A 138,195-nucleotide genomic window follows, 5' to 3' on the forward strand; every position below is an offset into this window, starting at 1 on the left:
GTCCGTCTTCGGGCTGGGTTTGCATGCTTGTCTGATGGGAGGTTGGAAGATAATATACCCGGGGGGTGATAATACCTGCGTACCTCATAGGAGACAACTGAACAGCAGAAGAGTTTCCAACAGGTCTGGCCCATAATTAGTGATCGAGAAAAGTTTATTATTACCGTTACTAAACAGTCCACTTCAGCCATGGAAGTTTGTGATTTCCTCCTCACTGTGGCTCTGTGCGATCTGTTTTTTCTTTTTTCTTTTTTTTTTTTTTTTAGATGGAGTCTCGCTCTGTCGCCCAGGCTGGAGTGCAGTGACGCAATCTTGGCTTACTGCAACCTCCGCCTCCCAAGTTCAAGCGATTCTCCTGCCTCAGCCTACCAAATAGCTGGGATTACAGATGTGCGCCACCACGCCCAGCTAATTTTTGTATTTTTAGTAGAGACTGGGGGTGGGGAGTCGCTCACCATGTTGGCCAGGCTGGTCTCTAACTCCTCACCTCAGGTGATCTGCCAGGCCTCCCAAAGTGCTGGGGATTACAGGTGTGAGCCACTCTGTGCGATCTTGCAAAAATGCCTTATCCTCCGCAGACCGGGCCTCGATCTCCGGATCTGCGGTGGGGCTGATTGCACCAGGGACACGCAGTCTCCCACGTCTGAGATTTTCATCCTGCAGTAGGGTTTGCGCTCCCCGTGTCCGAGTCTCTGGGGGCGGGTCGCGGCGGCCTCCTTTCGGTGATTGGTGCACTCCCCAAGGCCCCGCCCCCCGGGGCCGCCCCCCGCCGTCGCGGGCGGGCCTCCGGAATTATGCAAAGGAGCCGCCGCCCCGCCCCGCGCCCGGATTGGAGGCCTTTGTTTGCCGCTCAACTCCAGGAAACCACCCGCGCGCGGCGGCCGCCAGCAGGTGAGACGAGGGGAGGGGCTCGCGGGGCGTCCGGGGTGGTCCCTGCCCCTCGCTGGGACTCAGTTTCTCCGTCAGGAGAATGGGGAGGGAGAGTGGACAGCGCCAGTGGGCTCCGTTCCACTGGAACGGTGCTGCGTTCGGTCTTTTCCACGTGGAAACCCCACGCGCATGGGGAAGGAGACGCATCACCGCTCCGGGAATGGGAGGTAGCCCCGGACGGGCGATGTGGGCCCCAGTCCAAACCCTGCCGGTCGCGGGGTTCCGCAGCCTCCACCCTCCGGCCTCAGTCTCCACCTCCGCACAATGGGGGCGTTGGCTTTTTCTCTTTACAGCTGGGGCTGGTGGCAGGGAGGGGAAGGGTCCCCGGGGAGCTTGGGGCTGGGCCTTGGCGGGGCCTCGGGCTGTGTTCGGGCTGGAGGCGTGGCCCGGGTTGCTGTGGTTACTGGGGAGGTGAGGCTTTTCTGTCTGGGATTTGTGTGAGATTCGTTCACCCAGCAACAATCGCCTCAGCCTGGCGGCCCTCGGAGCCGCGAGCCCTTCCCGGACGCCTAACGCAAGTTTCTTTTCCTCTTTTTGTCAGTGGGGGAAGGTAGAGCAAGGGCCAGGGTCGGGTAGGCAGCCTTGACAATGGTAGGAACTGAACGGGCTGCAAAAATAAGTCCAGTTCCCTCTTGGTACGCCTGCGGAGGAGAATGAGGTCCAGAGAGGGGGCGCGATTGGCCCAAGGGTGCACAGCAGGGAGGCGCAGAGCTGGGCTCTCCCCAGTGTGATGGGGCACAGGCAGAGTCAGAGTCTGCTTGCTGCGTGACATTAGACGACACTTCCAAAGCTCCTTTCCCGGGATTTTGTTGAAAGAAATGACGGATTGGAGTCCATCATTACCTATGTTTAAAAACCTGCTTCTGAGATAGTCGGAAGGGATAACATACCTGGGCTATGTTGGAGCAGAGAGAAGCTGAGACAGGCTGCAGTGAAAAGAGACATTGTTCCTGTCCTCTAGAAGAGAAGAAGAAATGGGCTGGGACTGAAGCATGAAAGACTAAAGTTAGATAGATATAGGGACTTCCCAAAAGACTTCCAGGTACCTCCTTGGAATTGGTGGGTTTTATTTGGGGGCTGTTTTGTTAGTAAAACAATGACTGCCCATCTGTTAGAGGGGGCCTAAGTCTGGTTTACTTACTAACGGGAGTGGAACCTATGGTGTTTTGGTAGTCTGGGTTTATTCCTTGGGGCAGTCCTCTCACAGTTCTTCTGCAGGAGGGAGACGATGCCCACGTGGGGCGTTTGCCTCCTAAGGTCCAGCCGGTTTGCATTTAAAACATGTGATTGGGGCTGCTGCTTGCAAGGGGATTTCATCAGCTCCCACCGTCCTGCAGACTCTGCCAGAGGCGCTGGGATCGGGGTTTCCAGAGAGACCGGGAATGGCCCCAGCTGCAGGGCGTCAGGCTGAGAGGGTGTTTGGAAACTGGTGCACAACATGGACACTTCAGTTTCCCCCCGTGGAGGCGTGGAGAAGGAAGAGTATTTTTAAAGCATTCACATCCCCAGTCGAATGCCTGATCCTTTTTATGTTTCCTCAGTCCTGGAAGGTGGGAATGATCTGGAGACCAGGAGTAAGAAGATCTGGGTTTAGATCCCCAGCCTGGCTTCAGTTCTGAGTGTCTCAGTTTTCCCTTCCATAAAATGAGGTTGGTAATGCCCACTTTACCACCATTTTTTCAATTTTTTTTTTCCTCGTCGCTACTAAATATTCAAGCCATGGCGGAGTGCAGTGGCGCGATCTCCGCTCACGGGAACCTCTGCCTCCTGGGTTCAAGCGATTCTCCTGCGTCAGCCTCCCGAGTAGCTGGGATTACAGGCATGTGCCACTACACCCGGCTAATTTTTGTATTTTTAGTAGAGACGGGGTTTAACCATGTTGGCCAAGATGGTCTGGATCTCCTGACCTCCTGATCTGCCCACCTCAGCCTCCCAAAGTGCTGGGATTACAGCCGTGAGCCACCGCGCCCGGCTACTTTACCACCATTTTAAGGCTCGAGTGAGGTGGCATCATAGAAAGCTTTTGCTCAGTCCACATTCTAAGTAAATGAGGAAACTGAGGCTCAAAGAAATGAAGGAATAATGATAACAATAATACCATTGGTATTATTAGCTAATATTATAGCTAATATTTATTGAGTGCTACATTCTAGCCACTGTGCCAGGGGTTTTACTGCAACAAGTGAGGTTTGGGAGGGCAGGAGCTCTTATCTGTTTTGTCACCATTGTTGTTCCCTAATGCCTACCTAGTACAGAGTGCTACATAGAGTAGATGCTCAAAACATTGTTGTTGGTCATCTAGATTATATCAGTTACATGATGTTGTTGAAGTGGGTGTTATTGTTGTCCCTCTTGTACAGATAGAAAGCCTGAGGTTCAGAGAGGTTAAGCCACTTGACAAGAGTCACACAGCTTCTCACTGGTGTTAGCACATCCTTACTTTGGGGTGTGCAGGGTGTGCTGGTGTCAGCTCGGGAGAGCGGATTGTGTCCATCTCTTCCCAGTGCTTCATTCAGTGATATCAACAGCTTGAAATTGGCATGGCCAATTTCAGTAAGGGGATTTAACACCATCAAAATTAGTAACCACCACAAATCAGGGCTTTTTCTTACTGTTTTTTTTAAGAGAGCTGCAGGTGAAGGATGTTGGGGTATGGAAGGCCAGCCTTGCTTCTGCTTGGCAGCCTGGATTTGGGGGCTTTTTGGCAGAGCCCAATGGAGCCAGGCCAGAAGGCCTGCCCCCGACTGCAGCTTTCCTGAAGTATGGGATTTGGGAAGAAAACCTTTATGGGATGGCTTTTGTAGTATACGGTGTGAGTTATGCAGTGCAGCAGCCCTTGACTTGCAAACAGGTGGGTTTGAGCCTGAATTCCAGGCCAAAATGTCTGGCCTTTAACCTGAAAGTGACAGGAGCCATGGATGGTCATTAAGCAGGGGAAAAACCTGACAGGATGGTGCCCTAAGAAGACTTATCATTGTGCCAAGGGATTAGGGGGTAAGTCAGGGTGGGTGTAGGGAAGAGGCGCTGCAATTGGCCAGGGGAACCAGGAGGAGGCTAACAGAAGCCCCTCATTTTCTGAGCATGTCCTGTGCACAAACACATTATTTTGTTACTTTACACATGCATGCCTGAGGGAAGGAGAAGCCTCTTGTCTGTAGCTGAGGATATTAGAGAAGTTCTGAAATAAAACAGCAAAGGCTCATCTACCAGAGTTGACCCAGGCTTCCTGCCCCCAAAGTCTCACATTCTCACTACCTCCTCCCTCCTGCACCCCAGCTTGCAGTTCCATCTTGGCTTTGGGCTTCCTCGCCAAATGTCAGGCGAACTCCAGCTCCATTGCCAAGTGAGACCTTCTGTGCCCAGTGCCACTCCCATCCCAACCCCTAGGTCCTTGCCAGCATTCTCCCCTCAAGTCCCCCCAACCCCCAGCCAGCTCAGCTTTTTCTGGGGAAGGAGCCTGGGATCAGGGCCAGAGTGGGATGTCCAGCTGTCAGTCTCCTCCAGGTCTTGGGACCACAGCCAAGGACCAGGACTGAGGAGGGGAGGTCTCGGGGTCTAGGAGGCACACTCAGTCCCCCACAAAGGATTCATCTGGAGGATAATGCTTTATTTGTGGGTACAGACCCCACTGTGCCTTAACGTGCTGTGTGACTTTGGGCAAGTTGTGTAACCTCTCTGAGCCTTTCTTCATCTGTTAAATGCCTATTTATAAGGATCCAATCCAGCAACACATGCCATGCCTCCAAATGCAAAAAGTGGCTGAGGCTGGGCGCTGATTGCATCCTTTCCTTTTAGTGATTTTCACGTTTCTACATGTTGCATAATGACTGTATTGCAGAAAACAACATGTTGTGTTAGAGTTTAAATAGAGGAGGAGAAGGTGTGGGGGTTACAGAATGTTATAGGATGTCAGAGCTGGAAAGGGCCTCAAAGAGCCCAACCATACATTTCACCTTTCACAGAAGGGGAAATTGAGGACGGAGGTGCCCAAGGTCAGAAGGAAGCAGCACACAGATGTGAGGTGGTATATTCGTTTGTTTTGTTTTTAAGAATAGTACATGTTCATTTCATTCTTATTTTTAAAGCAACTGTTATTTTTAGAAAATACCCAAAAGGAAAAACGGTAAACTTGCCTATCAAAAAAACTTGCCTATAATTCTACTACCTGGTAATAATTATTGTAAACTTTTTTTTCTTTTTTATTGAGACAGAGTTTCACTCTCATCTCCCTGGCTGGAGTGTGGTGGCACAATCTTGGTTCACTGCAACCTCTGCCTCCCAGGTTCAGGCGATTCTCATGCCTCAGCCTCCCGAGTAGCTGGGATTACAGATGCACGTCACCACACCCAGCTAATTTTTGTATTTTTAGTAGAGACGGGGTTTCGCCATGTTGGCCAGGCTGGTCTCGAACTCCTGACCTCAGGTGATTTCCCCCCACCCCCGCCGCACCTTGGCCTCCCAAAGTGCTGGGATTACAGGCATGAGCCACGGCACATGGCCTGTTGTAAACATTTTAAAGCATGTACTTCTCTTTCTTTGGCTTTCTCTCCCTTTCTTCCTATCCTGTCTCCTTCCTTTCCTCCTCCTCCTCTTCCTCTATATTTTACTGTTTTAAATGGACTCAAACTAGATATATGTTATTTTATAACTGGCTTGTCCACTTAACATAACAAAATTTTTACATTATCTGATATTCTTCATTAGCATGACTGTTAACAGCTGCTTATTCCTTTGAGTGGAACTATCACAATTTCTTGCAATGGTCACCTGTTACTGGACACTTTGATTGTTTCCAACTATTTTACCTATTGCAAGTTTCAGTTGCAAAGTGATTGAGGTTATACTGTATGGGGCCGGGCGCGGTGGCTCACGCCTGTAATCCCAGCACTTTGGGAGGCTGAGGCGGGCGGACACAAGGTCAGGAGATCGAGAGCATCCTGGCTAAAACGGTGAAACCCTGTCTCTACTAAAAATACAAAAAAAAAAAAAAAATTAGCCGGGCGTGGTGGCAGGGCCTGTAGTCCCAGCTACTCGACTGAGGCAGGAGAATGGCATGGACCCGGGAGGTGGAGCTTGCAATGAGCCGAGATCGCGCCACTGCACTCCAGCCTGGGCAACAGAGTGAGACTCCATCTCAAAAAAAAAAAATATATATATATATATATATATACACACACACACACACACTGTCTGGATTCAAACAGCTTGGTTCAAACCAGCTTCCTCACCTATAAAATAAAATGGGCATCATAATTTCTCCCTCTTTGGATTAGTATGATGATTGAATAATGAGATCTGAATCCATGGAAAGGCTTTTATAAGGTATTTGACACATAATAGGTGTTCAGTAAAGTTTTGCTGTTAGCAGTCCCTTCCTGGCACATGCACATTTTTTTTGTTTGACTCTTTGAAAAGAGCATGAATTTGAATGTATGTATGTGTTTTCCTCAATATGGCCACACCCTCCTCATAACCCGTATCTCAGTTGGCTGAGAAGGGCCTGTTTGCTCTGCTCCTTAACTACTCAGAGTGGGGACGGAGTTTCTAGCTGGGTCAGTGAGCCCTGGAACTGGTTTAAGGGTTGCAGGGAATAGGGTTACAGGGAAATGTCAGCACCTCCCTCCACTTGGGAAAACTGCCTCTCCCTTTTTGTGTCCAGGACTCATCACTAGAGCTGGGGTTGATAATTGTGGAAGCTGTGGATGAGGAAAATTAAACTCAGTCCTGCAGGGAGCAGGTCATAGGGCATTTCACGGAAAAGGCAAGGCCATTTATTTGTGAACGGTTACTCTGTGCCAGCTGGGCACTGGGGCCAAGAACTTCAGGCACATAGTCTCATTGGTCATCCCAAGAACCGTGTAAAATAATTATAGGCCCATGTTACAGATGTGGAATCTGGGATTCAGAGAGGTTAAGCAGCTTGCCCAAGGCCACACAGCTTCCAAGGGAGAACATGGAGTTCTCTGTTTGCCCACAAAGCCCGTGTGCCTTAACGCCTGTGCCCTGCAGCCTCCTGTCAGCATGGCATTTCTGCCTGAGTGGGCAAATGGAATAAAGAATCCAGGAGGTTTAGTGTTAGAAGATAATCTCTGATAACCTCAGAGACAATCTCATTAAGCCCCAGGTTCCAAAGCTCAGAGAAAGGAAGGTGCTTGTTCCTGGTCACTCAGGCTGGAACTTGGGTCTCTACTTCCCTAGAAGTAGAGAATTATTTCATCATTTCTTCTTGGTTCACTCCAGAAATCCTCACCTGCCTCCTCTCTCCCTCAGACTCACTGTGGATTTTTTTTTTTTTTTTTTTTTTTTTTTTGACAGAGTCTTACTCTGTTGCCCAGGCTGGAGCACAGTGACATGATCTTGGTTCACTGCAACCTCCGCCTCCCAGGTTCAAGTGATTCTTGTGCCTCAGGCTCGTGGGAAGGGCTGGCAGGGTTCTGCAGACACAGCCACGCACGTGCCTGTTGCTGGTAAAAGGATAAAAGTCATCAAGCCCTGGCAGTAGGAGTCAGAGGTTTTTTGTTGTTTTTGTTTTTGAGACAGAGTCTTGCTCTGTCGCTCAGGCTGGAGTGCAATGGTGCAATCTCGACTCACTGCAACCTTTGCCTTCCAGGTTCAAGCAATTCTCTTGCCTCAGCCTCCCAAGTAGCTGGGATTACAGGCACCTGCCACCACGTCCAGCTAATTTTTGTATTTTTAGTAGAGACAGGGTTTCACCATGTTGCTCAGGCTTGTCGAGCTCCTGACCTCAGGTGATCTGCCCACCTCAGCCTCCCAAAGTGCTGGGATTACAGGTGTGAGCCACTGTGCCCAGCCAGGAGTCAGAGGTTTTTGTTGTTGTTTCTTTTCTGGGTGACCAGGAACTAATCTCTTCTCTTCTCTGGGCCTCAGTGTCCTCACCTATACAATGGAATAATCCTTTTCTTCCTACTTTGACGTTCTGTTCTTGAACATCTAGTGCTATAAAGAAGAAAGCATTTTGGGAAACCAAAAGGCTCTGTGTGGAACCAGGGCCTCACTATAAAATCGGAACTTTGGCTTTGTGAATTGCAATTAGTTAGTAATAAGCTCCACTCTCGATTTTATTGTGCACAGGTATTAATTATCCCTGCGGACTGCAATGCCATGAGCACCAACCTTGGTTATTAGAAGCCGGGTCTTTGTGTGTTTGAAACTCTACTGCAGCTCATCAGCTTTGTGACCTTGGGCAAGCTGCTTGGGCTCTAGGGGCCTCTGTTTACTCAGCTGTGAAATGGGGTTGTCACAGCAGCCTCATTGGGTTGTTATGAGGGCTATGAGTCAGGCTTGGGCAAGTAGCTAGGTTGGGTGGATCATCCAGGATATATTTATTGTATTTCTATTATATATCAGGTTCTGTGTGCTGGGTCCTGGGGATATGATGATGAGAACCTCACAGAGCTCCCAGTTGAGTCAAGAGACAGATGTTAGTCAAATAATCACATACGAAATATAGTTCCAAATGCGGAGTCCCCAAGGAGGACAAGCTGGAGCTGAGATCTGGAGGTTGCCTAGAAGTTAACAGGGAAAAGAAGTGGGACTGGGTGAGGGGAGGAGCAGGGCACATCTGTCCCAGGAAGAATAAGGAGGCCTGGGTGGCAGGAGCACGCTGACCAGGGGCAGAGAGGGTGGCAGGAGAAGAGGCTGGAGCAACGGCCAGCCTGTGGAGTTTTATCTTCTTTGTCAGAGCCATGGTAGCTAGCTGTGTGTCTGAAGCATGGAGGGGTCTTGTTTGGAAGCTTCTATCTTGGAAGATGGTATCGGTGCAGTGCAGGGAACAGATTAGTGGACCCTAGAGCTTTCCAGGTAAGGCCGATCCAGGGACCCATGTGGGGATGCAGAAACGGGGACAGATTCTGGTGAAATTTAGGAAATGAAATAACTGGGAGTTGATGATGGATTGGTTACGGGATGTAAGGGAAAGGGAAGCATCCAGGGTCACAGTTGATTATCATTATGTACCTGGGTGAAAGATGGGCCAAACTAAGGAGGGGGGGTTTGGAGGGTGGCAATAGTAGGAGCTCAGTCTTGGACATGCTGCTTCGGTCTGCTAGAACTTGGCCTGTGGGTGGGGACAGTGATCTAAGAGGGGGCGGTGCATGAGCAAAGGCAGGGAGGAGGGTTGGTCGTGCTTGGGGGTGCAAGGAGATGGAACAGACTGCACTGCAGGTGGTTCTCCTTGGTGTTAGGTGGCTGCCCCTAAGATGGGTTTGGGGTTATCCAGGGGCCACAGGCCATGCCCAGCAACGGCAGCCACCTGGCATTGATAGCAGTGCTGCCTGGGTTAATGACCAGGGAGGGAGGGTGAATGAATGACAGGGTGTCAGGGGAACCCGCCCCTCACACAATGGCACACATGGCCGCCAGGGCTGGTAGGGAGGGGCCTCATTAGGGTTTGGCTCTGCTCCATGTGGGGCTGGGGGCTGCAAGGAGAGCCCTGCCACCCAGATGTGGGTAAAAGGCGGGGAAGGGGATAGAGGGGTGGGCCATTCCTAGGATGAGGGCTCCTGGTTCTAGCCCTGGCTACGCTAGATATTCACCAGCTGACCTTGGGAAAGTCCACTCATTCATTCATTCATTCACAGGAATGCTTTCATCAGCCATAAACAGTGTGCCAGGCTTCAGGAAAGGTATTAAGATCTAGCCTTTAGAGGAGACTGGAGACTTATACCTAAGTAGCGGCAATAGTTGTAGTAACAATAATAAAAAAAGCTCAATATATGACTGTGTTCTGGGTCCCCTGCTGTCCCCTTGGTAGGCATCTCCTCACTGAATCTTTACAGCAGCCCCTGTGGGGTGGCTACTCTTCTTATCCCTGTTTTATAGATGAAGAAACTGAGGCTTAGAGAGGTGAAGTTTCAAAAGTTAGAGCCAGCAAGAGATGAGGCTGGGATTTGAACCCAGTCGACAGTGACTCTAAGATTTTTTTCTCTCCTACATGGCTGGTTCCCAAATCTGACTGCTTATCAGAATTACCTGGAGGGCTTTTTGGACAATACAGAGGCCTGATTTTTTTCCTTTTTTTTTTTGTTTTCTGACTCAGAGTCTCCGGGTCCTGGGTGGGGCCAGTGTTGGGAGCCTCTTGTGCTCCTGTGCCCCCTCTTCTGTGAAGATCCTGCCTGTCTCGCTTGACTCGCTCTGTCCCGGGTACACAGGGCTTGCTGTTCTCAGGGAAAGCCCACTGGCTCCCCCCACCTTGGCCTTTCCACTTGCCCTCCCAGAACACTGCCCCAGCCCTTCTTGTGGCTTGCTCTTGCCCCCCTCTTCCTTCCAGTGCCTTGTTTGAATGTCACCTCCTCATAGAGACTTTCTTGACCATCCTATAACCCTTCTCCTCCAACCCATTACTCTTGGCCCCATGGGTTCTCTACCAGGACCAGCCACCTGGGACACTTAAAACCTCTGATGCCCAGAGACCGACTCTGTTGGCCCGGGGTGAGTCCCAGGCTTCAGTGCCACCTGGCCCGGGACACGGATCATCACTCGGTCTCATTGTTCACAGCTCTCTCCTTGAAATTATACATGTGCTTGCTTATTGTCCATGTCTCTGCTAGAGTAGAGAGCAGGGGACTGGCCTGTCTGGGGCCCTGCCATATTCCTAGCACCTTTAAAAGCACCCACCCCACAGTAGGAGCTCAGTGAGTACCTAAGAATGAAGGAATGGGATGCTGGGGCTTGAGAAAAGACAGCTTGACTGACCATCAGGATCGATCTGTTCCCAACATCTGGTGAACGCTTGGAGGGTTCTTATAACAGGGAAAGTTTACCTGATCTGCCAGTTTCACACCTCCATGCTGCCCAGAACATCCCACTCTGGCCAGGACCACCTCGGGGTGAGGACAGTGGGTTGAGATGGCAGGAATCACCAAGGCCTCCCTGAGATTCAGGTTGCACATTGCTAGAGTCAGAGCTGGAAGGGCAGGAGTAGTGTTGAGTCCGAGCTCTCACCATGCAGATGGGCCCTGAGGCCCTAGTGACGGAAGGAACCTCGGCTAAAGTCAGGCCATGGTTGAAGAGGGCCTAGGAGGTAGGAGCTACAGCATGCTGTGTGACCTTGGCCAAGCCTCTGACCTCTGTGCTTTAGTCTCCCCATCTGTACCTGCAGGGCCTGGGCTGAGATGATCCCAAGCCCAGGACGTCAGGAGTTCATTCTCTGAGTCCTTTCCTGGGCAGCGCAGACTGCAGAGGGCTTGCAAGGGGTTAAGCTCCTCCGGCTCTTGCTCTGCACGCAGACAAACCCCCTCCTTCTGACAAACACTTGTAGGAAATCAGGCTGGGCGCTTCCTGCCGAGGCGAGGCGGCCTCAGCCGCGGCAGGGGCGGGGAGAGGTGGGGAGCGATGCTGGTCTGTGAGCAGCAGCTTGGGCTGGCAGAACGGCCTGGAGGCGGGCCAGGGCGCAATGGAGACAGGGGGCTCCCTGGGTTTGGAACAAAGGCTTCACAGACAGGTCCCCTGAAACTGGGTCGGCAGGACGGTGGTGGAGCCCGAGAGAGGTAAGAGATCGGACCGGAGGAGGGCCCAGGAGGCCGCCTTCCTTCTGGACGGGCCAGTCACATACTCTCCGGGACAGTCCAGGCAGCCGGACCAGCCCAGCCAGGAAGTTGCAGCTGCTGGAGCTGCACCACTTTTCTCTTGGCTCAGGGGAGCCCGGCCTCCAGGGCAAGGGTGGTTTTAAGGAGGATTTCCTCAAGCCTCAGGATGCTAGATTCCAGTCCCAGCTCTGATTCTGATCTCTTGTGAACTTGGACGGGCGAGTCCGTCTCTGTGCCTGGGGTGTCCTTGTCCGCACCTGGAGAGTTAGTGTCCTTGGTTGCTAAGGGGTCTCAGAGACGATGCAGGGATGGGGAGCAGGCCAGGAGGCAGTGACGGCATAGGGGGGTGGTCCCCATCAAAGGAGCGGCCTCTTACGCCAGCTGTGTAAGGGCAACAAGAGAAACCAAGAACTGTCCGAAGACCAGCAGACCCAGCTTAGCTCTTGAGGATGGCAAGACCAGAGCTGTCAACAGCCAGGGCACCATTTCTCTTTCTCCTCGGCCTGTGCTGCTGGAGCGGGCTGGGGGCAGGGAGAGGACACACAGAGGGGGAGTGGCTGGTGCTTCCTTGTGGGACTAGTGTCCACACAGCTGGTGGGAAGCCCTTGAGAACAGCAGGTCTGTGCCCTGCCAACCGGTGGGTGGGGGGGTGGTTGAGCCCAACAACACAGCCTTTTTGGAAGGTCTGGTTACTGATTTAGGGGGGTCTTCCTTCCCCATCTCCCTGACACATCTTACAGCCTTGGTTTCAGAGTTGCGCACCCCAGCTTTGAATCCTCTGCGCTTCCTGGCTGTGAGGTCTTCTGAGAGCCTGCCACACCTCTGTGCCTCAGTTTCCTCATCTGGGAGGTGTGGGGGTAGAAGCACGGGGGCACCCTGGACAGCCCTGGCTGGATGGGAAGGGGCTGCAGAGGGCAGAGGGAGGCAGTGCGGGCTGCGTGGCTGGGCTGGCAAAGGAGAACCTGGGATTCTGGGCAGTTCTGAGGGACTGAGCCATAAAGGCAAGGGTCCCTGGCTGTGGAATGACTGAGCAGGCGGAGAAGCCCTGTGTGGGTGGTGGGGAAGAGGAGACCGTCCCACCCAGGAACTGAAGATAGACACCTCGGGGGTCTATTAGACCCCTGAGAGAGCAGGGGCAGTGGTGGCTTGCGAGTAAGAAGATGTACAGAAGGAGGGTGCAGTGGCTGCTACTTCCTTGTGGGGCCAGTTTCTCCAGGGATGGTGGGGACCCTGAACTCCACAGCCCTCCCCAGCTCACACGGCTGGAGTCTTCACCAAACCCCACTCACTGCCTTTTAGGAGCAGCCCTGCTGCCCTAACGAAGGCTGGCTGGAACAACTCTGCCTTTACCTGGCATTCAGGCACCCCGTCCATAGCTCTCCTTCAAAGTCAGGCCATACTTTCAGACCTCCGTGCCTTTGCCTATGCTGTTCCCGCTGCCTGGAATGCCCTCCCCAATCTTCTACCCCAAATCCTCACTGTTCCTCAAGCCTACCTTAAAGCGTCCTTTGGTAACGCTTCTGTATTGTACTACCCCCCACTGTTTAAAATTTTGGAATGCTTTTACTCTTTTCTACATTCTTTGCATCTTACGTAGTCCCTGGTATATAGTAGGAAGTTGTAGGGCTTTTTTAAAAGGTTAATTTGCACCCACGGGGTGCTCGGTATGTATCTGTGTACTTTGAAATGTGATCTCAGGGAGGAAGAGAGAGGTTAACAGTTCTGAGGCTATTGCCCTCAGGAGCTGAGTCAACTAGGGACTTCAAATTCAAAGCTCTTTGAGTCTCATCCCCTGCCTCCCAACCCACCCTAGCAGGGTGATATCCCCTTGCAGTAGCAAGAGCAGGTGGTACTTTCTCTATTTTACGGTGAGGAAAATGCAAGCCCAGCTATACACAGTGAGTAACAGCAGCCAGGAGTAGCACCCATCTCCTGATGCCCAGCCTGCTTCTCTACCACAGCATCATCCCAGCCTGAAGTTGGCAGGTAGTTGGCACTAATGTGTGTTTGTTGACTGACTAGCTGAATGGCCATTTCTGGGGCTTTGTGGTGCGGAGGGCCATGGCTCACATGGAAGACAGAGGCCTCCTCAGGAAAGGCTCACTGGTTTAGGCGCCTGGGGGCAAGTGAAACTCTAGCCAGTCACTGCAGCTGCCTCTGACCTGGTTACAGTGAGATTTCTGCCATGACTGAGTCATCCCAGAAGACAGGATGTTCCTCTTTGTGCACCCAGAGGCCTCTGTGATTGGGCAGGCTGCTCTGTGGCAGAGCTAGAAAAAAAAGCCCTTCAAAAAGTCCAAAACCACATGCCTCCCCCGGCCCCTTCCTCAGCAGAGGCTTCAGAACCAGAAAAGCAACAGCTAAACTGTAGCCCCTCCTCCACCTGCCATAACAGCAGAAGCGAGGAGGTCTAGTGAATTTCAAAGGGCAGGCCCTGCCTGAGGCCCTGGTTTAAAATGCAGATTCCTGGGCCCTATCCCAGGGCCACTGAGTCAGGCTCTCTGCAGGTTGTTTCAGGAAACTGCCTGCTTAGAGGATTCTTAAGCACACTGAAGCTTAAGATCCCTGGCAGGGATTTCCAAGAAGGGTACAGGCCCTGCAGAAGGTATGAGAAGCAAGAATTAGAGCTTCTATTTAAAATAAAGTTGACCAGCTGGGTGGGTGGCTCATGCCTGTAATCCCAGGACATAGGGAGGCTGAGGCAGGAGGATCACTTAAACCCAGGAGTTCAAAACCAGCCTGGGCAATATGGCAAAACCCCATCTCTACAAAAACAAATTTAAAAATTAGCCAGGCATGGTGGTACGTACCTGTGGTCTTAGCTACTCAGGAGGCTGAGGTGGGAGGATCGATTGAGCCCAGGAGGTCAAGGCTGCAGTGAGCTCTGATCGCCACTGTACTCCAGCCTGGGTAACAGTGAGACCCTGTCTCAATAAAATAAAATACAGTTGATCCTTGAACAACACAGGGGTTAGGAATGCCTCATGCAGTCAAAAATCTGCTTATAACTTTGAACTCCCCCAAAACTTTATCAATAGCCCTGCCGTTGACTAGAAGCTTTGCCGATAACATAAACAGTTGATTAATGCATATTTTCTGCGTTATATGTATTACGTACTGTTTTCTTACAACAAAGTAAGCCAGAGAAAAGAAAATGCTATTAAGAAAATCATAAGGAAGAGAAAATCTACTTACTTTCATTAAGTGGAAATGGATCATCACAAAGGCCTTCATCCTGTCATCTTCACATTGAGGAGGAGGAATCAAGAGGGGGGATTGATCTACTGCCTTAGGGGTGGCAGAGGCAGAAGAAAATTCACATATAAGTAGAGTTCAAACTGTGCAGTTCAAACTGTGTCATTAAGGGTCACCTGTGTTTATTTTCTTTTTCTTTTGTATTTTTATTTATTTATTTCGAGACGGAGTTTCGCTCTTGTTGCCCAGGCTGGAGTGCAATGGCACGATCTCGGCTCACCGCAACCTTCACCTCCCAGGTTCAAGCAGTTCTCCTGCCTCAGCCTGCCGAGTAGCCGGGATTGCAGGCATGCCCTACCATGCCCGGCTAATTTTGTATTTTTAATAGAGACGGGATTTCTCCACGTTAAGGCTGGTCTCGAACTCCTGACCTCCAGGTGATCTGCCCGCCTCGGCCTCCCAAAGTGCTGGGATTACAGGCGTGAGCCACCGTGCCCGGCCTCCTTTTTATTTTTAGTAGAGATGGGCTTTTGCCATGTTGCCCAAGCTGGTCTTAAACTCCTGAGCTCAAGTGATCTGTCCACCTCAGCCTCCCAAAGTGCTGGGATTACAGGCGTGAGCCACCGCGCCCAGCCTCCTTTTTATTTTTAGTAGAGATGGGCTTTTGCCATGTTGCCCAAGCTGGTCTTGAACTCCTGAGCTCAAGTGATCTATCCACCTCGGCCTCCCAAAGTGCTGGGATTACAGGTGTGAGCCACTGTGCCTGGCCAATTTTCAATTGCATCTTTTTAGAAAATCACTTTTGAAAGTATTCTTTCTAATACATGTAATATATTAGCATGACGTGTTCACACGTTTATTTTTACGGATGGGTTGTGTGATTAAAAACATATTGGGGGCCACTAGGCCGAAACTGACAGTTGCAGATCTTGCTCTGGCAGGAAGTAGCCGGGTGATCTTAGCCAAGTTCTACCCTCATGTTTGTAGGGAGGGCAGATTGAGAACTTAAAAGTAAAGCTTCTAGCCAGGCTGGCGCCGAGTGGGTTCTTCACATGTGGCGGGGACTGTGGGGCTGGAGGATAACATGCAGGGTGATCTGGAGGAAATTGTGGGGCTCTGCATTTGGGGGTAGAGAGGAAGACTGGGCGGGGACAGAGGATAGAAGCCCTGAACACCCATCCACAGAGCAGGAGCCGCAGCCAGGGAGGGAAGAATGGTATTCCCTGTCCCTCCCTCCTCCAGCCCTTGAGAAGTCAATCTTTCCCGGGCTGCACTGTTCCCTGGGGAACTTTGTGTCCAAAAATAGTTGCCTGCTGACTTTTCTCAGCCACACAAATCAAGCAGGATCCAAGTGCTCACGAGGATAAAGGGACAAACACAGACCTTCTGTCCTGGGAGGCCTGGAGTCATACTCCCTTCCACACAGCATGTAGGGGAGAAAGCCCAGACTCTGGCCAGGAGGCTGACTTTCGCCCCTGCCTTGTCCTGACCCATGTGTGGCTTTGGGTAAGGCCTCTCCCCTACTCTGGACCCCAGTTTCCCCATCTGTGGAAGAAGGCCTTTGTGTGAGCCGCCCTGGGGGCCGCTGCGCTGATGGGCGGCAGTTCTCTGAACCCTCCATGGCAGGGAGCTCCCTGGGGGACCGTGCCCACTCTGGGTCAGCTTTGCTCTTCCTGGACCTGGCTTAGTGCTGGCATAGAGGAAGCGCTTAGGGAAATAGCGGGAGCGTGGGAAGGAAGAGGCAAAAGGAGACGAGAGGGAGAAGGAAAGAGGGAAAGAAGGAGAGGGTTGAGGGAAGGCAGCGGAGGAGCCCTTCTCTGGCTACCCTGTTGCTGCAGCAGCCGCCTGACAGGTCCCTGTGTGGCCAGCCTCCCTGGTTCATTCTCCCAGAGCAGCCCGAGGGGAACTTTTAAACCACACCTCTGATGGGCTTTCCTTGTGTTCAATACCCCAGCCTCGGCGAAAACCACTCCCAGGTCCAGGAAAGCCCCGGTAGGCTTGCTCCCCGCCCCCAGGTTGCCTCACTAGGAAGGCTTTTTATTTAAATTGAGGTGAAATTCACGTAACATAAAACTAACCATTTTTAGATGAACAGTTCAGTGACATTTAGTATATTCACAGTGTTGTGTAACTGCCACCTCCATCTAGTTGCAAAGCATTTTTCTCACTTCCGAAGGAAATCCCATACCCAGCAAGCAGTGCCCACTCTCCTCTCCCCCAGCGCCTGGCAGATACCAGTCTGCTTTCACTCTCCAAGGAGTTACCTTGCCTGGATATTTCCTATCCATAGAATCACACTATATGTGGCCTTTGTGTCTGGCATCTTTCACTTAGCATAATGTTTCTGAGGTTCATCTATACTGTAGCATGTGCTGGGACTTGATGCCTTTTTGCTTGAGCACCTGTTTTCAATTATGTTGGTTAGCGGAATGCTACCTTTTTTTTCTCCTTTTGAGACAGGGTCTCACTTTGTTGCCCAGGCTGGAGTACAGTGGCGCTGTCATGGCTCACTGCAGCCTCAACCTCCCGGGCTCAAGTGATCCTCCCACCTCAGCCTCTCGAGTAGCTGTGACTACAGGTGTGCACAATCACACCTGGCTAATTTTTTGTAGAGACGAGGTTTTGCCATGTTGCCCAGGCTGGTCTCGAACTCCTAGACTCAAGTGATCCGCTCACCTCAGCCTTCCAAAGTGCTGGAATTGTAGGCGTGAGCCATCATACCTGGCCTGGAATGCTTTTTTCATCATCCTCCCCCACCTCTCAATCTGAATTTTTACCCGAGTGAGGTCAGAGAAGATTCTCAGAGGAACTAGCTTCTAACCTGGGATCCCCAGACTACCCTGGCCTGTGTCAGGGCAGCCCCCGTGCCTCCTCCAGCACATCTCACCTGGATTTGTAGTTTCCTGGTGATCGTCTGCTTCCTCATGGGCCGTCGGTTCTCCGGTGAGCGGGGCCTGTGCCCCATGCCCACACGAAGAACCAGTACTCAGTAACACTAGCTAGGATGCATTCAACACCTGTTGGTCGGTGCACTGGCCGCTGGGCTCCTCATCGTGTGTCTCATCTAGTTTATAAAACCCAGGAGGGGGCCAGACATGGTGGCTCACGCCTGTAATCCCAGCACTTTAGGAGGCCGAGGCGGGTGCATCACGAGGTCAGGAGTTCGAGACCAGCCTGGCCCATATGGTGAAACTAAAAAATACAAAAATTAGCTGGGTGTGGTGGCGCACGCTTGTAGTCCCAGCTACTCAGGAGGCTGAGGCAGGAGAATCACTTGAACCTGGGAGACGAAGGTTGTAGTGAGCTAAGATCGTGCCAATGCACTCCAGCCTGGGCAACAGAGTGAGACTCTGTCTCCAAAAAAAAAAAAAACAAGCAGACAAAAAAAACCACTCTGGAGGGAGAAAGGAATTATTATGCCAGCTTTATTGATGAAGAAAATGAAGGCAGAGTGACTTGCCCAAGGTCACACAGCTTTGGGAGGACGCAGCCAGGAGTTGAACCGGGGCTAATTCCAGAGTTCCTGCTGGTAACTTCTTGTTCCAAATAAAAGAGGGAATCAGGAGAATTAATGATATTTCTTGAATGTGTTCCTGACAGGGCACAGGCAGGATGGCCGATGCCGACAGGAGCCAGCGGTGACTCTGGGGCCCCTGGCAGCAGCTCTGTCTCCTGAAGATGAAGTGGCCCAGGTGAAGCTCAGGCCAGTCCCGATGGCCAGCTCGGAGACTGAGATCTGCTGGGTTGAGCCTGGCCTGGGGAAGGGCCCCCGGCGGCAGCACTGGGCCTGGGCTGAGGACAAGAGGGATGTGGATAGTAGTTCACAAAGCTGGGGAGAAGAGGGACTCTTTCCCAATGCCACCAGCCCCGAGCTCCTGGAGGACTTCCGCCTGGCCCAGCAGCACCTGCCGCCCCTGGAGTGGGACCCGCATCTGCAGCCCGATGGGCATCAGGATTGTGAGTCAGGAGAGACTTCAGGAGAAGGTGAGACTGACACCCCGCCCCCTACAGTGATGTCCCGTCCCCCACATCACATGTTCTAGCAGGGGGGAAGGGAGTGGAGGTTGCTTCAACATTTTCAATTACATTCTACAAAGTCTATAATTTAAAAATTAAAAAAATTTAAATTGTATAAGTAATACCATTCATTGCAGAACAACCAGAAAATATAAGGCACAAAATTAAGTAAAATTTAAAATTACTCATTGTCCCACTCCATCCCCAGATAACCACTGTTTTCCATATGTGTGGTTATGCAAATGTAATGTGAATATGGAACAGTATTCTACATACTTCGTTATAACCTGCTTTTTGGGTAACTTAATAGATATGAACATTTTCCTAGTTCATCAAATCCTCTCCCACAAGTCATTCCTAGACTTCCATGGATATTCCGTGGTTAATCAGCCAGTATCCTACTGCTGGGCATTTTAGTAGTTTCTAGATTTTGCTGTTATAAATAATGCAGTGATGAATGTCATTAATATATCTTTGCACACTTGATTTGCTCATATCTCTGGTAATTTGAATTACTTAGTCTTGGAGTTGTGTCCAATTTTTATTTTATTTTATTTATTTATTTATTTATTGAAGCAGGGTCTTGCTCTGTTGTCCAGGCTGGAGTGCAGTGGCATGATCATGGCTCACTGCAGCGTCGACCTTTCGGGCCCAATCAATCCTCAGAACTCAGCCTCCCGAGGAGCTGGGACTACAGGTGCATGCCACCACACCCAGCTAATTTTTGTATTTTTTGTAGAGACAGGGTCTCACAGTGTTGGCCAGGCTGGTCTCAAACTCCTGGCCTGAAGCGAGCCTCTCACCTTGGCCTCCCAAAATGCTGGGATTACAGATGGGAGCCGTCATGCCTGGGTATTTTTAAGGTTTTTTAAAATTCCAATTAGCAATGGGAATGTTGGCATTTCTTGTTTTCTACAATAACTATGTTCTGGTTGCATCCAGACCAACTTAGACTAAATTCCTCGCTCTGATTAGCAAGTTCCTTCTGCCTGAGTCTTGCTTTTTCCATCTATAAAATGAGAGGAATCATATCATAGGGAATAGTAAGAGCTGGATACGTGGTAGTGATTGCGCTTAGATTATGAGCGAGATGCCCCTGTTTTAGGGTCCTGTGACTCCCGCAGGCTGTTGCGATTGGTAGAGAAGCCTCCTCTGGTAGCGGATTGTGCCATTACTCAAAGTTTCACACACCTGATCTGCTCAAAGTGAGCACTGTCCACTGCTGCCCACTGAGGAGCCATTTCTGAGCACTCTTTCCAGCAAGGGATGGTAACTGAGATGCACTGGGTGGACAGGGCAGAGGCATCTCTTCCTGGGGTCACATGGTAACCCCCTGCTATGATGTAATAGCTGCTACCCTGTCCTGTGCCTTTACTATGTGCCAGGCACAGGGCTGGGCAGGGTCTGGCCCTCTCTTGTTCCCTCCTCACCACCCTCTGTCAGGTAGGAGGAACTAGCCTCACGTTTGACTGTGGATTGCCAGAGAGGTCAGCAGCTTGCCTGTGGCCCCAGTGAGGGGTCACAGGAGCCAGGATTGAACCCAGGGCTCCCTAGCTCCAAAGCCCAGGCCCCTTCACCCCTAGTGTGTGACCCCTAGTGGTGGAAGCAGACTCACCTGCATGACTGGGGCCTGGGTCCTAGGTCCAGGGAACCACTGGGTGATCTTTGGCAAGTTACGTAACCTCCCTGGGTTTCAAGTATGTTGCTGTAAGCAAGAGTAACTTGCCGAAGGAGATGTTAAGTGGTTAAGAGATGTAGAGGTGTCAAGGGTAGGGGAAAGAGCATGGGGGAGTAAAAAGTGAGACAAAGGTGCATCTGCCTGAACAGAGAGTCTATGCCTGGTGGTACCCAAACTGTGTCTCATGAAACTTTGGACCTATCCCCGAAGTCAACATGGGATCTAGAGCAGAGTGGATGCTCCGTAAACAATGACTGCATGGATGGTGGTTAGATGCATGGATGAATGGACGGGTGGGTGATAGATGGCTGAATGGGTGGGTAGATGGATGGCTGTTGGGAGGAAGCATGGTGGGATAGATGGCTGGGTGGGTGGATGGATACATATTTATTGAGTACTCACTATGTAATAATTACAGTAACTGTCTACTTCCTGGGAGCTTTATATACCTTATCTTCCTCCCTCCTTCCTTCCTTCCCTCCCTTCCTCGCTCGCCTTCCTTTTCTCCTTCCTTCTGTTCGGTCAACAAATAGTGTCAGGTACCAGCACTGCAAATCCAATCGTGAACAAAACAGAGAGCATCCTTGGCTTCATAGAGCTTGCAGTGTAGGGGGCGAGACACATGTCAGTGAAACAACCACACAAATAAATGGAAAGCAGCTGCTATGATAAGTGTTACAAAGTAGAGGTAACCAGTCCTATGAGGGCCTGTAAAAGGGAGAACTTGACCTAGTCAGGGAGATCTAAGTCTTCCTTGAGGAGGCAGAGGTTGAGCCTAATGGACAGATAGGAGTTAACTAGGCCAAGGAGGAGAGAGAATCCCCCAGCGGAGGGATGCGCACATGCGTAGCCCCCATGGTGGGAGGAGCGTGGTGTGCACATCGCAGGAGCAGGGGGAGCCTGAGGGGCCATGGAGAGAGATGGATCAGGAGAGCTAATGGGGCCGGGGTGGCAGCGACCTTAGGACCATAGTGAAGGTTCTGCTTTTCTTCCACAGGAAGACATGGATGAGTTTTCAGATGGAGGATATGGGTGAGGACGGAGGAGATGGTTAGGTGGCTACTGACTGCAGTTAGCCAGACAAGAGAGGATGGGACGCGAGCCAAGGTAGTGGTGGTAGACTTCAGAGTGATAGATGAGTTTGTGATTTTTATAGGAGGTAATGGGGCAGGACCAGGTGACAGATTGGATTCAGGGGGTTAGAAGGAGAGAGATGGCAAAGACGCCTCCCAGGCTTCTGGCCTGTGTGCCTGGAGGGGATGGTGTTGCCATCTGCTGAGATGGGAGACACTGGAGGGACCGGGTCTGGGTTTGAGTTTGAAGGACCTCTGAGACAACCAGATCAGGTATCAGACAAACACTTGGCTATGTGGGGGGCTCCTTGGGATTCTTTCCATCCCCATGTGATGAGGAAATGGAAGCCAGAGAGTTGAAGTGACAGGGTAAGTTACATGGTGGGTACAGACCTGGTATATGCTAAGAAGTGAATGGCCTGTCTTTCCAGAGGCTGAAGCAGAGGATGTGGACAGCCCAGCAAGTTCCCACGAGCCTCTCGCCTGGCTCCCCCAGCAGGGCCGTCAGCTGGACATGACTGAAGAGGAGCCAGATGGGACCCTCAGAAGTCTGGAGGTTGAGGAGGCTGGAGAGAGCGCCCCAAGGTTGGGGTATGAGGCTGGTCTCAGCTTGGACGGCCATGGAAACACCAGCCCCGTGGCTCTTGGGCATGGTCAGGCCAGGGGCTGGGTGGCTTCTGGCAAACAAGCCAGTGGGGACAAACTTTCTGAACATTCCGAGGTCAACCCATCCGTTGAGCTCAGCCCAGCAAGGTCCTGGAGCAGTGGGACAGTGAGCCTCGACCACCCTAGTGACAGCCTTGATTCCACCTGGGAAGGAGAGACCGGTGGCCCCCAGCCCACTGCCCTGGCAGAAACTTTGCCAGAGGGCCCCAGCCACCACCTCCTAAACCCAGATGACAGAACTGGAGGCAGCGTTGCTCTGGCAACCCCCATGGAATTCCAGGACTCCTCAGCTCCTCGAGCCCAGAGTCCGCAGCCTGCCGCGGATAGATGGAGGAGAGAAACGACCAGATTCTCCTGCCCTCAGCCCGAGGAACACATCTGGAAGCAGACAAAGACGTCACCTAAGCCACTCCCTTCCCGATTCATTGGCTCCATCAGCCCCCTGAATCCTCAGCCCAGGTCAACACAGCAGGGCAGGCCGCTGCCCAAGCAGGGAGCCACTCTGGCTGGCCGCTCCTCTTCTAATGCCCCCAAGTATGGCCGGGGGCAGTTGAACTACCCACTCCCTGACTTCTCCAAGGTAGGGCCCCGGGTGAGATTCCCCAAAGATGAGAGCTACCGTCCCCCCAAGTCCAGAAGCCACAACAGGAAGCCTCAGGCCCCTGCCAGGCCCCTCATCTTCAAGTCACCAGCTGAGATTGTGCAGGAGGTGCTGTTGAGCAGTGGAGAAGCAGCCTTGGCAAAGGACACGCCTCCTGCCCACCCCATCACCAGGGTACCCCAAGAATTTCAGACGCCTGAGCAAGCCACTGAACTGGTCCATCAGCTCCAGGTTAGTGGGACTTATGGCTGTGGATGTGTCACCAAGGCCCCTGTTGGCTTAGGGTGGAGGCTAATTGGGGTGGGGAGGCCTCGAGTAGAGGCTGGCTGGGGTGGAGAGGCCTGGGATAGAGCCTGGCTGGGGTGGGAAGCCCTGGGATGGAGGCTGGTGGGGTGGGTAGGCCTGGGGTGGAGGCTGACTAGGGTGAGAAGCCCTGGGATGGAGGCCAGTGGGGTGAGGAGGACTGGGGTGGAGGCTGGCTGGGGTAGGAAGCCCTGGATGGAGGCTGGTGGGGTGGGGAGGCCTGGGGTGGAGGCTGGCTTGGGAAGCCCTGGGGTAGAGGCTGGCTGGGGTAGGGAGGCCTGAGGTCTGGGCTAGGAACTCCATGCTGGTGCAGGGAGGGTATACCTGGAGCCCTGAGATAGACCCAAGCCCTTTGCTCAAAAAGACCAGTGATTGTACTCATGTTTCGAGGATGATCTGTTTGCTTCTTTTCAACTTCTGCTATGAAAAATATTAAAACATATACAAGAGAGAAAATTGTAGAATGGACTCCCATGTACCTACCCCCCGCATCCACAATTAGCAGCTCCCGAAAACCTTTCTCTCCTATGGCCTTACCTCTCCCCTATTCACCACCACTAGATTATTTTGAAGCAAAATTTCACGCATCCAATCCTTTTATCTAAAAATATGTTAGTGTATACATGTCTAAAGATAAAGATCTTACTTTAAACGTAACCACTTACCATGATCACCTAAATGTTGACACCAGATCCTTAAATATGAACAAATATCAAACCCGCATTCAGATGCGGGTGTCTCATAAATAGCTTATTCGTTCCCGTCCATGGGCCTCAGGATCCAAACATGGCTTGTATGTCGCATTTGGTGCCTTTCAAGTCTCTCCTCTCCCTTTTTCTTTTTCTTTCTTTCTTTCTTGCATTTATTTTTTCAGATCTCTTTTACTCTTCTAGTCTGTCCTCCTTCTTACTTCTGCCATGAAAATCATTTGTTGCGGAAATCCGTCTGTCCTGCAGAGTCGTCCGCAGTGTGGGCTTTGCTGATGTGCTGTGGTCTCTCTTCATGCGTCCCATTGTCCTCTTTTTCTTGAATATTGGTAGGTTTCGAGCTAGAGGCTTTGGTGGTCTGGAGGGGAAACATGACTATTTCCCCTCCAGACCGCGAGCTCCACGGGCGTGGGGAGTTTTGGCAAGAGCATATCATAGGTGGCCTGTGTGCCTCCTTCAGCAAGCACAGGATGCCTGCTGGTCTCTTGTTTGTGATTTTGACAGCCTCTGATGGTCATTGTCTTGGTCTAGTCTTTCATTTGGGGTGACAAAGTGGTAGTATGCTAATGCTCTCACTCCTACATTAATTGCTGGAAATATGCTAAAAAGTAAAAGTGTCCCTCATCAACTACTTGGTTACCAAGTTCTTGCTTGTACAGGAAAGGTCAGCGGGATGCTCTGTTCTGTCCTTTTACTGTTACCATTACTGACCCATAATGGTCGTTAGTTACTTAGTTACTGACCCGTTTTCAGAAGGAATCAGTTCCTCACATCCTTCAAAGGTGACATGCTTTTCCTTTTTTCCTGCAATGACCTGTTTTTATAAAGTTCTTTGGGTTTGTTTAAGGCAAGTGATTCTGAGTAGGTGGAACAGTGATTTTCAAGCCTTCTATTTTTCTGCCACGGGACTCTTGGATGATTCATTCAATTAGCCATTGAAGAAAGTACTTCTTAAGCACATGCTGCTTAAACACCGACAGTGCAGCAGGGGGAAAGACAGATATGGGCCTCACCCCACAGGGCCAACTGATGGGCAGGGCATTTGGATAAAAGAATCGTGGCAGCCGTCTGCGATGTGGGTTATGTGTCAAGGTAAACCAGCCAGAGGCCCTCAGTCTAGACTCGTTGTCACGGAGGTAGAAAAGTTGTCCCACTGCCCTCGCATGCTCCAGAACTTGAACGTGGTGGGTCTGTGTTGCACACAAGCCTGAAGATTGCTCAGCTTGGATCCCACCATTGAATGCTTTCCTCTCAGGAACCCAGAAGCCCTTGTGGAGGGGAGTTTGCTATCAGGGTCTCCCAGCGAGGAAGGGTGCCTTGTGTGCCTGGGCATATGACCGTGTTGCTCCCCCTTTCTGCAGGAAGACTACCACAGGCTTCTCACCAAGTATGCTGAGGCCGAGAACACCATCGACCAGCTACGCCTCGGGGCCAAGGTACCAGGCTGGGATGGGGTGGAGGCATGGGCCCAAGTCCCCGAGGAGATGACACTTTTCCATAGCTCTAGAGAAAGGCCACTGCCTCCTCCATCTACTGAGGCCCTGGAGTTAGTGGAACGCCAGTTTGCTTCTACCCCAAGGTCCCTCTGTGACCTTGGGCAGTGACCTTGCCCTCCCTGGGCTTTTTTTTTTTTTTTTTTTTTTTGAGTCAGGGTCTTGCTCTGTCACCCAGGCTGGAGTGCAGTGGCATGGTCGTAACTCACTGCAATATCAACCTTCTGGGCTCAAGAGATCCTCTCGTTTCAGCCTCCCTGGTAGCTGGGAATACAGGCATGCATCACTGTGCCTGTATTTTTTTTTTTTTTATGTTTTGTAGAGATGGGGTCTTACTTTGTTGCCCAAGCTGGTCTCGAACTCCTGGGCTCAAGTGATCCTTCTGCTTCAGCCTCCCAAAGTGCCCCTGGGATTACAGGCCTGAGCTACCATGAGCCCAGGAATTTCATGAGACTCTCTCTCCTTCTAGATGGGCTCGGGAGTAAGGCCACCTGGGTTCGACTCCTGGCTCCATTGCTAACCAGCTGTGTGACCTTGAGGAAGTTACTTGGGCTCTGTGAGCCTCAAAAGAGTAACACGGAATTTCTGCTCAGCCCCTGGTGCTTGTTCTTTGGGCCTGAATCTTCCTGGATCACACCTTTGCCTTTCTCCCTCCCCCCAACCTCACCTGGCAGAGTATGGGGCAGGAGGAGAGCAGAGGGGAAACCCACCACCACAGCCCCCACCCCATCTTAGGAGGAGGCTGTGAATTCTCCACCTTCCTCTTTCCTGAGTGAGGCAGGAAGTGGGACCTGTGCGGCCCCTCGTGGCTTCCTGCTTTTGCTGTGCCCTCCTCTTGCCTCATCAGGCAGCAGTGGAGGAGGGGTGAGAGCTGAGGTGCAGAGATGCAGATGCCCCAGTGCTGCCCCCCCCCCCACCCCATGCTCCAGGACCCCGCCCACGCCACAGCTGCTACTCTCAATGCTGAGAGGCACTTCCGGGGCGGGTGGGAGAAGGCCACTGTGGTGAGGAAACGGAAGGGGGCCTGTTCTAGGACCAGGAGCCCCCCTGCATCCCCACACCTGCTGCCTGGCACAGGCAGGCCCCTTCCCTCTTGGCCTCATCGGGCACATCTGTAAAAGAGGGCTAATCAGACTTCCTCCTGGGAGCCAAGCAGGCTCCTTCCAGCTTTCTGAACCGCTGAGCCAGATCCAGGGTTGGAAGAGGCAGTTGGGAAAGGGAGTGGAGGGGGTTTGTTAGGTCATCCTCTCTGGGGAAACCGCATTCCCATGGCTGCAGACTCTAAGCAGGTCCAGGGAGAAAGGAACTGGTCATCAGACCCAAACACTTGGCTTCCCCATTTGACAGATTGGGAAACTGGGGCTCCCGTTGGGCTAGGGGGCGCTGAAGGTCATGGAGTGACGGGGACTGAAGGCGTGGAGCGTCTCCACCCTCCCTCCTCCCTTCCTCCTGCGCTCGTTTAAGGGCATGAGTCAGTATACAGAAAGCATTTACCTGGCACTAGGCAGGCACTTCGTAAGAGTTAGGGAATATTATTATTATAAAGGTGTTTACTGCTAGGCCTCTTTTATGCCAGCCACAGTGACACAGGTGGGGTGGACACAGCAGAGTGCAGCTGGGGTGCCTCCTCTTGTGGGTGCTCCCTTGACCCAGTAGGACTCAGGGTCCCCCCCAAGTGTGGTTACCCTGCCCTGGCTGGCACCCAGACCCCTGGCTCATGTGTGTGAGGGTGTCACAGGAGGAGAGGCCGGAAATGTTTCTGTGTCAGCTCACTCACTCCCACTTTCTGGAAAAATGATTGCTATTGCTTGGCCTGAGGGCTCTGCTCCCTCCCCCAACCCCTCTCTCAGCCTCAGGAAGTATGAGCACCTTTCAGGGCTCTGCGGGAAGGAAGCAGGATGATACTATCACCTCCCGCCCAACCCCATCTCACAGCTGCCCTAGGGGAGCAGCACAAGGCCGGCTTGCAGCTCCAATGTGCAGAAGAGAACAGAGCCCCAGAGCAGGGAGGGGATTCACTCAGGGTCCATGGGGCTTGAGGAGAGCTGAGATTCCAGCTGGCCAGGCTTCCTCACTCCATCTGGGCCTCTGTGCACTCTGCCCCGAAGGCTGGAGAGACCCCAGGACAACCTTTTGCTCAGAGCCCACGAGTTCAGAGGCAGTTCTCAGACCTCCCAAGGACCTACCGAGCCACTTCAATCTGCTCAGAACCCATGGCGGAGGGCTGGACCCACCTGGGAGGGAGCCGCGCTGGGGATGTTGCACTGGACACCCAGTCTAGGCATGGTGGGGAGGTGGACAGCCGTGGGTGGGGACCCATAGGAAGGAGATTGACATTCACTGAGCAGCAACAGGTATCCCACCCCAGGTTCAGGGTCATCTTATTTGAGCCCCTCCACACACACACTGAGGTTCAGTCAGGTGGAATGGTTTGCTCAGCATCCCATAGCTGGTGCAAGAGGCAAAGCTGGGACTGAAACCTACATCTGCCTGATTCCAGAACAGATGTTCTTTTCCTCAAGTCTGGGTAAGCCCTGGCACCCAGGCCCTGGCACTGGGTGTGGAGAGAGGCATAGGGATGAGGCGGATTGATGACTGTTATAGAAATAAGAATGGTCATAGGTGATATTTATGGACCACTGTCCTAAATTATTTGCAGTTGGGGAAGCTGAGGCACAGAGATGTTAAGTAACTTGACCAAGATCACTCAACAAGTAGGTGCCAGAGCAGGAGTTGGAACTCGGCAGCCTGGCTCTGAAGCCCACGAGTGACACCACGCTCTAGCAGAACTAGTCTCGGTAGTTGTGGGATCTGCAGCTGGGGAGGCCTGGCCCAGGAACACCGATGGGTCTGGAGCCTTGGGGTTGGGGCAGGACCAGGGAGCCCAGCTGTGGGGCAGGGAGCCAGGACTGGTCAGGAGTCACTGGTTGGCTCTGTTCTCTACACTGGCCTCTGGCCAGGGTTTATGGTGATCTCACTGCATTTGCTGCCATGTTGCCACCTCCCCGCAGCCCCTGTTCCTCCATCTCAGCTGAAGAGAGATCTGGAAGAGCTGAGGTGACCAGAAATTACCCTAGAAGGAATTACGGAGATAATGTAAAACCACCCTTTTTCAGTGTGTTCTGATGGCCACAAGTTGGCCCAGAACCCCTTGGGTGGGGATGGGGGGAGGGGAGATTTCTGTATGCAGATGAGTTGGGGAAACATCTTCGTCTCTCTTTCTCCTCCCCTCCCGCCCTATTCATAAAGCCCATTAGCATTTTAAAGGCTGAGAGAAATCCATCTGTGCAGAGAATATTCATTTGTTTAACCCAATGTTTCCCAAATTCACTGGTCCTCCCTTCACAGAATTCTGATTCACCTTTGACAGAATCCCCCGAGCGAGTGAATCTGGCCTTGGGGAGCACCGGGGACACCTGGCTGTGTCCAGGGAGATGGGCCCTGGGAGGGCCAGGCCCGAGCATCCGAAGCTGCCACCCCCACCGCCACTCCCCACCTCCTGGCTCTGCCTGGGCATCTGCTCAGGTTTTGGGCTTCTCTGCTTCAAACTCCTTTTTGGTCCCTGAAACAAAGGGGCCTCCTGGTTTCCCTGGCCCATCCCCGTTCCCTGTCACTCCCCAGGTGGGGCCTAGAGGCTGAGAAAGGGGTCGGGGAGGGAAACATGTCAGAGGGCTGGGCCTCCCCTGGGATTTGGGTCACCTCAGGAGAGGGGTGCTGATAGGAAAGCCCCCACAGGGGAGTCTGAGCAGATGGCTGAGGAGATTATTAAAATCCAGCTTTGTTCTCATCTGGGGAGGCTGGGCCTGAAAGAGCAGGAGACGGGGGGGACCATGCCACACTTGGAGTTGATTTTTCGGCCACAGCCAGGACCTATACAGCTCAAGCAAGAGAGGCTGCTTGCCTGGGGGCCAGGGAGCCCCTTCCACCGGGCCCACCCTAAACTGCTCATTCCTGACCTTGGTGCAACAGGGGCAGTTAAGATAACCCCCCAACGTCATGATGAGCAGGTGCCACTAAGGGGTGTTGCTTTTCCATGGGTCTGTCTCCATGGTGGCTGTGCAGATTATGATGGTGATGACCATCATGGTGATGGTAGTAATGGTGATAGTTATGATGACGGTAATGGTAAAAATGGTGATGGTGGTGGTGGTGGTGATGGTGTTGGTGATAATGGTGATAGTGATGGTGATGGTGAATGATGGTGATGCTAATAATGATGATTGTTACAATGATGCTGATGGTGATGATGGTGGTGGTAATGACAGTGGTAGTGATGACGATGGTGATGGTGATGATGGTGATGGTGGTGATGGTAGTGGTGATGACGGTGGTGGTGATGATGATGGTGATGAATATCAGGGTGGTGGCCGCTATTTATTGAGCACTTATTTCATGTGCAGAAAAGTTATTAAGCCAACTAGGACTCAGAGGTGTGCTGTGATAGAGCCTGGGCAGGAACCTGGGCTCTGACTACAGAGCCCATATGCTAAGCTAGAGTTGGCAAACTTTCTTTGTAAAGGGCCAGATTGTGAAAATGTTTAGCTTTGTGGAGCATATAGTCTCTGTCACAACTACTCAACTCTGCCACCAGAGTGTGAAAGCAGCCATAGACAACACATACACAAACAGGCATGGCTGTGTTCAATAAAACCTTCTTTACACAAACAGAACATAGTCCTCTCAACTCTGCTGTAAGCCGTTGAACAGCCCGTGGTTTCCCTCTGCTTTCGAGCTTTGAGAGGTCTTCCTTGGTCACCTGCCTGACTCCAGACTGCTCCCTCACCAACTGGGCTGGCTGCCACATTTTAAATCTGTCCCCAAATGATAGAGATCTGCTACCAATGGCAGATTAGTTTATTCACTTGCTGTTTCATTCATTTATTCAAACTGCTATTGGTTGCTATTATTATCAACATAATTATTGGAAATGCTTATATTTGTTAAGAAATAATTGTGTGATATAATTATAACATGCATTATTAATAAAAAATTACTGTTAATAGTAGAACCATAGGTACTGGGGTCAGATAGAGCGGTGTTGTAATCCTCATCCAAGGACTTATCAGCTGGGGATCTTGCGTAAGTGACTTAATAACCTCTCTGTGTCTCAGTTTTTTTTTTTTTTCTATATGATGGGCTGTTGGGGTCCCCACCCTGTCTTCCTTTCAGGACCACCATTAAGAGTAAATGAAAGGGCACGCAGTTCTTCACCTATGTTTGGCCCAGCCAAGGGCTGCACTGAAAGATGGTATTTATTACTACAGGGCATGCGTGTTGAGCTCCTGAATGAAGATGAGGCATTTCAGGTGGGTTTGCCCCTACCCTGACTTGGCTCTGCTGTGCCTCCCCGCTTCCACAGGTGAACCTGTTCTCTGACCCACCCCAGCCCAGCCACAGCATCCACACAGGAATGGTGCCCCAAGGGACCAAGGTCTTATCCTTCACCATCCCACAGCCCCGCTCTGCAGAGTGGTGGCCGGGCCCGGCCGAGGACCCCCAGGCCTCTGCGGCCTCAGGTGAGTCCGGGAGAAGAGCCGCAGCTGGAGGCTCCTTCTGTCTGGGATTCTGCTCTGTGGGGCTGACTTGGTTTACCCTGGGGATGGCACTGGCCTCAGGCCAGGGGAAGGAGGGAGGCAAGGCCCCACCCTGGGTACTTTGACTCAAAAGGGTCAGAGATGTGGAAAGTGTCCTGCTTTGATCCACAGCAGCCTGGGGGCAGCCCTGGCCCTGCCACTTGGCATCTTGGTGACCCTGGGTGAGTTGAAGACATAGAGCATTATCCCTGGGGAGCCCATATCTCAGCCGGGCCCTGCACTGAGCCTTGACACATGTGACCTCAGTTAATCCCCACAATAACCCGCTGAGGTGTGCAGTGTTGTCACACCCATGACAGCCAAGGGGATCAAGGCTTGGAGAGGTGAGGACAGGCTGAAGTTCATACAGCTATGGAGGGGAAGCGTCTGGATTGGAACTCATGTCTCCCTGTGTGAGAGCCCACGCTATTGACTGGGAACCCAGAAGCCTAGCGCAGCTCTGCTGCAGCCAGCCATGTGACCTGGGGCAGATCTGGACCTTGTCCTCACCTGTAAATGGGGGACAATGCTTTACCCAGCCTACTTCCTGGGGCTGATGAAGATAGCACATGGTGACTGAGCTGTAACTTGATGATGGAGGTGGTGGCTTTGACGTTCAGCCTCAGTCCTTCAGCTCCTGGAAGGACTGTTCTCGGCCCCAGCTTTCAGCAATTGTGTATTCCAGGGTGGCCATCAGCTCGAGGAGACCTGAGCCCCTCCTCGCTCACCAGTATGCCCACCCTGGGGTGGCTTCCAGAGAACCGGGGCATCTCCGAGGACCAGTCCTCAGCACAGCAGACCCAGGCACTGGCTTCTCAGGCCAGGCAGTTCCTGGCCAAGGTGAGTGGACTCCCAGATTTGCCCCTGAGAGACTTAACTCACCTGGAGAACACAGAACCTCTGCCTGCTTGGGTGAGAGGTGCTCTGGGAGTCTCACTTGTCATTCCCCTGCCTCTGCACCAAGTTAACTCAGCCATCCCCAAAACGTGAGCCCCTCCCTGGTTTTAGAGGCCACACAGCTCGTCTCCTTGTCACCAGTGCTAGGTTTTACCCCCCTTTTTGGCAATGCATCTCATCGAAATCCCTCCGGTTGTGCTTCGAAGTGTCTCTAGGCTGGCTCCTGGGAAACTCTGAGCTCTTTCAGGATTCTGGAAGGGTAATAGAATCTCTACTCTACCTTTTCCTCTTCAGGACAAGTTGCCTCATTTTCTTAGTTCATTCTATTAAATAAATCACTTCCCAGTTACTTCTCAAGGGTCTTTGTATCTTTTTTTTTTTTTGAGACGGAGTCTCGCTCTGTTGCCCGGGCTGGAGTGCAGTGGCCGGATCTCAGCTCACTGCAAGCTCCGCCTCCCGGGTTTACGCCATTCTCCTGCCTCAGCCTCCCGGGTAGCTGGGACTACAGGCGCCCGCCACCTCGCCCGGCTAGATTTTTGTAGTTTTTAGTAGAGACAGGGTTTCACTATGTTAGCCAGAGTGGTCTCGATCTCCTGACCTTGTGATCCGCCCGTCTCGGCCTCCCAAAGTGCTGGGATTACAGGCTTGAGCCACCGCGCCCGGCGGGTCTTTGTATCTTCATCCAACAGTCCAAGTAACCGTGAATTGTTTGCAGGTCTGTTTATAACTGTACATTGGCTTTACTCCAGAAGTGGTTTAAAGTACCTTATGAAAATACATACATTTTAGCCACATTCTGAAAACAGAAGTGAGGAAACAGGGGCAGAGAGGAAGTAAGGATAGAAAAAAATAAAGTATGTGAAGTGAGTAAATAAAATGTTCTGTTGGACCCTAAGCACATTAGAGTCACACATTTAGCTTTGAACTTCCTAGTTGCCAGTGCCGAAAGAGAAATGCAATAGTTATATGCACCACCATGCCCATAAAACAGATTCTTTCAGAGAAGCACCTTCTATTCTTCCCTTCCCTTCCCTCCTCTCCTCTCCCTTCCCCTCCCCTCCTCTCCCTTCCCCTCTCCCCTCCTCTTCTCTCCCCCTCTCCCCTCCTCTTCTCTCCCCTCCCATCTCCCCTTCTCTTCCCTGCTTTATTGAAATATAATTCACATACCATGCAGTTGACGCATTTAAAATGTATGCTTGCTTCAGTGGTTTTTAGTATATTCACAGTTCTGCCACTGTCACCACAGTCAATTTTAGAATATTTTCATCAGCCACTAAGAAACCTCATCTGTATTAGGCGGTCACTCCCACTCCCCGTTCCCTCTTACCCCAGCCTGTGGCAGCTGCTCATCTGCCTCCTGTTTTTATAGGCTCACCTATTGTGGATGTCTCATAGCAATAGATTCATGCAGTATTTGTCCTGTGTCTGACATCTGTCACCATGATGTTTTCAAAGTTAATCCTTGTTGGAGTAGCACATACAAGGACTTCATTTTTTTTTTTTTTTTTTTGAGACAGAGTCTTGCTCTTTCGCCCAGGCTGGAGTGCAGTGGTGCAGTCTTGGCTTACTGCAACCTCCGCTTCCCGGATCCAAGCAATTCTTCTGCCTCAAGCCGCCCTAGAAGCTAAGATCACAGGCACGTGCCACCACGCCCAGCTAATTTTTGTATTTTTAGTAGAGACGGGGTTTCACTATGTTGGCCAGGCTGGTCTCAAGCTCCTGACCTCAAGTGATCTGCCCGCCTCGGCCTCCCAAAGTGCTGGGATTACAAGCTTCATTTCCTTTTGCCACCACCATTCTTGGTTCCTTAGCTGGAGACACATTTCTTCTTCGTCCTATGTGTTGTCCACAAAATAAAGCAATGTCAAATCATCACACTGAGCAGGAGCTGGGGCCTTAGCTGACCCCTCATATCTAGTGCTGCACGATCCAATTCAGAAGCTGCTGGTCACATGTGGCTGTTGAGTACTTGACATGGGCTGCTCTGAATTGAGACATGCTGTGGTATGTATAAAACACATACCGGATTTCAGAGACTTAGAAATATAAAGTATCTCCCTACTTTTTTAGTACTGGTTACATGTTGAAATGATATTTGTGGCTAAATAAAATATAAAAATTAATTTTACCTGTTTCTTTTTACATTCTCAACGTGGCTATGAGAAAATTTCAAATGTGTAGCTCACACTATATTTCTATTTTATATATTATAAAATTATACAATATATGATTATATGATATACATTTCTACATTATATTTCACACTGATCTAGAGCTTTCTTAAAACTGAATATATCATCCCTTGCCTTTTTTTGTAATTAAACTTTTTTTGGGCAGGTAACAGACACCCATGATAAGGACCTTTGCACAGTACAGAGGGCATATTGAGCAAAAAATAAATATTTTCTCCAACCCATGCAAAAACGTTCAGTGCACACACTTGCATTTATAGAAATGGTTGCATAAGCTACTGTACCTTGACTTTTTGAAGTCCTAAATTTGAATATTTATTTTTGGGTAGGCAACAAATTCACACTGTTCAAATTTCAAAGGATGCAAAAGACATACAGTAGAAAAATCTACTTCTCATTCCTGTCTTCCAGCCACCTAGTTCTCCTTCCCAGAAGCAATTAATATTTTAGTTTCTTGAATTCTAGAGATAGTATATCATATATAAGCAATGTATTTATCGTTTTCCTTTTTATTCTTCACATATTTTATACAGATGGTAGCATACCATAAACATTGCCCTGTACCTTGATTTGACACTGAAAAATAGGTCTTGGAGGTATTAATAGCTCAGAACATACACATGTACCTTCCTCTTATTGATGGCTGCATACTATTCCACCGACAGGCATTTAGGCTGTTTCTTGTCCCCTCCCTACTGTTCATGCTGCAGTAAATATCCTGCAATTAGTCTTGATGCACACGAGTGACTTGCTTTGTTGTCAGTAAATTTCTGCAGGTTCCACTTTGATTTTTTCTCAAGGCTGCTATGCCTGGGGCTGGTGGTAGAAGCTGTTCCCAGCACCCACCTCTCCATGCTTGGCAGAAACCCCACATCCTGAGGACGGACCCAGCTCCTCTTACCAAAGCATGGATGTGGCTGGGTGTGGGAGTCTGCAGGACTGGATTAATGGAGCATGTTTCCTTCCCTTCCCAATGTCCAGGTGGAGTCCTTTGAAAGACTGATACAGGCAGGACGTCTCATGCCCCAGGACCAACTCAAGGTACTGCCCAATTCAGGAGCCACCCGTGGAACTGCCAGACAACCACTGTCTCCCATGGCTCTGTCTCTGAAGCCTCCTTTGCTGCAAGACAGAAAAGAGAATCCCAGACACAGTGTCTCTTTCAGAGCAAACAGCTCTTGAGTAGCTTCCCATGATAATGATCGTTATATCACAATAGTTACTGCTTATTAAGCAAGGATGGTTGTGTACCAGGGACTGTGGTAAACCCTAGAGTATGTTATTTTATTTTATCATCATCAAAACCCAGTGAAGCAGTTACAGTTATCACCATCATTTAACCAGGATGGAACTGAAGCTCAGAGGGGTTACTCAAAGACCACACAGCTAGTAGGTAGCAGAGCCTGGAGCCAGGTCTGTCTCCCTTTCAAATCCGGGGTCATAATGACTGCCCTGCACTACTTTCCACAAATTATCCTGCCTCTCAGCAAGGAGAAAAAGGCCTTTTCTTTTTTATCGCCTTTTAAAAAAATTACAAAATGGCTGCCAAACGTTTGGAAACTAGGTTAAAAAAAAGTGGGGGTGGGGGGGGAGACCCTTTATAGATTCCTTATTGGTATATTTCCTTTGGAATTTGGAATTTTAGATAACTGCAGTCATAAATACAATTTAGATTCCTGCTGCGTCAGCCAGGGTCCCAGTAAGGAACAGGTGGAGCTCTCAAGTCTGGGAGTGTAGGTATCAGAGGAAAGAACTGTCAGCAAAGGTGTGGACAGCATCAGGGGACCCAGCAAAGACTGGGGAATCCCCAAGTAGTAGCATTAGCTGGGAGCTGTACCCACTCTCAAGTCTCTCTCTTCCCACCCTGTGATCTCTGATAGGTCCCTCCCACTAGACAGACCCAACCAGAAGCCAGCAGGTAGACAGCCCTGATGCTCAAAGCACAGAGCAGGGTGGGAGAGGAGCTGAGAGAAGGTCTGGAGAGGCAAATGCAGCACACCTAGTTTCTAAAAAAATGTTATGGCAGGAGTATTTTCCTGTGTGGTTGCATAGATGTCACGTACACTTTCCAGTCACAAAATACATGATGTGTATCATGTAATATCATGCAGTGGATGACCAAGGCCCTTGTAAACTAAAACCATTCATTTTTTTGCTCTCTGTTCTAATTCCCCCATATGCAGGGAAGTTGAGAGCTGTCAGAAGGTTAGATGTGACCGGGGAATGGGTTCTAGGTTGTCCTTGGCCTCAGTCTGTCCTCAGAGTTGAGTGGGATGCAGAAGGTGGTAAGACAGTGATGCCAACCCCAGTTGCCGCAGCTTTAGCCATGTATTACCCCTGATTATGTTTACTATGGGAGCCTAGCAGGATTGCTAGGACCATGAGCTCTGGGGCCAGAGGGCCTGGGCCCACATCCTGTCTCTACAACTCACTCACTCCATGACCTTCACCAACTTAAATGACATCCCTGTGCCTCAGTTTCATCCTTTTTAAATGAAGATGATAAATCACCCCCTCATTATGATTATATTGAAGATTAAATAAATGCAAAGTGTTTTAGCCCAGAGTCTCAATGCTCAGTAAATATTCTCAATAATGTAATGGTGATGATAACATTATCTGTATTGATAGCCTATAAGGATTTGGGAAAAGAGTGGCTCATTTTCTGAAACCCACAGTTTTGCAAATCAAGAATGAGGATCCAGAATCTCTCAAGTAGAGGGTCCTTATGGAGATATGGTGATAGTATATTTGATACTGTGACAGCTATGACAGTTTGTGATACATTGGGGTCCTTGTAAGTCTATGCAGGAAGGGCTGGTGCTCTCTGAAGCTGGTGCCAAGGCTCTAAGTTGTGTCTCTGTTGTGCCAGCCTGATAGCAGAGAGCTGGATCACGGCCGCTCTCCAGGGCAGGCAGCCTCCAGAGATCTCAACCTCAGCCCGTATCTTGCATGAACCCAGGGGCCCAGGTGCATCCCATGGCCTCCTGCAAACTGTCTCATCCACTGTGTCTGCAGGGACAGGCCCCACGGGGGCTGAGCATTCAAGTCTTCCTGGCCTGGTCTGGTTTCAGGGCTTCCAGTGGCTGAAGGCTGCCCACGCGGCCCTAGAGGAGGAGTACCTGAAGGCCTGCCGGGAGCAACACCCTGCCCAGCCGCTTGCTGGCTCCAAGGGGACACCTGGAAGATTTGATCCTGGCAGGTACCTGCTGGAGTGGAAGGCCTGGAAGGACAGATGGGATGGGCCCCTGGGGTCCCTCAGTCTCCAGGAGGGAGGCACTTTGTCCTTATAATTTGTGCACAAGAGAATAGAGAGAAATCTTATCCTAATTAATATACACATCCAGATGGTGGCACGATGAAAAGCTGAGATTTGAGTCCCTTTGAACCCACTTGCTGAGAAGATGCCTTGAAACCCTTATTGGTTAATAGGAAAACTGAGGCTAGATGGGGGTGGGCTTTCTGTAAGGTCCCACAGCCTGTGGAAGGCAGAGGGAACCTGGGCTGAGGCCTCCTGATTCCCAGTGGAACCTTCTTTCATCTTGCTTATTTTGAGTTCTCACCATCGTCTAAAGGCTGATATTAAATGAACCCTAAGGGGGCATCCCCTGGAGTCTCTGCTCTGACACTCTGCTCCTGGACCTGCCTGATGTGGCTACCGTCTTGGGCTCCTGGTGCTGATGTTTCTGCATTCCAGGGAGCTGGAGGCAGAGATATACCGTCTGGGAAGTTGCCTGGAAGAGCTGAAGGAACACATAGACCAGACCCAGCAAGAGCCTGAGCCGCCCAGGTCAGACTCAGCTCTGGAAAGTACCCCAGCCCTGCCCTGCCTCCACCAGCCAACGCACCTGCCTGCTCCTTCCAGACAAGCCCCCATGCCAGCCATCAAGACCTCCTGCCCTGAGGTACCTCTTGGCAGAACCATATTGGGCTGTTCCCTTGTGCATTCATTTCTTCATTAATTCATTTCTTCAGTACATATTTCATATTTATGAAGTGCGTGCCATATGCCAGGACCCATGACACATGGTAGGGATTCAGTGGGATGGGAGGTGGCAGGGAAGGTGGCCTCTTCCTTCACAGAGTTTTCTGTAGAGTTGAACTGGTTACGGTGATTTAGTTATAATTTTGATCAGTGCACTGAAGGAGAGTTATGGGGTTCTGTGAGAGTAGGAGGAGTCACATGACTGAGTTTGAGGAGGAGGTCAGAGAAACTTTCCCTGAAGAAGTCATGTTTAAATGAGACCTGAGGCTAAGTAGGAATTACTAGAGACAAAGAGGAAACCCATCCAGTGGGGGAAACAGCTTGTGCAAAGGCCCTGTGGCTAGAGTATGGAAAGAGAAGGGAAAAATAGTCTGAGATGTGGCGGGCCGAGCCCCATGACATAGGGGCTTGTGGGTCACATAGAGAGCATGGCCTTCAACTCTGCTGGGTTTTCTGGCAGGGGATGACATAAGATGACTTGTGGGTAGGCCAGTCTGAGGATGGGGAGGTGGCAGGGCAAATGGGGAAGCATGTGTGGACTTGAGAGAGGTTGGGAAGGTATGTTTGAGTGGACTTGGAGTGGTCGTGAGAGGGAAGGAAGACACGGATGGCTCCAGGTTTCTAGCCTGTAGTACTGCACAGATGATGGGGTGAAGCCTAGACAAGAGCCCTACACGAAGGGGGCTTTGTAGAAGGCTCTCTGGCCCACACCATGACCCCTTGAGAGGCAATCACTATCTCCGTTTTGCAGGTGAGCAAATTGAGTATAGTGCATTCACACAGATGACAGTGGTGGGGTCTCTATGCCTCCCAACTCCTGTTGCCTGTGCTGCAAAGACTTGTCTGTTGAGGATGGGAGCAGGAAAGAGGGCCTGGCATGCTGGGTAGGGTGGGACACTGGTAGGACATCCCTGACAGCTAAAGTCGTGCTGGCCCCATGGTTTGGGGAAAATCTTATGCTGTGCTGTGGCCTAGAGGGTAGGAAAACTCTACCAGGTGCCACTACATACAAGAATGGGAAGAAACCCCGAGTACGTTATCTTGAAGGACCCTTGTGTTCCTGCAGTGAAGGTATTGCAGGGGGCTGGGGTGGCCCTACTGGCATAGATGGGGGTCAGGAGAGTTAACTCTGGCAGGAAATCTAGATTCAAATCTCAACTCTGCTCCTGGTTTCTGTTGACTTTGGGCAAATCATTTGAGCTTTAGCTGCCTGTCTGTAAAATGGTTTGTAATAATCTTAGGTACTAGTGGGATTGTTGTGACCTGATATCTGTATGGTGCCTGGCACACAGTAGGTGCTCAATTCATGGCAGCCAGTATCAAAGATCACACAGCCCAGTCTCCGTAGTTTACACATGCATAAAAGGGTGGTGGGCTTAGTGAGTCTAATGTACTTCTTACCCCTCAGCCCCCTGGCAGGAGGCAGGTGCTTAAAAGTGGTATTTAAGTATCTGCTGAATCTCTGTCCTTTCATCTTTCTGACCCCAGCCTGCTACCACCACTGCCGCCGCCAGCACTGGCCCCCGCCCATTGCACATAAATGTGGAGGTGAGCTCTGGCAACAGTGAGGTGGAGGACAGGCCACAGGACCCCCTGGCCCGACTCAGGCACAAGGAGCTGCAGATGGAACAAGTGTACCATGGCCTCATGGAGCGGTGAGTGCCACCTGGACCTGACCAGGGTGTCTGGCCAGCAGCTGGATCTTGGCTGTCCCCCACTGGGCAGAGATCATGCCCCTCTGTGTGTTCTCCTACAGGTACCTCAGTGTGAAATCTCTCCCGGAAGCCATGAGAATGGAGGAGGAGAAAGAAGAAGAGGAGGAGGAGGAGGAGAGGGGAGGTGACTCCCTAGAAGTTGATGGGGTGGCTGCAGCTCCAGGGAAAGCAGAGGCCACCAGGGTCCTCCCAAAGCAGCACCTGGTGCAGGCTGAGAAAAGTCATGGGGCTCCCCTGGAGTAAGTCACTGAGCCTTTCCTGCAGAATGTTTGGTTCCACCCTAAAACCACAGGGGTGATCACTGTCAGAGTGAATAAGACAGCACTTCACAGTTCAGATATGGCTTGTCTGTCCTGCATCTTCAAGTGTGCAATGTATACCACTGATAGCCCTTGAAATGATTTCGGGTAGTGTGGGACATGATTTTCAGTAGGACACATGCATCATTAAAGAATATTATTCTCAGCTGGGCACAGTGGTTCATGCCTTTAATCCTAGCATTGAGGGAGGCCAAGGCAGGTGGATCACTTGAGCCCAGGAGTTCAAGACTAGCCTGAGCAAAATGGCAAAGCCCCATCTGTACAAAAAATACAAAAATTAGCCAGGCATGGCAGTACACTCCTATAGCCCTAGTTATTTGGGAGGCTGAAGCAGGTGGATCTCTTGAGCCCAGGAGGCGGAGATTGCAGTGAGCTGAGATCCGGCCACTGCACTCCAGCCTGGGTGACAGTGCAAGATCCTGTCTCAAAAAAAAAAAAAAAACAAGAAAAAAGAATATCATTCTCTTTTTCTGTCTCTGACCTTCTAATGATGCCAAGGAGAAAGTCTCAGTGCTGTGGTGTCTTTAATGCCTCTCTTGAACTTCTGTGGAAAAAGAGAGAGAGAGATAGCGTGAGAGCGCATAAGCAGGCCTCAGGCCTAGAGCCTTTGGCAGGCAAATGGATCTATCTAGTATGTGATAACATTCAGGTTTCTTGTATTTATCCTCAAAGTTAGTTTCTGTTTGTCACATCTTCTGTTTTGAATAGTGATCTAAAATCTTTGGAGTAGATGGAAGTTTATGGAAATGCCTGAAATAGGGAAGGTGGTATGCGAACTCCTTAAGTCTGGGAATTGCTACTTTAGCATTTCCTCTTTGGTGTGTTGGGTGGGTTTTGTTGGCATCCACATTTTACACTTGAAAAGTGAGGTTGAGAGAGGGAAAGTGCCTTGCCCTAGGTCATACAGCTAGAAGGTGGCAGAACCAGGCTGGACAGCCAGGGATGTCTGACTCCAGAGCCTGTGCCCTGGGCTGCTTGGCTCCCGGGACAGGCCAACCCCTGCGTCAGGGCTGCCCGGCAGAGCTCAAGGATGGTCTTCTCTTCCCATGCCAGGGAGGCCACGGAGCAGATGCTATCTGTGAAGCCACCAGGTTTCCAGACATCCCTGGCTAGAGACGGGCACATATCAGGCCTGGGCAAGGCTGAGGCAGCCCCTCCAGGCCCTGGCATGCCACCCCACCCTCCAGGCACCAAGTCCGCAGCATCCCACCAAAGTAGTATGACCAGCCTGGAGGGAAGCGGCATCTCTGAGCGCCTTCCACAGAAGCCTTTGCACCACGGCGGTGGGCCCCACCTGGAGGTAAGTCTCCACATGGGGGAATGGGCCCAGAACCTCAGGGTCATTGCTGGGTCTTCTCAACTATCTGCTTCTGGATCTTTCCTTGTGCTATTCCTTCTTGGAATACCTGCTGCTCCTGTCCCTGCCAGCCAAAATCCCACCTGACATGCAGGACTTATGCCCAGTGTCACCCCCCAAACCTGTCCCTCTTCCAGAGCTCTTGTTCCTCCTCTGAGAGCTTGGAACCCATTGCTTATACTTCTCTGAGCCTGCCCATCACAGCTGGAGAGTCTAGTTCTATGCCCTTTAGAGCAGACATCACTGCTGCAAGGTCACAGACCACTGTGGAAGTGTGACTGTCAGAGAATAATGCATATATACGCATGCCTGTGCACTTGCGTGCAAACACACACACACACACACACACACGCTTCTGTAGTCCTAATGAGCCCATGGTCAGGATTCTCTGCACTAGACATGGACTCAGCGACGGCAGGCACCTGTGTTGCTCTGTGTTCTTTGTGCCGTGTGTTAAACCCAGTGGGTAGGACCTGTATGTACATATTTGATGGTTTCGTTTTTCCAGTGCCTTGGGCCTGAGCATTTCCACTCAGATAAGACCATAGTATTCCAGGCCTAAGCCAGGAGACACTGGAAATATGACTTTCTCCCTCTCCCCTTGCTAGTCCTTGTCCACGGCCGTGTCTCTCCCAAGGCTCTGGCTGCCACTCCTCAGGGAGGCAGGACTTGCTCAGGGTCCTCCTGGGGTGCAGAGTCCCTGCTGGTAGCCAGATTCTTGTGCTGAGGCCTGAGAGCCTGAGAGCCCTCACTCCTGGGCCTGGCTGTTGGGAGCCAGGCCAGCATCCCTGGGGTGTGAGCCTCTGGGAGGTGAGACCCAGGCTAGGATTTGGGAAGGGCTTCCCAGTGTGCCTTGGACACATTCCTCAGACATAAAGGGATACTGCCTCTTTCAGGAGCCCTGGATGGCATCCCCGGAGACAGACAGTGGCTTTGTTGGCTCAGAAACAAGCAGAGTTTCACCCCTCACCCAGACTCCAGAGCACCGGCTCTCCCACATCAGGTATCCTGGGATCCCGCCATTGTCCTGTCAGTGCCACATTCCTGGGACAGCCTGGGAATCGCAGTGCCCGTGATGGCCCAGAATAAGAGAGGATGGTCTGTCCATTCATAGGGACTCATTTCATCCCCAATTTCTTGTTCCTATGTTATTGACAGAGGAAACAGAGCTTCAGAGAGGGGACTGACTAGTCCATCCTCACACAGCTAATTAGCGACAGGCTGGGAAATTCATTTTTGTTGAGCAAATGAATGGGTGAATGAATAAAAACTACAGGGAGGGCACTGTGAGGTGAACAGAAGACAAGGACAAAGGGCACTCAGGGTGGCTACATGGAACCCAAAGGGAAGGGAGAAGGCGGAGGAGACAGGGTTGAAGGTTGGAGGGATGGAGCCTCCAAAGCTGGGTGCAGGCCCTTCAGGAGGCCCACATGGCAACCCAAGGGTGCATGCAAAGGAAGGATTAGAAATCCTATTTCTCTTTATGTATTCTGCATAGAAATTGAGATTTATTATTTCGCATATTGGGTTGGCCAGTGTACAGTTTGTAAAGAAGTGGACATCTAATGTGTGTGTGTCCTTGGAAATATTATACCATCCGAGATGCAAAGTCGCAAAGGGTGGGAGCTTATTGGGTTAGCGTGTGGAGAGCCTCAGATGCCACCGCCTGAGTGTCTCACTCTGTGTGACCTCCGTGTGTCCCCTCCTCCACGGTCCCCCAGCACAGCAGGAACATTAGCCCAGCCCTTCGCTGCATCTGTGCCCAGGGATGGAGCTTCCTACCCCAAGGCCAGGGGTTCTCTGATCCCCAGAAGAGCCACAGAGCCCAGCACACCCCGGAGCCGAGCACAGAGGCACCTCTCCAGCCTAAGCGGGCCTCTCCGGCAGAGGGCACCCAACTTCAGCCTGGAGCGGACATTGGCAGCCGAGATGGGTGAGTGCAGGAGTCTGGCTTGGACAGAACTGCATGGATTGAAAAATCAAATAGAAAAACTTGCAGAACCCTTTAGGATATGACATATTAGCCAGGTTCATTGTACTGAAATTTGAAATTACAGATAAGGTGGACAAAAGGGAACAAAAGAAAAAAAATACTCTGGAAACCATCAGTGCTGATGTTTTGGTGTAGAACCTATAAACTGTTCTCTGTGCCGATGTAAATGTGTGTGTCTTTACACATATTGTCATGCACTGTGTGACAGTATGTCGTTTTGTTCAACGACAGACAGCATGCATGGCAGTGGTCCCATAAGATTTTCATGGAGCTGAAAAATTCCTTTGGTAGTGATGTTGCAGTCATTGCAGGGCAACACTTCACACACGTTTGCGGCGATGCTGGTGGAAACAAACCTACTGCACTGCTGGTCATATCAAAGTACAGTACCAGCCGGGTGCGGCGGCTCCTGCCTGTAATCCCAGCACTTTGGGAGGCCGAGGCGGGCGGATCACCTGAGGTCCGGAGTTCATGACCAGCCTGGCCAACATGGTGAAACCCCATCTCTAATAAAAATACAAAAAGTTAGCCAGGCATGGTGGTGGATGCCTGTAATCCCAGCAACTCGGGAGGCTGAGGCAGGAGAATTGCTTGAACCGAGGAGGTGGAGGTTGCAGTGAGCTGAGATCAAACCATTGCACTCCAGCCTGGGCAACAGAGTGAGACTGTCTCAAAAAAGATCCAAACAAAAAGGTACAGTACAGGCCGGGCATAGTGGCTTATGCCTTAATCTCAGCACTTGGGGAGGCCGAGATGGGAGTATCACTTAAGGCCAGGGTCACCTGTGGCCAACATGATGAAACCCTGTCTCTATTAAAAATACAAAAATTAGCCGGGTGTGGTGGCTTAACACCTGTAATCCCAGCTACTCAGGAGGCTGAGGCATGGGAATCGCTTGAACCCGGGAGGCTGAGGCAGCGGTTTCAGTGAGCCGAGATCGTACCACCACAGCACACCAGCCTGGGCGACAGAGCAAGACTCTGCCTTAAAAAAAAAAAAAAAAGTACAGTACAAAACCTACAATTATGTACAGTACATAATACTTGATAACTAATGACTCTGTCATTGGATTATGTATTTACTATACTTTTTATCATTATTTTAGAGTGTATTTCTTCTACTTATTTTAAAATTGTTAACTATTAAACAGCCTCAGGTAGTCCTTCAGGAGGTATTCCAGAAGAAGGCATTGTTGTCACAGATGACAGTGCTATTATTGCCCCTGAAGAACAAGACATGGAGGTAGAAGACAGGGATATTGATGACCCTGCCCCTGTGCAGGCCTAGGCTAGTGTGTGTGTGTGTGTGTGTGTGTGTCTTAGTTTCTAACAGAAAAGTTTTTTTAAAAAAAGTTAAAAATAGAAAAACGCTTATAAGGATATCAAGAAAGAAAATATTTTTGTACTTTACAATGTATTTTTAAGTTAAATGTTATTACGAAATAGTCAAAAGGTTAAAAACCATTTTAAAACTTATAAAGTAAAAATGTTACTGTAAGTTAAACTTGATTAATTATTGAAGAAAAACTTTTTTATAAATGTAAATGTAGCCTAAGAATATGGTGTTTGTAAAATCTACAGCAGTGTACAGTAATGCCCTAGGCCTTCACATTCACTCCCCACTCACTCACTGACTCACCCAGAACCATTTCCAGTCCTGTGAGCTCCATTCGTGGTAAGGACCCTTTACAGATGTACCATTTAAAAAATCTTTTGTACCATATCTTTATGGTCTCTTTTCTATGTTTAGATACACAAATACCATTGTGTTACAGTCACCTACAGCATTCAGCAGGCAATGTTGTAGAGGTTTGTAGCCTGGAAGTAATGGGCTACTCCATCTACCCCACATATGTAGTAGGTGTGGGTAATCTATGATGTTTGTGACATGGCGAAACGGAATAGAAATGTGTTTCTCTGAACTTATACCCAATATTAAGTGATGCAAGACTGTACTTAAATCAGAAACGAGGCCAGGCACAGTGGCTCACGCCTGTAATCCTAACACTTTGGGAGGCTGAGGCGGGTGAATCGCCTGAGGTCAGGAGTTTGAGACCAGCCTGGCCAACATGGGAAAACCCCATCTCCACTAAAACAAAAATTAGCCGGGCGTGGTGGTGGTCACCTATAATCCCAGCTACTCAGGAGGCTGAGGCAGGAGAATGGCTTGAACTCAGGGGTGAAGGTTGCAGTAAGCTGAGATTGTGCCACTTCACTTCAGCCTGAGTGGAAGAGTGAAACTCTGTCTCAAAAAACACACAAAAAAAAACAAAAAATGAGATCATTTTATATGTGAATATTTGGCAACCTCCTTTTTTTTTTTTTTTGAGACAGAGTCTCGCTCTGTCAGCCAGGCTGGAGTGCTGTGGCCGGATCTCAGCTCACTGCAAGCTCCGCCTCCTGGGTTCACGCCATTCTCCTGCCTCAGCCTCCCGGGTAGTTGGGACTACAGGCGCCGCCACGTCGCCCGGCTAGTTTTTTGTAGTTTTTAGTAGAGACGGGGTTTCACCGTGTTAGCCAGGATGGTCTCGATCTCCTGACCTCATGATCCGCCCGTCTCGGCCTCCCAAAGTGCTGGGATTACAGGCTTGAGCCACCGCGCCCGGCCGGCAACCTCCTTTTTTCACTAAATTGTGTTATGAACACTTTCCATGTCTATAAAATCTATATGTGATTCAGTTTTTGACCTTTAGAAATACACATGAATTATTTATTGAAATTAACACCAAAAAGAACTTAAATTGATGAGTTTTTACAAGGTGAACAGAGACCAAGAAACTCAACATGATCTGAACCCCAGAACCCCACTGAAGCCCCTTTCAGTCACTACCTGCTTCCCAAACATAACCACTGTTCTGACATCTGACACCCCAGATTAGCTTTACCTAAAAGGTTCATCTTTTTTTTTTTTGAGACAGAGTCTCACTCTGTTGTCCAGGCTAGAGTGCAATGGTGCAATCTCTGCTCACTGCAACGTCCACCTCCCAGGTTCAAGAGATTCTCCTGCCTCGGCGTCCTGAGAAGCTGGGATTACAGGTGTGCACCACCACACTTGGCTAATTTTTGTGTTTTTAGTGGAGATGCGGTTTCACCGTGTCAGTCAGGCTGGTCTCGAACTCCTGACTTTGTGATCTGCCCACCTCGGCCTCCCAAAGTGTTCGGATTACAGGCATGAGCAACCACGCCCAACTGGTTCATTATTTTAAAAACATTTTTAATTAAACTTTTTTTTTTTTGAGACGGAGTCTTACTATGTTCCCCAGGCTGGTGTGTAGTGGTGCAATCTCAGCTCGCTGCAACCTCCTCCTCTCAGGTTCAAGTGATTCTCCAGCCTCAGCCTCCTGAGTAGCTGGGACTACAGGTGTGTGCCACTACGTCCAGCTAATTTTTGTATTTTTAGTAGAGACAGGGTTTCACCATGTTGGCCAGGCTGGTCTCGAACTCCTGACCTCAAGTGATCCGCCCACCTCAGCCTCCCAAAGTGCTAGAATTATAGGTGTGAACCACCACACCCAGCCTTTAATTAAACTTTTTATTTGGAGATAATTGCAGATTCACATGCAGTTATAAGAAATAATACACGGAGATCCCATGTGCCTTTACTCAGTTTCCCCCAGTGATAATATGTTGCAAAGTACAGTGTCACAGCCAGATGTTGACACTGATGCAGTCAAGATACAGAACGTTCCATCACCACAAGGAGCCTCATGCTGCCCTTTCATAGGCACACTCACTTCCCTCCTGCCCCCAGTCTGTCCTTAACTCCTGGTAAGCACTCATCTGTTCTCCATTTCTATAATTTTATCATTTCAAGAATGTTCTATAAATAGAATCATATACTATGTAACCTTTTGGGATTGGCTTTTTACTCAGCATAATTCTCTGGAGATTTATCTAGATTATTCTGTGTATTAGTAGCTCCTTTATATATTGCTGAGTAGTATTCCAAGGGTTTCATTGCTTTTCTTTTATTTATTTATTTATTTATTTATTTATTTATTTATTTATTTATTTATTTATTGTTTTTGAGACAGGGTCTTGCTTTGTCACCCAGGCTGCAGAGCAGTGGCACTATCATGGCTCACTGCAGCCTTGACCTCCCTGGCTCAAGCGATCCTCCTGCTTCAGCTTCCCAAGTAGCTGGGTCCAAGGGGGCATACCTCCACATCCAGCTAATTTTTTTTATGTATATATAATTTTTTTGCAAAGATGGGGTCTTTCTATATTACCTAGGCTAGACTCAAACTTCTGGGCTCAAGCAATCCTCCCATCTCAGCCTCCCAGATTGCTGAGATTACAGGCATGAGCCACCATGTCTGGCTAGTTCATTGCTTTTAATGCAGGGGCTGGATTAGTGTTTTCTAACCTTTGGCCACCCATCCCTTTGGGAGATTTGTTAGAAGTTATTAATGCTCTCCCCAGAAACATGCATACATGGAAAGAGGTGACTGTAATTTCAGAGGCTCTGAAGCCAGCCCCACAACAACATGGTGAGAAGGTGATCAAGTCTTGGGTGAAACAAGTGAAGAAGCAGTTAATTCTTTGCAGGGGAAATTCCTAAAGACTTGGATGGTGTCATGGTGGGTGGGAGGAGGGTCTCTGGTTAGAAACAGCGGGGCAGGCCCAGCTCAGCACCCCACACTCCCAGCAAAATCTAGATCTTCTGGTTTGGAGGTCAGTGTGGGTCACTGGCCTCATCAGGGACTTCCTTTGTGACCTTGAACTGGGCACCGTCTCTTCGCTTCCCCCATCATTCCACCTGCACAGGTGTGAACTTGGAAGTTCTCTCTGCTTAAACTCACTTTGGGTTCTCTCTCTGCCTCCCTAGCGGTTCCTGGCTCAGAGTTTGAAGGGCACAAACGGATTTCTGAACAGCTCCTTCCCAGCAAGACAATCAGCCCACCCCCAACCCCCACCACTGCCGCTGCCCCTCTGCCCCGTGGACCAACAGAGACCATCCCCAACTTCCTGCTCACCAGGGCAGGGCGAGAGTAAGTTAGACACTTGGATCCTGGGGATTCAAGCTCATCATACAGATGGGAGCATGATGCGATGTGTTAGGGGGTGGAGGTAGAGACCTGCCCAGCTCACACAGATGGTGGTGGTGGGACCAGGCTCCCAGTTCCCAGCGTTTCTATGGGACCTCATTGATCTAGACATCGAGGACACTTCTCCATCCAGTGGAAAATGACCTAAAGATTCACCTTTCTGGTGCTGAAACTTCTCCCCTCTCTCCCCATCGTCTCCCTTCCAAGACAAGCCTGTCCTTTCCAGGGGTATCTTTTCTGCAATTTGCCCATTGATTGTATGGACCCAGAAGCTACTGCCTTCTGAGTTTTTCTTTTCTTGTTTTTGGTTAGTATGCATTTTTTCTACTAAGAAAGTTCCACTTCCTTGGCTGAGCAGAAATGGTAAAATCACTTGGTCAGTTCTCTCACATCTCCCCTTAGTTGCTTTTGTCCAGTGATCACTCACATACCCTTGCTGGAGGAGGTGTCTGTCCTGGGATGCGCTGGGGAGACTGCTCAGCAGTGGCCCAGCCAAGGCTTCTTTGGCTCAGTAATGAGGCTGTCATGTTGCCTACATGTAAAGTTGTGTCCAGCTGCTGGCGTTTGGCTTCCTTGTCGGAGTTTAGTAAGTCTACCTCTGCAGGCTCCCGACATCAGTGGAGGAATTAGAGGCTTGTTTCCGTAGGATATGCCAGGCCTGGGGAATACAATAGTGGACTAGACTCTATCCTAGGCCTCATAAGGCTTACCATCTTGTAGGATGAACATACAAAGAAACAGGCAGTGATGCCCCCCATTGTGATAAGTACGGTGATGGCAGAGGACTAAAGGACTGTTGGAGCACAGGGAAGAAGCATCTAGTCCAGTTAGAGGCTTCAGGGAGGGCTTCCTGGAGGAAGTGGTATCTCAGCAGAATCAGAAGGAAGAGAGGTAGAGGAGTATTTTCAGTGGAGGGAATGGCATGTAGAAAGGCCTAGAGGTGAGAGAGTGCCCATCACCTTGGAGTTGCTAAACAGTCGGCCAGATCCTCTAGTGTGAGGGAGTGGGGTGTTGAGCAGTAAAGGAAGAGAGGGGTAGATAGGAGAGACCTATGGGAGATCCTACAGGGCCTGAAGGCCGTGGATAAGGGGAGACGTTCACTGCATGTTCCGTGAGTGCACAAAGGCTGAGAGAACAGGGAAGGGGATTTCAAGCAGGGACGTAGCATAGGCAGGTTAATGTTTTAGAGTTCTCTGGCCACCAGCAGGGTGAGAATAGAGGCCAAGAGACTGCTGAGAAGGCTGCCTTATCCAGGAGAGAGATGATGGGGCCTGGGTTCTTAGGGAGGGCCCCTACAGAGGGGAAGAAGGGATTCATTTGGAAAGGTATTTTGGAAGTTGGGCCCATGAGACTTGGTAACTGATTAACTTCAGGGGTGTTCAGGGAAGGAGAGGGTCTGGAGTGACTCAGATTTCTGTCTGGCCAGTCAGGTGGATGCTGATGCCATGTGCAGAGACAGGGGAGTAACTTGGCAGAGAAAGATGAATGTTAAGTGCCAGTAAGAAACTAAAGAGTCACATCAGGGAGACTGAGATACCCAAGTGGTTGACTCACGCCCCTGGCCTTGTAAGTCTTTATTTAGTGCCTTCTGACTGGGAGCCAGAGCTCTCCCTTTCAGGAGTTAACTGGGGGCGGGGAGATGTCACTCTCCAGTAGCCACCGCCCACCCTTGCCCTCATGGCTTTGCCTCAGAAACACCAGCAAGTGTCTCCCTGGGGATTACCAAGGGAACCCGCTGCCCTCAGACACACACACTCAGCGCTGGGGCACAGCCAGGAAGAGGCCTCCACTGCTGCTGACACACTCGTCTGAGCGCTCATGTCTGCTGGAGGCGGCACCAGGAGACACTCACCCACAAGTCCAGGGGCCGCCAGGCAAGAATGGCCCTGATGGGAATTCCCACCCCAGAAGTCAGACCAAGGAATAGATGTTGAGGCTGCATCAGCCTGGACGGTGGCCTTGCTGAGCCCAGGCTCTAACGCTGCTCTGTGGTTGAGGGGGGTCTTGTGGGGAGGGGTGTCTGGGTGGAATTGTCTGCTGCAGTGCCAGCAATGCCCACAGAACGAGACCCTGGAGATGCAGGGACTGATTGGAGAGAAACGCAAACAGGATTTACTCTCTCAATGCTGGCGGCTGGAGGTTGGACTACATTGGGGGTTTCACCAGGATTTACTTCAGCCTTGCAGACAGCTTCCAGCTGCCTCAGTCAGCCCTCTTGGTTCAGGTGGTGCTAGGAAGCATCAAGGTGTCTCCCTGTCCGCTCTCCACACAGACCGCTTTATTCTGCTCTGTCTTAAAGCCCAGATCCACTGCAGTACTGTTTCCTGAGTGCCCACGAGGTGCAGGGCCTCAGGGGTTATAAGACTGGAAGCCCGCTTCCTTCTTGTCTGCTGGCAGCTCGATGTTTGTATGGGGAGACGGTGGACAAGCATCTTCTGCCGGGTCTGGAGAGATGGGCTTGCACGGTGGTAGGGAGAGGAGCTGGGCCTGGACAGAGAGTGAAGGTTGGTATTTTATGGCGGAGCTGTAGCTAAGGCCCTCTCTATGCCGCGTCCTCATCTCCATCTCGAGAATTTGTCACTGGTGTTTTGAGCAGCTACTCAGACTCTGTGTGTTAGGAAGGGGAAACTTCAAAGAAAGGTTCTGTTTTGTTCACTGAATGCACAGGGACATGAACTCAGAAAGGTGTCAAGTTGTGTAGCAAGAAAAGTGTTGCACAGGAAAGTTCTAGAATCATTTGACAGCAAAGCTAGACTGTGTGCCTGCTGGGAAGGGACAAAGGCTGCCACATCCTGGCATACTCTGGGGTGGCTGCAGCTCTGTTCCTCATGCCTCTGTTCTTTGTTTCTGTCTCCACTTCAACCCCAGCCAGGCCATCCGTGAACTGCAAGAAGAGGTGTCCCGGCTCCGTCTGCGGCTGGAGGACAGCCTGCACCGGCCACCCCAGGGCAGCCCAACATGCCCAGCATCTATCTTTGACCGCCCCGCCCGGACCCGCGGCCGACCAGCGGACTCCCCAGCCACCTGGGGCTCCCATTATGGCAGGTGGTTGACCTCAAAACTCTCACCTCTGTCCTGGTGGCAGCTACAGAGGATAGTCTTGGCTGGCCTCTGGGTCTCCCCACACATATGAACTCAGGCACTGCCACATCCCTCTCTCACTCATTCATTCATTCACCGTAGAATTTGTTCACTGTGCAGTATTTGATGCACAAAAGAATATAAACATTTATGTTAATAATAAAGAATAGGCCGGGCGCGGTGGCTCACGCCTGTAATCCCAGCACTTTGGGGGGCCGAGGTGGGCAGATCACAAGTTCAGGAGTTCGAGACCAGCCTGACCAACATGGTGAAACCCCATCTCTACTAAAAATACAAAAATTAGCTGGGCGTGGTGGTGCGTGCCCATAATCCCAGCTACTCAGGAGGCTGTGGTAGGAGAATTACTTGAACCCGGGAGGTGGAGGTTGCAGTGAGCTGAGGTCGTGCCACCTCACTGCAGTCTGGGCAACAGAGAGAGACTCTGTCTCAAAATAATAATAATAATAATAATAAAGAGTAATACAATGAATATCCCTGGACCCACCACCCAATCGAAGAGGTAGAACATTGCCAGGATGCCTACCCTCTCACCCACTAATTTGGTGTTGGTTCATTTATGACAATGACATAAAATCAGCTGGCTTCTTTTGAGTGTTTCTATGGGAGGCTACTTGATGAAGGGTTTTATCTGAACATTTTCTCATTTATCTTTTTATAACCCTCTGAGGTAATTGCTCTTATTATCGCCACTTGACAGATGAGGAAACTGAGAGTCAGAGAGGCTCAGAGCTATTTTCTGTGAAACTGACTTCAGAGTCTGGCTTTGACTTCTTTACTCTCTTCCTTCCATCGTGTTAGAAGCATTTCTCCGGGTTGAGCTTCTCACAAATCACCTTTAAAGGCCGCGCAGAACCACATCCAATGACATCATCTCTCTTTCCTTTTGCTAGTAAATCCACAGAGAGATTGCCTGGTGAGCCTAGAGGTGAAGAGCAGATTGTCCCTGCAGGAAGGCAGCGAGCCCGGTCCTCCTCAGTACCTCGGGAGGTGCCCCGACTGTCCCTGAGTAAGTGACCACCTGCCAAGGCTGATTTCCAGAGGCTGCAGTCTGAGTATATTGGCTCAGTGGTCAGGGACCACAGCAACAGCATTCAGGGAAACTTGGAGAAGGGTTTTTGTGCATCTGTTTTAGGATATTACAGTGCTATGCAGCACAGTGCACTTCTAATGTCCTGCACACCTACTGTGTGTAGGGTGTCTGTAAGGACTTTGTAGCTGCCATCTTGCTTAACCTCCGCTGCAAGATGGTCATATTATCCACATTTCACAGATAAGGGTGCTGAAGCCCAGTGAGCGCAGGGGACGTGCTAAAGGATCAGGGCTCTGGAGTCAGTAGCCGGGATCAACCGAGCTCCCCTCCACTTGTCCTTGGCCGAGTTCTTTACCTGCTCTGAGCAGTTAAAACGACAGCTCACCATGTAGTTATAACAGTGTCCACCTCGTGGGATTGCTGTGAAGATGCCCAACACGGCACACACACAGCGTCTAGACTGGCGCTTGGCACGGGAGCAGGGTTCTGGAAATGCCAGCTGTTACTCCTAAGGGGGAGATTGGGGATTAAAACCCAGGCATCTGCCCCAGAGCCTGAACTCATGGTATACCCACTCCTTGAGCTGTGTGACCCCACCCCTTGCCCCCTCTGATGCCCCACTTTTTCCACCTCAGGTTCAGAATCTGAGCTGCCCTCCCCACCACTGTTCTCTGAGAAGACCAAGACCACCAAGGACAGTCCACAGGCAGCTCGGGATGGAAAGAGAGGGATGGCCAGTGCTGGATGGCCAGACAGGGTCACCTTCCGGGGCCAATACACAGGTAGGTCAGGAGGGAGGGCCGGGATAGGTGCAGCCCCTGGCGTCAGGGGGGTCTCCTCTGTTATGAGAAGCCTTTTCCATATACCCAGTGGGCCATTCGCATATCATTTTCTATTTGTTCCGTGAGATGAAAACCAGGGAGCATTGCCTCCACGAATCTTGGTGCACTTGTTCATTCATTCATTCATCCATTCATTCAGCAAACACTTTCTGATGTCTCCCCTTTGCCAGGGCCCATGCTGGGTTCTGGGAAGCCTGTTCAGCTGGTCAATCCTAGAGGTTCTGATCACCTGCTCTTTTCTGGCTCCGAGCGTATAGGGTGGACACTGAATTGGAGGTGCCATTTGCACCTGGCTTCCTTCAGGTTCTCATTTCCACAGGGCCCCTGTTCTCAGGAAGTAGGACCTGGCACAGAGTAAAGACTTGAGATGACACATGGTAGCATTTCAAGTGCTTAACATTAACAAAAAAATATGGATCGGGCGTGGTGGCTCACGCCTCTAATCCTAGCACTTTGGGAGGCCGAGGTGGGAGGATCACCTGAGATCAGTAGTTCAAGACCAGCCTGGCCAATGTGATGAAACCCCGTTTCTACTAAAAATACAAAAAAATTAGCTGGGTGTGGTGGCACGTGCCTGTAATCCCAGCTATTTGGGAGGCCAAGGCACAAGAATCGCTTGAACCCAGGAGGCAGAGGTTGCAGTGAGCTGAGATTGTGCCACTGCACTCCAGCCCGGGTGACAGCGAGACTCCATCTGAAAAATATATATATATATGGATATGGTTCTCACCTTCAGGAATCTGACTGTGTAGCAGAGAAGATGATAACCAGTAGGTAATTATGGTAAAGGCAGTGTCTCTCACAGACACCTTGTGTAGGAGGGAGGGCTGCTGACCTCAGATTCTGGGGACAAGGCAAGAGGCCAGAGGCACATGTCTGCTCCATGGAGCGTAATGAGGGAGTCGACAGAGCCCAAGGAGTTAGAAGTGAGAGTAGCAGGAGCACCTCCAAGCTCACACTGCCCAATCTCTCTGTGGACTTCCTAGCAAAAGGAAAGAGATGACATCATTGGATGAGGTTTTGTGCAGCATTTAAAAGTAATCTCAACCCTTAAAAGTGAGCTCAACCTGGAGAAATGCTTCCAACACAATGAGAGGAAGAGAGTATAGAAGTCAAGATCAAAGACTGTGAAGTCAGTCTCACAGAAAATGACTCTGAGGCTCTCTGACCCTCAGATTCCTATCTGTTGCATTGGGAAAATAAGAACAATTACCTTCAGTGCCACATACACAAAGCCAGAACAGCACAGGAGGGAAATGAGATGATGAGACCTCTCCACAGTGGCTTCAGGTGTCACCTAGAAGAAACTCAGGGATGAGTGAGGAAGCCACAGTCCGTCCAGCTTTCTAATAGCATCAAATGCTTTACATCTGTCAGGCACTGGGCGGAGCACGACACGGATATGGCCCATTCAGTCCTCCCAACAAGCCTGTGAAATGGGCGCTATGTTTATCCCCATGTTACAGCCACTCAGAGCATGGGGAGAAAATGCCGCTGACTCGGTGCCTGAGCCATTCAGATCCAAACCAGCAAGTCAGGGTGTAGGGAATAGCATCACTTGTTCATTTCTTATTGTTGCTTTGCTTATCATTTCTTCCTGGCCTGCTTTCAAATCCTGACTTAGCCTGGGTATGTTGGTTGCTACTGGATGTCAGCTGGTTCTAGGATCTGAGATGAAACAGAGTAGGAGTCTGGAAAAAGCTTACAATAAACAGACACAAAAATTTACGGTGACGTATATGTGTGTATGTGTGTCATACTTATATATGTACATGTTTTACACGTGTATGTGCACACTCAACGTGTGCACACATGAGAGAGAGACAGAGACTATTAAAACCATCTGGAGGAAGAGGAGATCGTTATTCTAGAATCCTCCTCAATTTTGCATCCATCCAGAGGGCTGATACTGACAGTTCTGGTTTCTTTCCCCAGGCCACGAATACCATGTTCAGTCCCCTAAGGCGGTACCAAAAGGCAATGGCACAGTCTCCTGTCCCCACTGCCGGCCCATTAGGACCCAGGATGCGGGTAAGGAATGGTACCTGGAAAACTGGCCCAGGCAGCCGTGGCTGCAGCGTCTTGCCCTCAGGGGAGTGTGTACTTGACAAGATCTGGACTGCCCTGAACTTAGCAGTGGGTTATAGGGACAGACCAGCGAAGAGGATTTTTCTGGGTGTTCTACCATCACATCTGTTGCTCCAGGTGCTGCTGCCTGAAGCCACCCTCCTTGATTTAAGAAGTTCCCGAAGGGTCCTGATAGGTGGGCTCCAGGCAGCAGGGGACCTGGCATCAGTGATTATATCTTATTCTCCCCTCCATCCTCCCTTCACCCCTCATACTTTCCTCCAAACTCACAGGGAGGAGTGGCAGAGAGAGCAGCGGTCCGAAAATCCAGGCAATGGGTTCTAGTCCCAGTTCTGCCACTTACTTGCTGTGTGACCTTAGGCCAGTTCCTTGACTTCTCTGTGCCTCAATCACCACCTCTATAATCAAAGGATTGGAAGAGATGGTCTCTAGGACTTTTCAAGCAATTGTGATGATAATAACTGATGATAATGAGCTGCTATTTATTAAGTCCCTCTGTACAGAGGGTGTCATGTTAAGGGTTTTGCATACATTAATCCTCACAGTTCTATGAACTAAGTACTGCAATACTATTACATCCATTTTATAGGCAAGGACACCAAGGCGCAGAAAGATTAAGTAACTTGCCCAAGGGCACACAGCTTACAAGTGGTAGAAACAGGATTTGAACCCAGGTCTTTGTGACTCCAGAGTCCCACCTCTTCACTGCTATGCTCTGCCTATGCTAGTGTTAGAGTCCTGACAGGCCTCTCCGTTCATGCATTCATTCATTCATTCCTTCATTCATCACTTACCCTTATGGGGCCCTGGGCCCTGTCCCCAAGGAACATATGACAAAGCAGAGTGACCAGAGCTGGGGTAAGGAAGCACGAGTGGGGCTGGGGCCTGCCTGACTCTGCCTGGGTGGGTGGGAGGGCTTCCCAGAGGGAGTGGTGGTTGAGCCAAGGCCTGAAAGAGAAACACACCAGCCCTGGAACTCACCCAGGTGTGGCACTGGGGATCTGAGTGGGAAGAGAACAATGGCGCCCACTCTCCGCCTGCTCCCTTTTGCTTCTACTGACCCCCCTGGTTCCCCGGGGGACTGCTCTGGGTCACTCTCTGGTGGAGAATGGGTGTTTCACTGTGGGTGGGGGGTGGGGGTGGGCTGCATTTGGGAGAGCCCGGGCTTAGGATCCAAGGACCACTGCTTCCCAGCTCTGAGGCCTTGGCAAATTACTTGACGTCTTGGAGCCTTAATTTCCCCATCTGTAAAGTAGGGGAGTGAGGACAGTGGCTAGCCCAGTGGCTTGTGGGATTTGATAAAATAATGCAGGAAGGCTCTTAGCAGAGGGCCTGGCTCATTAAATGCTTGCTCTCACTGTCATGGTTGTTGTCAGTGTCATCACCCAGACGGCGGCAGCTTGTCCCCTCTGCAGTGGGTCCCGAGGAGAGCTCAGTGCTGCAGAAGGCCTGTGTGGGGGCTCCCAATCTGATGATTTAGACGTAAGCCTCCCCTGACATCTCTTCCTCCTCTTCTAGGTGGTGCTGCCACAGGGGACCCACTGGGACCGCCTCCCGCTGATACCCTTCAATGTCCCCTGTGTGGTCGAGTTGGTTCTCCCCCAGAGGCAGATGGTCCAGGCTCAGCCACCTCTGGTAGGGACAAACACTGTTTCTTCTCTTAGCCAGGCCCTCAGTTCTCCTTGACCAGGGTTATTAGACCTGCATGAGTTTAACTGGGGCAGCTATTCTCCCAGTCTGGGACAGAGCAACTGGGGCAGAGGATTTGTTTCCCAAAGAGAGACCTCCCCAGCATGGAGTCTTACAGGGTAGGGCCTGTCCAGCTCTCATAGGGGAGGGGCTGGGTGGACCCTCCATCCTTGGCTGGATCTGCTCAAGTGGTCAGACTCTGTCTCTGTGCTGTTCCCTCCCTGATAGGGGCAGAGAAGGCCACCAAGAGGAAAAAAGCACCTTCAACTCCCAGCCCCAAGCAGAGGAGCAAGCAGACGGGGTCGTCGCCACGCCCGCCCCCCGGACTGTGGTATCTGGCGACAGCGCCCCCAGCACCAGCCCCTCCGGCCTTTGCCTATATCTCCTCAGTTCCCATCATGCCTTATCCACCTGCCGCTGTGTAAGACCCTTTCATTCTGACTTGCCAGCCTCTTTGTATAGATCACTGAATATGTTAGCATTCAGACCTGTGTGGGGCAGCTGAGATGCAGTGTACTCCTTCTGTGTTTTATCCCTGCATGGATAACATGCAGTAGGAGCCCAGCACTCATGTAGTCACTCAGCAAAGCCAACACTCATGTAGTCACTCAACAAACCCATGTACCAAGGAGAGTGCTCAGCCCTGGGACCCAGCAGTGAAGGGGGCTAGCAAGAGGGCCCTGCCCTCTGGGAGCTTATAACTTTGTGGAGACTGAGAATCCTAACCATCTTCCATTTTCCTTATGGGTTTTCTCAGCAAGTAAGTGATGAGCACTGGGGTTCTTAAAAAAATAGACTTTATTTTTTAGAACAGTTTTAGATTTATAGGGAAACAGAGCAGATAGTCGAGAGAGATTCCCACGATCCTCCCCACTCCCGCACACACAGTTTCCCCTATTATTAATATCTTATGTTAGTCTGGCGCACTGGCCACATCAGTGAAGAAATATCCACACATTATTGGTAACTGAGGTCCATAGTTTCTTCAGGCCATTTTCCTCCAAAGTCCTTTCTCTATTCCTGAATCCCACACGGTGTGCGATTGTCATGCCTCCTTAGGCTCCCCTCAGCTGTGACAGTTTCTCGCATGTTCCTTGTTTTTGATGACCTGGACTTCTTTGAGGAGTCCTGATCAGGTATATTGTAGGACTTTTTGCACAGATTCTGGATGTAACATCAGTCAAGCCAGGAGAGGCAGGGCAGCTGAGACAGAAGTGGCTTGGGTTTGGAGTTGGCCAGAGCTACGGTGGAGTCCCATCTACCCCCTAGTAGCACTGTGACCTTGGCAAACTAACTTCCTCTCAGAGCCTCAACTTCCCCATCTGTTAAATGGGGGAAGAGTCTCAACCAGATACTTAATCCTGTGCATGAGGATTAATCCTGGCACATGGCAGGAACCCAATGACATGTATGTGGAGTTTATGGTGCCGTGTGGGCACGTGCTCACTGCTGAGCAAACAGTAGCTTCGCCATCACAGAGAATGTTGCTATTACTCAGTGTTGTCACTAGTAGGAAGAGAAAGGAGTAAAAGTGAGTTCAACATAATAGGAGTGTGCAGGGCACAAAAGCCCAGTCTCCAGAAGTAGGAAACCTGTCTTGTCTCAGCTGTCAGCAGCTACTTCTCTACCTGCTTCCCCTGCTGTGAAATGAGTCGACTGGGACGGGATATCTTCAGTGGCTGTGTTGCCAGAAGCCTGGGTGTGTGGGCAGTGAGGGCCTGAGTCGCTGTGAGGGCTGGTGCTCGGTGGAGCAGGGGCGCAAGGCACCATCCAGCCCTCGTCCTCTGTTGGGGGACCAGGCCTATAAATGTGCTTTTTGTATGTATTTTCTGAGACATACAAAAAGGGTCTGGCTTTGTCAACCAGGCTGGAGTGCAGTGGCGCCATCTTGGCTTAGTGCAACCCCCACCTCCAAGATTCAAGCTATTCTCATGCCTCCCCCTCTCAAGTAGCTGGGAGTACAGGAGTGTACCACTACACCGGCTAATTTTTTTGGTATTTTTGGTAGAGACTGGTTTTCACCATGTTGGCCAGGCTGGTCTTGACCTCCTGGCCTCAGGTGATCCGCCCGCCTTGGCCTCCCAAAGCACTGGCATTACAAGTGTGAGCCACTGCGCCCGGTCTGTAAATTTGCTTTCTTGCTGCCCTCTCAGCTGAGTCTGAGCAAGTCGTTAAGGAATCTTCCACTCCAGCAAAGATGAGAACCAATGCTGCACGCTCAGACCTCCAGCAGACACGGGGAAAGCGCCTGCTAGTGTTTCAACTCATTAGTCGGGAAAGGTTTTGCCCGGAATTTGGTGACCCCACGTTAGCCATGGAGTCTTTACTTCTCCTGAGGCCCCGTTCCACATTCTTCCAGGCTCAGGCCTGTGGGCAGAACTCACCAGGTTGCTGTTTCCAAGTCAGGATGGGTGGGTTATACCTATGCCTCAGTTTCCTTCTCTGCAACATGGGTTGTTATGAAGAGGATTGAATGAAGTAATGCATGGAGAGCCCATAGTACATAGAAGTTGGCCAGTAATGATGGTGCTTCTAATGCTGCTAGAATTTGCGCTGGTGACACCCTGACGTTTCTCCAGCTGCTAGTCAGCAGGGCTGAACGGGCCCGGTGGTTGAGACCAGTGTAGTTTGGAAAGTGGAGTGAGCCTGTGCTGCCCCCTGCTGGGCAGCCGCCCCATAGCCCCTGCAGCTGAGGCTTTGCAGCCCAGAGGGACTTTTTCAGCGTTGGCCCTAGGGAGAGTTTTGGGTAACTTTCAGGCCAAGTTGGTCATCAAATTAACAGGAGGTGGGGTGTATGAAAACCCAGCCCAGGCAGTCCCTACTTTTACAATGGTTCAGTTTATGATTTTTCGACGTTACAGCGGGTTTATAGGGGCATAACCCCATCGTAATTTGAGGAGCCTCTGTAGTTACTTACACCAGACAGTCCCTAGAGGAGGGAGGGCAGGCTGCTGTTTATGGGATCCAAGAAGCCCGTTCATTCAGTTCAGATTATTTTATCAGCATCTGCTGCTTGCCAGTTAGCACACATTAGATACGTGAGGAGAGTCGGGCCTAGGTGTGAACCCGTGGCTGCCCCTTCCAGCTGTCTGGCCCTGGGTCTTAGGAGCTCACGTTTATGGAGCGCTTACCGGAGCCAGGCAGTGCCAGGCTTTTTACCTGAATTTTCCATCAGCTGTAAGCTGAGAGGTTGCTAACTGTGGTCGTTTTAGGTGGGAAAACAGAGGCCTTGCAAAGTGACTTAGCTTGTCCAGAGTCCCATGGCTAGCACAACGGAATGACTGGGATTTGGGGCAGGGCTCCAGGGCCTGAGCTGCTAAGGCCAGCGCATTCTACTGCCTCCTGAATCACTTAGCTTCTCTGAGCTCCACTTTGCTCATCTGTAAAATGAAGATAAAGGCACCAACTGGTACATGGGTACCAAAGATGAAGATGCCAGCCCTGGGCTAGGCACTGGGTTTAACTGTTGGAGGAACTGCCAGACTGTTTTCCACAGTGGCCCCACCATTTGCATTCCCACCAGCAGTGCTGAGGGTTCCAGTTTCTCCACATCCTTGTCAACACTTGTTGCTATCTGTCCTTTTTGATGTTAGCTAGCTTAGGGGGTGCGCAGTGGTTTCACTTTGCATTTCCTGATGGCTAAGGATGTACATCTTTTCATGTACGTATTGTCCACTTGAATATCTCCTTTGGAGAAATGTCTGTTTGGATCATCTGTTTTTACACACTGTATAATAACACAAGTTAGAAAGTGGGGGCTCAGGAATAAAGCCAGAGTTTACAGTGTGCCAAACAAGATGCCAATGAATGACTCTGCTACATCCTTCTAAACTTATTCCTGATTTAGGTCCGTGCTTCTTTATCTCCCTCCTCTACCACACATACCCTTTATTCGACAGTGCTGAGGCCACACCCCCCTCTTGCCCACTGCTGGTTTCCTTGAACCCTAAACTTAGTGGCCCTGATGGATGCCATTGTCACCTCTTAGGGAAATCCGTGCTTCGTCTCAATGGGCTTCTCAGCCCATTCCCGCAGCACTTTTAAACAGCACCTCACATTCCTGTAAGACTGGGCTAGGAAGGATGCCCTTCTACCCACTTCCCAGGACATGGGGCCAGACCCTCCCGCTCCTGCAGAATCCCTATTGTTATTAATTATTGCCTTTATCCAGCACCCCATGCTTGGCAAATGGAACCCTCAGATACTCTCCAATGAGGGGGTTTTGCTGTCAGGCCTGGGGTGATTCTGGCCTTCCCAAGATCTGGCTCCAAGAAAGTTGCAGGAGTTCATGTTTTCTTGTCCCACTGTAACCCCAGAGCCTGGCACACTGGCTGGCATGTACTAGATGGGCAATAAATCACATGAACAGGTAGATTGAACTTCCTGTCCTTGAACACCTGTTCTGGGTCAGACACTCGTGTTGTTATCTTCCTTCATCTTTCTAAGAAATCCCTGGATATGTGCTCATTACTCCCATTTTAGAGGTAAAGAAATTGAGACCCAGAGAGTCAGAGCCAGTGGCCCAGCTGGGATTTAGGAGGGGGTTAACCCCACACACGGTGCTCCTTGGCTTGTCCCCAGCCCTCCCTGTGTGTAACAAGACCACTCACTTCTCTCCTCAGGTACTATGCGCCCGCAGGACCTACCTCAGCCCAACCAGCCACCGAGTGGCCCCCCACAGCCTCTCCCCCACCAGCCCGGAGACACCGGCACTCCATCCAGCTCGACCTGGGTGACCTAGAGGAGCTCAACAAGGCCCTGAGCCGGGCTGTGCAGGCTGCTGAGAGCGTCCGCTCCACCACCAGGCAGATGAGAAGCTCCCTGTCGGCCGACCTGCGCCAGGCTCACAGCCTGCGGGGCTCCTGCCTCTTCTGACTTCACTGGGGGCCCAGAGACAGATGAGTGGGCGGGTGAGCAGGTGGCCTGCCAGGCCAGGAGTGGGCTGGAGCTGCTGAGGCCCAGAAAGCCCGCATGGTTCCTCACCAGGAGGGTCTCCCTCCAGCGCGGGCCCCACCTGCTCAGTCCCTGTGCTTTCCAAGTGGAGGGGGTGTCAGTTCGGTCACCAAGAGAAGTGACTTCCCAGGAGCACCAGTCCCCTCACAGAGGTGCTGTGAGCGAGGCCTCCTTCGGCCCAGGCGGAGCCTCGGGCCGTCTCTCCTGGTCCTGCGTGTGTCCACCTCCCCCTAATAATAGGTATTTTGTATACAGATGGACAGATATTTTTTTAAACTGGGGAGTTTTCCTGATCTTGGTTCCTCCTTAGGGGGCCAGACAAGAACGGAAAGGCCTACGGTTTCTGGAGCAAACCTGTCCCCAACCTGTGACCAGTCACTCTGGGGCAAGCATCTCTGGGAAGAGCAAAGCTGGAGACCTTTCTCCTAGTGACTGGCAGTCAGTGGGGCGTTTTAGGATGTCAGGGCCCCAGGGTGACATGTGTCCAGCTTCTCTATGGCAGCAGAGGCCTTTCCCACAGACCTGCTGGGGTGGAGACAAGCTACAAAGTACCCAGGATGCCATCCACCGCGGTCCCCTTCAGTACCTCACACATGGTCCCCAGCTTCTCCTAGGATCCCAGTGGCATTTATCAGTGGCCAGCTACCTGCCAGGCCCGGGCTGCAGCACAGTCTGTGGCCACGAGGCCAGGCCACCTCCCGTACCCCCACCCCGTGGCAGCGCATACCTCTGCATTTCTGGAATGTGTATGCATCAATGATGTTTGTATATTTGAAGCATTTAAAAATCTATTTTCGTTACGAGGGCAAATGAAGAATGAATATTGTTCTTAAAAAAAGAAAACAAACAAACAAAAAATACCCAAAGCCATCCGTGTCTCTGCTGTGTGTCATTAAACTTTTGCCTTCTAAAGTCAAGTTTATAGGGTAGAAGATTTGAAGCCCAGACAAGCCCTGTCCCGGGGACCTGTTGGGTGCTCTGCCTGCCTCCCTCTGGTGGCTTCTGTTTCTCCAGTTTTCCCCCTTTGCCTATCTCAGAACCACAGATCTTTCAACTGCAGAGGGCTTTGACGTGGGGCTACCTAACCAAGTCCCTTTTGACTGAGGCCGGAGATGTAAACGAGGCACACAGCAAGTTGCTGTCTACAAGAGCATGCACCTGGACGCTCCAGTGCTCCTTTCTTTCTTTCTTTCTTTTTGAGACAGAGTTTCACTCTGGTTGCCCAGGCTGGAGTGCAGTGGCGGAATCTCGGCTCACTGCAACCTCCACCTCCCGGGTTCAAGCGATTCTCTTGCCTCAGCTTCCTGAGTAGCTGGGATTACAGGCATGCACCACCACGTCCGGCTAATTTTGTATTTTTAGTAGAGACAGGGTTTCTCCATGTTGGTCAGGCTGATCTCGAACTCCCAGCCTCAAGTGATCTGCCCACCTCAGCCTCCCAAAGTGCTGGGATTACAGGCGTGAGCCGCGGTGCCCGGATTTCCAGTGCTCCTTTCAATAGCGAACAGCAGCTGCCATTTGGGGAGCAGCTGCTGGACCCTGATCCCTGTGCTAAACCCTGGGCATGTCCTGCTTCACACAGTCCATGGGCTAACTCTCCAGACCCTCACTCTGCCCCGCTTTTACTGATGAGAGTGAAGTTCCACTGGGCCATCTGCCCAAGCTGGTTTGGGAGAGAGCCTGTGTTTGAACTCATTAGTTTGACTCCAAAGTCCACATTCTTTTGTTTGGACGAACGGAGGCAAGATGGCGCAGTTCCGGCTTGGTCAGCTTTCCCGCACCAGGGAAAGACACAGGTCGACTGCGCAGGCGCAACCCAACCTCCGACGGAGAAAAACCGGAACCCGCCAAGCCACGCCTACCGCCCCGCCCCTGACCCGCCTATGTCCCGCCCACTGCCCGCCCACTTCCGGGCCCAGGACATATAAGCCGCTCCCAGTGGTTGCAAGGGGCGCACTTCCTCAGCTCTCACTCCTGTGGGGACTGTAGGAAATCAGCCCGAGAGCTCCACCTCCACTGGGTGACTCCCCTGGCCTCCCCTGCGGGAGACTGACGGACCTCACCCCTCCCCCACACCTTCTTTCCTGAAGCTGGGGGACCAAAAATAAATGTGCAGTTTTGCTCCTAGCCTTGCCTACTCGCTGGTCATTTAATACTCGCCCTGGTTTCCTAGAAAGCAAATTGGTTTCCTGGAAAGCAAATCAGTTTCCTGGAAAGCAAATCAGCTGGTGCCGAAACCCGGGAGGAGACCCCTCCTCTCCTCAGGCCTCTGAGGATTGAGGAACCTCCTTCTGCTTCCACGCCGCGGACGGAGCAGGATCTGAGACCCGCTTCCCTCACTCTCACGGCCTCTCTGGGGTACGCGCCCTTGTCTCCTCTTTACCTCCCTCGGCCACAAATCCTGCGCAGGTCCGAGGCCCACTTTTGAGCCACCAAGTGGCTCGGGAGACCCGTTGAGGACGGAGACGTCTGCCTGAAGGTAATCTCCACCTTGGCTCCAAGAGCCTCCAGTCTGTCTGCTGGTTCCAAAGGACGCTTTGAAGCCAGGCAGAGATCCACTTCCACTTCCACTTCCATTGTGTCCATTGTGCAAGTAAAGAGGAAGCAAATGGGAAACCCCCAGTCCAAATTTCCAAAGAGCACCTCTACAACTCCAACAAGACCTCAAAAGAAAGCAGTTAATTTTCCTCTCCACTGTGGCGTGGCCCCAGTACAAACTAGACAATCAGTCTCAATGGCCACCAGAGGGCACCCTAGACCACAATGTCTTAACCGACCTCAGCAATTTCTGCCAGCGACTAGGCAAGTGGTCTAAAATCAATTACATCCAAGGTTTTTGGGACCTACGCTCTTGCCCTGATCTGTGTAGCTGGTGCTCTTTGGCCCAAGTTATGCTAGCCAGGGACGCCGGCTCACAGAAACCCAAAAAAGAGGAATCTTCATTCCTCTGCATTCAGCCCGAGGACCTAGGGTTTCCTTCCGCCCCCGCATCCTCACTCCTGCCCTACACTCCTCCTTCTCTCCCCACTCTCTCCACCCCCTCCCTTCCTGCCCAGACTCCTCTTCCTTCCTCCTCGACTGGTGGCCTGCTCGCTCCCGTGCCCCCTTCCACGTCCTCAGCCGGCCGCCTAGGGTCCCCTATCTCTGCCCACACCCACTATAGGTGCCCTGCTGGCGCCCCCCACTCCTGCCCCACACCCTCCTACAGTGTTAGAGCCTTTGCGGGAGGTAGCTGGGGCTGAGGGGGTAGTCAGAGTACATGTCCCTTTTTCACTGGCTGACCTTTCCAACATTGAGAAGCGTTTAGGGGATTTCTGTATACATAAAGGAATTTAGATACCTCTGTCAGGCCTATGACTTAACTTGGCATGACCTCCAGGTTATCCTAACCTCTACCCTAAACCCTGAGGAGCAAGAGCTCATCCTAGTGGCCGCCAGGCAGCACGCCAACCAACAACATTTAACTGACGCCACCATTCCACTAGGGGAGCAAGTAGTCCCCTCAGCAGGCCCAGACTGGGAATACCAGGTAGGCCAGCCTGGGCGCCATAGGAGAGACATCATGGTCCAGTGCGTGTTGGCTGGTATGCAAATGGCTTCAAACAAGGCCGTAAATTTCAACAAATTAAAAGAAATTTCTCAAAATCCGGAAGAAAATCCAGCTGCATTCCTAAATAGGCTAACTGAGACTCTAACCCAATATACCCGACTAGATCCGGCCTCCCCCACAGGGGCCACTATTTTGGCATCTCATTTCATTTCCCAATCAGCTCCCGATATTCGCAAAAAACTCCAAAAGGTGGAAAATGGTCCCGAGACACCAGTACAAGACCTAGTTAAACTGGCCTTTAAGGTCTATAACTCCAGAGAGGAGACGGCTGAGGCAGTGTGACAGGCACGCCTCAAACAGAAGGCCCAGCTCCTAGTAGCGGCTTTACAGCCCAGTCGTAACCCCAGACCAAAGAGCACACACCCCACAGACTCCAAGGCCACGAAAGGAGCCTGCTATAAGTGCAGCAAGGCAGGACACTATGCCAACAGGTGTCCACAAGGTCCCCGAGCCCCAACGCGGCCTTGCTATAAGTGCAAGGCGTCAGGACACTGGGCCAGTGAATGTCCTAACCCTCGTCCACCAGCAACCCCCTGCCCTGCTTGCCAACAGGAAGGACACTGGATGTCTGATTGCCCCACCCTGAGAACAGGTGCCACGTCTCGACGTGACCCCCTTTCCCAGGATCCTGGGAGCTCTTTCCAGCTCCTACATCTGGACGACGACAACTGAAGGTGCCGAGACTCGGGGACCCCCATCACCCTTGCCGAGCTGCGGGTAACTCTCCTGGTAGCGGGTAAGACAATTAATTTTTTGATCGACAGCGGGGCTACCTATTCTGTTTTGCCATCCTTCTCTGGACCTAGCCTTCCATCCAATATCTCCGTAGTAGGAGTAAACGGAAAGCCATCCACTCCACGAAAAACTCCCCTCCTTAATTGCTGCCTGGCCAACAACTACTTTGCGCACTCGTTCCTCATTATACCCTCATGCCCTACCCCCTTATTAGGCCGAGACATCCTGAGCACCTTAAGGGCCTCCATATCCATTCCCACCACCTCATCTACTCCCCTTCAATCCCCTCATGACCTGTTGTTCATGCTTTGTGCATGCGCACATGTTCCTCCTATGCCATCCCCACCCCCCATCTTCCCAATTTTTGTACACCCTCAAGTGTGGGACACTTCCATCCCGGTCATAGTGGCCCACCACCCACCAGTTCTTGTCAAGCTCAAAGACCCCACTCGTTTCCCAAACTGCCCCCAATTCTCTCTCTCTCCGACACATCTACAGGGTTTAAAGCCAATTATCACGCGGCTACTTAGCCAACATATTCTTGTCCACACCCATTCCCCCTGTAATACTCCAATACTTCCAGTCAAAAAGGCAGACGGAACGTGTAGGTTAGTACAGGATCTTCGGCTAGTCAATGAGGCTATCCGTCCAACACACCCTGTAGTTCCCAACCTTTACACCCTTCTGTCCCATATCCCCACCAATTCTACTTATTTTACTGTGCTAGACCTTAAGGATGTTTTCTTTACCATACCCCCTACACACAGACTGCCAGTTCCTTTTTGCTTTCACATGGGAAGACCCAGACACACACACCTCCACTCAACTGACGTGGACAGTCCTCCCACAAGGGTTCCGGGACAGCCCCCACTTCTTCGGTCAGGACTTAGCAAGAGACCTGGCCTCCTGCCCCCTCACCAATAGCAAAGTTCTGCAGTATGTAGATGATCTCCTAATCTGTAGCCCTACCAAACAAGACTCTCTTCTAGACACTGCAACTCTCCTCAACCATTTAGGCTCACTAGGTTATAGGGTATCTAAACACAAGGCCCAAATTTCTCGCCAAACTGTCACATACTTGGGAATTGAAATCACCCCAACAACCCGGTCACTAACGACCGACCGTGTGGCCCTAATACGAAACCTTCTTCCCCCTCAAGATGCAAAAGAAGTTCAATCCTTCTTAGGTCTAATAGGCTTTTTCAGACATTGGATCCCCAATTTTGGAATCTTAGCTAAACCTTTATACACCGCAGTTAAAGAAACCCCACATGGGCCTTTGTCCAACCCCAAGTTAATCTCGACTCATTTCACCCGCTTAAAAGCTTGCCTTCTCTCACAACCCACTCTCTCACTGCCTGATTTCCAGCGTCCCTTCCAACTCTTTACAGATGAAAGGCAGAAAGTGGCAGTTGGTCTCTTAGCCCAGCCTGTCGGCAGCACCCACCACCCTGTGGCCTATCTATCCAAACAACTAGACCCAACTGTACAAGGCTGGCAACCCTGTCTGCATGCGTTGGCGGTGGCAGCCTGCCTGACCCAGGAAGCGAAAAAGCTCATTAGAGGCAGTAATCTAACAGTCCTCTCCACACACCGCCTTCAAGATCTTATCTCTCATAAAAGTATTAGCCACTTAACTCCATCCCGGCTCCAACTTTTCCATCTCTTATTCATAGAAGACCCCACTGTTACTTTAGAAGTTTGCTCCTCTCTAAATCCAGCCACTTTACTGCCAGACCCTCTCAAACCACCTCATACTAAACATTCTTGTCCTGAAGTCCTGGAGGCTCAACCCCCCAGCCACCTACACTTGCATGATCAGCCCCTTCAGAATGCACAACTAACCCTATTTGTGGATGGCAGCTCCTTTATCAACCCTCAAGGAAACAGACAGGCAGGATATGCAGTAGTTACCTCCTCCACAGTTTTAGAGGCAAAACCCCTACCACAAGGGACCACATCACAGCAGGCAGAACTCACTGCACTAACCAAGGCACTCCTCCTATCAAAAGGAAAAACAGTAAACATATACACAGATTCTAAATATGCTTTCCTAATTGCACACACCCATTCAGTCATCTGGAAAGAGAGAGGGTTTTTAACCACCTGCGGTACCCCTATTATCAACAAAAAACAAATACTCAAACTACTAGATGCACTGTCAGCACCTTCCAAGGTAGCCATTATACATTGTAGAGGCCACCAAACTCCATCTAACCCGGTAACCGCTGGCAATAGTTTTGCCGACACCACTGCCAAATCGGCGGCCGGATTCTCCGCCCCCACGCTTCCCTCTATTTATTTTCTCTCTCCTCAATATACCCCTATTTACACCCAAGAGGAAAAGGCCAAACTATTACAAAATCCAGCAGCCAAACTAACTTCACATGACTGGATATATATTGATAACAAATTAGTTATTCCTGAAACACAACTCCATACCATTCTAACAGACATACATAATTCTTTACATATAGGACCCAAAGCCTTATACAATTTTCTAAATCCCCTCCTCCACTGTCCAGCACTACAAAAACACTTACTTACAATCAACCAGCAGTGCCCTATCTGCCTAAAGACAAATCCTCAAGGCGCATTGCGCAACCCCCATCCCAGCCATCAACTCAGAGGGCACCAACCAGGCGAAGATTGGCAAATTGACTTTACCCACATGCCAAGGCATAAAAAATTCAAATATCTCTTAATCCTCGTTGATACTTTTTCAGGATGGATAGAAGCCTATCCTACTACAGGAGAAACCGTCAATATAGTTGCCTCCATACTCACTGAACACATTATTCCTAGGTTTGGCCTCCCGCTCACTCTTCAGTCTGACAACGGCCCAGCAGTCATCTCCAAGGTAGTCCACCAGGTGGCAGCCCTCCTACATATCACCTGGAAACTCCACATTCCTTATAGACCTCAGTCTTCTGGTAAGGTAGAAAAGGCTAACGGACTCATCAAACAACAGCTCACCAAACTCTCCCTCGAGACTCGACAATCGTGGGTAACTCTCCTTCCTTTAGCCCTAACCCGGCTGCGAGCAGCCCCACGGAGTCTGACAGGCCTCAGTCCGTGTGAATTAGTTTACGGCCAACCCCTCACCCTCCAGCAGTTACCCACCCTTTCTTCCCCGCTGGCAACTTATCTCCCATACCTCACCCTCTTGAGACAACTCCTGAGACAACATGCAGAACTAGCACACCCCCCTCCAACAGACACCTATAGCCCACATCTCTCTCTCTGCCCAGGAGACCAAGTATACTTAAAAAATATCCAAGCCAAAGATCTTCAACCCAGGTGGAAAGGTCCCTATACTGTCCTCCTATCTACATACACAGCAGCCAAACTTCTAGGACACACGCACTGGGTCCATATAACACAATTAAAAAAGGCCCCCACAGAAGACAATCAGTGGGCATCTACTAGACTTACCCCTACCCGTCTCAAATTCACCAAACTCTCCCAACCACCACATGTTCCCTGACCTCTTACGCGCATCCCAATTTCTTGCCATACTCTATATAGCCCATTCCTAATTCCCATACTAATCCTCTGTTTTGTCTTATGTCTCACTCCTGTTTTAATCAAATTTCTCCAAGCCAAAGTTCAAGAGATCACGCGTGTCACCTTCAACCAGATGCCTCTTCATCCGCATGTCCAAATACCAACCATAGACCCCAACCTTAACGATGTCCCTTAACAGCAGGAAGTAGCCAGACCACGGTGCCCCTTATCACTATTATCAATAAAAGGTTGGACTGTTTGGACGAACGGAGGCAAGATGGCGCAGTTCCGGTTTCTTCACCGTCAGCTTTCCCACGCCCGGGAAAGACACAGGTGGACTGCCCAGGCGCAACCCGACTTCCGACGGAGAAAAACCGGAACCCGCCTAGCCACGCCTACCGCCCCGCCCCCAACCCGCCTATGTCCCACCCACTGCCCTCCCACTTCCGGGCCCAGGACATAAAAGCCGCTCTCGGCGGGCGTGTGGGGCGCACTTCCTCAGCCCTCACTCCTGTCGGTACTGTAGGAACTCCGCCCGAGAGCTCCGCCGGGTGACTCCCCCGGCCTCCCCTGCCGGAGACCGATGGACCTCACCCCTCCCCCACACCTTCTTTCCTGAAGCTGGGGAACCAAAAATAAATGTGCAGTTTTGCTCCTAGCCTTGCCTACTCGCTGGTCATTTAATACTAGCCCTGGTTTCCTAGAAAGCAAATCGGTTTCCTGGAAGGCAAATCAGTTTCCCAGAAAGCAAATCATCTTTGTTGTGTGTTTTTTGCTTCCTGTATCTCCATGATTCTTTTTCTCTTGACCTCCTGTTTCTTCTTCATGTGGCTTTTTCTTCTACCTTCCTCACTTCTCATCTCCCTTGCTTCTCCCTGCCCTGCCCACCACGACTTATTTCTGTGTTAATTTTCAGCGGATCCTCCTCACTAAGGTTTAAAATGGTGTCTCACTGATGCTAACACTGAAATGGAAAAACTTGTAGGTGTTGAGCCTTCAGTTCCAGGCCATTGTGGGGCCCCAGAGGCTGTTCTGTCCCCTTGCCTTCTGAGGACATCAGGTCGGTGTCCCCAGCCTCCATGCTCTGGGCACAGCAGTGGTTCGAGTGCTGAGCAAAGGGTGCCATAGTCTTGGCCCTGTGGAGCTTGGCTGTTGGGACAGGAGGTACAAAGGGGAGTGGTGCCTGAGGACACAGGACTAGACCCCGGGGCATCAGGGACTCAGGCTCATGGTCCTGTCACCCGGGATGGTGTAGACAGCTGCACACATGGAATTGCTCAAACAACTCAGGCCCAATTTTTCTGCCACAGGAGGGGTGCTGCTTCCCTCATGTAACAAGAGGCTGTCAATCACGAGCACCCAGGTCTGGGTAAGGCCGGCCCTTTGAGGCTTGTGCCACTGAGTGGGCCATGCCTCTGGCTTGGCTCCACCTCAGGGCTCCATATTTGCAAGATGTCAGCTGATTTCCAGGGACCAGCCTCACCCTTATGTGTTGTCTCCTTCTTCTGTGTCTCCCAGGTGAGCACCCTGAGGACACGTCCGTGGAGACACCCAGCCCCTCTGGCCTGGGCCCCAAGTCCTCTGCATCACCCCAGCTCTTCCCTGGCCCAGGCAACTACCTCTTGCATGGATGCCCACAGCAGCCTTCACTCAGGCCTTCCTGCCTGCAGCCTTGACCCCCAACATGCCTCCCCATATGGCCATGGTAATACTGGAATAAGGTCCTTGTGATTGGCACCACATGCCTGAACTCTCCCCACTTGATCCACCTTGTATTAGTCTGTTCTCACATTGCTATAAAGAAATACCTGAGACTTGGTAGTTTATGAGAAAAAGAGGCTTAATTGACTCACAGTTCTGCAGGCTTAACAGGAAGCATGGCTGGGAGGCCTCAGGAAATTTACAATCATGGTGAAAGGCAAAGAGGAAGCAAGTCCCTTTTTCACAAGACAGCAGGAGAGAGAGAGCAAAGTGGGAGGTGCTACACACTTTTCAACAACCAGATCTCGTGAGAAACAGCACTCAGGGGATGGGGCTAAAACATTAGAAACCACTCCCATGATGTAGGAGGAAGGCCTTACCCTAGTCTCAGTTTAGAAATTCACATTTGTTTGCTGGTATTATTTTAAATGGACACATAATGTACATATTTATGGGGAACTGTGTGATATTGAATGTTCCCAACACAAAGAAATGGTAAACATTTGAGGTGGTGGAAATGAAATGTTCATGACCCTGATTTGATCATCACACATTGTACACAGGAACAGCAGGTTGTGTTATGCTCCTCATCTTTCTCGATTGGTTCAGATGCCCCTTCCAGGAGGCCTTCCCAGACTTCTGCAGAAGACAGCGTCTTCCCAAGGTGCCGGGCTCCCACAGCACTCGGTGCCTGTCATCATCCATCCTGGCACATGTGAGGCTCTTCCCACCAGGGACAGTGTCTTATCCAGTGCCCGGCCAGGGTTCAACTCAGGGCAGGCTTCAGAATGAATGAATGAAGAAATGACTAACAACCTAGCTGTTCCAAACACAGAAGCTTTATTGATGCAAATGAGGGAAAAAGCTGAGGTACACGTGTCAGGTTGGAGGGGCAGGATGGCCCCCAAGTCTCTGTCCTGATCCAAGGCTGTGTCCTTCTAGGATTCCCCCTCCTCTTGTTTCTTCTTCTCGTGCTGCCCCTCCCCCTCCTCCTGTTTCTTCTCCTTCTCATGCTGCCTCTCCAGTGGCTCACACTTATCCTAGAAGGCAGCGGGCAGTTGGGGTGAGAGGGAAGCAGAGAGATAGGGAAAGGATGGGAGGTCTTCCAGGGAGAGGGCAGAATGAGCTCTGGCCTGTGGAACCAGTTCAACCAGGGCTCCAACCCTGGCACTGCCACTTCCAAGCTGGGTGATCTTTGGCAAGTCGTTTTCTGTCTCTGAGCCTCAGCTTATTTGTCTCTAAAATGGGAGCTCAGACCCTTAAGAACCACAGGCATTTACTGAACACTTAGGACCTGCCGGGCCCTTATGCTGCAGCTCCTGAATTCCTCACCACCACTACTACTATGCAGATGATGTAATTGAGGCTCAGGATGGCCGTGGGACCCATTCGAGGCTCCCTAGCTGGACAGTGCGGGAACCAGGCTGTGCATCAGGTGAGCTGACTGCAGTGGTTGCGTTCATATGCCCTCTCCCAGGATCCTGGGGCTGGGGATGGGGCGCTAGTTCACACCACTGGTGGTCATCTCTGGTGGCAAATGGATGGAATTGTTTTTCTTTGAATCATCATGAAAATACTGCATGTATGTATTTTAAAAATGGGAACGAGCTCATCGGCGCTGTGACTTCACAGATATTAGGGCATGGGACCACACCAAGGCAAGTCTTCCGAACACAGGTTTAAAGAAAAGTGTTAAGGAGCTCACGATACAGTAATTCTCATTTGGAGCAAAAATCGGGATGGTGACTGTGGCCATGCTGCAGTGTGGGTGACACTGAAAACCACAGTATCAATTCCCCACTGCACGGGTATTAAAAATGAGCAGGGAGTGGAGGTGAGATGAAAGCCTGGGGTTTGGGAGGCTTTTGTAGGTGGTAACTCCCCACATTGCATCCCCTCCAGCTGTCAATCCCCCAAACCCTTGGCTCATGCTGTTCCCTCCTGTTAGCTTTGAGGTCCTCCCTGGTTTCACAGGGACTTCTCCCTCCTGGGCTCTCATCCACCACCCCTGGGCCTCGGTAGAGCTCAGCTGTCCCTACAGTGAGGCAGCTGCCTAAAAGCAGAAGATCTGTGTAGCTGTGCAGCCTTGCCTGGCAGCTCTCCCGCTCTGGGCCTCTGGGGCGGCCCAAGTTGGGCCATGGACAAGGTGGGCACTGCCCAATCCCTTGTGTTTACCTTTTTCTGATCGGTGTACACGACGTCTGACCTGGGAATGCGCAAGCAGTCGAGAGCTTCGTAGAACTCACCCAGTTGCTCCTCGGTCGTCTCTGGCTTGTCAGCTGCAGGGGGAGCAAGGAGACTGACTGGGGACATGATGGGGTCCGGGCGAGAGGCCAGGGAGGGCTGGGGTTCTGGGGGCCGAGCCCCAGGGGTGGGTGAATGGGGGGTGAGGCCTGAGTGGGGCATGAGCTTGGGGCTGCTAAGCATGCCTACCATAGACAGACACCCCCCAGTTCTTCTCATCGTTCACTTCGAAAGCCAGCATGAAGGTCTTCATGTCCCTGAGGATCAGCAGGTGAGCGAAATGCTCTCGGCCTCCCTCTGGAAGGGAAAAAGAGCCTCTGGGTGAGCACATGGGATGGCACAATGGTGCCCGTCTTACAGGTGAGGTGTCTAGGTGTGTCCAGGACCACGCAGCCTATCAGTGAAGGCCTGGGGCTTCTTTGGGCCACAGTGTGCTCAGTCCATGCTGCATGCCCGGCTCCACGCCAAGCACTTTTTGTACATGGGATCTCAGGAGCCTCACACAGACCATGGCTGTCAGGGCCTTTCTCCCCATTTTACAGATGAGGAAAACGAGACCCAGAGAGGAGGCTTGGGCTGCCAAATGGTGTCAGTTCAGCTCCATCAGCTCCCTGCTATGCGCCATCTCTGTGGTGATGGGGGACAGTTGAAGGCACCACCTCTCCAATATATAGGCTTCCACCCTTGGTTTCCAAAGGACCTTAAAGAGGGCATGAGAGAGAGGCAGGTCTGAAGCCAGCCTGCAGTTCCAATTCTAGTTCTAATTATAAGCTGTGTGACCTCTGGGAAACTATTTGAGGTCTCTGTTCTTCTGTTTCCTCATCTGATTCTGGTACTGTCCAGTTAGAGTTGTTTCTGAGCACGTTGTAAGAGCTCAAAAATGTTAGTGGTTATTTCTCTGTGCCCAAAGCCTCCAGGGCTCTATATCCAGCCCCCACCTTATGCTAGCCTGCCCTATTCCCATGGTGAACCCTCCTGCCTGAGGACTGGCCCTCACCGTATTTGGAGATGGTCCCATTTTCCCGCTGGACATTCATGTAGCTGGAGTTATAGATGCACTGGTTCTGTCTAAAGCCAAACAGAAGGCAGGAGGAAAACAGGAAGATTATTGAGAAGTGGCCAATCGCCCATCACAGTCCAGTAGCAAGAGTCCGGTGGAGATTAAAGCCAGCCCTCCCGGTTCCACCCTCTTGGAAGGCCAAGGCCAGGAGGAGGGTCTTCCGGCCAAAAGCTGAGATGGGGGTGCGTTGGAATGGGGGCTCTCACCGGGTCTGGTACTGTCTGAGAAAGATCGTGTCCTCTGTCTTGTTGGGGGTAAAGTAAAAGAAGGCTGCTTGGATCTCGTGAACCGACTTATTGTACTCCTCATTTCGAAAGGCCGATGCAATATAAAACCACTTGCCAGAGATCTGGGGACAAGGTGGAAGCTGGTGATGGGGGCTTGATGCTGAATCTTTGACTGTCAACTGGGAAGAGACTCAGGCAGATCTCTCCCTGATTTTGCAAATGGGGAGATGAGGCCCCTGATGGACGGTGGACATGCAGGAGCTCTCCCCGAGGATCGGTCATTGTCCCCCAGGCAGCCCCTCCAGCCCCAGCACAGAACCGTACTCTGTGAAGGACTCTGCAGTGAGGCTTCTGAGTTTGGAGGCAGTCAGGGGGCGCCTCCAGAGTCGCCTGGGCTGGTGAGAATTTCACCCAGGGACCCAGAAGAGAAAAGGGCAGAGCCAGGAGCGGGGGGCCGACCACAGCCAGCAGGGAAAGGGAAGCCCAGAGAAGGAAGGTAGCTGCCCATGTGCTCAGGGCAGGGCTAGCCCAGGCACTCACCCGGTCCAGGGTGGCATTGGTGATGGGCACCGGTACTAGGTTGACACACAATGGAATCTGGGCTTCCAGCAGAGGTAGGAGGCTCAGGACTGTAAGAACCCAGGACAGCGCCATACTGAGATCAGGAGACACCTGGAGCCAGGCAGTGCTGGTGGCTGCAGGGTGTAGTCAGCTTTATAATAAACTGTGGGCGGTCACCTGGAGCCCAGCAAAAGTTTGCTTTGTGTCTGTTACACAATCCTGCCAGCACTTGGGAAATGCCTTGCACAAAAACCTTCCGCCAAAGGCCAGCTGAGGGTACTGCCTCCAAACCCAGGTCTAATTTGAGTTCCTGACATGGAGAGGTTACAAAAGCCCTAGAGTATGGCGGCCCAAGGCCAAGGTGGGTGTGGGGCTGCAGCAACATTAGTAAACGTGTGAGTCCACAGATTTCCATGGAGAGGCCTCCCGCCAGTAATCTCACGTCTTCATTCAATTCCTATCCCTCTGAGTGCCAAGACTTACTTTAGTGCGACTCAGCCACAAACCTAATGATGGAGCTACCTTTGAGAGTCCCCAGGCTGGCATGGGACGTGTGTTGTGGTGGGGAGAGTTGGGATGAGGGATGCCGGGTGAAGTCAAACATGGCTTCAGTTCCACTGAGTGTGGCAACAGCTGTGTCAGAGCCAAAGTTCAGTGGGGCCCCAACCCAGCCCGGGACACAGGCACATTTCCGAAAAGGGACATGCAAGTCGAATGTCTATTTCCAGTAAATATACTACTCAACAGGAAATTATCTCCCTGTTTTCCCCCATTCCCTGCCATGTGAGCAGGCAGCTTGCTTCTCTTTCACCAATACGCCCCTGATCCTAGAGCAGTGCCCAGCACTTCAAGGACATTTGGTATATACTGTGGAATGGGTGACTCCATGGCCCATTTGCATTCCTACCTCATGGGTCAAGTCTTTATTTGTATATTTGTATGAATAAACACTTTCAGAAAGTATTCTTTTTTTTTTTTTTTATACAGAGTTTCACTCTTGTTCCCCAGGCTGGAGTGTGATGGCTTGATCTCGGCTTACTGCAACCTCTGCCTCCTGGGTTCAAGTGATTTTCCTGCCTCAGCCTCCTGAGTTGCTTGTATTACTGGCACCCTCCACAACACCTAGCTAATCTTTTTTTGTTGTTGTTATTTTTAGTAGAGATGGGATTTGGCCATGTTGGCCAGGCTGGTCTTGAACTCCTGACCTCAGGTGATACACCCGCCTCGGCATCCCAAAGTACTGGGATTACTCAGAAAGTATTTTTATGGTGTGATTATAATTTTGCATTCTTATTCATTTCCTTCTGAATACTTCTTCGTATTTCAGTGTAGTTTGTAGTTAAAAGCTTAATGGGGCCAAGATGGCAGAATCACCTGAGGCCTGGAGTTCAAGACTAGCCTGGGCAACACAGTGAGACCGTATCTTTACACAAAAATATTTAAAAATTAGCCAGATCTGCTGCCATGTGCCTGCAAGCCCAGCTACTCTGGAGTCTGAGGCTGAAGGATTGCTTGAGCCCAGGAGTTGAAAGCTGCAGTGAGCCGCGATTTTGCTGCTACAGTCCAGCCTATATGACGGAGTAAGAGACCCTGTCTGAAAAATAAATAAATAAATAAAAGTGCAATGGATGCATAACTTTTCATTCACTTACTCTATTCTTTTTTTTTGTTTTGTTTTTGTTTTTGTTCTGAAATGGCGTCTCACTCTGTCGCCCAGGCTGGAGTATAGTGGTGGGATCTTGGCTCACTGCAACCTCTGCCTCCCGGGCTCAAGAGGTCCTCCCAGCTCAGCCTCCTGAGTAGCTGGGACCACAGGTGCATGCCACCACACCCGGCTAATTTTTTGTACTTTTGTAGAGATGGAGTCTCATCGTGTTGCACAGGCTGGTCTCGAACTCCTGAGCTTAAGCGATCTGCCCACCTCGGCCTCCCAGAGTACTGGGATTACAGGTGTGAGCCACTGTGCCTGGCCCACTTACTATATTCTAACCTACTTAGTCATGTCCTTTATGTCTACAGCACTTTTTTTTTTTTTTTCCAGGCTCTCCAAGTTGGAGTGCAGTGGTGTGAATCATAGCTCAACTGTAGCCTCAAACTCCTGGGCTCAAGCAATCCTCCCACCTCAGCCTCTGGAGTAGCTAGGACTACAGGCACACACCACCACACTTGGCTAATTAAAATTTAAAAAATACTGTAGAGACAGAGTCTCACTATGTTGCCCAGACTGGTCTTGAACTTCTGGCCTCAAGTGATCCTCCTGTCTCAGCCTCCCAAAGTGCTGGATGATAGGCGTGAGCCACCACTCCCAGCCTATCTAGCAGTATTTCATATTGTCATTTTTCCTCTGATGGTAAGTGTCAGAGAGCAACCAATTTCCCTTTTAAAATTACCATACTATCCAAGGGAAAGGAAACCATGTCCTATGCACAAAGTTTTACATAATAATGTTCACAACAGCGTTACTCAAAATAGCCAAAATTAGAAATAATCCAAGGGCGGGGCGCCATGGCTCATGCCTGTAATCCCAGCACTTTGGGAGGCCGAGGTGGGTGGATCACGAGGTCAAGAGATTGAGACCAGCCTGGCCATCATGGAGAAACTCCATCTCTACTAAAAATACAAAAATTAGCCGGGCGTGGGGGCACGCACCTGTAGTCCCAGCTACTCGGGAGGCTGAGGCAGGAGAATCACTTGAACCTGGGAGGCAGAGGTTGCGGTGAGCCGAGATCGCGCCATTGCCCTGGAGACAGAGCAAGACTCTGTCAAAAAAAAAAAAAAAAAAAAAGGAAAGAAAGAAACAATCCAAATGCCCATCAACAGGAAAATGATAAATAACAATGTGGCATTTTCTTACAAAGGAATATTGCTTAACAATAAAAATAGTTAAACTACTGATACATATAACACCATGGATGAATCTCAAAAACACTATGCTGAACAAAAGAAGCCAGATATAAAGGAGCTTATATACTGTACCATTCTGTTCTAGAACAGCCCAAACAAATCTATAATTTTAGAAATCAGATCAGTGGTTGCCAAGGGCAAAAGAGGGCAATTTGACTGCAAAGGGTATGAAAGAACACTGAAGTAAGTGGATGACAATGATCCAGGTTGTCATCGTGGTGGTCATTATACACACACATATAGTTGTAAAAACTGCAAACCTAAAATGTGTGCATTTTCTTTTATTTATTCAACCTCAAGAAAGCTGATGTTTTAAAAACCCTCCTCTCAAACACAACAAATCCAAAAGCACTAAGGATTTTGAATGTCAATTTGGCAATGCACAAGTGAGTCTCCTTATCCCCATCCTCATCAGAACAGAAATGTCCCTTTTTTTTCCTTTCTTTTTTGTGTTTTTGCCAGCTTGGTTTATTTTTTGAATTTTCATTGCTCTAATTTGAGACTTGAAACAATGATTGGAGTTACCAAGAGGGAAGAGAGCAGGTGAGAGAGTGGGTGGATCAGGGAGCTGGAAGGTCTGTGCAGCTGGAGCATGTGATAGGTTGGAGTGGCCAGACTTTATGCTGAAGAAGTTGGCAGGAGACGGAGCCTGCAGGGCATGAAAGCCAGGCTGAGGGGTTCGCTAGACTTAGGAAGTGTTGGAGAGAAATGGAAAGATTTTAAAAGGGGTTGGAAAGACATAGCCAGGTTGGTTCTTTAGAAAGATCACTCTGTCTGAATGGGAAGAATGGGGAGGGCAAGGGTAGGAGAGTAAAACTGAGAAACCAGTTGGAGCTGATGCAGTGGTCCAGGGGTGAGAGGATGGGGACCAACTCCAGATACCATTTATCTCTCTCTCTCTCTTTCTCTCTCTATTATCTATCTATCTATCTATCTATCTATCTATCTATCTATCTATCTATCTATCTATCTCTATTATCTATCAATCTCTATCATCTATCTCTATATCTATCATCTATCTATCTCTATCATCTATCTATCTATTCTATCATCCATCTATTGATCTATCATCTATCTATCTATCTATCTATCTATCTATCTATCTATCTATCTATCTATCCATCTATCTATCTATCTAAGACAAGGTCTCACTCTATCACCCAGGCTGGAGTGCAGTGGCACGATCTCAGTTCACTGCAGCCTCCACCTCCCGAGTTCCAGCAATTCCCCTATGCAGACTCCTGAGTAGCTAGGACTACAGGTGTAACCACCACACTTGGCTAATTTTTTTTTTTTTTTTTTTTTTTTTTGCATTTTTGGTAGGGACAGGGTATCGCCATGTTGGCCAGGCTGATCTTGAACTCCTGTCCTCAAGTGATCCACCCGCCTCAATCTTCCAAAGTGCTGGGATTACAGACGTAAGCCACCGCGCCCAGCCCAGATACCATGTATTCTGAGGAGAAGCTGAGCATTGTTGGGGAGAGCACCACCATTAGACCTGGACTACTGGGGCCCAGGGATTTAGAGGGTCCCACATATCACACCCACCCGCACACCCACACACACACAGCAGTTTATTAAATAACAGATAAGCACCTCTGTCTTTTGGGATCTGGTGCCTGGTACTGGCACAGTGGGATCCATATCACTAATCATTCTGTTTCACAACCAGCACTGTTCAGGTCCCAGGAAACAATCTCTACATGTGGCACTCGACTCTGAAAACAACAGGTCAAGTGTCCTCATGCTTCGCGGATGATGCCACCGCAGACATAGGAGACAGACACTGCTTCAACAGAGGATTTGAGCGAACTTGAACTTAGAGGTAAGAAAAAAAGACAAATTAACATTTTAACTCTTCCCTTTCTGCATAAATGTCAACAAAAACTCTTGTTTTGCCAGAAACACTGAAAGTCTATTTTCTTGCAATGTGTGGTTAGAGAGAGCCTCCTGAGTTAGAAATAAACACTACTTGCAACAGTTGTACATGGTTGCTGAGAAACATTTGGCAATATTGCATCATTATTACTCCTAAATGTGTGTGTCTGATGTCTTTAGAATGATGTCCACATACAGCCTGAATCTAGTTATTTTTATTTTTATTTTTTGAGACAGGGTCTGGCTCTGTCACCCAAGGCTGGCGTGCAGTGGCACAATCTTGGCTCACTGCAACCTCCATCTCCTAGGTTCAAGCAATTCTCCTGCCTCAGACTCCCGAATAACTGGGATTACAGGCACCCACCAACACGCCTGGCTAATTTTTGTATTTTTAGTAGAGACGGGGTTTCATCAGGTTGGCTACGCTCGTCTCAAACTCCTAACCTCAAATGATCCGCCCACCTCAGCCTCCCAAAGTGTTGGGATTACAGGTGTGAGTCACTGCGTCCCGCCAATTGAATCTGGTTCTTGACATGGGCATTTAAAGGCTGCATGCTAGCCTCATGAATAATTTTTAGTTGTACAAATCTTTTGGATACAATGTAATTAATTAATTAAATTTCTAAAACTTAAATATAAGAATGGCAGTGTCATTTAAAATACTTTTGATTTATAACATTCAGGCATTTAGGCCAACGGTCTGGGGTCTCCATCTGCTTGAGCGCAGAAATTCCAGGTGCAGCCTGCGCAGGGGAAGGGTGAATAAGGAGAGCTACTGCCTTCCAAAGCAGAGCTGAGAACTGTGAATGCAATGCAGGGGCGCTTCTGAGTGCCTCTCCTCTGCGGGAGTCAGTGGTCTTTAGCGTCCTCACTGTCCCTCAGGCTGCCCCTTGGGGATCTCACTCTCCATCCAAGACTATCCAAGAAATTCCTCCAAGCTCATCCAGCACCTACCCTACCACAGTACAATTTTCTCCATCTCCTAACATTTCAGATATGCTTGAATGCCTCTAAAGACCGAGGCTTTAAGTAGTCCTTTCTCGCTTGTCTGGCCTTATCCTCCAACTGGCTCTGGTGGAATGTCAAGAGAATTTAGGCAGGAAAGAAAGAGAGAAAAAAGGCCTCAGGGCAGGCAGTACAGGCTGGTGGTGAAACACAAGTTGCTGAACTTCTCTGCGCCTCAGTATCTCTACCTGTAAAATGGGAATAATAGTGGTACCTACTTCACTGGGTTGTTATGAAGATTAAATTGGTACATAGTTGTAATGCTTGGTTTTTTAAAGTTTTTAAAATTTTTTGGTAGGGATGGGGGGGGTCTCACTATGTTTCTCAGGCTGGTCTCGAACTCCTGGGCTCAAATGATCCTCCCACTTCAGCCTCCCAAAGTGCTGGGTTTACAGGCGTGAGCTACCACACCCATAAAATGCTTGTTAAATAAAATAAATTTGCTTGTAAGGGTCTTCTGATTATAATAACTATCGCCGTCAGTTTAACCATCCCCCAGCCAAGCTGGGATGGGGAGGGAAGAAAGACTCCTGCATTGCATGTATACTTCAGTGATTGCAAGCTACATCCCACTTTTAAAGATATCAAAACGTGAAAACATGTCCATCCTAGGCTCAAGAAAATAGGACATTCCCCCCATTATGTAGATGAGGAAAGAAGTGGCCCAGAGAGGTGAGGCAGCATGGGAAAGGTCACACAGCAGGTGAGCTGGAGGGCATCGGGGAAATGCACCTGTTTGAAACACTTCATTTCCTGAAAAAGTCACATCCCACCTTTTTTCATTAAGGCCAGAGCCAAGGTCTGTGTAAGACCAACTTGTGACCTGCTTCCACATATACACAGGCTGAACAAATTGTCCTCTTGGGGAACTTTGTGTCTGGGCTGGGGAAAGACCCCAAAAAGATTTTCTCAAGTTCAAATCCTGTTTTGTGATCTTGGGCAACTTAAGCAACCTCTTTGAACTTCAATTTCCTCATCTGAAAAGCCAGGGTTACAACATGTGTCCCACAAGATTGTGCATGAGATGAAAACGCGGGATCACACGCACGAGATCGCACCTAGCATGCCACCTGGTGTGCCATCGGTGCACAAGAAATTGTCGCCATTATTATTCTGAATGGTGCTATTCCTGGGTGGAACCATATGAAACTGGGTTTTACAGGTCCAAAAGCAATTGGATATTATTCTATTTCATACAGGTTGAACAATACTGTTATTGAACAATAGTCCTTTTGGTGGCTGGCAAGAAAGGCAGAGCATATCGGCCCCATTTTGCAGAGAGAGAAACTGAGGCCTAGAAAGAATGGGCCATGTCCCAGTCAGGAACTGGAATCTACCTGCAAGCCTCTCCTTTTCTTGCTCTTCTTTTCTTCACTGTCTCAATCCTGGGCTGCTGGCCATCATAGGTTGTGACCATAGCTAGGGTTTGATTCATTGTGAACAGGGCAAACACAGGCTGGCCTGGGCTTTCCCCTGGAGTTGGTCCAGCCTGGGAAGTTCACCTGGCTGTTTGCTGACACTCAGTTGTGCAACAGGAGATTGGGAACTGTGGGTACTGCCAGTTTAGGAAGAGTTTCCTTCTGTCCCCGACAGCCTCCTATCTGCCCCTACTGGGAATGAGCTGGCCCAGCTCCAGCATCCTCACTGGCCCTCCTGGGATTGGAGACCAGGCCGAGGGTCGTGAGCATCACAGTTCTAACATGGCTCCTCTTGCTTTCCCTCTCTGGCCCTTCTTGCTGGCTTTTTCAATCTCTACCCATGTCTTCCAGGCCTAGCAGATGCTGCTGATGCCCACAGAGCTCTGAGTGTAGTGCAGACCTCTCTCCTTTCCTCGCAGCGCAGGCAGCTGCCTCCTGGATGGCTCTGCTCCAGGGCCCCATGGCAGTCAAACCCAACTTGCCAACTCAGGCCTCTGCTCATCTGTGCAAATCTGTGACTTGTCATGTTCCCAGCTCCATACCACAGGCCTCCTCACCCTTTCCTGTAGCATGGGACTACTTACCATTCCCAAATGCACAGGGCTACCTTTACCTCTGGGCCTTGGCAGGCACTGTTCCTTCTCCCCCAAGTACCCTTCCCCATCTGGCTCACTTCTATTACTCCTCAGCTTGAGGAGTGTGACGGTTAATTTTATGTATCACCTTGACTGGGCCACAGGGTGCCCAGATATTTGGCCAAACACTATTCGGGTATGTCTGTGAAGGTGTTTTTAGATGGGATAAACATTTGGGTAATCCCATGGGTAGACTGAGTAAAGCAGATGGCCCTTCCCAGTGTGGGTGGGCTTCATCCAATCAGTTGAAGGCCTGAATAGAACGAACAGGCTGAGTACGAGTGCATTCCTTCTGCCAGACTGCCTTCAAGCAGGGACAGGTTTTTTCCCGGCCTTTGTACTCAAACTGAACCATCAGGTTTTCCTGGGTCTCAAGACTGCCAGCAGCCAATCTTAAGGTTTGTCAGCTTCCATAATTGCATGAGCCAATTTTGTATAATAAATCCCTTAATATAGCCTATTGGTTCCGTTTCTCTGGAGAGCCCTAATACAGGGGGTCACCTCCCCATTAGGGGCACATGGCCTCCCCATCTCCAAGCCCCTAATCACACATAGCCCAACCCCTCCAGCTACATCCACAGGACTCAGAGCTACTCAGACATGCTGCCAGATCCGTGCCTGTACCTCCAGTGCCCACACACAACTGGGCATGGGGAAGGTGCTCTATAAACTCACGTGGAGGAAATAAAGATAAGAGTTCCTGAAGGCAACTGTTTAACAAGTGTGAGTACTGAAAGTACTCCATAACTGCAGCAGAGAACAAGGTAGGCTCCTTGCTCTCACAGAGCTTGCTGTTTATTTATTTACTTATTTAGAGACAGAGTCTCACTCTGTTGCCCAGACTGGAGTGCAAAGGCACAATCTCGGCTCACTGCAACCTCCGCCTCCCAGATTCAAGCAATTCTCCTGCCTCAGCTTCCTGAGTAGCTGGGATTACAGGCGCACGCTACCATGTCCGGCTAATTTTTTGTATTTTAGTAGAGACAGGATTTCACCGTGTTGCCCAGACTGGTCTCAAACTCTTGAGCTCAGACAATCCACTTGCGTTAGCCTCCCAAGTGCTGGGATTACAGGCATCAGCCACCGTGCCTGGCCTTTCACAGAGCTTTCTATGGGGGAAAACAAACATTGCAGTGACAACTTTCCCATCTACAAAATGGGAAGCATTCTTGAACAGCTAGGGGTGACAATGTATGCCAGACCTCAGGAGTGGGCTGTTCTGGCTCAATTCTATTTCTGATTGTCAGGCAAAGAAATAAAAAGAACATTCGTATTGCCCCCGCTTCCCAAGTTTTTGAAACCATTTTCCAGCCTTAGGAAGCAGTGCAGTGCAGTGGTTGTTGGGACTTTAGCACGCACCAGAATCTACAGGGGGCTTGTGAAAAACAGATTGCTGATCCCATCCTTGGAGGTTGTGATTCAGTAGGTTTGGGGTGAGGCCAAGAATTTGCATTTCAAAGGAGCTCTCAGGTCTGCTAGCTCTAGGGTCTGAGGCATGTAACAGTGCTGTTAGCAGTCATGGGTTTGAATTACAGCTTTGCCTTTCTCCTTTTTTTTTTGAGACGGAGTCTCGCTCTGTCACCCAGGCTGGAGTGCTGTGGCCGGATCTCAGCTCACTGCAAGCTCCGCCTCCCGGGTTCACGCCATTCTCCTGCCTCAGCCTCCCGGGTAGCTGGGACTACAGGCGCCGCCACCTCGCCCGGCTAGTTTTTTATAGTTTTTAGTAGAGACGGGGTTTCACGGTGTTAGCCAGGATGGTCTCGATCTCCTGACCTCGTGATCCGCCCGTCTCGGCCTCCCAAAGTGCTGGGATTACAGGCTTGAGCCACCGCGCCCGGCCTCCTTTTTTTTTTTTTTTTTTGAGATGGAGTCTGGCTCCCTCCCCCAGGCTGGATGCAATGGCACAGTCTGGGCTCACTGCAATCTCTGCCTCCCAGGTTCAAGCGATTCTCCTGCTTCAGCCCCCAAGTAACTGAGACTACAGGTGTGTGTCACTACGACTGGCTAATTTTTGCATTTTTTTTTTTTTTTTTTTTTTTAGTAGAGATGGGGTGTCACCATATTAGCCAGGCTGGTCTCAAGTTCCTGACCTCAGGTGATCCACCCACCTCCAACTCCCAAAGTGCTGGGATTACAGGCATGAGCCACTGTGCCTGGCCTGAATCACAGCTTTGCCTTGGCCTCACCTGTGATCACGGGCCCTTCCTTGGGCTTCGGTTGCCCTCTATGTAAAATGGGAGGGTGGGCACCAGGCCAGGATACTCAGATATGTATACATTTCAGATAAACAACAAATAAAAAAGATTTTTAGCATAAGCATATCCTCAAAATTGCATGGAGCATACTTGTACTAAAAAGTAGCTGTTGTTTATCTGAAATTCAAATTCATCTGGGCATCCTATATTTTTATTTTTTAAGTCTGGCAACCCCATCTCCCAGACACACACCCACTGACTTCTTCCGTGGCAGGTACTATTGTGACCTCTCAAGAGTATGACAGGCAGGGATCACTCCTTTTGTAGCATTATTCACAATAGCAAAGGTAGAAACAGCCCAAATGTCCACCAATTTGGCTCAAATGTCCATCAGCTTATGAGTAGGTAAACAAAATGTGGTTTATCCATACAATGGAGTATATTCAACCACAAAAAGAATGACGTACTGACACACGTTACAACACAGATGAATCTGGAAAACATCAAGCTGAGTGAAAGAGGCCGGGGTCACAAAAGGCCACATACTGTATGATTCCACTTGTATTAGGCTGGTGCCAAAGTCATTGCGGTTTTTGCCATTTAGAAGTAATGACAAAAAACCGCAATGACTTTGGCACCAATGTAATATAAAATGTCTGGAGCAGGAAGAGCCGTGGACACAGAAAGCAGGCTGGTGGTTTTCCAGGGGTTGGGGAAGGGTGTGACTGCTAAAATGGGTACAGGTTTCCTTTAGGGGTGATGAAAATAACACGAAATTAGATCATGGTGACGTTGCACACCATTGTGAATGTACCGTCAGGAGTGGCAAATTTTATGTTACGTGCAATTAACCACAATCATAATAAAAACAAACTGCTCATGTTAACCTCCATGTACCTCCTCCCTGTGTGTTAGGAGTTGAATTGTGTCCCCTCAAAAGATATGTTGACGTCCTAGCCCCCTGCACCAGTGACTGTGACCTCATTTGGAGATAAGGCCTTTGCAGATGAAAGTAAGTTAAGGTGGGATCATGAGGGTGGGCTCTAATCCAATATGACTGGGGTCCTCATAAAGAGAAGATGGAGCAGAGAGACACATCAGAACACACGTGACCATAGAGGCACAGACCGAAGTACTACAGCTAAAAACCAAGGAATGACTGGGGCTGCCAGAAGCGGGAAGAGACAAGGCAAGATCCTCCCCTTGAGGCTTTGGAGGGAGCATGCCTCTGCTAACACTTTGCTTGTGTGAACTTCTGGCCTCCAGAACTGCGAGAGAGACTGTTCTGTGTTGTTTGAAGCCACCAAGTTTGTGGTATTGGTTACAGCATAAGGAGGGCATCCTCTGAGCATCTCCTCCCACTCCCTGTCCCAGCCCAGCCAGAAACCTCCCCCGAGCTTTGAGAAGAAGTACAGGACCATAGGTGTGTCATTCCATTGCCTCAGTTTTAAATATTTATTTAAACTCCAGAGGGGAAAAGGAGAAACGGAACCCATTGGGGTTTTAATACACTGACATGTGGACAGACGTAAACGAGGACAGCAGGAAAACCCAAGGATGAGACAGAGGCCAGTGGATTCTGGCGGCAGGAGGGATCCAAGCGCTGAGATGAGGCCCGAGCTGCTACAAACATGCACTTCCACGCAGAACGTCCAGGCTGGGGCGGGGGGCGAAGATACAGAAGGGGGGACGGGAGAGGGGACGGGCCAGAGTGAGGTATTAAATAATAAAAATCAAATCCAATTCCCAAAGAGACACAACTTTAGGTAAGAAATACACAAACAGAGCCTTTCACATACATTTTCCCCTTCTATAAAAATAATTCCACGGTTAAATAACCTCAATTCCAAGGTTAAAATCACCTCAAAATCCAACTCAAGCGCCGACTTGTTCGCTGATGTAGCACAATTCAGAGGACGCTGAATGTCACTATGGTGTCGAACTCCAAGATTCCCATTATTATTCTGTCTCCTTGACCCAAATTTACACTTGGAGCTAATGACAATGGGTTTCTACAGAATTTAATGACAACGAAAAAGCAGGAACGATGATTGCATCTTGCAAGGACAGGCTCCTGGAAGTGAGGGCCTTGGAAGAGGTCATGCGGCATCCTGAGATGGTTCCATGTTGATGCTTCACCTCCAAGGCTAGCCCTGACCCAACGCCGCTTTTGTGATTGGTTTCTTCATGGTCAAGTCTTCACCCAAGACCTCTCCAGGGCATGCCTTCCAAGGCCAGCCTCACCTCCCTCCAGGACCGTGAAGGGCCAAGCCAACATGCTTCACACCCAGGCCTCCCTGCTGCCTTAAAAGGACAGACATTTCAAAGTCCATAAGTTATAAGGTAAATCTTTCTACTTCTGGTTTCTGGTAGGGTTTTTTGTTTTGTTTTGTTTTTGCTTTTTTTTTTTTTTCCTTTTTTCTTTTCTTTTTTCCTCCTTAGCAGATTACCTGATGAGCACAAGGGCGATGCTAAGAAAATTCAAAAATTCCCCAAACTTTGTTATTGGGAGGAGAGAGAAAGATGCGGATGATACGCTACATCCAAAAGTTTCTTCAAAGTCTGTGGCAAAATAATGGTAGCACCTTCAGAATCTTAAATAGGGTTGTTTTTTTTTTTTCCTTAAAAAAAATCACATACACTATGAGAGACAATTGCGAGCACCAGCGATTTCACAGTGGGAGGTAGCAAACATGGGCACCCCCAGCCCGAGGATCTCGCCGCTTCCCACGCCTGGCTGCTCCTTCCCATCCTCTCACCTCTTTCCCAGGTGAAAAAAAAATAGTAACGCACCTTCTTTTTGTTTGTTTAAATAATATATATATATACTTCTGTCTTTCCTTTTCTCCTTTTTTCATGTCTCCTTTTTCTAATATTGCACATCAATAGCTCCCTAGCAGGGACCAGCTGACGAGATGCCCCCTTCCCTCAAGTTGGCTTGAATGTGGGGCTCTTTGGGCAGGAAGCTGGGGAGGGAAGGGGGTGGCCGCAGAGCTGAGAGGCCATGGGGCTCAGGCGGGTTGCAGGTCCAGCTTGCTCTGGCTGGCTCTTTGGTTGGTCTTTGGGGCTAAGCTGGGATCCATTGTTCCCAAGGATACCCTATCCCCTCCTACCCCCACCCACTTCTACCGGGCAGACAACAGCTGGGGTCTGCCCAAGGACCCTTGGGCAGGGGAGCTGCCTCTCCTGGAGCTATCTGCCCCTCGGTACCCTCCCCTTGCCTCTTCCTCTTCCCTCCTCCATGAGGCCTAGAGGGGCCAAGAGGTCAGAGGTCAGAGGAAGCACGCAGGTCCAACTTCCAGGCGGTACTGCTTCCCTGATGAGGCAGGAGGGAGGTTGTCCACACTGACGATGGGCAGCTGTTGGGGGTCTTGGGTCCGGAAGGTGAAGAGTGTCTGATGCCAGCGGCCATCTTGGACCTGAAAGCGGAAGGAAAAGTGCACACGTACATCCATTGTGGTTCTCATCGTACATCATGAGCATTTTCCCTTCCATCTTTCCTCACAATTTTTAATGGCTATACCATATTTCACTGTAGCAATGACCTATATGACACATTTAGATTGCTTCTACTTTTTTTATTCTTATAAGTAACGCTGTCATGAACATCACTGTAACTAAACCTTTGTGCACATTCTTAATTATTTCCCTAGAACAAATTCCAGAAGGATTGTTTTAAAATTGCTAGACCAAAAAACAAGTACATCTCATATATATATATATATGTGTGTGTGTGTGTGTGTGTGTGTGTATATATACACACATATATATATAAATTTATTTCTTCAATAAGCTTTTGGGGAACAGGTGGTGTTTGGTTACATGAATAAGGTCTTTAGTGTACACGGTAGCCAATGTGTAGTCTTTTATCCCTCACCCCTCTCCCACCCTTTTCCTCAAGTCCCCAAAATCTGTTGTATCATTCTTATGCCTTTGTGTCTTCATAGCTTAGCTCCCCCCAAAATAAGTACATTTCTAAGGTTTTGGATATGTATTAGAGCTGCTATCCAGAAAGCCTCTACCAATTTATTTTTTTTCCAATAGCTTCAGGCAAGATTGCTGGTTTCCCCACATCCTCATGAACACTGTGTAGTATTATTAGTTTTGTTTAGTCCTATAAAACTGATTTTTGTCTCCTCTCAACTTTCTGTCTTCCCTTCCCCTGACAACCCACCCTGTTCAGGGCATATGAAAATGACCAAAACATATATTGAGAAGAAATTAGCCTGACTAGGGTGGGAGCAGGGAGAAGAAATATATCTTTTTTGAAAGAGCCTTGCAAGTAAGCACAACATCTACCAGCCCGAAGAATTTTTACCAGCCCAGACCTCCCCTCAGAGCTTCCCAGAGAGGAAAGTGAATAAAAACGGTTTTAGAAAACTGTTATATTACACAAAGATAAAATTATATCTATCACATTAATATATTATAGTATAAAATGTTAGATATAATCTTATAATAGAAACACATTTTTCCAAACTGGTGTTTTTCCAGTTGTCCCCACATGAGGGGTCTAGGAGGGGCTCTCAGAGTTACCTTGCAGCCATCCATGGACACCTCGGGCCGGAACTGACCCCCAGCTTCAAAAATCTGTCCGTTCCAGGCCCGGAAGCGCACGGCCTGCTTGGCTGGGGTCTGCCCTGTGCCCTCCTGCCACACTGTCATGTTAAGGCAGTGGATGGTGATATGCTGGGTCACCTCAGAGCTTAGCAGGTGCAGGAAATTCATCTGGACCCGGCTGATGGCAAACTCGACCTGTAGAGAAGCAACGGCAGTGAGCGGCTCAGACTGCCCGCCCCCCACAACACACACACCAAGAGTTCCCTGCTTCTCTAACGAAGGAACAGGGATAGGCCCCTTCCGGGCAAGCATTTCCTGATATGCTCCCAGACGTGTGCCCCCTTGATAGACAGGGAAACTAAGGTCTGCGTGAGCTGGTCTCACAAGTTCTTGGCTGTGTAAGCGGGAAGGGCCTGCCTGAGTCCAGAGCCAGAGCTTCAAAGGTCTTGATGTCATCTGATCCACTCCCCTACTGTATCGGGGGTCTTTGGGCTGAGCCAGGATCCAGGGGCTCAGCGAGGGAGAGGATTTTGCCCAAGGCTGAGAGGCTCATGGAGTGCAGAGGAAATAAGAGGTGCTTTCTAGACCCTTCCTAAGTCCCAAGACCCCTGTGAGGTGGGGTGGGGTGCTGCCAGAAATGGCAGACCTGAGAACAAACAACAGGGCAGGATTTATGGCTTCAGGGCTTTCCCACACAGAGCCAGGGCCTCTCACTGCCATTGTTTCTAATGGGGAAGGTGACCCAGTCGGGCATTCATGCTGCCAACCCAGGCGCCAACTCCAGCCTCACCCCTCTGCTAGGCAGGTTTGCCGTGTGACCCCAAAACCTTCGAGTCACCAGGGAAGAGAGCCTGTGGAGGTCACCAAGTCTCTGCTGGACAGTGAGCTCTGGCCGAAGGGGCAGTTTCAAGTCTGACTTCCCTGTCCTGGTTGAGGGCCTGGCACATGATAGGGACCCAGCAAAGACCTGGCAACTGGCTGGCTGCCTCTCCTAGAGATTCTCAAACTGCCAGTCTGACCCAGTCAGCACAAGCCATCTCCCAGGGGGTGTGGCTGATGAAATGGGAGGATTCCTTTCCCCTGAAGCCAGAGCAGCTTCTCACTGTGGCATAAATTGCCCCCAAATTCAGAAGGCTTAGTGGAACTACAGACCCACAATCCACTGAGGACCCCTGCGCGAGGGAGCTGTCAGGTCCCACGTGCCACTTGCCTTGGTGTGTTGTTAGTGACCCTCTACCACCTAAAATGCTCAGCCCAGAAACAGGCACATGGCACGCAGGCACCAAACATGAGTTAAGTATTTGCATACACAATTCATGCAACATGCTTCAGCTGAACATCACGCTAGTTTTCTCTTTTGTTTCACGCTGATGATTCATGGTTCCCCAAGCCAGGCCAGCTTGGCCAACCGCTCTGCTTTAGATGTTAGGCAGAAGATTCTATTTGAAGAAAGAATCATCAGCATCATATGACTCGAAAAGGTTTGGAAACCACAGATTAGTCCGACTCACTCCCAATTTATAGATAAGGAAACTGAGTCTCGGAAGGAGGAGAAAACTTTCCCAAGGGCATGCAGTAAGACAGGCACAGCTCAGAACAGAACCTGGTTTGGTTGTGGCCAGGGCAGGCTGGGGATAGAGAGAGACAGCCTGAGGGGCAGTGCGAGAGCTATACCTTGGAGGCCGTGATGGGTTTGAGACACGTCTGTCCACCATGCGTGAAGTTGCAGGAGACTTCGATGGTGTCGGATGAGCAGCCAAGGTTTGGATCCACCCAGTAGGTACCTGCAGGCAGTGTGGGGTGGAGGTGATATACGTATCTGGGCATGAGCCCAGACCTTGGTTCTGCAGATGGACCCTGCATCTTGTGACCTGCCGAGCCCCAGGTGAGCATGAAGTCAGGGTGGGTGGACAGAAAGGGGATTCCTCCAACCAAGAGATCGAAGGAAACCTTCTGGGCAGAGCTCAGAGCTGGCAGAGCCCCAAGAGGGGGGTCATAGGGCTAAGTACTTGCCTATGTTGCTACTGGGAGGTATCCATTTTACAGAGGAGACAACTGACATTGAGAGAGGCTGGGCCACTTGCACAAGGGACTGGGGATCATCTAGTTGAATGGATTCTTCAGGCCTAGGGCTCCTCCTAGGGCCGGCCAGGGGAGGGTAGGAGTCAGGGCTCCCATCCCATCGGGCAGCGCTGCTGCTCACATCTGGCTTCCCCACTGGCCTTCTCAGGAAGCCAAAGGCTTTGCAGCTCAAGAGTGGAACAACCGGCCATCTAGACCCAGCCGCTTGTGCAGAGGAGGCAAGGGCAGCTCGGGATGGGGCCATGGCTTGCCCCAGCTCACAGACCCAGTTTGAGGCAGGACTGACATTGGAACTCAGGTCTGTCTGGCTCAGCTTGTCCTTCACAGCACCACATCAGCTCACACAAGAGAGAGGAGAGTCCTCATGCTCAGAAAGGGGAAAATCCTGGCTCGCCCAGAGCCTGTGACAGGATGGGCCCCGGGGGTGAGGACTCTGGCAGCCTCAGGGGCTTTTTCTGCCAGAGCTCTTGTCTCTTTGCACTGAAATGGTCATCCCCAGCATGTGGATCTGGGGGCTCTGGAAGGTTGGGACCACTCCTCTGTATTCCCCCCACCCCAGGAAGTACAAAGTTTAGTGTATTGTGAGGCTCTGTGACTGCTGAGTGAATAAATGACTGCCAGTGTGTCTGTCTCGCCGAGGACAAAAACTCAGCCAGAATGAGGCGGAAATCAAATATTCCACCTGTCCTAGCTCCCCGACGCCAGGTGCTCCCACCCCCAGCAGAAAGCTTTCTCACCATCCACCATCTTCTGCTCACAGTCCATGAGGTCCCTGCAGACCCGGGCGGGGTTCTCTTTGGTGCCCAGGGGCGTCTTAATGCTCTGGATGAGGTTGCTGAGGTAGTGTAAGGTTTTAAAGATCTCTCCTCCCTGGTCAAGCACCAGCCGGTCCGGATAGCTGTAACCCTGTCATGAGGAGAGAGGGTGGCCACTGGGACCTTGGGGTCCTGGTCCAGCCTGGGGTCCAAGCCTCCATAGCCCCAGGTTCTCATGACCTGGGAGATATCTCGGTTCCATGGTCATGGCTAGAGCAGGGATTGGGCTTCTCTCTATTTTGCAGATAAGAAAATGGGCCAGAGACAAAGTGCAGGAGGAGGGGCTATCATGATGGCTCAGAGGCTTGAAAAGAGCTCAGGGTCAGACCATGTTCTCTGATACGGAACAGGCAGAGCCCTGTGAATAAGGCAGGCGAGGGTGCATGGAACACTCGGCAGCGGCCCCCAATCTCTATCTGCAAAGCGGCCCCCAATCTCTATCTGTGGAGGAAGGGGAGGTGCTGGGGGGAGCTGACTTGGGGAGCACACAGCCCCCACTGGGGTCCCCTAGGGTGGGAGCCAGGGTCTCTGTGAGGCACCAGAGACGGGACTGGGGCCAGCAGGCCCAAGCGCTGGGAGGACTTCAGTTCAGAGAAGGAGCAGTTCTCCACTAGGGGGCAGGAGCAGAAAACGGATGCTAAAGAGCCGGCCATTCAGGGTTACCCTGGCCAGAATTCTCCCTTAAGCCTCAGCTTCTAGAGCTACAAATCAGAGCTAAATAAACCCTCCTTCCACTGGGGGTGGCAGAGGTCACGTGTGTGTGTGTGCACGTGTGTGCAAGCATGTGTGGACGTGTGTCAGAAACCAGCAGCCGCTCACCCAATCCATTTCTTCTGCCTGGACAGACGACATCTCCAGCCTTATTTGTACTCTAGCCAACGGGATGGAAGTGGAGCAATGCCAACCCCATAGAGGCCTGGCCCAGAGACCCTTCTGCACAATTCTCTACACTCTTTTTCCCTGGTGGTGCCTCCCCCGGGTGTGGAGTGACCTTGGGGGCCATGAGTGGGAGAGAAAGAGGGCAGAGCCCCTGGCAGGTAGCCAAGGTCTCTCATCAACAAGTCAATTAACTTTTATGTGCACAAGAAATAAGCCTCTATTCTACCGCCAATGCAGAGTGGGTAGGACATGCTTGATAAATGGAGCCACTTTCCTTCATCTTGTTAAGGATGTTGCAGGTCAGTGCTCTCCTGTGCGGCACCACTGGCCTCTAGAGATGGAAGGAAATGCTTCCCTTCTCCAGCCGCACTGGATCCTGGGTGTCCCCCTCTCTTTCCACAGGAAAGAGTGGACCTCCCCAGATAGATGGTAAGAGGCTCACCCATGCTGTCCTCCACCCTAGACTGTGAGCCTTCTGAAAGTCAAAGCTGTGACTGGCCATTCATCTGTCTCAGCATCCAGCGCAAGGAACAAACAGAAATGTTCACAGAAGGTCTGAGCTGGGGGCAAGTTCCCCATCAAGTGAAGAAGGCAAGGCCGCAGAGGGGGCTCCAGACCAAGGCTGGACTAGAGGACATAGGAGTCCCTTCTCAGCCTGGAGTCTTGGAGCTGAGCTGACCACAGGCCAGGGTCTTAGCAGAGCCCCATGGGCTAACCATGAGCTTCTTGCTCCTGAAGAAACGTGGGGGTGAGCCCTGGGAAGCTGCTGTGGGCTGTGGGCAAGCTTCTCTGCCTGGCTCCAGCCAGCAAGAACTCGGAGACTCTGAGAGGCCTCAGGAGAAAGCTCAAGGGCTCAGGGCCTCTTTCTGGCCTTGCTCTGCCTGCACTGGCCATGGGACCTTGGACTCACTGCCCATGCTGAGCCTCAGTACCAACCCCCATTTGTGGATGTGAGATGCCACCAAGACCAGGACTCTGAAATGCTCCATGCAGGCCATGTGGAGGGCACTGACCACACGTGGGGCCATTATCTATTTGTGTTTCTCCCAGGAAGGGATCCCGTGTGGGGAGAGCCTCTGGAGATACCTCTGGTCTGAGTGCTCCACTGGTGTCCATCCACGTCTGGAAAGCTACCCCAAGATCATCTTGTTGCTGGGCAGGGAAAAGACAGGGTATGCATCGTGGCCCCCCAGGGTTCTCCACACTCATCAAGCGGGAGCCCCAGGGCCACATTCCCTGGCAGGATCTTAGCCAAGTCATATGTCCTCTTCGGAACTCTCGGTCTTTCCTCGCTTTGCAGATAGTCAAAGCTGACCCTGCTATTCCCTTTCCCCACATACTCTCCCCCATTGCTCTCAAGATTAAGTTCAAACTCCTCAACATGGTTATAAGACCCAGTTTGAACACTGTGGCCTTGAGCCACGTGTCTCTTTCCTCTTCCTTGTATGTGCTCTGGCACCAGCCGCACTATAGTACTTCTAAGTTCCTAAATACCATGCTCCATCTGGCCATGGGGCCTTTGCACATGCTGCTCTCATTGCCGGGAGGACTTCTCCCTCCCTTCAATGCACTATCTGGCTATCGCCTACACCAGTGGTTCTCAAGGAGAGGCCATGATGCCCCCCCGGGGGATATTTGGCAATATCTGGAGACAGTTTGGTTGTTCAAGCTGGGGGAGGGGGTACTACTTGCATCTCATGGTTAGAGGCCAGGAATTCTGCTAAACATCCTCCAGGACAGTCACTCACAGCAAAGAATTATGCAAATGTCAGTTGCACTGTGTCTCAGAAAACCTGCCCTAGACTCATCCTACAGATGTCAGTTGTGATGGGAAGCCTCTCCCGAAGCTTCTGACTCCAGGCTAAGAAGAGGGAAGCCCCCTTTCTCTATGCCCCCAGTCCCCATGTTTCTCCTTTGGCTCGCACTATAATGGTCTAATATAACTTTGCACCCCCAATTGGCCCTACCACCGGGCTTGGCAGAGACATAGCTGTGGTCTTGCCATGAAAACAGCAAAAGCCCAGGCCTGGGGTCCAGAACCAGGGACTCTGGAGCTACTCCTCAGGGTCACATCCCAGACCTGACACTAACTGTGTAATCTGGGGAAAGCTACTTAACTCCCTTCCTCAGTTCTTTCATCTTGAAAATGGACCTGATAATAAAACTCCCTCACAAGAACTGCTGAAAGGAACACGAGTGAATACATGAAAAGCACCTGTAACCCGGGCGCAGTGGCTCATGCCTGTAATCCCAGCACTTTGGGAGGCCGAGGTGGGCAGATGGCTTGAGGTCAGGAGTTCAAGACCAGCCTGGCCAACATGGTGAAAGCCCGTCTCTACCAAAATACAAAAATTAGCTGGGTGTGGTGGTGCGTGCCTATAATCCCAGCTGCAGGAGAGGTTGAGGCAGGAGAATTGCTTGAACCTGGGAGGAGGAGGTTGCAGTGAGACGAGATCATGCCACTGCACTCCAGCCTGGGTGACACATCAAGACTGCGTCTCAAAAAACAAACAAACAAAAAAAGCACTTCTAATGGTGTCTGGCATTGAGCAAGCACTCAATCAGTATTAGTAGTGATTATTCAAAAAAAACATGCAAAATCCTCTAATTTTCTGTTTTTCCTGGATCTTTGCACTTTCCTTTCCTTGCCTTTCTTACTGATGAGAAGGACAAGGGAAGGCTGCAAAAGAGAGGCCAGGGCTGTCACTCTGTCTTTGCAGACGGTGCAGAGGGAGGGGCAGTGAGAGCAGGCATGAGGAGAGCAGAGCTTCTGAGTGACGCATGGCTCAAGGGCTCCTGGCCCATTCAGTCTTTCCTCGAGGCCATGCCCTGGGACGCTCTCGGGGTCTGATGGTAATAGTCATCTAGCTACCGTGCAATAGTAAAATGTGGATGGACTTGTCACAGGGCTTGGGAGGTGTCATGCTCTCAGACAGTGCCACAGTGGCCACCAGGGAGGAACGCAGGGGCCCCAGTCCGCCCCCTGGCCCGACTCTCTTTGTTTTTTTGTTTTTTGTTTCTTTTTGAGATGGAGTTTTGATCTGTTGCCCAGGCTGGAGTGCAGTGGCTCCATCTTGAGTCACTACAGCCTCCTCCTCCTCCTGGGTTCAAGCGATTCTCCTGCTTCAGCCTCTCCTGTAGCTGGGATTACAGGTGCCACCCACCATGCCTGACTAATTATGTATTTTTAGTAGAGACGGGGTTTCACCATGTTGGCCAGGCTGATCTTGAACTCCTGACCTCAGGTGATCTGCTCACCTCGGCCTCCCAAAGTGCTGGGATTACAGGTGTGAGCCACCATGCCCGGCCCCAACTCTCTTCGGATTCACAATCTGAGATGTACAAACCCTTGCAATCAGCCTACGTGTATGGAGTACACAGGTAGGGCCATGAACCCAGTGGCTGGAGCATCTTCCCAGATTCAGTTAGGGGCATGTCAAAAACTTAGGCTTCCTGCCTCCTGGCCCAGGGCTCTTTCTGTTGCTTCCAGGTCCAAGTCTCCAGTATGAAGTGACAAAAGGACCTGGGCATCCCTAGACCCAGCTTAGGGCTCTAGCCACCAGGGCCAGAGAGGGCCAGCGACCTCTTCCCTCAAACCCCTCAGGCCTTACCCCAAGTAGGCAAAAGAGAATGTTTCCAACTTACCAATTGGATAGGACCCCCTGGAGGACCCTGCAAAAGAAGACAGCGGGTCAAATGACAGGGACAGTGTGCTGCAATCTGGAAGTGTGTCGGGAGACCGGGGAGGCCATCAAAGCATGCAGGACCTGCCAAGCTGGCCTCTGCTCTCCCAGAGGCCTGGTGGGCCCCACTGGGCTGGTCTATGCTTTTCCGGAGGCCTGGCCCCTAGGCGTTACCCCATGTAGGCAAAAGTGAATGTTTGGGGGATGTCCGATACTCTCCTAGGAGTCTGTGGGCTACAAGAAGCACGTGAACCCTGTGAGGTTCAGGGTCAAGGCTTAGTCTGCTGGTGAAGCCTTGAGTCTCCTTCAAAGGAACACCCCAGGGGTCCGAGATGCACCCAGCACTCAGTTACCTACCGGGGGGCCGGGCCGCCCTCTGGGGCCAGGAGGACCCTGGGGGAACAAGAGAAGAGGAGTGAGCCCTGGTCCACAGGGTCTTCATCTCTCCCCATCCCAGTCCCTCCTCAAGCAGACCTGGGACCCTGGGACAATGGTTCCTCTGGCACAGACGGGATGACGGAGGTCCGGAGGGAGAGAATGTGCCACCGGGAGGAGAACGCAGGCTGCCCGCCCCATGCCCTACCCCACAGCCCTCATGCCCAGCCCACTCACCCTCGGACCTTGCAATCCCTGGAGGGAGACAGAAGCAGGGGAGAGAGTTAAGGAACCTGACTGAGCCATGGCCCCACCCTGGTAGCCCACCCCTCCCCCACTCCTGCAGTGCTGCGCCCCTCAGCCCCAGCCCATCCACTTACCCAGTCCCCACGGCTGCCTTTGTCACCCTTCGGACCCTGCAACAAACCATGGCCCAGTGAGACAGGGTCCAGAGGGGAAGCCCCATTTCCAGATGGGGAAGCTGAAGCTCAGACTGGCAGAGTCACAGGGTCAATCGGGAGCCAGGAAGGCAAAGGGGACCCAGGAGTCTTCCTGCCCAACCCCTGCACATACCGGGAGTCCCGAAGGTCCCAGGATTCCGAGGGGCCCGATGATGCCTTCCTTTCCCTAAAGGAGACAGAAAGGCTCATGTGTCCTTGTTCCAGGGCCTGGGGAACAGACACCGGGAAGTGTGTGGAGAGCTGCCCGAGCATCGCAAGGGAGTGGAAGTGAGACCAGGCCATGCATCTCCTGAGCCCCTCCTGTATGCCTAGGGGTGGGCTTTAAGAGTGGAAGGAGGGAAGGATGGGGGCCAAGCTGGCAGGAATGGCAGGAGTGAAGGTGGGAACCAAGCCTGTGGGCAGAGAGGGCTCAAGAATCGAGGAGGATGAAGATTGGGCCTAGAACAATCATCTCTGCTGCGACAGCAGGGAGGGGACTCACCATCAAACCAGGTGGCCCCCGAGGACCCTGGATGCCTTTGAAGCCGATATCTCCAGGGGGGCCCTGTGGGAAGCGGAGAAAGGGCTGTCTGTGGGTAAAGGCAGTCGCTGGGTAAAGGGCCCCCACAGCTCCCTCACTCTTAGAGTCTGCCAACCTCTGCCCTCCCTGTCAAGAGAGGCCTTACCTGAGAGGCCCCAGAAGGAGTAAGAAACACCTACAATTATTTAGCAGGTACCAGCAGTGTGCTGGCTCAGTGCTGTGTGGCACATGCCTCTGGTCTTTATTTTTGCAAGTCTTCTACTGTCATTGCTCCCATTTTACAGATGAGGAAACCAAGGCTTAGAGAGACTAAGTGACTTGCACAAGGCACACAGCAGGTAATCGTGTAACTGGGCTTGGAACCGAGATCTGCTGGAGTACTGGGGGATGAGGGTGTTCCTGCCTGATTCTGGCTGTGTTCCAGCCAATGTTTTCAGTGCTCCATAAATATTTGTTGAATGAATAAATGAATGAATGGGGTGGATGGATAGGACCCCACAGGAACAGTGAGCAGTGGGAGTCCGTACCTTAGGTCCGAAGAGACCTGCCATTCCTGGGAAGCCCATCTCACCAGAGTCGCCCTGCGGGGAGAACAGGAAGTGATGGAGCAAGTGAGGTCATGGCGAGCGTTTCCCGCCAGCCATCCAGGGCCTCAGGGCCTGCCTTTTCCCTCCCAGCCTCTCCAGGGATATTGGTGACTCTGTGAGGCAATCAAGTGAGTGTGAACAGCCCACAGAATAGCTGCCAGTCCACCTGTGCTCCGAGGGGAGCCTGTGATCTCTGTCAGATGAGAAAGCAGAGCCCGGCTCAGGGGTTCCACAGGGGAGGCTCTGCCACACTCAGGAGCTCCTGTCCCAGGTCTTCAAGGGACAGAATAACACGACCCGCAGCCTCCTCCCACGGCCCTGAAAAGCTCTGTTAAGGAAGGAGCCCCTAAAAATAACCCAGTTCGCTGAGGGCCTGTTATGTGCTGGATGTTTTGCCTGTACCGCCACACTTCCATGCTCCCACATCAACCCAGGGACACACCATAACCCCTGTTCACAGATGAGGAAACAGGCTCAGAGGGCAGGAGCTTGCTGAAAGTCACACAGACACCATGTTGTGGACTGCGCTAGATTCAAACCCAGTGTGAACAATTTCAGGAACCTTTGGCCTCCTCTCCTGACCTCTGCTCCCAATCTTGCAAAAGGTTAAGAGAGCAATTGGCAAAGGGGGATGCTGGGGCCTGAGCCAAGAAGGGAGGGCTGGGGCCCCCTGGGGACAGAGGAGCTTGCCATTCTTGCACATTCTTGGGACTTGGCCTTCAAGCTCATGAGCAGAAAGCCATCAGTTAGAACCTCCTAGTCCTTATATTATAAGATCAGGAGCAAGTCACCTCCCTTTACTGAGCCTCAGTTTCCTCATCTGTAAAATAGGATACTATGTCCTCTCCCTCCCAAAGGGGCTGGAAGGATGCAATGAGACCAGGCAGGTCAAGACCCAGTGCTGAAGGAGGTAGGCTGAGGGGTCAGGCTTCGAGAGGGTCCCATTTAATCTAAATTCTACCTGTCCATTTTTAAAAGATAATAGCTTTATTGAGCTATTGGTGGTTCTCTTGGTGGTTTTGATTTGTCTTGTAAATGCTTATTGGATATTTGTGTATCTCCTTTGGAAAAAAATGTCTACTTGAATACTTTGTCCATTTTAAATTTGGATTGTCTTTTTATTCTTGAGTTGTAAGGGTTCTTTATATATTAGAGATACATGTTCCTTATCAGATACATGATTTGTAAATACTTTCTCCCCTACTGTGAGTTTTTTCACTTTCTTGGTGGTGTCTTTTGAAGCACAAAAGTTTTTGATTTTGATGAAATCCAATCTATGTACTTTGCTTTTGTTGCTTGTGCTTTTGGTGTCATAGCTAACAAACTATTACTTAACACAAGTTTATAAAAATGTGTTTTTATGTTTTCTAATAGTTGTACAGTTTTAGCCTTTACGCTGGTCTAATTCATTTTTAGTTAATTTTTGCCTGTGGTGTGAAGCAGAGGTCCAGCTTACTTCTTTGGTATGTGATATGTGACTGTGTGATTGTCTCAGCACTGTTTACTGAAAAAAAATTCTTTTCCCATTCAATTGCCCTAGCACTCTTGTTAAAAACAATGGACATAAATGTGAGGTTTTACTCCTGTCTTGATTACTATACTTTTGTAATAAGTTTTGAAATGGGGAAGTGTGAGTTGTTCAACTTTGATCTTCTTTAAAGATCAACATTTGGGTATTCTGGGCCACTTGCATTTCCATATGAATTTTAGGATCAATTTGTCAGATTTTGTGAAAAAGTCAGCTTGGATTTTGATAGGCATTAGATTTAATCTGTAGCTCCGTTTGTGGTAAGTACAGCCATCTTAACCATACTAAGTCTTCTGATCTATGAATATGGGATGTCTTTGCATTTATTTGGGTTTTCCTTTATTTCATCAACATTTTGAATTTTTCAGTGAACATGTCTTGCACTTTTTTTTTTAAGATGGGGTCTTGAACTGTTGCCCAGGCTGTACTTGAACTCCTGGGCTCAAGAGATTCTCCCACTCCCATCTCAGCCTCCTGAGTAGCTGGGACTATAGGCACATGCCATCAAGCCCAGCTTCTTTTACTTCTTTTGTTAGATTTATTCCTATTTCATTCTCTTTGATGCCATTATAAATGGAAATGTTTTATTATTTTTGAATTGTTCATTGCTAGTGTATAGAAATATAATTGAAGTTTGTATGTTATATATAGAAACAATATTTTTTGTGTATTGATCTTATATCCTGCAAACTTTGGTTTATTAGTTCTAATCATTTTGTTCAGTACAATGTTGAATAGAAGTGGTAACAGTGGACATCCTTGGCTTGTTCCTGATCTTGGGGGAAGTGTTCAGTCCTCTACCATTAAATATGATGATACCTGTGGGATTTTCACAGATATTCTTCATCAGGTTAAGGATGCTCCCTCCTGTTTCTAGATTGTTGTGTTTTTTTTTTTTTTTAATCATGAAAGGGTGTTGGATTTTGTCAAATGCTTTTTCTGCATCTATTGAGATGACTGTATAATGTTTGTCCTTTATTTTATTAATAGTGTATTACATTGATTTCCAACAGTTGAACCAGCTTTGCATTTCTAGGATAGGTGTAGAATCCTTCAGGCATATTGCTGAATTTGGTTTTCTTAGTATTTTATTAAGGATTTTTGTATCTGTATTCATAAGGCATATTTGTCTGTTGATTTCTTTCTTGTGACACCTTTTTCTGGTTGGGGTATCAGGATAATACTGGCTTCACAGAACCAGTTGCGAGATGTCCTAACTGTTCATTTTTGCACTCTGATGGCTGTCTCCTATACACCCATCAGGTGCAAAGAAGGGGTAATTTTAAAAACAGTCTTACTAAAGTAAAACTGAAGATGATAACTGTACTATTTAAATTGTATAATCTGATTTGTTTTGACATTCTGTATACATGCTTATAATGGTCACAGCCAAGACAATAACATTCCATAGCCCCAAAGTTTCCTCACACCCTTTTATAATCTTTCTTTCCTGCCTACCCTCCCATCTCCAAGAACCACTGATCTATTTTCTTTCCATGCAGATTAGTTTGCATTTTCTATAATTTTATATAAATGAAACCACACTGTCTATACTATTTTTTATCTGAGGTCTTTCACTCAGCCTAATTATTCTGAGAATCATCTATGTTGTTGGATATATTAATAGTTGATCCATTTACTGATGAATTATATTTCATTGTATAAATATACCACACTTTATCTATTCACCTGCTGATACACATTTGAGGTTTTTTCCAATTTGGGGCTATTATAAATAATGCTGCTAAGCCCCTTCAAGTATACTCTTTGTGTGGCTGAATGTCCTTATTTATGTAGGGTAAATATATATGAGTGGAATGATTGGATTACACAGTAGGGATATGCTTAACTTTCAAAGAAGCGGCCCAACTGATTCCATAGTGATTGTACCACTTTAAATTCCCATTATCAGAGTGTGAAAGTTTCAGTTGCTCCATGTCTTTGCCAACGCTTGGTATGGTTAGTCTTTTAAAACTCTTCACTATTCTAATAGGTGTGCTGTAGCATCTTACTGTGGTTTGAATGAGCATTTGTCTAATGACTAATGATATTAATCTTTTTCTCGTGCTTATTTGCTATTGTATACTTTTTTTGAAGTGTCTATTCAAATCTTCTGCCGATTTTTAAAAATTGGGCTGTTTATTTTTATTATTGAGTTTTGAGAGTTCTTTGTAGGTTCTGGATACAAATCCTTAATCAGATATATGATTCAGAAATAATTTCTCCCAGTATGTGACTTGTCTTTTCATTCTTTTAATAGTGTCCTTTGAAGAGCAAAAGTTTTAAATGTTGTTGAAGTCTGATTTATCACATTTTCTTTTACAGGTCATGTTTTTGGTATCATATCTAAGAAATCTTTGTTTTATCAAGTTCTTGAAGATGTCCTTCTATGTTCTAGAAGTGTTTTAATTTTCAGTTTTACATTTAGATGTATGATCCAGGTTGAGTTAATTTTTGTATATGTTATGAGGCATCACTTGTCTGGCACCATTTGTTAGGAAAGACTATTTTGTACTTGCTGAATTGTCTTTGTGCTTTTGTTAAAAAGCAGTTGTCCAGGCCAGGTGTGGTGGCTGATGCCTGTAATCCCAGCACTTTGGGAGGCCGAGGTGGGTGGATCACCTGAGGTCGGAAATTCGAGACCAGCCTGACTAACATAGAGAAACTCTGTTTCTACTAAAAATACAAAATTAGCTGGGCGTGGTGGTGCATGCCTGTAATCCCAGCTACTTGGGAGGCTGAAGCAGGAGAATCGCTTGAACCCAGGAGGAGAAGATTGCAGTGAGCCAAGATCGTGCCATTGCACTCCAGCTTGGGCAACAAGAGTGAAACTCCATCTCAAAAAACAAAACAAAACAAAACAAAACAGTTGCCCATATATGTATGGTATATGTCTGGGCCTTTTATTCTGTTCCTTTGACCTATTAGTTCATTTATGGCAATACCGCAGTTTCGTGATGACTGCAGATTTGTAATAAGTCTTGAAATCAAGTGCCATTATTCCGCCAACTTTGCTCTTCTTTTTCAATGTTGTTTCAGTTATTCTAGGTCCTTTATATTTCATATGTATATTAGGATCCGCTTGTCATTTTCTACATGAAAACCTGATAAGCTTTGGATTGGAATTGTGTTGAATCTATACACCAATTTGAATAAATGTGATATCTTAATATTGAGTTTTTTGACATATGCCCACAGTATATATCTCCATTTATTTAAGTCTTCCTCAATTTCTCTTGCCAGTGTTCTATAGTTCTCAGTGTACATATGTTGCACATCTAATGTCAGATGTATCTCTAAGTATTTCATGTTCTTATGCTATTATAAGTAGTATTGCTTTTTAGATTTCCATTTCTTATCATTTGTTGCTAGTGTACAGAAATGCAATTCATTTGTGCACATTGATTAGTGTATAGAAATGCAATTCATTTATGCATATTGCTTAGTTTATACAATCACAATTCATTTGTGCATATTGATCAGGTGTCCTGTGATTTTGTTAAACTCACTTATTCTAGTAGCTTTATTGTAGATGCCAATGGTTATTCTACATAGACAATCATTTCTCCTACAAACGAAATGTTTTAATTCTTCCTTTTTGATATGAACGCCTCTTATTTGTTTTTCTTGCCTTATTGCACTGGCAAGAATTGCCAGTACAATGTTGAAAAGAAGTGGTAAGGACAGATATTCTTGACTTCTTTCTGCTCTGCTCCTTGGAAAAAAGCATTCAGTCAATCACTATTAAGTACGATGTTGACTAGGTTTTTCATGGATGTCCTTTATCAAGTTGAGGAACTTCCATACCTAGTCTATTGAGAGTTTTTATCAGAATGGAGTTAGATTTTTGTCAAATGCATTTCCTGCAACTACTGAGATGATCAAATGGGTTTTCTTTTTGAGTTTGTTAATATAGTGAATTATATTGATTTATTTTCAAATGTTATACTATCCTTGTGTTTCTAAGATAAACCCCACTTGGTCTTGATGTATTATCCTTATATATTCTTAGGTTCGTCTAACTAAAATTTTATTGAGAATTGTGGTAGCTATATGTATGAGGCATATTGGTCTATTGTTTCCTTTTCTTGTAATGTCTTTGTCTGACTTTGACATCAGGGTATTATCTGCCTCAAGGAAAGAGTTGGGAATTATTTTTCTCCTCTTCAATGTTCTGAAACAGTTATGTAGAATTGGTATTATTTCTTTTTTTCTTTCTTTCTTTTTTCTTTTTTTTTTTTGAGATGGAGTCTCTCTCTGTTGCCCAGGCTGGAGTTCAATGGATCGATCTTGGCTCACTGCAACCTCCACCTCCCAGGTTCAAGTGATTCTCCTGCCTCGGCCTCCTGCGTACTGGGATTACAGGTGGGCACCACCACACCCACCTAATTTTTTTTTTTTTTTTCATATTGTTAGTAGAGACAGGGTTTCACCATATTGGTCAGGTTGGTCTCGAACTCCTGACCTCGTGATCCATCCACCTAAGCCTCCCAAAGTGCTGGGATTACAGGTGTGAGCCACCGCACCCGGCCGTTATTATTTCTTTTGTAAATGTTTAGTAGCATCTACCAGTGAAGCCATCTGGGCCCAGAGTTTTCTCTGTGGGAAGCTCTAACCACAGATTCAATTTCTTTAATAGATATAAGGCAATTTAGGTTATCAGTCTCTTCTTGAGTGACCTTTGGTAGTTTTGTCTTTCAAGGAATTTGTCCATTCCATCTAAGTCTTTTTTTTTTTTTTTTTTTTTTTAAGGGGGGTTTTTCCTTTTTCCCCGGGGTGGAGGGCAATGGCATGATTTCAGCTCACTGCAAGCTCTGCCTCCAGGGGTCAAGTGATTCTCCTGCCTCAGCCTCCCAAGTAGCTGGGACTACAGGCACTCGCCACCATGCCCAGCTAATTTTTATATTTTTAATAGAGATGGGGTTTCACCATGTTGGCCAGGATGGTCTCGATCTCTTGACCTCGTGATCCGCCCACCTTGGCCTCCCAAAGTGCTGGGATTACAGGCATGAGCCACTGCACCAGACCCATTTCATCCAAGTCTTTAAATTTATTGGCATAAAGTTGTTTATAATATTCCCTTATTATCCTTTTAATTTCTGTCATATCGGTAGTGACATTGCTCCCCTGTCCCTGATCTGATATTAGTAACTTCTGTATTCTCTCTCTCTTTTTTTTTTTTTAGTTTCCTGATTAGTTTGGCAAAAGGTTTATCAGTTTTACAGATCTCAAAGAGCTAACTTTTGATTTTCCTTTTTTTTTGGTTTATTTTTGATCTTCATTATTTCCTTCCTTCTGATTACTTTGTTTTAAATTTGCCTTCTCCAGCCCCAACCCTCAGTTTCTTAAGATGGAATCTGAGACCATTTATTGAGACCTTTCTTCTTTTCTAACACAGAAGTTATTACTATAAAGATCTCCCTATATATCAACAGCATTTCGCCAATTTTTACATGCTGTTTTTTACTTTCATTCAATTCAAAATACTAACTTCCCTTTTGATTTCTTCTTTGACCCATGGGTCATTTAGACATTTGTTACTTAGTTTCCAAATATTTGGAGATTTTTCAGATCTCTCTGTTACTGATTTATAATTTAATTTCATTATGGTCAGGGAACATTCTTTGTGTGATTTGAATCTTTTTAAATTTTTAAAGAATGTATTGATAAAATATTTATTTATACTATTAAGTAAATTATTTAATATTTATATTGTTTATATAACTAAAATATTTTATTAATAAAATTTATTGATTGATTTTTAAGGTTCAAAACAGTGTCTGTCTTGGTAAATGTTCTGAATGAACTTACAACGAATGTGTATCTTGCTGATATTGGATGTGGTGTTCTATAAATGTCAATTAGGTCACGTTGGTTGATAATACAGTTCAAGACATCCTTACTGATCTTCTATTTGCTTCTGTTCTACCCATTAGTAGAGAAATATATTGAAATCCTTGAGTATAATTGTGATTTTGTCTATTTCTCCTCGTAGCTTTATCAGTCTTTGCCTGACTATTTTGAAGATCTATTGTTAGGTGCATAAACATTTATGATTCTTATGCAGTTTTGATAAGTTGGCTTCTTTGTCATTATGAAAAGACCATCTTTATGACTGTTAGTAGTCTTTGCTCCAAAGTCCGTTTCATCTGATATCAAAATAGCTACTCCAGTTGTTTGGGATGAATGTTAGCATAGTATGTCCTTTTCTATATCTATCTTTAACCTACTTGTATCTTTATATTTGAAGTGGATTTCTTGTAGCAGTAGATGTAGTTGGGTCTTGCTTTTTCATCCACTCTGACAATCTCAGCTTTAACTGGGTTATTGAAACGGCTTGCTATGTGTTTTCTATTTGCCCTGTTTATTCTCGGTTCATTCTTCCTTCTTTTTCTAGGCGGGGTGAGCTGAATGTAGCCTCTGGGACAGGGATGAAGGCAGTGAGGCACAGAATGAGCACTGGACTGAGAGTCAGCAGAGCCCACCTTCTGGTTGTGATCACCCTCTCCTCATTCTGAAGGGACCACTCAGGTCTCTTTCCTCAGTCTCCCCCACCACCTGGTTGAGGGGTGGCAGAATGGTATCTGGTACCCAGATTTTATCCCTTGTCACAGAGCATGGAGGTGGCATCTGGGTCATTGTGTTAGTGTGTGTGTGTGAGTGTGCATGTGTTTGTACATGTAGGTGGATGTGAGTGTGTGCATGCGTGTGTGGGCACGTGTATTCTTTGGGGCTCACTCACCGGCTGGCCTTTGGACCCAGGCTCCCCCTGGTTTCCAGGGAGCCCCGTTCTGCCCTCCGTCCCTCGTTTGCCAGGGGGACCCAGCTGTCCGGGTAACCCACTCTCACCCTTAAAGAAACACACAAAAAAATCACTAAAGTGGGAAGGGGTTCTAAGGGAGGAGGAGGTGGAGGGGGCCTAGGGCAGCCAGAACAGTGATTCCACAGGGCTGGGGCAACAAAGGGAGGCCTGGTGGAGTGGGGGTGACAAGACTTTCACCTCCCAAAGAGGAAGGTCTCTGTCTCTCCCCTGGCATTCTGGGCCCTGCCTTCCCAGCTCCTCTCCTGCAATTCCTCTCCTCCTTACTGCTTTTCCCCAACAGCATGCAGTTCCCTCCTCCAAACCTCAGCTCACACCCCTGGAATGCCTCCTCCCCATTTATTTATTTATTTATATTTTTTCAGACAGAGTCTTGCTCTGCCGCCCAACCTGGAGTGCAGTGGTGGGATTTCAACTCACTGCAAGCTCCGCCTCCCCAGTTCAAGCGATTCTCCTGCCTCAGCCTCCCGAGTAGCTGGGACTACAGGCGCCCGCCACCAGGCCCGGCTAATTTTTGTATTTTTAGTAGAGACGGGGTTTCCCCACGTTGGCCGGGCTGGTCTCGAACTCCTGATCTCAAGTGATCCGCCCGCCTCAGCCTCCAAAGTGCTGGGATTACAGGCGTGAGCCACTGCGTAGGCACCTTTTCCCCTTCTAGTCTCATTCAAATCTTCCCTGGGTCAAGGCCATCGCTCCCTCTGCCTCCTGTGTCTCAGAGGGTTTCAACCTTTCCTCAATTAAACCTCGAGCCCAGGAAGGGCAAGAACCACAACTGAGTCATTCATCTACATCTCCCCTTCAGAGTCCAGCCCTTGGCTCCAACGGATTCACGGCATCCCCCTCCTCCCACGCTGCACTGGGAAGCTTTTCTAAGGATGCCTTGGGGATCCCGGCTGCAAGCAACATCTGTTGTTCCACAAATGTCCACCAGAGGGCGCCCGTGGACCACTCAAAAACCAGTTGAAGGTTTCAAGGGCCTGGTAGGGGCTGTATTTATAGTTCCCCCGATGACCTATCAGCTAGTTCAAGCTTGGGGCAGGACCCCCGAGAAAGGTCAACAATATGGACTCCATTTTCACACAGGCCCTGGGACATGGGTGCCCAAAGGGTCGGAACCACTAGAGTCTGCATCAAGGCAGGAAGGGCAGAGGGTGGGTAAGTGGATTAAGAGGTATCTGACCTTAAATCCCGGGGGTCCCTGTGCTCCAGGTAAGCCGGCCACACCTGGATTTCCTCTCTTCCCAGCAGGGCCCATGGGGCCAGGGTCCCCATCGTCTCCCTGCTCCCCCTGTTAAGAAAGCAGGCAGAGGAGGGTCTCTTGTGTTTCACGAAATAGCCAAGGAAGCAGATGGCTCAATGCCTGGGTGAACCCTGGGTGTAGCTGGAGGAAGGGGTCACACTCCAGGATGGAGGTCAGACGGCCTGTGTGTGACGTGGCTGGACCAGGAGGAGCTGAGGATTGTGAGTGGGGAAGGGCGGGATTCTGAGTGAGGAAGGAGCGGGATAGGAACCCTATCCACCAGGCAGGGGAGGAAAGGGCGGTCTTTCCAGGTGCTGACATCCAGGAGAGACAGTCAGAAGGTCCACACTCCCAGGTGCCAGGGGATGAGACGGTTGCCCACCCCAGGGAAACTCCTGGATAGTTGGTTCTGCCCATCCAAGTTTCTAAACGGGCTCCTCTGGCCCATGGCCTGGGGAAGTTCCCCCACACCTGGTCCCGAATGGAGCCACCATCTGTTAACACCAAGCCCCACTCACCTGCTGTCCCACTTGCCCGTCCCTGCCAGGAAGCCCATCTGGTCCAGCGATGCCCTCGAGGCCCTGTCTCCCCACCACGCCCCGGGGCCCTGGCAGCCCCTGCAGGCCCTGGGGGGTACATAAAAAGCTGGTGAGGGCATTTGGTGGGGGAAGGGGGAGAGGGTGGGCGTGGGGGCGGGCAGGGAGGCTGGCTGGAAATAGCAGCTGTAGTCACTCACCTGGACCCCCCTCCGGCCTGGGGCCCCCGCCTTGCCTTGCTTTCCCTTTGGTCCCTGAAAAATCAAGGGCCACATGATGGAGGCTGCCCGGTAGAGGCGTGGGACTCTGGAAGGAGGGACTGAGAGGATTGTGGGCCTCTGGGTGAACACCTGATGCCAAAGATGTGCCCAAGTACTCTGGCCTGGAAGCCTGGGGCCAGGGCTGGCCTTGGAACCTCCCGGGGGCTGTCACTGGGCCTGCTCTGGGCCCTGGTGTCCCCTCATTGGCACTGGCAATTTCCTGGGAGGAGCCAGAGGCCACGGCTCCACCGGATCCTTTAGAGACTGGGTATCACTGAGGCGTGCAGGTGAGGGGCTGCACCCGGGGGAGGGAAACTGCATTCAGAGAGCACTGGCCCAGCCTGGAGTCTGGGGAAAGGCAGGGGCCCTAGGGGAGAGGCAGGAAGTGGCTCCTCCTCAAGCACCCTGTCTCCGCCTCCTCTTCTTCCAGTCCCCCTCAGTTGACTTCTCCCAGTTTTCTATCTACAGTGTGGTGTGGGGGAAAGAGAGGCCAGCTTTGGCTCTTGACTGCCCTGGGTTCAAGTCACTCTGGTTGGCCTCAGGCAGGCGGCTCCCCTTCTGGAGTCCCGGTGAAATGGGGCTGATCGTCCCTCCTCGCTCAGGCTATTTGAAGGGAGATGGGGTCACTGGTGGGATGCCCCCCCTGCTCTGCCTCGCAGCCTCTGCAGCCTGTGTTTGGTTTGCTGTGTGACTGTGGGTCAGGCTTCCCTCTTCCCGGGACTCAGTCTCCCCGCTGAACCCCCAGCCCTCTTACCTCTGCGCCTTTCGATCCTTTGGGTCCCGGCCGCCCCCGGGGTCCCGGATGCCCCTGCAAACCAAGGTGAGATGACGCAAGGCAGCCCCAGGATTCTCTCCCGGGGAGGGTGGCCAGTCTCCGCCTGGAGGGGGAGGGGTGGGGAGGGGTTTGGGGGTGCAGGTTCTGGGGGTATCCCCAGGGTCAGGGCAGGAGAAACAGAAATGGCTGCCCCAGACCCTCCTGCAGGGAGGGTTCCTTTAAGCTTTAAAGGGTCCAGTTCTTTTATTCCCACTGCCCCCCCACTCAGGGCGGGAGGCAGGGATGGGACAGGAGACACCACTCACGGGTTGGCCCTGCTGGCCTGGCTTTCCACGGAGGCCTTGCACACCCTCCTGTCCCTGGAAGCCAAAGAGAGACAGGTGAGGGGGCCCATCCTGCAGGGGGCTGGGAGGCAGCACAGAAGCCCGGGAAGTTCTTGTTCTTTCTGGACGCGTGTCATCCCCCATCTCCCTGACACGCCTGGTCCTGCCAGCAGGTGGGAGCTCTGATACTTACAGGGTACCCAGGGTCCCCTGGTTCCCCGCGGTCTCCTCGATCACCCACAGGGCCCTGAATGACAAAGACAACAGCAAAATTTGGGCCACCAGGTGCCGAGGATGCCAGCCCTGGGCCCTGTTAGCCATGCCCTCTGCGGAGCTCTCAGGGACCTGGCCCCTGATCGGCCCACCCCTTTCCATGCAGCGGGAGGCTCAGATTCCACCTAGGGCTCCCCATGGTCCAGGGAGGGAGGGGGCTTACCCGATCTCCAGGTGGCCCAGGGGGCCCCTCGGCCTTGCCGTCCTCGCCCTGCTCCCCCTGTGGACACAGAACCAGCTTTAGGGCAAACCGCCTGCTCCTGGGGAATGTGGGGAATTCCAGACGGAAAGTGCTTCGTCAGAGATGAAGTCTAGCCTGCTTAGGGTTACAGATGGGGCACAAACTAGAGAGGGAAGGGTAGGTGTGTCTGAGCCAGACCCAGGCTGGTGTGGAACCAGGGTTGTGGAACACAGAACAGAGCTTTGTGCCCTCCGGACGCCCTTGAGCTGTAGGATCCTGCAGGAAGTCAGGGAGCTCAGACAGCTGGGTTCACATCCCGGCTTGCAAAGGATCAGCCGCGTGGCCCTGCAACACGTCCCTTCCCATCTTTGAGCTCCTCTCCTCAGCTGGGGAATAGGTGAGCGGAGCAGAGTGGGGTGGGGTGAAGGGGGCGCGTGTGATGCCCATCAAGGAGTGGTGAGGACTCCATGAAATGACGCGCGACGCCTGGCAGGGAGTAGCACCAACTCCAGCAGCTGGCACGCATGGGCACTGCTCCAGGCCACACACAGGCGGACTCATGACATCCACAGCGCAGCACTGTGAAGCAGATGCGATTTTTATCCCAATTCACAGATGAGGACACTGAGGCTCGCAGAGATGATGGGACCTGCTCAGAGTTCTTCACCCTCTATCTGAGAGTCCCTGTCTCCGATCCTTGCTGGGAGGAACCAGCGTTAGGGTGAACCTCCTACCCTCCATGGTAGCCCCAGGTGGCACTTGGCAGCCAGTCAGCATGGGGGTGTATCCATAAGACAGATTCCTATGTGCAGAGCGGGACTGGAGCGCGTCCCGGTGCTGTTGAGAGGACTCGGTGAGGAAAGGCACAGGAAGCCCTCAGCAGGCTGCCGCCCACGTAGCAGGGGCTCAGCAGATGGCGTTAAAATTGCCGTAGCTGGTAACAATAGCAGCAGTGAGACTGTGTCATATGGACATGGCCAGAGACGGGAGTCGGCGGGGGAGCAGAGTTTAGAAGTGAGGTCCTCATGCCATGGCCACCCCAGGCCCTGGTCCACCCGCAGGACAGGTGTAGATGCCACCTTTCAACTACAAGGAAGGTGTAAGCGGAACGGCAAATGGCAGAATCTCAGGGCTCAGAAGAGTCCAGCCCCAGAAAACTTGTGTCACTCCTCTGGGCACAGGGCTCAAGCCAGGCGCCCCTGGTCCCTTTGTTCATAGGGACTGAAATGGAGCCGGAAGAGGCTGGACAGAGGCAAAGCGTCCCTGGGGCTGGGACACATCCCTGGCTGGAGTCAGTTCTAAAGGTTGGTGGTGATCAGCCACCAGCCTGAGGCCTCTGTGGTTCCTGTGGGTGGAGGCTGCAGGCTGGCAAGGACTAGGCCTGAGGTCTAGAACCAGCTGTACCCAGAGGGGTGGCCCAGGGAGCGGGGATTCCTTCTCGTCCCTGCCCACTCTCTATGGTTCTTTGATCCAGTGCTCAAGTCCCACTGTGGACAGAGGCAGCTGGACTTGGGGGCTTTGGGGAAGGGGCCTGCCTGTGTCTACCCAGCATGTTCCATGTGCCTGGCATTTTGTGAGGTTTGTTTCATCCGATCTGCACAGTAACCTATGCCGCTGGGACGACTGTCCCCATTTAATGATGGGAAACTGAGAGGAAGGAAGGTCTTAGCCAAGGTCACTCAGGAATCGGGGCAATCTGGACCCAAAGCCCAGACTGGATGGGCTTGGATGGTCGGGGGCCCTGCCCGCCCCATCCTGGATCAGCTATACTGATGCCCCGCAATGTGAGTGTAGTTTGGGGATACATTTTTTAGCAACAGAAATCTGGTAGGATACTGTCCCTCCCCTGTCCAAGTCCCAGAGTCTCATCCCCTCTCTCTGGCCACCAGCTTTGTAGTGAGCTCACCCCCACGGTGAGCGGGGGCGGGCGGCTCAAGTTAAAGGTGTATGGCTTCCTTATCTCGGGTCTGCTTTTGGTTAGGGAAGTAGGCTCTGGCATCAGACAGATGGGGTCTAAATCCCGGCCCTGCCACCCTCTTACTACAGATCCTGGGCTAGTCTCTGAGCCTCATGGGGACTCAGTTTCCCCACCTGTCCTGTAGAACAGTGGTATCTCTGCACTGGGGCTGTGGTGAGGATTACGGGAGGAATGGCAGGGAAAGAGCTCTGCATGTGGGCGTGTGCTCAGTGTCTCCCCAGGAACCTGCTCTCTCCTCCCCAGCACCATCCAGCTTGTGAGTGGCTGTTCATTCATGGGACTCGCCCTATTTTTGAGACTTCTAAGGGCATCATTCCCAGCCTCTAGCTCAGGGCCTGGAACACACTACATCCTCCATAAATACCTGTTGGAGAGCTGGAGGAATGAACGAATCCAATAATGCCTTCTAAGTCAGAAAAGGCATCTGGCTGACGTATACATGTGATGCCCCCCCCACACCTTGGCCTCTCATTCCCGAGGACCCCCCCACTTGATGAGGCACTCAAGGCTCAGGGAATTCTGGGGACCCCCCAAGGCCCCTGCAGCCTTAGGGCAGATTTGATGTTAGGGTCCAATTCTCAGCAGCCACAGAGACTGCTTCTAGAGCTGCAGATGGCCTGGAGCGGAGGCCTTGGGGCGCACCAGGGCCTCCTTGTTTCAGGGTCTGTGTTAACCCCTTCTGTGCCAGCGCTGGCAGGCTGCGAGGGCCCAGGAGGGACCCGGGGTACTGAGTGGCACCTTCAGTGGCTTCCTGTGGAATCGGCAGGGGCGGGTGGCCCTCTTTGATGGCTGAGCTGTCCTCCAGCAGGAGGAAGGGGTCGGCTGGGCAGCACGCCGGGCCAGCGTGAGTCACCAACAGCAGGATTTAGTTAGTGGGGAGCTGACTCAGCAAAAGAAAGGCGTGCTGGGGAGGCAGGGGCAAGCGGAGCGATCCAGCTGAGCCAGCAGGGGAGAGGGGGAGGAGGAAAGACAGAAGGGACTCAGGCGACGAAGGTAGGACTCAGACACGTGGGTTCTGGGGCCAGCTGGGTATTGCCTTGGACGTGACATAGCACCAATATCTTGGACCTTCTGGTACTCCTGGCCCTCCACATCCCCACCAGCATGGCGGGGCAGGGTCCAGGGGTCAGCGAGGATCCTTCCAGTGATTTCTCTCCTCTACCGAATCTTGAGCCAAGGGGTGGGTAATGAACATGCCTTCCCCTCTGCCTTGGTGGCTCCTTCCTTGACCACTACTAACCACTGGAGTTCCTCACTCTCCATCCTAAGCCTCTCCTGCTCAGCATCCTCTCCCCAGTCTCGCTGGGTGATCTCATTCACGGGCAAGGCTTCAATTCCCATGTCGACACAGATGATGGAGTTACAGTTTTAGTCATTACAAGATTGATGTCCATTTCTGCTTCTTGGTTATAAGCCCGGTGAGGGCAGGGATTGCATATTTTCATTCCAGCACTGGGTACAAAGATGACACCCAGCATATACTGCTGAATGTGGATCTGATGGCTCCTGCCTGCTGGGCACGGTGGCAGTGACACCAGCCTCGGCTGCTGCAGGGGGTGAGCCCCCACAGGCGTCTCCAGCCATGGCTACCCCAGGGGCTTTCTCCTGCTGGACCCGAAGCTGACCTCAGCCTCAGACACGAGGGTGCAGCCGCTTCCTCTAGAGCAAACACCCACCTTTTCGCCTTTTGGTCCAGGAGGTCCGAGGGGTCCCACAATGCCTTTGTGTCCCTGCAGGAAAATAAGAAGGAGGTAAGTCAGAATGAGGACTCAGGAAGGACAAAGGACGTGGACTCTGAGATGGGGACACTGGGCTGCAAAACTGGGTCCCAGCTCTGCCCCAGCTGGCTGTGTGGCTCTGAGTAAGTCTGTGCCTGTCTGAGCCCTGGCCTTCCAGACCTGCCATGCTGGTCCCAGACACACCCCAAAGGGGTGTTCCAGCTTGGATGGTCAGGGGCCCTGCCCGCCCCACCCTGGAGCAGACCTGGAAGGGTATCTTGGGAGAACCAGCTTTGTCCTCCAAGCCAGGACCAGGGACAGTGGCAAAATGCTTGCCTCAACAGACCTTCCCAGGCTTTGGCTAGGCCTGCAGATGTGGACACCCACCATGGGCTCCTCGCAACATCCCTCCAGGTCTTGTCTCACCTGTTTTCCTCTCCCTCTCCTCCCCTGCCTGCTGTATCTCTACCAAACACTGGATCTAGAGCCTCGAGGACCAGAGCTAGGATTCCACCTCCAAACTGAAGTGGTCAGGCCTTGTGCGCCTCTCTACCCTCCTGAGCCCCGGTTTTCCCTCCTGAGTAGGCACCATACCCCTCTGAGCCCTGTTCTCTCTAGATGTGTAACGTGGGTTTGGCTCAGCCATGTCTAAGAAGGTGCCAGACTGGATACAAAAATGGTCCCTTCCCCAGACAGCAGACAAGGCATGCAGAGCACCCACCCCAGGCAGGAAATACCCAGGAAGGCTTGGGGTGGCTCATTTTGATCTGGTGGCCCCAACCACACCTGTCCCATCCATGATCTTCCACCCCCTCCCCCCACAGCTCTGGGCCCAGGGCTCCCTGGGGCAGGTGAGACCCCACATCTTCAGTGTCCCAGGAGTCAGCCTTCAGCCGGGAGGTGGTGGGGCAGAGGCTGGCGTGGGCCTGTGTGTCCAGGCCTGCAGGACAGAGTCAGGGGGTGGGGTGAGGTGATATCTGCTTACATCATAACCAGCCAGTCCCGGTTCTCCTTGGGCCCCCATGCGTCCAGGAGCACCCTACAAGAGGAGGAGACCCTCGTTGGTATGGAGTGTGGCTCTCACAGGAGGGACACAGTAGTCTCCCTGCAGGCTCCAGCCCTGCTCCACCCAGCAGCCTGGCGCATCCATGCTGCCCGTAACCAAGGTGTGTGAACAAGGCAGAAAGCCAGTGACATCATCCCTCCTCCCTGGAAATCCCCACCCCCACCCCAGCCCTCCTTCTCCTGGCTCCAGTGGTTCAAGACAGCTGATTGCTAAATTCTCAGGAGTTTTACAAGCCAGTGAAACAGAGCCGTTATTAACAATTCAATTTTATGGACTTACAGTTAAATTAATTTTACTAAAAACCAAGATAGAGGATACTCAAAACTCATCTCCTCCTAGCCATTTTACTACATTTTCCTCCTACCTACACTCATGAGGTTATTTTGGTCTACTGCATCTGTGCATGTTGGTGCAAACACTGCCTAAGGGAGGGCTGCTGTGTTAACTCCAACCCACTCTGCATTCAGAGATGTCATTCATGTCAGTGGCTTGAAACCAGCCACGGAGGGAGCATTTACGCTGCAGAAACGCAAACACCACAAACCAGCCTGGTTGCTTAACCTCACACACAGCCAGCTTGGAGCCGCTGCGTCACCCTCTTCAGCCTCCTTCCCTTGCTTCCGCCTGGGGTCTTCGTCTCCTGCAGGTATCAAAGCCCTCTGGGCCCTTCCTTCAGGGCAGCCCAGCAATGCTCTGGGACACCCTCAGAGTCATCCAGGGACCTGCAGGAGCATTGCCCTGTTCCTCCTGAATCTATTTCCAGGGGGAATCTCCTTGTTTGATAAAAACAGTCCTAAGAATCAGGTCTTTTCTCCCCTGATGCTAATAACAAGGCTTATTAATTTGGGTCCATAGAGGGCTTCAGGGAACCCACACACCCCTTCAAATTGCAGGAAATATTCTGTGTGGTGTATACTGTTCCGGAGGCGGGGCTGCAGCTTTCTGCAGGTTACCAGAGCGATTCATGATTCAGAGAGGTGGCTGGGACAGTGAGCACCAGGTGTTCAGCTAATAGCTGGGGTGGGTGACAGCAGCACAGAGAAGCCTGGTGTCTCCTTTCCTGCCCTCGGTTCCCTCTATTCCATATCTTACTCCCCGACCCCAGCGAGAGAGTCCTCACCGTTGGTCCCAGGCTGCCCCGGGACCCTTTAGGGCCTGGAGTGCCAGGGGGTCCGGGGTCTCCAGGGACGCCCATCTCACCCAGCTGTCCTTGGTAGCCCTTGGCGCCCTGCAACAGGAGGAGAGACAAGCTGTCACCAGGCCCCAGCAGGACGGAGGGGCCAGGGAGGGGAGGGACTGGGAAAGGGATGTGGGGGAGGGACCTGGGCTCATTGAGGCAGAAGGGAGCACCTACCTTGGCTCCAGTGCGGCCCTTCTCGCCTTGCTTCCCTGATTTTCCTTCAGGACCCTGAAGAGAGAGGAGGGAAAGAGCAAGAGAAAGATGAGAGAAGAGAGGAAATTGAGGCGGATTTGCAAGGTGGTCAGACTGTCGGCTCTGGAGGCAGACGGCCTGGTTCGAAACTGATTCTGCCACTCAGTACCCGTGTGACCTTGAGCCTGACCTAACTTCCCAGGCTAAGCGTCCTCTGCTGTGTAGTGGGGACAGTGTCACAGAACTTAGGGATTCGACTTGGCGATGCAAGAACGTGCTGACAGCGAGGCCTGGGTGCAGGGGTGGACGCTGGGTGTGGCTTCTGCAATTGCTGGCTTCACTGTCGTCATGGTTACTGTTAGGCATCCAGGGGTGTCCTACAGGGAACAGCGCTCTGCACTGAGCTCTCTCCAGCGCCAAGTGCTGTTCCACCCTCCCAACGACCCTGAATGTTAGGCCCCAATGAGACCCGCTTCCAGTTGAGGCAGCCAAGTTCCCAAAGATACAATGACTCTTGCCCAGGGTCCCAGCTGTGCCTTGCAGGCCCCGAATCAATCCCAGCTGTGTCTGGCTCCAGGCCCAGGGCTCTTTCCACCCCCTGGCTCATGGTCCCCATTGATGACATGAGGTGGCAAATGGAGAGGATTTATAGGTTCTTCCCTATCTCTCAGATGTTGTGCGTCACTTGTGAGCAATTCCTGGGGCATGTCCCTCGCACAGGCCCCTCCTCTCTCAGGGGCTGGGCTGGAGGAGCCTCTTCGCAGTAAGAAATTGTGCTGGAAAGGTCAGCTGCCTTCTCCCACTTTCCTTGGGGTCCCCAGGCCATTGCCTCTGACAGGCCACTCTGCCCCTGCCCCACAGGCTTCCCAAAGAGATGCTCTGGCCTGACCCGCCCTGCCCTGCCCTGGTGTGTGTGTGGGGGCGGGGCGCAAATTCAGCTTTGTGTCCACAGTTGTCAGAGAAACTGCACAGCAAGGGTGAGTGAGTGTGTGCAAGTGTGAACGTGACAGTAAGAGACAGACACAGAGAGAAAGAGAAGAGAGAGAATCAATCCTGGGCCATAGGTCAGGATGGAGGGAGTGGGGCAGGCAGCGTTTCTGGCCTAGAAAGGACTTCTTGACTACAAGCCTCAAAGGATCTAGAAAGAATGTCTATGCTCTTGGTAAGCACTAAGGAGCTGCTTTGATGTAATCCCTCTGGTTGCATTAACAGAGGCACCAGATGTAGAACGAAGGAGGTGATGTCCCATTCGGGAATAGGTATTGTACCTTAAGAAGAGGCACTGACTAATTGTGATAGAAGAGGGACAGGAAGAAGAGGTCCTAGAGGAACAAGCAAACATCTGGACCAATCCAGAGGACTTGGTTCCTGTCTGCAGATTTCTGCAGCTGTTCTGGGGGCAGGGCCAGCCATGTTCTCCAGGGTGGCCAGTGCATGAAAATTATGGGGCAGCTGGCTTTGATTCAGCACAAGGGAGAAACGTCTGCTCTAAAGACTTAACGCAGCATCAGTTATGATGCCAGAAAAGATGATGCTATCCCAAAGGGACACACCAGTCAGACCACCTTGTGGTCCTCAAAAAGGCAGGAACAGTGGCTTGGGAAGGACCTCAGCACAGACTGCCTGCATCCCAGTGCCTGAGTCCACATGTACCCCTGGACCAGTCCTGCTCTTTCTCTGAACCTCAGTTTCTCCACCTCTAGTATGGGACTAGCCTCATGGCCTCCAGCCACATACAGCTACTGAACACTTGAAATGTGGCTACTCTGACTGAGAAACTGAATTCTTAATATTATTTAACTTTAATTAATTTAAAATTAAATTTAAGGCCGGGCACAGTGGCTCACGCCTGTAATCCCAGCACTTTGGGAGGCTGAGGTGGGTGGATCACTTGAGGCCAGGAGCTCAAGACCAGCCTGGCCAACATGGCGAAACGCTGTCTCTACTAAAAGTACAAAAATCAGCCAGGTGTGGTGGTGCACGCCTGTAATCCCAGCTACTTGGGAGGGCCCAGGCACGAGAATTTCTTGAACCCGGGAAGCGGAGATTGCAGTGAGCACTACTGCACTCCGGCCTGGGCGACAGAGTGAGACTGTGTCTCAAAAGAAAAAAAAAAAAAGTAAAAGTTGACACACCCAATTATGTTGCTACAAAACTTGTTTGGAGTAACTTGGGTATATGAACCTACATTTTCAACTGTAAATTTTATGAAATCTCAACACAGATCAAGTATTTCCAGTGAAATTTTACATACAATGAAAATCTAAACACAGATCAGGTATTTCCAATGAAGATTCACATCTGAATTGAGATGTGCTATGAATATATACTACATGCCGAGTTCAAAGACTTACTACAAAGAGACTGCTAAATATCTTATTAGCGATTTTCATGTTGATTATATTTTGAAATGATATTTGGATATATTGGACGAAATAAACTACATTATTAAAATTAATTCTTGTTTTAAATTTGAGACAAGGTCTCTCTCTGTTGCCCAGACTGGAACACAGCGGTTCGATCTCAGCTCACTGCAGCCTCAACCTCTGGGGCTCAAGTGATCCTCCCACCTCAGCCTCCTGAGTAGCAGAGACTACAGGCATGCACCACCACGCCCAGCTAACTTTTTAATTTGATTTAATTTAATTTTTGTAGAGACGAGTTCTCACTATGTTGCCCAGGCTGGTCTTGCACTTTTAGGCTCAAACAATCCTCCCACCTCGGTTACCTACAGTGCTGGGACTACCGGCACGAACCACCGCACTGGCCCTTAAAATTAAAGTTACCTGTTTCTTTTTGCTTTTTAAAAGTGGCTTGTATATGGCTTGTATTTCATTTCTATCAGACAGCACTAGGCAATCTCAAAGTCTCCAGCTCTTCTGGTGATAAAACACCAACAATCCCTACAACCCTCACCACAGGCCATGTGCTGTGTTCTCATTCTACATAAATGTTCGTTCAGTTCTCACCGGTGTTTGGAGGAAGGGATTATGTATCCCGTTTTGGAGCTAAAGGAACTGAGGCTCAGTGAGAGGAAGCCCTCTGTGGGCCTCCCAGCCAGGTCAGAAGTGACATGCAGCTCCTCTGCTTCTGGGGCACCTCTCCTTCCAGGCTGGTCATGGGCAGGCAACGGGGAAGCCATGTCACAGTGATTGGTGGCATTTTCCAGTGCACTGAGGTGGCTGCAATGGCTGACTGATCCCTTGCAGAAGGCGAGATGAGTCAGTGCTGAAGCATCCGGTACAGGGGCAGGGAGACGGGAGGCTGCGTCTCCCCCAGGACAGGGCACTACTTGCTGGGATGTGCCCTCTCCGGCAGAGAGCATACATACAGTGGGTGAGGCTGTGGGCCCGGAATGAAGATTTCTGCTGGGCTCCATCCATATAGACGCATTTCTGGAAAGGCCCCAATGGCTCATAAAATTCTATTTTTAAATACTCAACTGTTTCCAGGCCACAGAGTGGGAGGTATTTATCCTGATGCCAAAGAGACTCAAGTAAGGTCCCTCACTGCCTTATCACTTAGCACACACTTGGCCTGGCCCAAGTGACTCTTTTTCCAATCCCGGCATATGAGAAATGGGAGTGATGGCAAAACATTGACATTAACACAGCTACCACCACCACACCACTACTACCATCATCGTCACCATCATCACCACCACTGCCCACACCATATCACCACATCATCATCATCACCTCCACCCCCACCACTGCCATGACCACCATCATCACTTCCCCGCCATCATCACCACCATCACCACTACCCATCATCACCACCACTACCACTATCATTAGTACCACCACCACCATTATCATCACCGTCACCACCACCACCACCACCACCATCACTTCCCCATCATCATCACCACCATTATCATCACCATCACCACCACCAACACCACTATCATCACCATCACTAACACCACTACCCCCGCCATCATCACCACCACTACCACTATCATTAGTACCACCACCACCATTATCACCACCAGCACCACCATCACCACCATCACTGCCCCATCATCATCACCACCACCACCACCACTATCACCATCACCACCACCAACACCACTACCCCCGCCATCATCATCACTACTACCACTGCCACCATCACACTCACCTCCACTCCACACCCACCCCCACTATCACCATCGCCACCACCATCATCACTGCCTCATCATCATCATCATTATCACCATCACCCCATCACCATCACCACCACCACCACTATCCCCGCCATCATCATCACCACCACCAACCACCACCACCATCACCATGGTCACTGCCCCATCATCACCATCACCACCACCACCACCATTATCATCACCACCACCACTATCATTAGTACCACCACCACCATTATCACCACCATCACCACCACCACCATCACCATCATCACTGCCCCATCATCATCATCGCCACCACCATCATCACCATCACCACCACCAACACCACTACCCCCGCCATCATCACTACCACCACCTCCATCACCCTCACCTCCACTCCCCTCCCACTCCCACTATCACCATCGCCACCAGCACCAGTACCACCATCACCACCTCATCACAGTCACCGCTACTACCACCACCATCATCACCGCCATCATCTTCATCATCACCACCACCAACACCATCATCAGTACTACCACCATTACCATCATTATTATCATCATTACCACCACTGCCATTGCTGCTGCCCCCACCCACACCATCCACTCACCATCACTACCAGTGACCACCAGCCTCTAGTCACTTTGTCCTCTAAATTTATAAAGACAATCTTTTATATTTCTGGTGCATTTTATAACATGCTTTCCTATCCTGAGTTTTACTTATTCTTTATAGATAAGAAAACCAAGGCTCAGAGAGGGGCAGTGATTTGCCCAAAGTCACACAGAGAATGGGTTGCTTGAGCCAGCCAGAAACTCAAGTTCAACCTCAGGGCTCTGGTTCCACGACTTTTTCTGCCATGTATTCCTGCCCATTCCACAGCCATGATACTCAACACTCACTAAAAAAGGGTCCCCGGAACGCTAGGGCTCAAAGTGATCTTAGCACACATTCCTTCCAAATCCTCCAAGGGCAAAACCAGAGAGGGCAAGGGGCGGGTGAAAGGTCACAGACCAAGTTCCTAATGCAGAATCTGGGCCAGGGCCCCTCCTGCTAAATTCCCCTTGGCCCACTTCCCCACCGCTGAGTCAAGCCCGGGGAAAGCCTCCTGGCTGACTCAGCGCCCTCGTATTCTTCTCTAGTTTGGTGAGTTCATTCTGTTGCAGCTGTTTAGGGGGATTGGCAATTCAGTGCTATTTTTAGGAAACAAATATTTTCCCACAACCATAGTTTGTTGCAGGCTAACTTGGATCTGTCCTAGGTTAGTCATGTAAACACTTCGGGGGGAAAACAGTGTCAAGAGCAGGCCTGAATCAAACTGGGCTGCTTTGCCTAGGTAACATCGATCTCTCCGCTTGAGGGATGAAGAGCGAAATGGACACCCCAGGGAGACTGGGATGGCAGCAGAGGTGTGAGTTCTCACCACCTGGTTGGCTCAAGGTAGATGCCAGCAGGCTTATGCATTTGGGCATTTTGTCTGCAAGGCCACCTAATCCACGAGTCCCAAGCAGTTTAACTGAACCGACCCAGCACTCCTGGGTCACACAAACCCTGCTCAACTGTATAAGACTATCACCGCCCCCGCCACTACCAAGTCAAGTTCCGAGTCATCAGTCCAGTATTTGCCACACTCAGAAATCAACCTTCCACCTGCCTCCAGCCTCATCCTCACAGACCCACAGCCAAGCCCTGGATTCCAACTCTGCCAGAGCCCAGGCCAGTATGTGTAGAGTCATGCAGGCCTGAGTTCAAATTCCAGCTTTGCCATTTGTCACTGTGTGAGCCTGGGAAGTTTCCTTTACCTCTCCGATTTTCCCAATCCTCAGGGGTTGCTATCAGCATCAAAGAGGGAACCTTCAGGAGAGCACTGGGCACCTTGTCTATACACGTTGAAACTTGTCTATACACCTTTAATCTTGGAGTACCTGGCCCAGGGAAGATGCTCGTTGAGTGTTTGTGGACTGACTAAGTACATTTCTGTTAGGGTAGAAGAGCAGAGCTGCTCTGTCTTCTTAATCAACAAACTGACTTTGGTCACCTCTTATGTGTCAGGTCCGGTTTTTTTTTTTTTTTTTTTTTTTTTTTGACAGAGTCTCGTTCTGTTGCCCAGGCTAGAGACAGTGGTGTCATCTCAGTTCATTGCAACCCCTGCCTCCCAGGTTCAAGTGATTCTCCTGCCTTAGTCTCCTGAGTGACTGAGACTATAGGCATGCGCCACCATGCCTGACTAATTTTTACACTTTTAGTACAGACGGGGTTTTAACATGTTGGCCAGGCTGGTCTCCAACTCCTGACCTCAAGTGATCCGCCTGCCTTGGCTGCCCAAAGTGCTCAGATTACAGGCGTGAGCCACTGGCCAAGGCACTGTTAAAGACATAAATGAAGACCAGAAAAGGTCTTGGTCTTCATGGAACCAAGATATACACTGAAGGTTATGCATGTCCCTGAGGGCTCATGGCCCAGGCTGGGGACAGGGATGGTTTTTTGGAGGAGGTGATGTCTATGGTGATACCTAAAGGCCAAATAGGACTAAAGCAGGTGACAGGGGAGTGAGGAAAGGAGAGTGTCCTAAACAGAGCATGGACAAAGGCCCAGGGGTAAGGGCCACAGCTTGTCCAAGGAACTGAAAAAAGTTCAGTGTGTCTGGATATGGGGGATGGACGACATGAGGTCGGCAGGGGCCAGGTTTGCACAGGGCAGGGGAGCCGGTAGGATGAGTAACAGATGTTCTGCAGAGCCATGGAACGTTAAGCAGGGAAGGGACATGGTCAGATTGGTTCTCTGGCAAACCGCCGCGTGGAGAAAGGACCACAGTGGCACTACCAAAAGACCTCCCGCCCAGCTGCCTGCACAGGCATGAGCGTTCAGGGTACCCCAGAGCCCCAGGCACTGCAAGCAGCCTGCACACTCACCCGGACACCAGTGACGCCAGGGGGGCCAGGGGGCCCGTCCTCACCCATCAGCCCTTCCTGGCCTTTCTCGCCATGTTCTCCATCAGGCCCTGGGTCTCCCCTGTCCCCCTGGGTGGCAGGGCATGAGGAGGGGAGAGAGACAGAGAATAAGTTAGTTGCCAAGTGCATCAGGGGCCCCAAACTGCAAGGCTCCATTCAGACATCCACAGCCAACTGGCCCCTAGATTCCCGACAGGTCCCTCCGCTGCCAAAAAGGCAGGGTGCTGTGACTCAGCTGCCAAGCCCAGTGTAGCCTGAAGCTTGCACAGGACACATCCCAGACCTAGAGGTTCCCACGTGTCCCTGTCTGGGCCTGGGCAGGGAAGGGTAGAGTGACTCAGAGATAAGCCCAGGTCCTGACTGCACCCACCCCACGGAGTTCACAGGAGACAAGGGCAATTTGTCCCCAACTTAGACACATTGGGAGAACAAGAGTCTTATGAAGCAGATTTTTTTTTTTTTTTTTTTAGACAGAGTCTCAGTCTGTCTCCCAGAGAGAGATTGTGCAGAGGTGCAATCATAGCTCACTGCAGCCTCTACCTCCTGGGCTCAAGCAATCCTCCTGCCTCAGCCTCCCAAGTAGCTGGGACTACAGGCACATGCCACCATGCCCAGCTAATTAAATTTTTTTTCTTTTGCAGAAATGAGCTCTTGCTACAAGAGAGCTTGAGCCCAGGAGTTGGAGACGGTTGCCCAGGTGGGTCTTCAACTGCTGGGCTCAAGCAATCCTCCCACCTCAGCTTCTCAAAGTGCTGGGATTACAGGTGGGAGCCACTGTGCCTAAGAAAGAAATTTTCATCAAGCAAGAAAATTTACCCAATTCTCCCTATCAGAACCACTCTTTCCATTTTTCTGAGCTGCATTTTCAATCCTTGACGACACAAAAACAGTGAATAATAATAATAATAAATGGTAGGTAACAGTTTGGATGATATGCACCTGACTCAGGGCAGTGAAGCAACTGTCCCAAGGCAATGCATTGGTTCCAGTAAACTAAGCTCTAAAGGCACAATCCCACTGGACTGCCAGTTCTCCATCTTTGTTCGTTATAGTTACTGCTTTGCTCTATGGTGAACGTGCCCTCCCACTGCTCTGGGCTCTGCATGGCGATCATTCTTATGGGCTGCAGAATACTTTCTCTGGGGAATGGATGGAGCTAATATTTAATGGCACTAACCATGTCAGGACCATAGTCTGAGTCCTTTAACATTTATTAACTGACTTAATCCCCACAAAAGCTTTCCAAGGCTGGTCCGCTTTTAGTCCCATTTTACAGATGAGGAAACTGAGGTAGAGCTAAATCAAGTCATCTGGCCCAGAGGCCCACAACTGGCTAGCGGTGAAGCTGGACTTTGAAGCAGGATCCTGAGCGTGCCCTCTTTACAGCGATAGGGCTGTAACCAAGGTCTTCTTGGGGCTTCGGGCCTTTGGGGCACCCGGGGTTATTTCCTTGGAAAGGCAACACTTGGCATGGGTATTTTTTTTTTATTTTTTTTTTTTTTTAGATGGATCTCATTCTGTCACCCAGGCTGGAGTGCAGTGGCATGATCTCGGCTCACTGCAACCTCCACCTCCCAGGTTCAAGCGATTCTCCTGCCCCCGCCTCCTGACTAGCTGGGACTACAGGCACACGCCACCACGCCTGGCTAATTTTGGTATGTTTAGTAGAGACAGGGTTTCACCATGTTGGCTAGGCTGGTCTCGAACTCCTGACCTCAGCTGATCCACCCACTTCCGCCTTCCAAAGTGCTGGGATTACAGGTGTGAGCCACTGCACCAGGCCGGCATGGGTTTTTTATGGTTTTGAAGCAATCAGCGTCACTCTAAGCTTGCCTTATCTCATCACGGTAATCTTTGCGTACTCCGAGAGAGATTGGGGGCAGGTGCGGTCCCAGGATGGGGCATGCAGGATTCTAGGATGGGGCATGGGCCGTCACCCTCATCAACCTTGAGCAGAGGAGGTGTGGAGTGCAGCATGGGCATGGCTGCCAAGAGGCGGCGTCCATCAGAAGGTGGTCTCCATCGGGGCTGGCAGGCCTGGGGCTTGTGGTCAATCTGCACTGGCTTAGCTGTGACTTGTCCAGGGAGACCCATGGGAGAGGACATGAAATCACAGGTACGAGGAAGGGATGGGCGAGAAGAGCAGGCTTGGAAAAGCATAGTGTGTCTTTACCAGTTCTGTCCCCCAGTGCCAAGCTTTACGAGGGACACTGATAAACTGGTGTGCATCCAGAGGAGAGACAGCACAGGAAGCAGAGGGCATGAAGCTGGAGCCTGGGGTTTGGTTGGCCCTGCCCAGAAGAGAGGCTCGAGAGAGCGACTCACGATTGCTCATTGCTGCAAGCTGGGCCTGCTGGGGCCTGGGCTCCGGGGCAGGAGGTGGGTGTGAGGGAGTTGCTGGGGCAGTTTCTAGCTCAGTTGGGCAGATTTTGCAACGGTGCGGTCCAGAGATGGCACAGATAAAGGCAGGAGACTCCGAGCTGAGGCGTGGGCCAGTGCAGAGCAGATCTGGGCACAGAGTTGTACCTAGATCCCTTCCCGCTGAGAGCCTCAGCTTCTAAGCACAGCCTGGCATGAAGACAGGGGGCTGGCCCGGATAACTCTCCTGCAGACTCCCCTGGCTCTGGGATTCCATTTCTGGCTTGTCGTCCTGGCCACCTGTTCTCCTAACTCTCAGAGGCAGACAGCCTGTTCCAGGAGGCTGGTTGGGTTTTCAGCAAAGGGTCCTCACCTGGGCTCTGCCTAAGACCACCCTCCAGGGGTTAACTGGACCCCTGGGGTGGACGTCTTTGTGAATCGCATGCAGAACAGGCTCTGGGGGTTCCTGTAGATGCCCCAAATCCTCAGACATCTGTCAGTGCTCAGAAGAGCCTTGCAAGTCGCCTTCCTTAACCCTCTCCAGTTACAGACGGGAAAACTGAGGTGCAGAGAGGTGGAGGCTCCCTGATACCACCGAGTAAGTCAGTGCTGTGTGAACCTGGGGTTCTGGCTCCTTCTAATTCCAAGATTTTCTGCTCAGGGGACGATGCCTCCCTCATCCCTGGGGTTATGCTGCCTAAGTTCAAATCTTGCTACTGCTACTGAATAGCGGTGTGACCCTGGGCAAGTTTCCTCGTTTGTAAAATCAGGATCAAAGGATTACTGCAAGGATTGAAAAAGATAAACCATGTATATAGCTTAACAGCGTGTCTGGCACATGAATGCTGGATCAAAGCTAATTATTATTGGTCACCGCCACCATCACCACCGTCAGCTGGACATCAGCAAAGAGATAACGGGTGTAAAAGCACTCTATAAACTATCAAGTGCTGTGCATATTCAACACGCAGTTTTCACCACGAGGGGTGATTCCTGGACAAGTACCTTAAGAAAATGGGTCTGTCCTGGGATTCATGTAAAGATCGGGGAAGATGCTGTGCATTTGAGCACAAGGACTCAGGTACAATTGGCTTTGAAGGAAGGGAAAGAGGACGAAGCCAGGGCCAAAAAGCCATGCAAGGTGGAGGCAGAAGACTGCACGAGGCACCCAGGTTGGAAGACCCCCTCCTGCCCACCTCGGTGGACATTCCAAGAAGAAAGGTGGCTGCCCAGAGTGGAGTGAGAAGGCTGCTGCTCGGTTTCCTCATCCGTCCAGTGGGGATGGTAATATATCAAGCTTGGGAGAGTTGCAGGGAAGATTAATTATTAAATGGGTTAATTCACATAAAGCCTTTTGGGTCAGTGGCACTGGGCACGTGGCAAGCGCCCAAAGCATTTTAGCCATGACCTTCATCAGCATCACCACGCAGTGTAGCAGGCACTGGCAAAGGGTGTGGAGGGGCTGTCAAATGCTCCCGGTCTTAGGACTCAGCTGTACCCTAGGATGCAGCAGGGCTGGGGGTGAGGAGGCAGGCAGATGACAGACAGGGGGCGCTCTCGCTCTTGCAAGAAAACGCAAGGAGTCAGCAGGCGCTGGTCACCAAGGCACCCTGGGAGACTGTGGGGAGGGCGTAATGAGGCTGGGCGGAGGCCTGTGGATGGGGAAACTGAGGTTCAGAGAAGGGGTCTGCTTCTCCAAGGTCACCTGGAGAGTAGGTGGGTGAGAGGGGATACCCCAACATGGCCCTCAGGACCCTGGGCTGGGGAGCTGACTTGCACAGGGTGACAGGCCAGCATCGGGAAAAGCCCACATGTGGGGTCAGAGGGGGACCCGAGATGGAGGGCAGGGACTGGCCTGGCTGGAGATGGGTCTGGAGAGTCAGAGGGCGGTACCCACCTGCCCACCCGCAGTTCAGGTGAGCTAAGGTGCCTCTTCAGAGTCCTGACATTTGTGGCTGACAGGAGGCTCTCAGGGAGACACAGGGTCGAGGTGGGCCAGCAGGCTTTGGCACCTGTGAGCTGTAGGTTTGAATTTTGGATCCGCACTCACAGCCATAGGTCCTGAATATATATCTCTGCCTTCCTCTGAGCCTCAGCCTTTTCGCCTTTAGAATGGGTGCATGGTACAGCAGAGCGAGCAGATTTGGGTCAAACAGGCCCAGATTTGGGTCCTGGATGTGCCAGTTGCTAGTGGTGTGCCCTTGGGCAAGTTGCTTCACCACTCTGGGTCTCAGTTTCCTCATCTAAAGACAGAACTTCCATTGCCCTGCGGATCCAGCTGGTACAGGGCTTGGTGTTGTGCCTGGTATGCGTGTGACTAATCCTCCCTAAATTGTGACTCATAAGTCTTTGGTGGTAATTACTATTTTCCTGACCTTCTGGGTTATTTGGAAGATCACAGAGACCAAAGACCCTGGCTCTGGGTCTGGCGTAGTGCTGGTGCTCAGGAATCACCCTTAGCCAAGAGAAGCTGATATTTTAAGAAGGGTAGCAGGAAAGACTGTAAGGTGGTGATGGTCCTGGTCCCACCTGAGCAGGTAGTGCAGAGGGCAGGGTGGGAGGTGGCCACTGGACACTGCTGACCCTTCCCCACCCTGCTGTCAATGGGAGCTGGAGGTCTCATTTCAGATCTCCCCGGGAACACAGTGCTTCTGGGAGGAGACTTAGGTCTTGGATGGGAAAGCAATGCCCTGCCAGGGTCCCCAGGCCCTGCCCTAAAAGGGCACTTACCTTCAGCCCATCAGGTCCCATGGGGCCACTGTCACCCTCAAGGCCTGGCTCTCCCTGGAAAGGGTGAGGAGAAAGAGGAGGAGATGTTACTGGGGAGGAGGCCCTGGTGTGCTTTTCCTTTCTTCCGCCTCCCTGGGGCAGTGCCCTGACCCACGGATCTCCAGGCAGTGGGACCCTGGGGGCCCTGGCACACAGTGGGTGCATGGTAGCCAGGGGCTGAGTTAGCAAATGAACAGGAAGGTTGAGGTGACCACCCTCGGCTCTCCAGAAAGGGGAAACAGACCTCCAAGCTACCGACAGCTCCCTCTGCAGGGTGGTGTGGGGTGGGGGCTACATGAGGTCACGAATTTAGAAGGTGCCTGTCATGGATTTGTCCTGGACCTCATCGCTAGGCTGGTTGGCTGGGCTGCGGAGTGGCCTAGTAGTTAAAGACAGGCTTTGACATCAGCCAGACATCAATGCTACTTCTCGGTTTCCCATTCACTGGCTGTTTGACCACAAGCAAACTACTTAGCTCTCATGGGCATCTGTTTTTTCATCTGAAAAATGCAGCTGACACCACCTTCCTCAAGGGTTGCTGTAAGGCGCGGTGTGAGCGCCCCACACCTGGCAGCCATGTGAGATACTGTTACTGGAGCCGGAGCAAGCCTTCCTGGAACTGCTTGGGGGAATCCCACTTCTCAGATGAGGAAAGGGAGGCCAGTCTTTCAACGTTTCTTCCCAGCAAGCTCGGGAATGACAAGAACACTGAATCCCTGGCTGACCCTCAACCAGGCTTGCCCTTCCAGCTCCAGAAATGCCCCTGGACAACAGTTCTTGAAACGGCCATCAAATTAAGTTTGGGTGTCTCTCTGCTTTTAGAATTCATCGCTGTTCAGAGTCTGAGCTGGAAAGGGCCTCAGGGGTTGTCAGATGCAGGATGGCAAGCATGTGCCAGTTGGGTGGTCTGTGATCCTCTTGTACCCATGGCAGGTATCACTTATCAACCTGCTGGAATGCAAGCTCCAGAGACAGGTCTCCATTACTCACTGCTGTACTGCTTGGGCCTCGAGAAAAGTGCCTGATACACAGTGGGTATAGGATGCATGCTCATCATTCTCTTTCCTACCGAGCCTCGAGAACCTCAGGATCCTTCCTTCTTTCTTTTTTTTTTTTTGAGATGGAGTCTTCCTCTGTCACCCAGGCACGATCTTGGCTCACCACAAACTCTAACTCCCAGGTTCAAGCGATTCTCCTGCCTCAGCCTCCCGAGCTGGGACTACAGGCCACAAAATGCCTTTCTCTACACTGTGGAAATGCTGGCCTACCAAGACAGACTGGGCGAGGCTATAGAGGTTCATCGTCTATTTCTGTAACTGAGGAAACTGACGCTTAGGGAGATTGAGAAAAGCCCGTCTCTTCCCCTGCTGTGCCCACACACCCTGGGGCCTTTCAGGAAGAATAAATCGCTTCAACTTACCCGTTGCCCAATGAGGCCCTGCTCCCCAGGGGTGCCCAGGGGTCCAAGGTCACCCTAGGAGAAGCCAAACAAAAGTCCATGGGGGTGGGTAGGGCCAGCCCCAGCCCTCGCCACCCCTTCCTGTTTCCACCTGCTCTGACTTGGGGTGTGGGAGGAGGAGATGGGGAAGGCCCTTCTTCCCAGGGACCACAGAGAAATCGTAAAACACCAACCAGAGCTCCTGTTCCAAGTAACCTTGTCCACGGGCTTCTTCTCCCATGCCAGGACAGGAGGATCATTACCACCAACACCACCACCATCATCCTATTAGTAACTAACTGTACTGTTCTGTACTGTTCTAAGGACTTCTTTTTTTTTGAAACAAGGGTCTCATTCTGTCGCTCAGGCCGGAGTGCAGTGAGGTAATAATCACAGCTCACTGCAGCCTTGATCTCCCAGGCTCAAGTGATCCTCCCACCTTAGCCTCTCTCAAGTAGCTGGGACCACAGGCATGCGCCACCATGCCTGGCAGATTTTTAAATTTTTTGTTGAGATGGGGTCTCACTACATTGCCCAGGCTGAGGACGTCAGTTTTTATATTAACATATTTGACTTTCAAGGCAATCCTGCAAGGAAAGGTATTCTTTTAGAGGTGAAGCATCAGAGGCATTGGGGGAGTTCAGTAAGGAGCCCAAGCTCTCACAAGACTAGTCAGTGACAGATTCAGGATCTGAAGCTGGGCAGTCTGGCTCCAGGAGCCTCGGATGCAGCAATGGCAGCTATGTGATTTTACTCTTCCTTGAGACTTGCAGAGAAACCCAAACGAGGAGGAAGCCCTAAATGAGCAGGAATAAATGTCACCTGCCCCCTGCATAAAGGCCCTAAAAGGGTCTTTCTTATTGGAGAATTTTCAAGCTGTATTCCCTGATGGTGTCTAGGGACACAGAAGGAGGGCAGAGCTCTGAGCCTCCAGCCCTGCGCCGGTGGAAACAATCCCACTTCTATCAGTTTTCTATGTGGGGTGGTTTTCTTCATTGGAGTTTGAGCAAAGGATTTTGGGACTAAGCCAAGTCTGACAGCCCCAGGCCTGGTCCAACCCCCTCTTTGAATGACAGGGAGACTTAGGCACAGAAGCGGGTGACTGGACTCAAGTCTCACAGTCCCTCTGCGGGCTCCCCTGGGTCCTGCCTCAACAATGTCCATGGGCTAGCCAGCATCGCTCCTCAGCTCCGGGGCCTCCAAGGGGAACAGCATCCTCTTCCAACAGCAGCAGAACGGGGAGGGGGTTCTCCCAGAGCCCAGGTATCAATAGGCACCTGTTTCTTAGCAGGTAATGAGAGGCACTGGCACTGAGATGCAGATTGTATCGCACGAGGCCAGGAGGTACAGCCACCCCAGCATGGAGGCAGAGGCAGGTGCCTGAAAAAACATTGCCTGGCAGGGGACACTGGTGGGGGCTCCACACTCCACTCTGGCCCTGACCAGGCCCCACTCCCCAGCCAGGAGCACAGAGAACCCATTATCCCAGCCACAAGAAAAGCCCATTTCTCTTCCACGGAGATGATGTGGCCGCCAGCTGGGAGCTGGTTTCAACAAGTCATTTTTCTCTTCTTTCATCCCACCTCACCTTCATCCCGGCTTCCCCAGGAAGGCCCGGTTCTCCCACTGCACCCGGCGGCCCCTGCAAGAAAATGCCATTGGTCCCTCCTAGAGCTAGAGCTGCCCCCTGGTTGTAAGCAAGGGGGTAACTGAGGCTCAGAGAGGGCAAGAGACACACCCAGGGTCACACAGTACAAGAGATACAGAGGTGGGAGCAGCCTGTAGCTTCTTGGAGCCTGGAGCTGGAACTAGGGGGCTGGGGGTGGACCCAGGCTGGCTGAGCTTTGGGACTACCCAGAGGCTTTTAGAGCCTTCTCCCACCCCACGAGTGTGGTTTACCACACTAGGAGGCCCTTGGCAAGCAGAGGGAAGAACATTTCATGATTCACATAAAGACGGGGGAGGAAACCATTGGATGCTGTGTTTTGGGCCAAGTGATTCTAACCCTTCTCTCTACAGCTGAGCCAGCATGAGGCGGGTGGGAAGCAGCCCTGAGTTATCACCATGGGCATGGCTGCAGCCCTTGCATAAACCCTGGGGCTTGGTTTTTCCCTCCGGATAAGGCAGGGGTGTCTGAGGCTCCTTCCAAGTTCCTTGTTGCATGACCCTTCGGGGCTGGATTGACAGTCAAACCTCTGCTGGGGCAAAGTCCCAGGAAGGTCAAGGTTGAAAAGCATCCGTTTCCAGTGATGCCCAAAGAGGCAATGCCAGCCCCCACAAGGGTTCTGGCACCTCTGCATCCCATACAATGCCCCTGGACTAGGAGCCCAGCTCCTCAACCTATGCCACCAGGATGGATCTACCCTCTCTGCCAGGGCGTCCACCCTTCTCTGAACTACATGGTACATGATCATCTCCCTGGGCCAGGACAGGGAACGGCAGAAAGAGGCTCCCGGGGAGGAGGGAAGGGAAGGGAAGGGCTGATACATCCCCAGCAGCATCATGGGACGAATAAGGGTCTCTCACACTTACCTTGGATCCCATCTCTCCTGGAGGCCCAACTGGCCCCTGGGGTCCCTGAGGGCCCTGGAAGACAGACAGACAGACACACAGACAGTTGGGAGAAGCCAGCCTAGGCCCTCTTTGGGATCTGGAGAGGTGAGTGAGGGAGATGATCCCCAGAACAGGGGACTCTGAAGCACACCCCTAGTCCGCCCCCGCCACACCGAGGGTCCTGGTGTCTGCAGCCCCCTCTTCACCACTGGTATGTGTCATACTCCCTTCAACACAGCTGCACACTCTCCTATTCACCCACCTAAAGCCCAGGGGGCCCTCCCTGATCAGAAACCTCCTAGCTCTTGAGTCTTGCTCATCCATCGCCCCTGCCTGGAATATCCTTCCACCTTGGATCCATGTCTGGAAACCCCCACCCCCAGCCAACCCACCGTTCAAAAGGGTGATTCCTTGGGCCTCAGGATGTGGGAATGCAGCAGTGGCCTTGAGGATGGGAGCCTCCTGTCCTCCCCTGCCCTGTGCAGGAGTCATCCTCCTAGTGCCCTGGAGATTCTGTCCTCTCCCTGCCATCTCCTGTAGCACCACTCTCTAGCCTCCTCATGGGGCTCCCGGACTGTCCCCCTACCCTGTCCTTCCAGGGACATCTTCTGGAAAGCAAGTTGATCAGCCTCTCTGCCTCAAGCCCTTCCATGGCTCCCTGTTGCCCTTGGGACAAAAAGCACACTCTCCCCGTGGCCTCGGGCGACTGGCGCCTGCTGCCTCCTCCTGCCCTTTCTGAGGTCCCACTTTCCACTCCAGCCATGCTGGACTCTGTGGTTCCCAGTCAGCTTGTTGGTTTACTCTTATCTTCCCTCCCTCCCTCCGTCCTTCTGCCTTCCACTGTGCCAATCACTCCCTATACATTTTCACATTTCATCTTCACCACAGAATGGCAAGGCAGAGAAAATCACCCCCATTTTCCTGGCAAGAAAACAGGCTGGAGGCCAAGTGAGCTGAGCCTCAAACCCAGAACTCCTGGCTTAGTGCTCACCACCAACCCCAAGGCCTGGCCCACCGCGGGGTTAGAGGCCAGGCATGGTCCCTTTCCAACTCTTCCCCTGATCTGACCACCTGGCCCACATCCCCAGGTGCCAGCGGCAAAGAGGCGGAAGAGGGAAGGAAAGGTTCTTACCGGTTCTCCTGGGAGGCCCTTGGTGCCTGGGGGGCCTGAGGGACCCGGGATGCCCTGCAGAGACAAGGCAAAGGTGACCTTAGGCCCTCCATGGCCTTCCCTGCCCTGCCTTGACTTCAAGCAAGTCATCCTAGTGTATTTGGGTCCCGTCCTCCCCCACCGGGTGACAGATGGGAAGGCTGAGACCCAGAGAAGAGGGGATGTGCTGGAGGGGCTTCAGTGCAGGGCGGGTGGGCAACCAGAACCTTCAGGATTTCCACAGAAGGATAGGAACTTGGTAAAAGTGGTTATGATCCGCACCCCCGCCCCCACCCCACCAAAAGCCCCATGTAGAGAATTTCAAGAACTGGTGCTACTTACGGGAAAGCCTCGCGAGCCCAAGTGGCCTCGCTCACCAGCCACACCCTGGAAGCACATGTGGGGGTCATTACAGGCTCAGATCACAAAGCAGGGAGCAGGGAGGGGGCCTGCGGCTGGCCTGCTTGGCCTTGGCCTGACATACCTGCTGTCCAGGCCGGCCCGGTCTGCCCTGGGGTCCTGGAGGGCCCTGTAGGAAGCAGAGCACGTGAAGGTGGGAGAGGGTGCTTGGGAGGACCGTTCCCCAAAAAGGGAGCCCTCCACATGGGAGATAAAAGGAACCCGTTTGAGGCCGCGGAGTCTGCCCCCTCTCTACGGTACAGATGGGAAAACTAAGGCCTGACAAGGAGAGTGGCTCGCCATCGTCACCAGCTGCTCCAGGTGGAGAACCAAGGACCCCTTCCTAGGGATGGGGCTGCCAGAAGCAGTCTCGACTGTCAGGGGCCTGCTGGGGTTTGGGGTCTGGGGAAGGGGTCCGAAGACATGTATGATCTCCCTTCTCCTTTCTTGCTTTCTCTTCATTGGGCTTGCAGTGGGGGGTCAGGAGGAGTGGAAGGGCTGACCTCCCAGAAAGAGCCCTGCAGCCTCCATGGGGCTCCCTTCATTGTCCCTAAGGGGTGTTGTTCTGAGGAGATATGAGCCTTGTTCATGATTCCTGACCAGTGTTGGAGGAGTGAGGAAGGGCAGGCCCTGGGGGTCGGTACCTTCAGGCCCCTGGACCCTTGCTCCCCAGCTGGTCCGTCCGGTCCTCGGGGGCCCTGGAATAGGAAAAAGGGACTAGCACACCAGACAGCAGGGGTCTCCCTCGGGCCGAGAACCAGGAGGGCGGGGCTGCTCTGAGCCTGGGGCCATCCCCTGCACAAGCCCCGGCCCCCTCCTCCTCCCACTTCCCACACACTCCCCACTGAGGTGGTCACCCTCGTGCGGCACCTTCGAAACAGCTCTGCAGAGGCCGCAGCATGAGTAGACTCAGCTAGAGGCTGACGCTTCCAGAAGGGGGCTGGGGCACTAATGGCCCTGTTCAGAGAGACCTTGGGGGTCACCCAGCCAATCCATTTCACAGACATGGAGACTGAGGGCCGCAATTGAGTTACATGTGGCCACATCCACACAGCCAACTCTTCAGACTCTGATGCCACGTGCCCTTCCCAGAGCACACACGGCGCAGAAACAGGTATGTGGGTCACAGCTCTTGGGGGAAACTGACAGAGTAGGACCTGGGAAGAACCTGCGTGTCCTTCCCAGATGCGTGGAGCAGCCCTGTCTCTGGCCATATGTACGACGAATGCAGCCCCGTTCACAGAGGAAGAACTGCCATGAGGCAGGGGCAGGAACAGGGCAAGACTGTGCACGAGGGGGTGGGAGTCAGGCTGCGGCTCCCTGGAGCCCTAGGCTCAGGCCTGAACCCTGACACAGGAGTCTTGGTCCCTGATTGCTGGGAGACCCAGGGGCAGGTGGAGTCCACCCCCTACCCCACTGCAGGGATGGGAATACTGAGGCCCAGCCAAGGGAAGTGACTTAGTTAAGGTCCCTAACACATTAGCTGCTCTCATCCCCCATGTGGGCTCCACCCACTGCCCCATGTGTGTCCCTCCAGGGGCGCTCCCACAGAGACGCAGATGGGCTGGGGTCTCCTGGAAAAGACCCGTGGAAAACAGAGCGGGCTGTGTTCTCTAGGGGGTCTCAAGCGGTCTGTGTTGGGAGGATGGGAGTGTCCTGTGGAGGAGGCCGGCCCATCCTGGCCCAGGAGCCCAGGGGACCAGCCCGCAATACTCCCCCAGATAAAAGGAACTGGAGAAGTGTCTAGGTGGGGGAGGATGTTCTATTTTTAAATGTTCTATTTAAAAATAGAACAAGGAAGGCCGGATACAGTGGCTCACGCCTGTAATCCTAGCACTTTGGGAGGCCGATGCGGGCAGATCATGAGGTCAGGAGTTCGAGACCAGCCTGACCAACATGGTGAAACCCCATCTCTACTAAAAATACAAAAATTAGCTGGGTGTGGTGGTGTGTGCCTGTAGTCCCAGCTACTTGGGAGGCTGAGGTAGGAGAATCGCTTGAACCCAGGAGGCGGAGGTTGCAGTGAGCCGAGATTGTGCCACTGCACTCCAGCCTGGGTGACAGAGTGAGACTCCATCTCAAAAAAAAAAAAAAAAAAAATTCAATGAATAACTGGGCCAACAAAGTGAAAATTCCACTTCTCAGCTGCCTGGAGCTCCCTATGCTTCAATCCCACACTGCAGCCTTAAAGAGCACCCCACTGATCAAACAATCCTGGAACAGGGAGCCACTGGGCAAGGCCAGGGCTCAGCTAGGAGATGCTGTTCTCAGCATCCCCAAGCCTAGGGCCTGGGGCCCATTGTGGGGTCCAGCCCTAAGCATTGGGCTGCTCAGAAAATGTGTCTGGGGACAAGTGACTGCTCCTCCCTGAGACTCAGTTTCTTTTTTCTGAAATGGGCACAAGAAATCTCTCCCTCAAGACAGGAGGCGATGCCCACAGGCAGCTCAGTGCCTGGCATGCAGAAAGTGCTTAAGAATGGCTAGTTTCAGGCTGGGCGCGGTGGCTCAAGCCTATAATCCCAGCACTGTGGGAGGCCGAGATGGGCAGATCACGAGGTCAGGAGATCGAGACCATCCTGGCTAACACGGTGAAACCCCGTCTCTACTAAAAAAAAAAAAATACAAAAAACTAGCCGGGCGAGGTGGCGGGCGCCTGTAGTCCCAGCTACTCGGGAGGCTGAGGCAGGAGAATGGCGTAAACCCGGGAGGCGGAGCTTGCAGTGAGCTGAGATCCGGCCACTGCACTCCAGTCCGGGCAACA

At 50.9% G+C, this 138,195-nt stretch overlaps 3 protein-coding genes across 5 annotated transcripts in view; 1 reads left to right on the top strand and 2 right to left on the bottom strand.

Moving 5' to 3' along the window:
• The first annotated feature begins 821 nt into the window (after positions 1–821).
• Positions 822–62,863, top strand: AKNA (AT-hook transcription factor). 3 transcript variants are annotated; one of them, XM_023223698.3, is made up of 22 exons: positions 822–891; positions 18,273–18,656; positions 21,872–22,938; positions 25,079–25,153; positions 30,570–30,726; positions 31,469–31,623; positions 34,854–34,913; positions 36,947–37,074; positions 37,570–37,777; positions 39,346–39,512; positions 39,614–39,811; positions 40,946–41,192; positions 42,146–42,252; positions 42,971–43,182; positions 48,070–48,232; positions 51,158–51,334; positions 52,282–52,397; positions 53,057–53,203; positions 55,199–55,294; positions 56,870–56,986; positions 57,269–57,461; positions 61,663–62,863. In XM_023223698.3, the coding sequence occupies exons 2-22, from the start codon at positions 18,386–18,388 to the stop codon at positions 61,913–61,915; spliced, it is 4,314 nt and encodes a 1,437-aa protein (XP_023079466.2). In that variant the 5' UTR covers positions 822–891; positions 18,273–18,385; the 3' UTR covers positions 61,916–62,863. The 3 variants fall into 3 exon arrangements, with proteins under 3 accessions (XP_023079466.2, XP_023079468.2, XP_023079467.2); XM_023223700.3 differs by lacking the exon at positions 822–891 and adding an exon at positions 1,336–1,444; XM_023223699.2 differs by lacking the exon at positions 822–891 and adding an exon at positions 11,222–11,438.
• Positions 62,864–72,367: 9,504 nt separating this feature from the next.
• ORM1 (orosomucoid 1) lies at positions 72,368–75,848 on the bottom strand. Its single transcript, XM_023223696.1, has 6 exons — positions 75,618–75,848; positions 75,057–75,199; positions 74,788–74,858; positions 73,980–74,087; positions 73,722–73,825; positions 72,368–72,586 (listed from the first exon to the last, which is right to left on the bottom strand). Exons 1-6 carry the CDS (start codon positions 75,729–75,731, stop codon positions 72,485–72,487), a joined length of 642 nt encoding a protein of 213 aa, XP_023079464.1. The 5' UTR covers positions 75,732–75,848; the 3' UTR covers positions 72,368–72,484.
• Positions 75,849–87,099: 11,251 nt separating this feature from the next.
• The window catches only part of COL27A1 (collagen type XXVII alpha 1 chain), a 162,405-nt gene continuing 111,309 nt past the window's right edge, over positions 87,100–138,195 (bottom strand). The window contains exons 24-57 of the mRNA XM_026457102.1: positions 136,292–136,391; positions 136,079–136,132; positions 135,520–135,564; positions 135,378–135,422; positions 135,018–135,071; positions 133,865–133,918; positions 132,921–132,974; positions 131,315–131,368; positions 129,856–129,909; positions 124,729–124,836; positions 117,688–117,741; positions 117,454–117,561; positions 116,253–116,306; positions 115,226–115,279; positions 111,554–111,610; positions 111,311–111,364; positions 111,100–111,153; positions 110,774–110,827; positions 109,960–110,013; positions 109,742–109,849; positions 109,164–109,271; positions 107,906–108,013; positions 99,576–99,629; positions 99,010–99,072; positions 98,641–98,694; positions 98,448–98,483; positions 98,305–98,322; positions 98,050–98,085; positions 97,655–97,681; positions 95,096–95,161; positions 93,053–93,221; positions 91,908–92,017; positions 90,210–90,428; positions 87,100–89,092 (exon numbers count right to left, since the gene is read on the bottom strand). Coding sequence (XP_026312887.1) covers positions 88,946–89,092; positions 90,210–90,428; positions 91,908–92,017; positions 93,053–93,221; positions 95,096–95,161; positions 97,655–97,681; positions 98,050–98,085; positions 98,305–98,322; positions 98,448–98,483; positions 98,641–98,694; positions 99,010–99,072; positions 99,576–99,629; positions 107,906–108,013; positions 109,164–109,271; positions 109,742–109,849; positions 109,960–110,013; positions 110,774–110,827; positions 111,100–111,153; positions 111,311–111,364; positions 111,554–111,610; positions 115,226–115,279; positions 116,253–116,306; positions 117,454–117,561; positions 117,688–117,741; positions 124,729–124,836; positions 129,856–129,909; positions 131,315–131,368; positions 132,921–132,974; positions 133,865–133,918; positions 135,018–135,071; positions 135,378–135,422; positions 135,520–135,564; positions 136,079–136,132; positions 136,292–136,391 — 2,488 coding nt within the window. The 3' untranslated portion in view covers positions 87,100–88,945. The remainder of the gene's footprint in view (positions 89,093–90,209; positions 90,429–91,907; positions 92,018–93,052; positions 93,222–95,095; positions 95,162–97,654; positions 97,682–98,049; positions 98,086–98,304; positions 98,323–98,447; positions 98,484–98,640; positions 98,695–99,009; positions 99,073–99,575; positions 99,630–107,905; positions 108,014–109,163; positions 109,272–109,741; positions 109,850–109,959; positions 110,014–110,773; positions 110,828–111,099; positions 111,154–111,310; positions 111,365–111,553; positions 111,611–115,225; positions 115,280–116,252; positions 116,307–117,453; positions 117,562–117,687; positions 117,742–124,728; positions 124,837–129,855; positions 129,910–131,314; positions 131,369–132,920; positions 132,975–133,864; positions 133,919–135,017; positions 135,072–135,377; positions 135,423–135,519; positions 135,565–136,078; positions 136,133–136,291; positions 136,392–138,195) is intronic.

The sequence above is a fragment of the Piliocolobus tephrosceles genome, chromosome 14 (genome assembly GCF_002776525.5).
Source record: "Piliocolobus tephrosceles isolate RC106 chromosome 14, ASM277652v3, whole genome shotgun sequence".
Taxonomy (NCBI): domain Eukaryota; kingdom Metazoa; phylum Chordata; class Mammalia; order Primates; family Cercopithecidae; genus Piliocolobus; species Piliocolobus tephrosceles.

What these genes read in the sequence shown, in the direction of transcription:
- AKNA (XM_023223698.3), top strand. Translation starts at nt 18,386, where the DNA reads ATGGCCAGCTCGGAGACTGAGATCTGCTGGGTTGAGCCTGGCCTGGGG. An exon ending in AGCTACGCCTCGGGGCCAAG is followed by an intron (nt 25,154 to 30,569) that starts GTACCAGGCTGG and finishes CCGCTTCCACAG; the next exon opens with GTGAACCTGTTCTCTGACCC. An exon ending in TCCAGGCTCAGCCACCTCTG is followed by an intron (nt 56,987 to 57,268) that starts GTAGGGACAAAC and finishes CCTCCCTGATAG; the next exon opens with GGGCAGAGAAGGCCACCAAG.
- ORM1 (XM_023223696.1), bottom strand. Translation starts at nt 75,731, where the DNA reads ATGGCGCTGTCCTGGGTTCTTACAGTCCTGAGCCTCCTACCTCTGCTG. An exon ending in CTCAGACAGTACCAGACCCG is followed by an intron (nt 74,859 to 75,056) that starts GTGAGAGCCCCC and finishes GTTTGGCTTTAG; the next exon opens with ACAGAACCAGTGCATCTATA. An exon ending in CTGGGGGGTGTCTGTCTATG is followed by an intron (nt 73,826 to 73,979) that starts GTAGGCATGCTT and finishes CTCCCCCTGCAG; the next exon opens with CTGACAAGCCAGAGACGACC.